Source organism: Silurus meridionalis, chromosome 21 (genome assembly GCF_014805685.1).
Source record: "Silurus meridionalis isolate SWU-2019-XX chromosome 21, ASM1480568v1, whole genome shotgun sequence".
NCBI classification, from domain to species: Eukaryota; Metazoa; Chordata; class Actinopteri; order Siluriformes; family Siluridae; genus Silurus; species Silurus meridionalis.
The window spans coordinates 17,294,017-17,434,750 of record NC_060904.1 but is presented as its reverse complement, the minus strand read 5'-3'; the positions used below and the strand labels follow the sequence as shown (position 1 = coordinate 17,434,750).

Sequence of the window (140,734 nt, the reverse complement as noted above, 5' to 3'; positions counted from 1 at the left end):
ATTTATATTTCAGTTCAAATTGTTGTTTAAAGTCATGTTTTATATAGAAAAGTGTTCATTTTATTACATTTTTAAATAAATCGATTTGTGTATGTTTTTTTAATTCCACCAGGGGGCGACATTATGTTAACATTCCATCAATGGCTCTCGAGCCGAAACCTCACATGAGCTTTATCTTCATGACAAGTCAATAAACACTACAGAGAATTCATGATGTTTAATCGACCAAGAACTCTATTTATTAGTAAGTCTACAGTGTCTTCAGTTTCTGCCACCAATATCACAAAGACCGGATATTTTGAAGGAAGAAAAACATCTCCATGTTGGTCTTCAGTCATTTGATAGAACGTTGGAAATAACCCAAAGTGATTCCAAAGGTGCTTTAGAAACTATAGAACCCCTTTTTGGAGGTTAAGAGCCAATAATTATTATTAAGTATCTTGACAGTGTTGATAAATTCTAAAACACATTGGGTTCTCATAGGTTCTTCACAGAAGTCCTATCAGAAAAGCTTTTAGGTAGAACATTTCATTGGATGGATCCTTTGCGATCCCTTCAACCGTGTGTGTATGTGTGGAGTACAAACTCCAAATTGATGCATAAAATCTGATTTCCTGAGAACCTTGATGGAGTTCTAACCTACACTCTTTTTTTCTGTATGAAGAACCTGAGTTGTGTGAGGTTCTATTTTACTGTATTTTATGGTGCAGTTTTTGTGTCGCTGTGAACGAAGTCTTGCCCTGGAGGATCCCATAAATTAAATAAAGTGGTGTGGATGGGAACCCAAGCCGTGGTGCGTCAGAGCGGGCAGAGTGATGGTGCCAGGGCTGGGATCCTTCCCGTGGTGACGTTCCCGTGAGTTCCATGATCTCTGCATTAATAATGAAATATACACTGATATTAAAAATGTAGAGCCTTTAAAGTTCTGTATTCTTGTTGTCTGTCTGGGGAAAGTTTTCCGTTGAAACGGAACCAAACAGAACCCTGTAGATCTGTGATAAAACTCCATGATTGGTCATTATGTCCTTTGTCCCCTTTTTGGATAGTTTTGATGTTTGGAGCAAAATTAAATATTACAATGTTTAAATCGACATGAATTAATATTCTAATAACTTTTAATCAAAAGTCTGCTGTAAAATCAGAGCGAGTGAACGGTTCGTCTCTCAGGGCTAGAGAGGAACAACTGCTGTGGTGGTCCGGCTAGAAAAAACAGCATTGTGACCATTTTATGGCTCTGTTCATTAGTGTGAGACGGAGAGAGAGAGAGAGAGAGAGAGAGAGATATGGAGAGACAGAGGGAGAGACGAGGGAAAGAGCCTGGGGCCGAACTGACAGGTCAAAGCAGGGAACCATGAGCACACGCTTCACTCCCCTTCAAAAAATATGTCTGATTTGTGTAGTTGGTGTCCAGGTGCTTTCTGAACTCTCCATCTGGGTGACAGAATCCAGAGCTTTAAACACAGGTGGGCTAATTTTACTGCCCTGATGGATCCTCGCAGACGGACGAGGGGTCACGCTGGGGCCGAGGCTGAGCTACAACATTCACTCAATCATTTATTTATTCATCAGTTAATAAATAAACAAATCATTTGTTTCATTACTTAGCAGTTAATTCACTCCGTCACTCGTGTTAGTGTTTTATCATTCTCTCATTCGTTCAGTTATTTATTCATTAATCCCTTTTATTTACTGATTTTTTTATTAATTTGATTATTATTTATTTGTGCACTAATTTTTTTTTTGTATTTATTTTCACTCCTTCAGAAGGTTTAGTTTGTTTCTTATTTATTTGTTGCTTCATCAGTCCATCCATCCATCATCCATTAATCCATCCGTCTGTCTGTCTGTCTGTCTGTCTGTCTGTCTGTCTGTCTATTCAGTCCATGAACTATTTCCAGCAACATTGCCTTATTTGTTTGTTTGTTTATTTGTCAGTTTGTCCACAACATTTAAATGTCTCTTTGAGAAACCTAATAAAATAATCACTGGTGGTCTTATCAGAATGGATCCTTAAAGAACCCTATAATGTGTTCTAGAATCTGTGAGATCTGCAGTGGTATTGTAAAGGGTTCTGTGTGTGAGCGGTTGTATTTTCTCGTGCAGTTTCTGCATCGCTGTAAACGACATCTTGCGCTGGAGCATCCTATAAATGTAATCAGGTCGTGTGGATGGGAACCCAGGCCGTGGTGCGTCAGAGCGGGCAGACTGATGGTGCCAGGGCTGGGATCCTGGCCGCGGTGCCGTTCCCGTGAGTGCCCTGATTTACAGGACGTGCTGCTGAAACTAGGCTCCCTAAGCATCGCTGACCTCCAGGTTCAGGAGTCAAAAGGTTAGAGACTTGGGGGGGTTGAAGGGCACCAAATGGCTGTCTGAAAAAAGCGCCTCTAGGGCCTGGGCCGTCTCCACGGAATTGACGTCTGTAACTTTCCTCGGTCACATGTGTTGCTTGCGTACTGTGGTGAGCCAATGGCTTTAACATTTGCCGCGACCATAAACTCCGATCTCTGCGATGGGACTCTTAATTGCTGAAGCAGTTTGCTCCTCAGCGTGGTGCAAATGGCTCCTGTATAGGATTGTGGGTGGATTTTGCGTTGTCCTGTTGTGTTTTTACAAAGTGATCGCTTGAGCCAAACCTGCATGAGATGTGTCCTTTGTGAATGAAATAATTACATTCTCATGAAAATAACAGCAGAATTCACTGGGGGAGGTGTGTGTGTGTGTGTGTGTGTGTGTGTGTGTGTGTGTGTGGGGAAAGGGCTTTATTCATCAGAATAGTTGTTTATCTGTTTTAAAGAAAACAATCAGAGTTAAGGTGATGGAAACAGCTCATTAAGTCCTTTACACTGGAAGGCTTTCTCCTGGTCCGGCTGTTCGGCTAACGAACACAGCTCCTGAATGAGAGGCCACGAAGAGGAAGACAAAGGCAAAAGGGAGAGAGACAATATCCTTGTGTGGGAGAATTAGTTACACTCAGTAGTTCGAGTATTTAAAGCGGACAGAGGATCAGAGGAGATTAGGAGCAAAGTCCACACAGGTGGATGGAGAAAGAGTCACATGACACAAGCGCACCTTGTTTAGGGTACAGCAGTGTGATGGGGCATGTGGATCACTCTCTTACACACACACACACACACACACACACACACACATAAGTGTATACTCTCATACACACTAATATATACACGGTCATACACACACACTTTCTTACACACACTCATATACAGTGCCGTCAGAGGAGGGAAGTAATGAAGTATAAATACTTTGTTACTGTACTTAAGTCGATTTTTCTGGTATCAGTATTTTACTAGACTTTAGTGTTAATCTATTTAGTGACTTGATCAATATTTTTTCTTCTCATTGCTCACCGTCATCTACTGTACCACTGGTGTATCATTTCTATCACACACCACAGACAGAATCTGAAGTCTGGGGTTAATGTGGATGAGACAGAGGGAGTCAGTGATATAAACATGACTAAAAAAACAGACATTCCTGATCATCATCATCATCATCATCATAATCTTTTCTCTGCTTGTGTTCTACACGGTGGATCTTCAGCCTGCATACATTCATTAGAGAACAACATTTAAAATTCGTTTGTATTAATATATTAATATGATGTGAGGTTCAGTTACCAGCGTGACACTAAAATACACTTCCATATACGCTATCATTTATACACACACACACACACACTCACACTCTCACTTATATACACTCATACACACACACTCACACCTACACTCTCACTTATATACACTCATACACACACGCTCATACACTTTTATACTCACAGTTACACACACACACCTACACTCTCATTTGGATTTTATCGCTGAGTATTTTATTAAAAATGTTTTTTTTTTAACTATTAGAAAAGTGGGAAGTGGGAAATATACGCATTTAAACGTATGACAAAACAGTGTATATATTTTTGTCTTGGATTTTCAATTTCACCAAACACTGTGATACTCAGGGCTTAAAATTGACGCTCGTTTATGCTATTTATGAATTAAATATATAAAGTAGCATGTCAATAAATCCTGCTTCACCTGTAACACCCCTACTCCGTCCGAATGCGTGCCGGTGCGTTCAGCCTCATCCAGGGGTCAAAGGTCATGCCCTGAAATCTGGACCACAAACCGAGGCTTAATCTTCTGTAGTCCAGATGCATGATCTGCTGAAAAGAGCCCACTTTGGCGCAGACAAAAGCGTGATCTATTGTTTGCTCTGTCAGGCCGTGTGATATATTCTATCCTACGCACACGGGACAAAAACGGATCGGTGATTATATAAGCGCCATCACTCTCCTCCCACGCTGCGTCTGCCGGAGATGGTGCGGACAGCGGGCTGTTTGACCTCGCACTCTTCTGGTCTTTGTTCCAGATGCCCCCTGTTTTCCCACCTCGCCCTGAACCCGCCGCTGCTGTGTTCTCTTTCAAAATAAAGCGTCAGGGGCCCTCCAGTTTATTTTCATTAGGCCTTTGAAATGAGGCTTTTGAGAGGGAAGAGGAAAAACCAAAGGACGCCTAATACGCCGATTAGGAGGCAAATAAAACATCGGCTCTGAAGAAAGACGAGGTCGTCTGAGGGTTTACGGCATTTTTTAAAACGCTTTAGCCCATTTCGGTGTGGTCAGAGATCAAGCGTGCTGCTTGTTAAATTGACTGATTTCGGATTAGATGCTTCCTGCCAAGTGGCTCATGAAATTCACGAGAATATCATTCGTTCACTCATTCAATCTTCTGAAAGCATTTTACACACAAGCTAAGACATGATTAGCTAAATGATTTGCATCTGTTCAACATGATGTGGGGTTAATTTTTTCCCCATGTCTATCTGACAGCTGAGAGAAGACAGATCCCGAGCGCAGGGTGATGCAGTGACCCCTGACTGAGTCTACACACACGTTGTGTTTGCTAAAATGAAGCTCATGTGATTTCACTTAAGCTGTCCATTCCTTCACATCTTCGTCATAGCTCTGTTTCTCTTTTTCAGTAACCTCAGGAATGAACATTTGGTTGTAGCCCCACCCACTCAGCGCTCCCGATCCACTTGGACACACCTTTCTGTTACAGTAAACGTGCTGATTTTGGAAAGTTATATTCCGCCACATGAGTGTGTGTGATGAAGGGTTTACAGCTGCTTCCACCACCCCTTAGATTCATAATTTTACAGCACATCGTGAAGTGTTTATATTTCCAAGCGAAAAGGGCGAAATCGGCAGGAGCCAAATCCCGCGAGTAAGGTCGGTGCGGAAGTGCGATTGTGTTGTTTCCGGTGAGAAACTCACGTGTGACGAGAGCTCGGTGACAGGGTGCGCATGTGGACAGCGACGTATAAAAGCACATGATCAGAACAGCACCAGTGGCACAGCTCCAGATGTACACAGGACGAAGTCATTTGGCATGCTGACTTATAAAGTTTGGTGCTTCTTGTGACTGTGCGTGCACTCTTGTGCTGCCATCTGTTGGCGTGTTATAAAACTAGTCTCGAAACTTTTTGATACCACCTCGTATAAGACAAAAAAGAGAAACTGCAACTTCTTTGTTCTTGAAGATGTCAGAAAATGTTTCAGCTTTACTTTACACTTACAACTGAAGCCCTGACACTGGAGACTCCTTCAGGGAGGTTAGAAAAACTTTTCCCCTTCACCATGATAACGTGCAGAAGTTTGTTGTGTATTTTGAGGGTCTGCTGCACAGATCTCTGTGAATGAGCTGTTACAATAGAAACGATAACATAAGACGTCAACATAAACCTGTCACTTGTGTCATAGTCAAGAATTTTGTTATAGAACATGAATCAACACAATCTGACCAATCAGATTCAAGAATTCCTTAAAAGATAAATCTGGACATCGCCAGTGAAGCAAATGCTGATTCCATCCTTCAAATCTCAGCCCTCTGATGATTCATGGCAGTTCTCGTATCTCATGGAATCCTGCACTCCACACAAAACACAGCTACGTCTCGGCTTTTACTTCCCTCGAGGCCTCTGTAGCGTGCTTCCTCTCCCACATTCACGTCACAGTAACCAGGCACCACGTCGCTATGCTCCGTCGCTCCTGCGCTTCAGATGCCTCTCTCCGTCTCCATTCACACTCGCATCAGGAATCTCTGGGGTCAGGCACCGACTGTTTACTAAACACACCAACAAGCTTTCTCAGAGGCACACGTATACACACACACACACACACACCTCGGACACTTCCTCTTTCTCACACACAACACACACACTCTCACATCCTCTTTGTTTGGGATCGTTTGTGCGGAAAACGTCCTGTATAATGCAGCAGGAACGGATTTTTAACAGTTTACACTGAAGTCGAATGCGGAATCGCTGCCGTGTGTCGCCTCAGAGACGTTTATCACGTGCTAAAATCAAAGCAGTGTGGGAAGAAAAGCCCATTTTAAAAATCAATATATAGAAAGTGGGTTATTATTCACTGACGGCGTATTTGCTGTAAATATTATCGTAGCTCTTTGATTATATATTAGGGTTAGACTGGTTTTGTGGAAAATTCCAACTTATTTTCCAGTTTTTTCCTTTGAATGTTCACACTCAGTAGTTTTCCATGTTACTTATTTCCTTTTTTCTCCCATAAAACATTGTTCAAAATTTTTTTTGTCCACTAAATAAAAAGTACAAAATATGCAACCTGTAACAGTATAAATATAATATGATATAATTGTAATTATTATAATTTTATAATAAAGTGTTTTATACTCCATTAGATAGATGTAAATTTTCCGGACTTTTTTCAATGAAATCATGTGCAAATTAAAAAATGTTGAAAAAAAAATTAAAAAAAGGAACGATTTTGCTGGAATTTCTATTTCTTCTACCAACCAATCATTACCTTTCTTGATTCCTGGTTTAAATAGAACAAATAAACTTTTGGCTTTTGGTACGAACTCCTCAGTGCTTGTTTCTTATTTCCTTCATAACTTACTGCTGCTTCTTCTTTTCTTAAGATTTTTAACAAACCAAAACTCTCTCTGAGTCACCAGAAAGAGAGAGAGAGAGAGAGAGAGAGAGAGAGAGCTGAGGAATGACATCTTTCTGTGTTAAGTGCCTTGCTCCAGCACGACCAAGTAGGTCAAGAGAATCGACATGAGGTGAAGAGACTCATGAGAGCGTGAGGAGAAGGTCAACCGTAAAATCCCCCTCACACAGCCTGGATCCTCCGTGGCTCTGATCTTTCCTTCCTTTTTATTTCTCTCTCTCTCTCTCTCTCTCTCTCTCTCTCTGTGTGATCCTGTCTTCCACTCGGGTAAAGCCGAAGTCGATGGCATCATCATGGTGGCTACTTGAGAGTGTGAATGTTCCTACTGTATCATCTTATAAGAGTTCCTCACAGAGAGAGAGGGGCGGGGGTGCTTATACACAGGATGGGGTGGAAGGACGAGTCGACCCCAAATGTCAGATGTCAACTGTGTTTGCTTAATTGCTTCAGTGGGTGCCAGTTTCACTCAGGAGGTGATGATTGAAGCTTTTGGGGTGGGGAAAAGGTGCAAAACTTGCGATTGACACGTTTCTGTCGGAAACAGGAAGCGATGGCGTGTCGAAGTGCTTGACTGATTTACACAACAGGCAGTCGGGTTGGAGATACATCTCACCCACGCAGAACCCAAACACACTTAACAAAGCTTGGTCAACTAGCTGAAGGTGAAGAACCTTTTAATGAATTTTATCTATGAATGAACCATGGTGCGTAAATGGATCTGAGGACGTCGCATATTTCAGCACTGAAGAGCACAGATATGAAACCCTGAGAAGTGACTACCACATTAAACCACCAGCCTCTTCCAAACGAATAAACTCCAGCCATTTCTTTCTTCACCAAGTGATACAAATGCAATGCCTAAAAATGATCTAATGAAGAAAAGAAAAGAACATTTTATTGGACACCAAACTAATTTAAACTGAAAAATATCTCCAAAATGGCTTCAGGTAAATTTATTGTTTAGAGCTCTTTCAACAACAGACCTTGTCTTAGAACAGCTTTACAAATATAAAGAGGTTCTAAAAGAATGTATATCATTTTGTTCCTTACAACTGTACGATTATCACTTATGAGCGAGCCAATGGTGAGTTTGGTAAAGAAAAACTTCCTGAGAGAGAAATCAGAAGCAAAAAGGAGCCCATCCTCAACGCCGAATGTCCATTCATCACGATTCCATCAGTCTGTGCTGTTCTTTACTTTCATACTGGTGTTCAGGCACATTTTATTGGTGGACACTTTATTATGAATTTAGAATAATGAGTGAATTATTATGTTAAAATTAGAGAGAAAATTTCAACATATAATTTTTACATATTGCCAATGTTTATGTTGCCACAATAATAAGAATATTTCTTAGGAATATTAAAAAAAAAAATTTAAATTTTGGCCTCAATAGAATAGAATACAATATAATACAATACAATACAATATCATAATATATCATATAATATCAAAATGTATTTATTAAAAAAAGATACATAAATAAATACATTTATGTATTTATTAAAAAAAAAATATTAAGAGGAAATTTTGGCTATAAAATAAAAAAATATTATATAATAAAATATAATTATATATTATATATCATATCATAATACATTTTATTTCACAATTGAGTGATAATCATGAAAACAAGACAAACAACAGCTGTTTAACTGTTAAAATTAATTAGAAAAAGCTCATTTGAACAGATGAGTTTTAAGACATGAATTAAAAGTGATCAGAAAGTCACTTTCTCATACAGATTGTGGAAGGAAAGTCCAAAAATGAGGAGCAGCCCAAACAAACAGAAGGTACAATGAGGGAAACAGATGAAGAAGATCTGAAAGTACACTTTGGGATTTATGTATAAAAAAAATTCAGCTTGAGAAAACAAGTGCAAGAACCAAAAAACAATTCAAAAGAGAGGAGGAAAGAAGAGTATAATAATATAATATAATATAATATAATATAATATAATATAATATAATATAATATAATATAAATCTGATTCTAAATTCCCCTGATGTAACTGATAAAATATAAGCTTAAGCTCAAATCTTTGACTAAATATAAATGTAAAATTCTCAGTTATCCCAGAACTAAGCTACTTAGCAAACATAACCACCAGGAAGCGTGACAGGTAGACGTCGCTTGTTGAAGATGGATGTTGTGAAGAGTTCTTTGGAAGCTCCTATATCAGTCTAAATAGAGAAGAATCTTCTAGATGAAGCCTGCACTCAATAAATCCAGGATTTGCTCCTCGGAATGGCAGCCATGCCACATGAAAAACAAAGACAGACTTTTTGGAAAGGAAGAAGTTTAAATTTTGTGTGGGAGGATGAATGAAAAGTCTGACTAAGTCATTTACTGTAAAGGAGCTGTCACTTCGAACGCAAGCACATGAGCCAGCGTTTTCTTTTTTAAAGCTCCGAAGCAAAGAAGGCGTGAAAAAAGGGAGTCGGCGAAAGATGGTGGGTAGAAGCTGCTCCTCCTTTAACTCTGGAGAATAAGGATGAAACCTGTCATTAGGAAGGTTAAATGAAGAAAGCCCTCAGTGGGGTGGCTATTGCGCAGGACAGAGAGGAGGGCCAGCTCTTTAGGGTCTTAAATAACATGGCCTGCTGCATTGTCCTGCGCTGAAAAGGCAGAGGTGAAAGGGGGGTGGCTGAAACAGCAGTCAGCAGCGGGGATGGGCACTGGCATTGGATCCAGGATCCTTTGGGGCTTTTTTTTGTTGTTTAATTTTATTTCATCTCTTGTTGTTCCTTCTTTCTCGACATCTCATCCAGAACTGGTTTTTTAGAAACTCTCTGAGACGCGCCATCCTGCGGGGGAAAATCAGCTCTTGTCCTTAAAAAGGAATGAATTCACTCGGTGCACAGTTAAGCCTCTCCTCAAGGCATGAAGCTCTGCACTTCAAGCATCCCATTGTTTAAGGATAAAGTAACAATTCGAAAGGATATAAAGGTCACCTCATTTAGATTTTATACACACGTAATAATGATAGTCCAATTTTAGAAATTGGTCATGCCTCTAAAAAAAATAAAATAAAACATCTGTAGTAGTACATACTACTGGGGTGAATAGTCTCTTGGTGAGTTTTCATTACTAGCTTTGATCTTTGAATGATTACTTGACGGATTACAGACCGACTTTCACTCAGTGACGGCTGATAAGAGCGTGATGAATTCCCGCCATCAGGTTTGTATTTGAAGGTGTCAGCTTTAGGGGGGAAAAATGCACAGATATGCAAACAATTGGAGCGAAATACAGCAGAAATGCTTGGAATGTTGTGTTTGTGAACAAATTTGATTCGTAAACAATTTACTTCCAATGCCACTAAAATAATCAGCAAGTATTTATATTTATAAAAGAGATCATAAACATCAGATGCTCATTTTACAAGAAATATTTGTTGAGTGGCAGCAAAAATTTGAGGGAACTTTGTTATTACTATAAATGCAACTCTAACTGGAAAAAATTAGTATTGTTGTTAAAATACTGGGGTAAAAGAGGAATAAAGCGCTGGGTGCTGTTACAGTCAAACAATAAAACTTGTTAATTCATTTCTCATTATTTAATCTTCGATACGAATAATCTAAAATCAATGTGTGATCCTGTGAGCAGAGCAGGTTTGGGTTTTTTTTATTTTAGGAGGACATTGACTAGGTTAAACCACCAGTTGTTAGTGTTTAACTCACCTTGTGTCTACTTTTCGCTTATGTTCACTGCGTCTGAATATTAACTCATGACTGGGGGATGTTTCACTTCCAGAGTAAACCCATATAACAAAAAATTGTGTGTTGAATCCAGATTGTATACACAGATACTGAGGATGTGGAGAAATCAGGTATTGAGAAACAGATTCCTTTTTTTTATTCCTTAATCAGCTTGGCAGAGGTACTAATAATTGTAACAATAAATATTTTTTGTACAAATTACGGTAATTTGTAGAAAGATATATATTTTTTATAAACTTTAATTAATTATTAATGCAAAATAAATAAATAAATATATTATTACAGGCAAATTTTATTATTTCCTATTATGAGATTGTCATTAGTCTTTTTCAGACTAGAAATAAATGCATAAATTGAGAGAAAATATTCAGGAATATAATCACTAAACATATATCTGGCTTGCTATAATCATATAATAGAAAACGTGAAATGTATTTAACTATATTTTTTTGCTCATATGTCTATTTACAAAAGCATTTTTCATCATTTTTATCTTTAGCACAGGTATCAATAATTCTGGAACAAATTGGTAAAGCTTTTCTGCTTTAGTGATGATATCCTAATTATAAATAAAAACCGTTATAGATTTGCTCCTCAGTGAGATGTCGTCGCAACACAATGCTCATGAAATTGCGAAAAGTTTACATTAACCTGCTTTTTACTGGTTTTCCAAATAAAATGCAAAAGGTCAAGAAAAGGTCTCCTAATCTCTCTCTGCTGGGAATCTTACAGGCTCGCGTGGGTTTGTGACAACTTAACACTCTCCAGCTCTACCTGAATAGGCCGTAAACCTATTTGAACAATTAGTGACTCCATTAGAGGGGTTTCACTCTGCGCTGGTGCTCTAACGGTTAGAGGAGCCCAATAAAGAGCAGCCTGAGTCATATACCAATCACCAGGACTCGTGGTGTTTAAAATAAAAAATCTCAAGTCATCAAAAGCTCATTCTGAAGTCATGCAGATACAGCAGTTTCACTGAGAATAATAAAAAGTCCAAAAAAAGTCTTGTGTCCTTCTGGTGTTTATCATTAATGGAAGCCTTTAGTAGATGAATAACTGGATGACAAATTGAGGACGAAGTCAGCATTACACAGACCTTGTTAATGAGTACAGAGACAAAAATGCAAAATGGAAAGAAGAAAGGCTTTCGGGTTATCAAGCGACTACGTCCATTGCATAGCTGCAGTCGTATCCGACAGCTTTGTTTAAAAGAACATCAAAATGCAGGCGTTTATATAGAGGACGGCCGTGCAGACGGAGGCTAATCACTTTCCCCACTGCCTTCTCACAAGCTGGAGTAAAAGATCACAGCATTAGCAGCAGGGCTAGCCCGCCGTGGCTCACTGCCCCACCCACTCCCATTCAACAGCTCCTAGGGTGTCTGTTTTGGGCCGCCGCACCATTGATGCGGTGATGGATGGCTTCATAAAGCTGCCCTCCACTCTCTGATGGAATGCCATGGTCCTCTCCCTCCAGGCGGGAGGCAGATGCAGAGGCTTCCCCTTTCCCCAGTTCTTTCCCAGGATTCCCCTGGGAGGGCGTCAGGCAAGAACCTGATGCTCCTTTTGTTAGGAGACATGGACTCAGGCGGTCTCATCCCACCTCCACACCCTCCACTCCTACACAGCAATTGGGTTATGCCAATTTGACAATGTGTGTGTCCGGCCAGCTGTAGGTACATTAGAGTTGCTCTCGCTCGAGTGTGGAGGCGGTGTGTATATTTCTGGCACTAAACAAGTTTGTAGGATATTTCTTTTTCCCTCTCCCTCTGCCTCGAGGCTGCATCAGTGGCGGCCCACTGAGGTTTGACTCAGAGACGCCATTCAGACCTCGGCTCCGTTAGCACAGGCGTAGAAATCAGCTTTATTGAATTGGACATGGTCAGGGTTTTAGGGAAAAGGATCATGGGGGCCTTTCTCTCATTGATTTGCCACAGTTAAGAATCCACCACGCTGTGGTACCTGGCTTGAAAGGACATCCCTAAACAACAGAAATAAGTCAAACCACATGGTGGTCCCGGCATGTTTCTGTTCAAAAAGTCTTAAAAAAAAAGGAACTTCTGCAAGAGAACGCTTGTGGTATCGCTCATTGGAGTGATAAAAAATAATGACGCTTTTATACACGCCAAAATCCAGCTGGAAGACACTAGAAGGTCCTGACCGTAATAATTCCAAGCGATACAGGGAGAAGCCGCAAGAAGGAAAAAAACACAGGCCACCACGACGCAATGACGCAGTATATCAAGTTGCTTGACACTTCCTCAACAGTCAATGTGTTGTCGAGTACATGAATGGAATTAAAAACGCAGCGCGCGGCGGTTAAGCAGGAACTTCTCCGAGCCTGTACAACAGGCCTTTTCAGGCTGCCTGAACACATATAACATTGTAATCTTGCAATCAAAGAAGAAAATGACAGAGTGGCCAGCATGCGCGGGAAGTAATAGTCCAATGGTTCATAAAGCGTTTTAAGAGGCTTTTAAGTTGCGCTGGGCAGCGGGGTAGCTGAATAGAATGCAGGGGGGACAATGATTTTAAAGTGCTCCCTTGATGTCACAGACTATTACCCAGATATTATGAGTAATTATTCTGTGTGAGTCTCACAGGAACCAGGGTGTACATGGGTAGGAACGGTCCAGAGAGAGTTTGTGTGTGGGTGCGTAGGAGGGAGGGTTCACAAGAACAGGAGATTTTTTGTGTTAGAGAAAGAGAGGCTCGGACACTTCATCTTCTCTTCTCTGTGCTGCCAAAAAGGCCAGAGGTCAAATGTCAGGGCGATTGAAGAATTCCAAGCTGCATGCCGGCAGATCAGATTTCGGCAACGGGGGAGGGGAGGGATCTGCCCCAAAGGGATAGGTGCCTGTATATGTGCGAGCTTGTCCCAACAGCTTTTTTGTTGAAGGCATCTGCATGATCTGGAGACTTCTGAGGTTTCACTCGAAGTTGAAAACATTTTTTTTTTTCTTTTCACATGGCACAAAGATACATTCCCTGGTCCAAACATTAATTTTATTTATACAAGTTTGAAAGGAGTTTATAAAATGTTAAATTAGTCATCAGTTCATTACAAGTGTTGACGTATTTATGATCAAATCTACACCCAAGGGTTTAGTTTTTGCAAACATCTCCTCAAGAGCAATAAACATGCTATACTGTAATTATGATAATACTGAACCTCCGAGTCGAAATGACTAGCTAGTTAATAACCACATTATTTTTTTAATTAGATGCGGTTACAATAATAAAAAGTGGGGTCGAGAAACTGACACGTTTTCTGGAACACCACAATAATCTGCAAGACTTCTTCTTTCTGCGTCATTCCAAGATAGAAAAGTAGAGTGAAATATTATAAATAATCTTTGATTCGTGTCACATAGTCGTGTCACAATAGTTGCCTCAAGTATTTGTATTTCCAAAATAAATTCACTTGCAGCCTTAACATACGATTTAGAAAAACTCTGACGCTGCAAAAACCATACGTCCAGTCAGATAATAAAGGGTTAACAGGATTAGGTCTGCTTCATGTCTATAATTGAGAAATAAGTTTAGAGGTTTCAGACCTGCAAGTTCCGATGTGCATTGTATGTTTTGACGAAACTGGACTGCCCTTTAGAGGCAGGAAACCCTAAAGCTGAACTCCAGAAGAATTATAATGAATGATGGAGGTTTTATAGGATTTCACACTAAATTAGCTGAATGAAAAGCTACATGACCTGCACCTCCCCCTGCCCTAACCTTAACTTTTTGTGTCAGCTGCTTTGATTCTATTTTGTGGTTCATTACATAAAAACTTTTACTTTTTGTGTGTAAAGGTTCTACCTGGGTCTTGCTAACGATATCATTACATTGTTATGCAAAATGCTAATACTTTTACATTTAACACATGGGTCAAGACGAATTGTTTAGACTTTAGAATTGTTTAATCCTTGGGGAAAAGAGCATTAGTGCATCCTGACCATAAAAAAGGTCATTATTCTTCACTTGCGTATAAATGATCAGTGATTTCTCTACATTCAGACTTAATACCTTCCTCAGTCAGTGCATTCTCAAACACACACACACACACACACACACACACACATACACACACACACACACATGTACTGCCAGTGTGCATAATGAGCCGTTTTACAGTATTGCGTCTTTAGCCTCTTTCATTGGCCATCTGCTCTTTACATGGCTACAGGTCATTAAAGACTAACTGTTGACGAAACTTTGGCCTCCCAACAAAATCTGCCAAGTTTTGGAGCTCACTAACTAATAGGACACTTTGTGGAAGTGCCAAGCTTTGATGCTGGTCTATTTAACAACACGTCCTTTCCATGATTGGGGTGAGAATTGGCCAGCATGTTTCCAGAAGGGAAGTGTAAACCATGGATTAGCTGGACTAATGGCCTCTTGCTTGTCAGTGATGTTAATTGGTGTTAATTGGGGCTTCAAATACACTGTATTATTTGCAGGGGGGGTTGCTTCACGGTGGAGTTTTCACACTGGTCCATTAGCACCAAAACTACATCAGTAGTGGATCATCATCTGACAGCATCCCTCTGTTTGCACTTCTCTTATTGTCAGAGGCAATTTGCTCTCGGCACACTGACTTCCATTCGACAGGTTTAATCTTCAAAACAATTCAAAGGGTCACCTTTTAGTCTTTGTTTTGGGAGTACCCCAACCCCCTGAAACCATTGTGCCCATCATCTCTGTTTGTGTTTCTCCTCACCTGGATTGCATCATTTGCTCAAAATCTTGTTCTCCTTAATACAGCCTTTTTTGTTAGTTTGGTTAACTGCCTTTTCTTCTGACTTGATCCTTCTTTTGATGCTATTTGGTGAAACACTCCCATGAGCAGCTTCCCAATGCATAGTACGATGAATTGATAAGCAGGTACTGACGCGTGTTCTGCTTGTGTAAGTGGAATGCAAGCCATATTTGTTGCTTGCACAAGCTCGACAAGGCCTGCTTAGTGGGAAAGGAGGCCCCAGTTTGGCGGATTTCTCTGGTCAACACCTGGTATTACTTTATTAACCCCTCGTCCGTCGCGACCCTTGAACGCTCGGGAACGGCGGGCCATCGGGTCGGCCCCTGTGGACGTCAGGACTGCCTTTGAAGGGGGAAATGATGCCCCACATTGGAGCCTCCATGATGACTTTACCAGTACCATGACCTATCTGACCTTTTTCCCCCTCGCCTCTCCCACAGCTGCTGGCCCCCACCAGCCTCCCAGTACAGAGAGCAAGAGAAAGACTGAGAGAACATAGGCAGGAGCAATGGAAAAGGGGGAGAACGGCAAAAGGTCAACTGGTGGTCAGAGGATTTTTATTGGGATTGAGAGGGAGCAGGAGCAAGGGAGGGAGAACATGTTAAAGACCACCGTCTGAGAATTTAACTGCAGGGAATTCAGCCTCGCCCTTTGCTCACCAAGTCCACAGCAGTCCAACCCTGTATCAAAAGGAAGCATCAGAACTTGGCTGCATCCCTTCATCCCAATCCCTGGTGTCACATACACGCCTAGCCTCAGCCTCTGCAACAAATCAATTCATTGTGTGTGATTTATTTATATAAATCATGATCATCTCACAATAATGCTCTTTTGGTCTTCAGTCATGGTTCCCATCATTTTATTAGAAAATAAACTTGACCCAGAAAGTATCCCTACATCTCAGATCCCGAAGATGAGTATCAAAAATGTGTCTTCCCCATTGTATTCATGTTCTAGCTCATTTCCTGTTCTTGGCTTTGTTATCTCAAGGTGGATACAGAGATGACATTACCAAAACCGCGTTTCTCAAGATGTATCGGTGCTACGTGTTAGCCGCAGTCCGGTCCTTGCTGTGCTCCAACAGTGAGGAAAACACAAGGTTATCAGCAGACCTGACCCTGTGTGTTGCGACTGTTCACCACTGCTATAGTGCCATGGTCACAAGGCTTCCACCCTCTGGCAGACCTGCTGGAGAAATTTACAGCCTGATCGCATGACTGAAGTCCTCGGGTAAAAATGCCATAAACACTGCATTATGGTGAGAAAGGAGGGGGACAAAGCAAATCTGTTACAGCCCAGTATTCTTCCTTGTTAAACCCATTGGTCACAGTCATCTTGCCTGATGATTTATAATGGTATGTTTTTGCTCTTGCGGCCTACTTGTGGTTTTAAACATTTTCAAGTTTGCACAAGGAAAACTGAACAGATTCGAGCACCTATAACGTGAATCTAGTGTGAGAAAAATAGAGCTTCCGCTGACCAGTGAAACTTCTCACAACTCTGTGGGAACCTTCACCCAACAGTCCGACTAATGATTTCAACATGTGACTTAAAGATCTTACTTAACAAAAGTAATAACCTCCACCATTTATCTCTCTTCTTTCTTTCAGTTGCTCTTAGCTGTCTCTGTAGGCATCTTTTTATGGAGCTGACATTCCTGGCTTGGCTGAAACAGAAGCTCTTGTTTAGAAGTCACCCTCCCATCGAAAGCCCCCTTTTTTTATCATCTTCCTAGTTTTGAGCCTGAGAGCAAAGGTCAAGACCCCCTCCAGCTTCAGAGACATGTTAGGTCATGCTAGCCACATGCTGTACTGCTCCCTGTTTAGTCCTGAAAATGCCCCGAGTGTACGCTTTTACCAGAGCTATCAGCATATGCATTTACAACACCACGTTAAGAGCACTTTAGTGTCACCTGGTCAGTAAAACTTACACTTTTTTTAAATGCTACAACTATCAGATATTTTCTACACAATGTACTATTAAGCCATGCTCAGCTTTATTAAACATTTAATGGACATGCTTGAGGCTAGTTTCACAATTCACAAACCAATCTCACTCAAATCATATTTTAACACACCATTATAGAATTTCTATATTAACATTTATGCTACATTTTTCTGTGTTTATTTAGCATTTATGGAAGGAGTCTCCACTTTCAGAACTTTGCATGAGTCAGTAAATTTCTCAGTAACATGACAAGCCGAATATTTTTTGTCATTAGCTTCAAGAAAGAAAAAAATTAGAGAGGCTGGTGAAAGAATGACTGTTTATAGCTGCTATAATGTAACAGGAACTAAGGCGTTTCACAGACGTTCCACAACATTAAATATACCTGTAAACAGATCAAAATCCAGACAAGATGGTTAGAATAAAATCCTTTGGGTCATGTTATCATGATAATTCAAGATAACTCGAATGGATTTTTACATTCAAAACATCTGTATAAAAGTTCATCACATTTTTTTAATTGGTGTATTAATACTTTTATATCAATTCTATAATCCAACAATGTTTATAGAGTACATGTTATATTATTATGTAGGCGCTATAAATATATGCTAAAACATGTGAACGTTGGCCATGTTGTTCAGGTCATTAGGCCCCTCACTATTCCTTTAGCTGAATCAGCATGAGCGTCATATCCACTCCTGCCATGAAATATTACAGATTTTAATGCATAAACAGGAATTTTGAAAAAAAAAAAATTAAGGGAAGTCCCCCCCTAACCCTAACGACCTCTCTGAATACACAAACAAATAACTAAATAAATCTGGGGGTTTTTGGCTTGAGGTTAGCAACGCTACAGGAGGTCAGTACAGGAACAGATAAATCTCAGTTAAAGACGCCATGATTCTCAGCGTTTAACCTCTTAATCAACCCCAGTTAAACAAAGGAAAAAGAGCACACGCTGAAATTGTCGAAGCGCAGTACGCCTTGTGATACACACAGCCAACGTTCATTCAGAACTTCTGCTTGCTTCGGCAATTTAAGATACATTTATTAAATTTATAAGATCCTAATTTTACCAGAGTGGAAGATTTCTGCCCTGTTAAACACAGACATCCGTTAGCGCTGACAAGCGCATGGCTACCGAGGTTATATAGTGTGTATAGATTAAGCATTATAGTGTGTATAGTGTGTTATAGCTTAGATCCGATAGGATAAGGTACAAGTTTGTGATTTGTGCAGCACTTATTTATATTTACATTATCCATACGGTCAGAGGTGGACGAAGTACACAAAGCATGTAGTTGAGTAAAAGTAGAGATACACTCAGTAAAATGTGACTCCAGTAAAAGTGTCCCTTTAAACTTTTACTTGAATAAAAGTACAAATGTTTTAGCCTTTAAATGTACTTCAGTATCAAATGTACTATGATTTATTATGGCTATAATGTTCCTATGATCATTTCTATTCCTATTATCAGGTCAGCACACTGATCTATTAATAGATCATATAAATGATATTAATGAGTCAAACTCTGATCGATTTCTATTACAATAATCATGAGCCCAAAACCTTTAAAAAAAATAAATGAAAAAAAATCGCACAAATAAGGTCATGTGTGTTGTGTTGAGTTCGAGTCTGGAGTTTCTTCATCATTTATCATCAGTAGATGCACCGAGCACCAATCAGAACACATGTAAAACAGAGCGTGTGCTCGATCCTGATTGGTGGATCGATGTGTGTTTGACCAGTAACGCTTTTATCCTTATAAATAAAAATGCATGACTGATTTTACTAAATGTAGTTGAGTAAAAAGTTAAATATTTGACTTGAAGTTAAAGTCTTCCCAAATAGAAATACTTCGGTAAAGTACAGACATGCGAAGAAGCTACTTAAGTACAGTAACGAATTACATTTACTTCCTCACTGTCCACCACTGCGTATCATTTTGTGCAGTTATTTATGTGGAAGCAGATCATAAACTGATAGCATGTTGTACAGGGTGCATGGAGCAGATGGTGAAGAAAGGATAAGACTCAAACACACACAACGCAATTAGCTGGTATTAACCAACACATCTGCCGACTCTGCAAATAAGAGACGCATTTATTGTTTATTCCTACATATATATTCTTATCAAGCTCCTGATTAGTGAAAGGTAGCAAAAGTTATTAAAATCATTTGCTCCAACTTTGTTTGGTTGCTACTAGAAAGTTAGAACACCTCCATTTCCCACTGAGTGATGAAGAGATAATGTGAATTAGCTGTTTTAGTGACTGGTCATTAAATGGGTTTAATCCATTAGGAGGAACAGGCCCAGCAGGAGGAACTGTCGTGCCACAATGGTTTTGCCTAAATCTCTCTTCTGGATCATGTGTATCAGGAGAGCGAGCTGTGTCATGCCATGTCTGAGGCTCAATAAATTATGCACAAAACCAGAGGCCTTCGAAAGTTTCTAGGCTGTTCCGTGTGTCCGCATTTACTCCCTGACCCCATTCTTAGCATCCGCGTGCCAGTTGCTGTGCTCATCCGTCACCCTGCAGGTACTGACCACTCATCCTGATTCATTCATCATCACGCCATCACACTTGGGCCTGACACGCAATTCTGATCACATGTGATTACAAAAATGTCATAGTTCTTGTTTGCTTATAATTTTCAAAAGAACATTATACAACTAATTGTATTAAATTGTTTATCAACTACAATTACAAGTTTTTATACAACAACACTGTTGAATTCTCGATTCTGATTGGTCACAAATTTATAAATAAATACATTTATAGTAATACACATGTAGGAAATGTTTCTAATTGTTTCTATTGTAACTCCTCATTCACAAAAACGTATATAAACAAGTTTTGTAGAAGGTTTGTCAGTGAAACAGTAGCAAGTAAAGTAGTAGTAAAGCCAAAATTTTAACATGAAAGAGTCATAAATGCAGTTTATGATTTGTGGTGCAAAAATCGCAAAAATAAACAAAATAAATAAACAAAGATTGGGGTGTGAGTGTTTATTGCTGCTATAGCATAAGTGATGTCAGGAAAAAAACTATTCCACAATTTTTTACTACAAATGTATTAAATGTGGTTTAATGAATAACAATGTAATTGTTGGCAAATTTCTGGAGTCTAAGAGGAATTAGGAAAATGTTCAGGAATATGAATGTGTTACAGAAAAATAAACAACTTAGAGTTGATCGCATGCACTTTCCACACCCTCATTATTCTCACTAACAGCATAACACTGGGTTTCATTTTTTCACATGCTCACTGATAATTGAATGTGTGCAAAAGATTACACTCTCTTACATCACTCGGCATACATGACAGATACTCGGTATAGTCCGATGTCATGGGAAAAATCAATCAGAATTTATTTTTGACTTTCTTAGCAGCTTGCACTGTATAGAATTTCACTTAATCACAGGCCATGGCTAAAATAATGCCTTTAGTCAGTACGAGCACAGCCTGCGGAACGACCTAATAGCAAGTCAAGGGGCTAATTGGACAACAGGTAGGGTTACATGTGACAACAATTAAGCCGAACTAAAGGCCAACAATATGGCCTCTGGCACTAAAAGCTCAGCACTCAACAGGGGTAGTCGTAAAGTGACATTTTTTCCTTCTCCCACTTTTTTTTTTACTAGGCCCTCTATGTTCACATTATCTGGTTATTTATTTTCCATCTAGCTTTTGTTCATTTATTCTATTTGTAAACCGCACTCTTGTTGCAATTGTAAAAACATGCTGAAATTATGGAGAATTTACAATATACAATCACAGAGTATTGACTGGAGAGAAGAAAATGCAGAAACTAAAACAAAGAACATTCTCCTGGTAGTTTTCTCAGTGATTTACATGCTTCAAAACGAATTGCTCTCTATTTATTTAATTACCAACATTTTTTTTTTGTAACATCAAATTTCGACATTTGACTGGGTTGAAATTAGAGGTTTTATGAATCATCTGGTCTTTAATGGCTTTTTCTTGAGAGTTTTGCTGACACAATAATTATATAACAGCTTCAGAGCATTTATATTGAAGTTGAGCAGAATTTTCTTTCTTCATAGGTTGATTTTCTATTATATTTAGTGAACATATCAGTGTATTTATAATATTTATTTTCAATTTCTGCAAAATTAAACTAATGTGCCATGTGGCTAATTTCAAATTAATGTGAAGTATTATAGTTAAAATTATTAAAGGAATAAACAAACTGATCACTATTTTATTCTGCATGTATTCACAGGCCTGTATGGGTCTAAGTGTAATTTCAAGGCTAAATTTTTAGGTAACACATTTACACCATGTTAATCAGTAATTATTTCCTTTACCAAACTGTTCCCAAACTGCTCACAGATTTCTGGAGAACAGGTTATATTATATTTTCGGTTTATTCTTTATTAGTTTGGCTTCATTTCCAGGCGTGTCACTCTTTAACAGCGAGCCTTTTGTTGACTAAAGAAGCGTCAGGTCGTCTCTAAACCTACTGACAAAACCAGCAAGAGGGGTTTTGACTGCTGTCAGGCTCCAGGCTCCCAGGATGAAAGGTTTATTCACCTCCATTTGGTCAAAGCAAAACCTGCGTTGCACAAACATGTGCTTATGGTAGCAAGAGATCAACTTTTTTTTTTTTTACTAAAAATTGAGAAAAAATCTGAGAAGGGAATGATTTTATAAATCACTCCGATGTAACGAGCTCAGGATTTGACTTGTATATATTTTGGGTATAAATAAAAAAAAAGATATTTGTTTTTAACGTTTTTTTTCTATTATGATAATTACTCCAATATTTGCTGTTCATACTGTTATAGCTATAGATCACATTCGCTGATCAAAGCTTTATTAATTATTGATTGTATGCATTTATTTATTTATTTTTATTTGATGCAAAAAGTGCATAAAACTAACAAATTTATACCTGAAATAAATATAAATGCGCTGTGCATTGATAAAATCTTTCTATTTATTAAAAAGAAGAAGCAAACCTGAAAATGAGGAACGCAAGTTTTTATTCTTTGTAGCTCAGTGTTATCATAATTATAACAATAAAATGAATGTTTATGTTAATATATATTGTAGATTAATTAGAATAGGACTAATATCTATGTAAAATACTTGATCATTTTTATCGGCATCAAATCTGTTATTTTTTCAGAAATTTAGAAAGCCGCCGCCGTCCAATTGGACAATTCCACCACCAACCAACCAATGGCGCGCCGGCTTTTCTGTTAGGCCACACCTCCAGACGAAGGCGTCGACCCCTAATATGGTGAACGCATCCTTTTTTGGAGCCTAGTGGGCGGAGCTTGGACAGCCCCTGCTGTTTAGTGTCACTTTCACCAAAGTCGGAACTACGAGAGGTGAACCGAAGTGACAGCTGGCGGATGAGCTGCAGCGCTCCTGAGAACAGCTTCTCATTCTTCACGCTGAATATCACCGGGAACGGATGATTCCATTCCGACATTCACGACTTGTGGACTGAACTTTTTATACTTCCACGCGTCGGAAGAAAAAAACAAACATTCCGCGGAGCGCACATGTGAATTTAATTACCTGTTGGGTTGTTGGGTTTTTTTTTTTGCATGCATGGTGGTGCTGGTGGTTCTTTTTCCTTCCTCGGGCGAAGCTTCTGTTTTCAGTTCAACTCCTTCACCCCGTGCAGTATTTTCGCACCGGGTCTGAACTGGAGAGTCGCTGAAAGTTTTGCGCAAAGTCGAGTCGCGCGTTGCGGTTGTCGGGGCCGCGAGCGAGAGCGCGCGCTTTCCACACGTTTCGGACTGCGTGTTGAACTCCGTGATTCGGCCGCGCGGAGCGCGTGCACATGTCGGTCATGCCACCGTTGCGCGTGCACTACAAACCTCGCGACAAATAATCAGATCAAATTAATAAAAACCCAAATATCTGTGTGTACTTATTATTTTTCTTTTTCGATCTGTTCGGATTTAAATCAAATTCACGAAGGACGGAAATCCTCTTCTCTCCGGGCATAAAGGAGTTTCACAAAGACGCGCATCTGCCCTTCAACCCACCGTTCCTGCTCTACAGGAGAGCATGGCAATGGTAGTAAACCAGTGGCAGGAGAGCATCGCAGCCGACCCCGGCTCTCAGCTGCAGCTGTGCGGCCAGGAGCCCGGTGGCGCCCCGGCCACCCCGTCCGCGTCCACGCCGGGGAACGACGCGCTCGGCGCCGACAAGCTCTCCAGCGTGGACTGCATGGTGTGCGGGGACAAGTCGAGCGGCAAACACTACGGCCAGTTCACATGCGAGGGCTGCAAGAGCTTCTTCAAGCGCTCCGTGCGCCGCAACCTGACCTACAGCTGCCGCGGGAACCGAGACTGCCCCGTGGATCAGCACCACCGCAATCAGTGCCAGTACTGCCGCCTGAAGAAATGCCTCAAGGTCGGCATGAGGAGAGAGGGTGAGTCCGTCCCAGAGCCCGTGCATCACTCAGTATTCCTGGTCCAATATTAAACTCAAATAAATCTCATAAAGTTCTCTTCCAAATCTCTTAGAAAAACTCCACCAAAGAGCTTTCTAACAAATCACACTAGCTTCGTCACTGTTACAAAAATGTTTGTAGACTTTTTAGTTGGAGTTAATGTTTATTACATCATATAAAGCGAGCAAATGATCGTCATTAGCTAATAAACATTGTCTTTTTTCCGCTTTTATGGCATTTATACGATTTAAAATATTGCTTTAAAATAATATGATACACCACGTGACACCAAGCTTTCACCAAAATGTTCTCATAACAAGGCAACTTACTCTCTATATATATATATATATATATATATATATATTCCTAAAAAAAATATTTACACTGTTTTAATATATTGTATACAGTGTTTTATTCTACATGTGCCGCATTTTTATCCTGCAGAAGTGCACCAGAGCTTATCACAGGTTACTATCTGGTGCACTGAAATGCACCTCTGTAGGGTTTAAGTGGACAGAAAAAGCACTTTGCTGATCAAGTGGAGTAAAATGTCACCAAAAGAGTCTGTCGGGTCAAATCTCCGTCTCCAGCAGCCATGCAGACGATGGTGAGGAGCAGTGTTTTATAGACAGAGGTGTTGACTGCGTATAGACAAGACTTTAAAGTTGTTTTCCTCATACATAGATCTATTTTTGTTTTCTCATTAATGATGGTGTTTTGCTCTGCTGAGCGTTCAGCATTTATTGTATTATGTGTAGTGCAGATGATTCAGTTGGAATAACAGCATCAGGTACATTTCAGTTTCTTAATAATTCATACTGATTTTAGAAAAAAAAACATCACTGCTCATGTGTGGTACAAGCTGGCTGACTTTTTGGATTCATAGGAATTTTAGATTGACTTCTCAGCTGATATGATGTGATGTCCATGTTTTTTAAAGACACGATCTGGGAAAATCATCTCATCCTGGTTAAGGAGATTATTCGATATATTTCATTTACTCAGCAAGTGTGGACTTATAAAGACACATGATTTGTTAAACATCACAATTAATTATCAGCAAAAAGAACCAGTGTACTGTATAATTTATCAGTAAAAAGTGCATTATGCAATTAGCTTGGGATCAAAAACATGATTTGGTTTATCATGGCGAAAGCAAAAAAAATAAAAATTGGGGAAAAATAGAGCGTGAAACATGCAGGTTACACGCACAACACATTATACTTATTCTAATCAGTGGAATTCGACATGCAAAAGTGAATTAAATACAAACTCAATTCGTATCTCTTGCTGTAATGTACAGAATATGGAAATATATTCCGTAATTATTCAGCGTAAAAGAATAAACATTTAAAAGAGCTACGGCTTCATCCCCAGTTTGGAGAAAACTCACAGTGCTGCATTCAAACTTTTCATAAATGTTGCCTAAAAATTTTATTTTTAAATGATAAATCCTCCTTCCATGCTCGTGAACGCAGATTTGTGAACGTTGTGCGTTCAGTTCCTGGAAGTGGAATTCACATCATCATCAAAAACCATTTGTTTTGTCCGAGTCAGGCGTATTTCCAGCCATAGGGGGTTAATAACTACAGAAAATCTTAAACTTCTCTTTATTTGTTCATTGACCTTTCACCTTTTTTTTTTTAGTTTATATGCAAGAACAGCTGACCCAGATGTGCTCAAATGTTCAGATCTTTTTTTTTTTTTAATCTTAAATGCTTATCTTGACTTTCCATTAACACGCCTCGCACCTGTAATGTGTCTTGTTGCCTTTATTGTTTTTAAATGGAGTTAAATATTTTGCTAAGCAAGCTGTAGAGGAAATAACGGAGAAATAAATACATTCATAATAAAATATTAAATATATTGCTTCAAATTTAATTAATGCACATACCTATAATCTAAAGTGTAATCTGTATAGCTACTGAACATGAGCGATATGTAGTAAATGATTTACTAAATATCCATTACCGTCATTAATCTAACAATTTCACACCGTGTCTATAGTTTATGATTTGTGAAATATGTGAAGTCTGATAGCAGAAACTTTTCATTGTTTTTTTATGTTCGGCTTCAGGCAACACACACACACACACACACACACACACACACACACACACACACACACACACACAGCATACATGATACACATGATATCAGTTCATTGTGTGTGGTACTGTACCCAAAGGATTCAGACCCAAACCCAAAACATATCTTTCACCCATTCTTACTAAAAACACATTTTTGTGTCGTTTTGCTCAATTTGTTCTCAAAGCCAAAAACCCGACTTTTAGAATGTAATTTTTTTTTTCCATTCTATGAGAAGACACTTGATCTTTACAAATGCCTTAAGAACAAGCCCAGCCACCCACCCACACACACACACCACACACACACACACACACACACAGGGATACACCATATCCTTCTCACTTTATCTTAGAGTTCATACATAAGTGAAGCGCTCTTTTGAATTATGCAACGTTTCCCGATGAGAAACAGATAGAGAAGCTCCTTGTATCCATTCACTACTAAGTGATATGTGCTCTGGGTTACTGCACTATGGTAACTGTGTTGTAGACGCCATTAAACAAACCATTACTGTGACTCGTGAGTCAAATTCAACCATCCTGTAAAGACAAATTTTGATTTTTATCCTGGTGACACTTCATGCACATGCTCACACTATTGTGTCCTCGGGGTGTACGGGGCCGTGTTTTAGTTTCTATAGGTTTCTGATCTTTAATCACATATAAAGAAAATCATTTGTACATGTAGATATGATGCAGGATTGCTTTACTGGATTATACTGATTCATTATGGCTCAATTAGTGTTTTTTAAAGTGATGTTTATTAATAGAATGTAACCCAAAATAGTATAACTATATTTATACCAAGCCAAAACCTTTCCCCCTAGGTGTGTGTGTGTGTGTGTGTGTGTGTGTGTGTGTGAGAGGTTTAACCTCATTTGTAACCTCATTTATAACCTCATTTATCTAATCTAACCTAACATGTGTAAATAATACTGCTTGCCTGAGCCGAAGACGGAGGTGTTGACACCAATAGATATGATTAATGGCGTATGAAAAAGGACGTCTCGTCTGATAAGGAGACGTCCTCGAGAATAAGCAAGTCAGAATGATTGTGTTGTTTATGAATCTTTCCGAAACTGCTAATTTCACTGAGGTCTTTGTGATGTGGAGTGTTCAGAAATCCCACTCACTACTCCTACTGATGCGTCACGTGTCCATCGATGAATGAGGCCGAATAATGACGCAGTCTCCATTGTGCTTTACAAAGACCCTCAGTTCGGGCTCTTTTTTTTTTTTTTCCTGGAACACCATTTTCCGCTAGTATTTTGACATCAGGGGCTTTTGGACAAAGCGATCAAAATCCAAAGTGCATTTGTTTGAACAGTTTTGAATTTTGTGAAAATAGGTCAAAGGGCTGATTTTGCGAAAGCTCAAATTTCCCATCTGGCCCAAGGCCAAGCCGGTCGACTGCTCTACCTGTTTTCGCACCTTAGGCTCCTCTTGACATGATTGGCATTCCAGCCTGACAAAAGAGCTCATGCAATGGAGAAAGAGCAAATGTGGCCGACTGACAGAGGTTGCATGTGCACATTTGTGTGTGTGTGTGTGTGTGTGTGTGTGTGTGTATGTGGGTGTGTGTGTGTGTGTGTGCATTTGCTGGAATGTCCTGCATGCATATGCCATGACCTTTCTTAAGGCACGATATGGATGGATATAGATATGACGAGAACGCCGGCATTCACACACACACACACACACACACACACACACACACACACACACACACACACACCTGATGTTTCACTCATTATCTCTGTCGTATTAAAGCTCATGAGCATAAATGCTGTGAAAGTGTGCAGACCTCAGATCCCAGGAAAATGGACCCAAACACTTAGGATAAGAGCGAAGACGTTGGGCAGCATGCACACACACACACGCCGCATGCTGCTGCCGGAATCTCAGCAGGCGCACGCATACCGGGGCCTTGTCCCGTGACCCGTAACAAAGGGTGAAATATAGGTCACTGGAAGGTAAACATTAATATTAGACAGGTTTAAGACAAAGTCCAAATGTGACGGGTCACAGCAGGGTTTGGGTAAATATCACCTCGCTGCTTGTGCAGTTGGCCAACTCTTATCCTGCGTGTTCTACGTGCACAAACAAAAAGCGAATGTCTTGTTTAATGGGCTTTCGAACACACACGAGGGAGAATGCGTCGAAATGATGTTCTCTCTTTAGGGATACCAGCCATAATCACAAGACCTGCGAGGCTTGAAGAGTGGAGAACTAATTGTATGAAGTTATTATGATAACTGACTCCTCCCAGCTCTACTTTGGCATTGGTGTGGTCTGTTTCTTTAAATGTTCCTCCAGGGCTGAAGTATGCTCGGCAGATAGAACTGCATTGTTTGTTCTGATATGTTTGCCTTTTCACCCTTGTTTTAGACAATAACATTTATATGAACCCTTCGAGCCTTGTTTTGCCTCACTGTATTGGCTTGGAGAACATCGGTACATTCTGTACTATATCAAGTTTTGATGTATAATACATGACTAGAAACACTGTGCGCTGGAACGATGGAGAAATCCAGCTGTTATGATACGTATAGCAAGAGATTTCTTCCCGACTCCACACCATGTGTTTAGCATGTTCCCTTATTAATTCATCTGACCCTTGTGACTGGAGCTATTATGGGATGTGTGAAGGACTTTTCCTGTTGCGCAAAGAGAGGTCATAACAGATTTAACATGTCAAATGGCAGTTTCACCAACTTTTGAAGTTCCGACAGGGTTCTTCTCGGGCTTCTTCATAGGCGACTGAACTTTTTTGCGTATTTTTGTTTTCAAACACACTTTTAAGTACACAGATAATGTTGCACCCAGAGGTAAAAGTAGGTGATTTTTTTTCAGCATGGCCAGGTCATCCTTTTCCCTACTTTTTTTTAACTGTCCACGTGGATGTCGAATGAAGCGTTAGGTCAGGGATCGGGTGATAGTGAACTGTCAACACTGCTGGTGTTCAGGGTCAGTACTATTATGACTCAGTAGTCTTTGTTCAGTGGCTGGCAAAGGAGAATTTGTAGCAGGAATGACATCATGTTTACAGGAATTTTGAAAGGTTCAGGTCACCTGATAGAGGTTTTGTAAAATAATCTGTTCAGAGTATTATCTGCTATAGTGTTAAGCCCCAGAGTAACAGGGTCAAGACAAGCCTCATGGTGTGACCAGCTCTAGAACAGTGTGCTACCATGCCATTTTTGGATTTCCCCTCAATCGGTTGGAAGGAACATACAGGGATCAAGTCAGTTCAGTGCCGTCACTTCCTCTCAAGTTCCTTGTGAGAGCTGTCTTTCTCTGCTCAAAAGCCTTGTTCCACTGGCCACCCACAGCTGATCCTGGATCACGTCCAGCTACTTTTACATTCTCTCTCTCTCTCTCAGTCAGGCTCTTTTTCTTACACTCTTTTCTTCCTCCACATACCCTTTGACCTATTCCCCACTTTCTTTCTGAGCCAAGGTCCACATTCTAGAGCCCTGCTGTAAACACAGTGCAAGGTTGTTGCCCTCTAAAAAGGCACACTGATATATTGTAGACTTACTAGTTTCATTTCATGTTGATATGCTGATGTTTACCAAACCGTTATTTGTATTACTCAAAATATATAGTTGACCTTTATTTTCAAATAAGCTGTAGTAATAAACCAAAGTCATGTTTTTCATTTCTAATCTGTTTCACTTCTCATATATATTACACACCTTTTTTTTTATTATTTTTTTTTAGATTTATATATTTAATTGTCCCTTTTCATGTCATTATTTCTCTGTGCTTGTTTATAGTTTGTTGTCAGCAAATCTTAGTCCTGCACCAAAATATCCAAACATGAGAAGTTCTGGTTCTGTTTTTGCCCCAACACCAGATCCTTCTATGATGCTATGCTCAGTTCTTAAGATTTCCCCATCCACTGGGAGGTGGCCATGGTGCCATGCTGATTCCTTGAACCCTCTCCAGAGTTTTCTAGCTCCTCGGTTTTATCCCAGGTTGCTTATCCCTGGTTCTTGCCCTATCACAATACCCCATCCCATTCACCTCACTCTGCTTAGATCATAGAGAAGGAACTCTACAGGCCATGGTTTAGGGATGTCTAGTTGGTGTTGTTTCACTGCAGATACCAACCAGAACTCATTGCTTGTGTGTCAGTTGGGATCATTGTCATTTCTATTAGTTCTTTTGCTTCCTAGACTATGCTGAGTACTTTAAAACCTGTAGACAAGAGTTTCTAATGGCAGTATGAAGGTTTTCCTTAGTTTTTAGCATTAGGGTTAAAAATAGGGTTATGGTTAGAATTAGGGTTAGAGTTAGGGGCTAGTGGTCTACAGTTTCAAGCTACTATATATTTTTTATTTATATATACATATTATATATGTTATATAATGATAACATCCTGACCATGTCTTTATTACAACAGACACAACACAACCTTGTGAAAAAACATTTTTCTAGTTGGTAGATTCTGAATATAGACTATAAGTGTACACGACTACAATATATAGTATAGACTGCAAGAGGATTTGGTGAGCCAAGTTGGGTTTTTTGTTTTGATACAGCATGGTCTCAATTGCAGTTCATGATATCTGAGAGTAAAACGTGATTAAGGATAATATCCATGTTGATTAAGGAGAAGGTCATGACCCTTGTCATACTTTACAGTCCTCGAGTAACACAGCTGTTCTATTCTAAGCGCAGGAGACCCTGGCTTTTCTTTCCATCCCTAACACACCTCTCTCTGTCTGTTCTGCCGTGCACATGGTCGTCGTATGTAACAGTAGATGGAGTTATTAGTCAGACAGCAGCATGGCTGAACAGGTGTTTTCCAAATGGACTTTGAGGGGCATGGTGGCAAAAATGGCCTCTGTTTGGCCCTTGGCCTCTGCTGAGCCATTTGTCAAGGGGAGGTGTGAAAAACCATTCCGCTTCAACTGTATCTATTCGCGCATTGCTCACTGATGGAGAGCAAAGGATTCTTCTCTCTACTGGACTCCACGGATATGCGACAAACACTAAACCACCATTTTATTAAGGCCTCACAAACTAGTAATGTTGCCAAAACACTGGCATTTTGGCAAACAGTTCCATGTTTCTGATATTTATCAAGCAGTGCGATTTGAGTAGGTCACCGGTTCAAAAATATAAATGAGCTTATTGACTTTCAGAAGATAGAAGATATATATAGATGAAGTCAAACCTCCAGCACAGTTTTAGTAAACACATCACTTATTTATTACAGCAGTGAGAATAAAGCGTAAAACCATGCTTTCTGATTTGCTCGGATTGCATTTGACCTCAGAGGTTCAGTTACAGTATTGAACCTAATTTATGTTATTGAAGAAATTTTACACAAATGCATTTGAGAATGCTTTGGGATCATTTTTTTCTTTTTTCAGCATCGTTCAAATTTTTTAAATTGCTTACGTGTTCTCGTTTTGTCCACAGCCGTCCAGCGAGGACGCATGTCCAGCTCTCAGACCAGTCCAGGCCAATACCTGCCTAATGGAAACGACCCATACAATGGACAACCATATCTATCTGGCTTCATCTCTCTGCTTCTGCGGGCAGAACCATATCCCACGTCCCGCTACGGCGCCCAGTGCATGCAGTCAAACAACCTGATGGGTATCGAGAACATTTGCGAGCTGGCAGCACGTCTACTTTTCAGCGCTGTAGAGTGGGCCAAGAACATCCCATTCTTTCCAGACCTACAGCTCATGGATCAGGTAAAGCCCCTGGAGACCAGTGAGCCCTTGTTATCATGCTAAAATAAATGACTAGCTGATTCAATTAATGCAGAACGCATTTAGCTGCAATGTTCTTCCAAGGATAAGGCTGATTTAATAGTGCTCCTTTCAGGCATTGGTTTGGGAGGAAATGTACCAGTCATGTACAGGGAACTGGAAATCAAGGCAAATATGATAAAAGCATTATGGGTGCACTTTCTGGGCTGATCAAATATAGATAACAATTGCATGAGCAACATTTTTTGTAATTCCTCCAGTAAAACCATCCGCCTGAAATCGAAGGCAGTGTGCGAAAAGCAAATTCCGAGATGTGAATGTTCGTGATTCGTTTATATCAGTAGCATTAATGAGCTCTTACGCTCTGATCCTCATTACTGATCTTCATTACGACACTGTTGGATCCTAGGTGGCGTTATTGCGCATGTCGTGGAGCGAGCTGTTCGTGCTGAATGCAGCACAGTGTTCCATGCCCCTGCACGTGGCACCACTGCTGGCTGCCGCCGGGCTGCACGCCTCCCCGATGTCAGCTGAGCGCGTGGTGGCCTTCATGGACCATATCCGTGTATTCCAGGAGCAGGTTGAGAAACTCAAGGCCCTGCAGGTGGACACAGCAGAGTATTCCTGTCTCAAGTCCATTGTGCTCTTTACTTCAGGTAGGAAGCAGCTCCAGGATAAACTGATTGATTTTACTTCTGTGCACTGCATAATGCATTGTTACACGAATCGCTCGAGTAGAACTTCGGTGGAGAGACGTTATTGAGCATGTGGAAATATATGTTAAAAATATGAAAAAGTGTTCCATCAAATCTTTCTCATTGTTCACTCGTAAAAATGTACGCTTTAATAAAAGAGAATGCACTCGCTTGGTGAAACAGATGGTCAACGTCACTGTAAGCTGAGATTTGTCTTGATATTAGACTTTTGTATTAAAATCAACTCTAACTACTTGAAATAACTGTAGATATTGTTTCACTGAGTAGAGATGTGTGGGTGGGATTGTTTTTTCAATCCCACTCCCACCCAAGGAATCTTAAAGGAATTCTCTCTCACACTCTGACACTTATTACTCCTTCTTCCCACCTGTAATCTGAGCCTGGTGATGAGTCGATTTCACCAGTATATAAACAAACCTTATAAAGTAATTTGAATGATAATTACACACACCAGTACACAGTGTCCAATAAAACTTCCATGTTATTCTTGCAAACTCGCAAGAATATTTTTGATTTTGGGTGTTGTGGGAAAACCAATCCCAATCTGCACCTCTAGTACAGAGCTGAGGCGTTTTATCATCTGCTGCCAATTAGTAACACGATCCAACCCTTAAGAGGTAATGCTACATCCATGATCTTTTTGTAAATAAGCTTGCATTCCAAACCTTTTTGTCACATTTGAAGAAATAGGGGAAAAAAAATCCCAGTGGTTTCCAAGTTTTTATCTGTTGTTTTTTAGGTTGATGTGTTTTTATTTTTATGCGTGGGATTTAATACTCATTTAACAAGAAACAGCAATAAAAAACCAAAAAAAACAGTTTCACTTCTCAGTAATTTGTGTGATGCTAACGTTCACTTGCTAGAATGTAAGGAATCTGGAGGGGATAATAGATGAAGACAACATCCCAAACATACCTAATACAACACTGGACTGGGTTTCTAATTAGATGATGATTGAAACGTCAAGTCTTACAGTTAGATAACAAGCCCTGCTCCTGCAAACACAGTATTGAAGCACGCTTGAATTTTACAACCCTGCCGTAAAAACACACACTGGCTCTGAAATAAATTGCAGTTTATTTTTCAGCGGTTGGAAAAACATATGGAGTTGCTTGGAACACTATCCAAGAGTCGTGGCCCACAAACCCAGCTCATGTGGCCTGTGGGTACCGTGTGATAGGTCACAAGTGATGCTTTACAACCGCCAAAGTTTGGTGCACACCTTATTTTACTCATTTTACAGCTATTTTGAACTCTAGAAACAGTCCTAAAATATGACCCACACTCTCCCGAATGCTTCCCCTGTTTCTTCAAGCTTCCATCTATTATTGAAACCAGCCGGGCAATCTCTTGCCCCACCCCCTTTCTCCCACCAGCGAGCCTGAATTATGTATGCTGAGTTACAGTGAGAGGGTTCGACGCAGTCTGACCTACATAACTGCCTCCTTTTCCGGAGGGCTTTCCAAACCGTCCATATTGCCCCCAATCTCCCAACTGGAGGCGAATGCCGTTGGTGCTTCATCGTTTTTTGCTTGGATTCGCAGCAGTAGGGGGCTTCCCCATGCGTCCTCTCACTGTGAAGCACAAAGGGAATGAGAGAGTACCTACTTCCATATAGGCAGCCTCATGGGAAACTGCACACACACACACACGAGTCATGTCAGTGCTGACATTATTCCCTGATGCATCATCCTGTCCCCTCAAAACCCTGGGTACAGTGACTGATTATGTCTTCATATGCCCTAACGTGACAAGGTCAGACATGACAGTTGTGTCCCTTCATGTAGCATGTAAGAGGCAGGGGGATTTTTTTGAACCCCCACAGAAATATAAAGCAGTTAATGTTTTGTTCCTCAGAAGCATGATAACGTATTAGTAATGTCTATGCTTTCTGAGAGAATGAAGATCAGGGGCATGGGTTGAGATCATTTTTTAAACAAAAAAAAAAGCGAAGAAAATACAAACCTTTTAGCCGAATCTTAAAAATTTTAGATTCGTCCTTGCCTTTATGAAAGCCATCCATGTCCTCATGGTCGTAAATGACTAATTTTTCTTCTTTAAAGAATAAATTCTGGTTTGTTTCCTGCTAATAGTAGTAGTATTTCCTTCAATTGTTCAATCCCATGGTGTTGAATATATATCTAACCACAATCTCTCCCTTCTTCCAGATGCCATGGGTTTGTCAGACGTGGCTCATGTGGAAAGCATCCAGGAAAAATCGCAATGTGCCCTGGAGGAGTATGTAAGGAATCAGTACCCCAATCAGCCGAACCGTTTTGGGCGGCTCTTGCTTCGCCTGCCTTCGCTGCGCATCGTCTCATCACCCGTGATCGAGCAGCTCTTCTTTGTGCGCCTGGTGGGCAAGACACCCATCGAGACGCTGCTCAGGGACATGCTGCTGTCTGGCTCCAGTTACAACTGGCCTTACATGCCTGTCCAGAGAGACCGACCCCTCTCGCTTCACTACAACGAAAACGGGCCTTGACCCCATCCACATCCCCTGAAGCCACATCATGTAGAACCCATCAGCACCTAATTCGCCATTCTGTGGTCGGGAACGGAACTCTTGAGACGCTCCTGTGCCAAGATCTCTCCTGCAGTTGCTCGACAGTGTTTACGGACATCATGACTGAGTACATGACTGCATCACCTTGACTGAGAAGGGCAAAGTCCATTTCAGTCCACTGATTTTCAAACAAGCCAGAAGCCATTAAAGCTGATACCAAAGTGGGGGTGTTTTTTTTGTTTTGTTTTTTTTTTCAGGACATTTTGAGGAAAATGAGCCTTTAACAGGGCTTTTGGAAAAACGGTCTGTATGTTTAAGTGGAGAAACCGCGCTAACACTACAGTCTGAAAGACAAGAGGCCAGTAAGACTCTGAATATGCTAAAGCCACTGCCAAAATATAAACGGCGATAAAAAAAACTCTATTGTGGTTTGTCTCAATGTCATTTTGAGTCTCTGAAGGAGTTTGAAGATGTGAAAGAGGCACTTCGTATTTGAAACCAGCCAGGCACCCTCCCTTTTTTCTCTAAGCTCTTTTCAGCTATCACCAAAAATCCAGCACAGCTAGATAGACTTTCTGTAGTTGCCATGTAAAGTCAGTCTATAGTGCTTAATTTTTTCATCAAGGAAAACACTGAATAGTATATCAGAGGGAAAAAAAAACAGGACCTTGGCATATGATATGCTCTGTGGGACCGGGCACCATGCTGTATGTAGCATCAAGTATTTCATTATTCTTCTAGCAGTATGTTTCTGTATGTCACTGTTTTAACATGGCACTACAGCTTTCAAAGGCAACCTTTTGGATTTAGAAGCCACGGGGTCTAAGAAAGCATGACCTGTTATATTAGTTCACAGATTATTTCTATAAGAGTTTTTTTTTTTTCTCCTGTATTTTAGGTTTGACAAAAAAATAAATCCTTGAAACAAAATTCCTCGTTCACCTTCTGAAATGATTTGTTCAAATATTTTATAACTTTGTCATTGCATATTACAGGAACATAGCAATCAAATGCTGCTTAGCATCTAGCAGAAGCGCAAATAGCGGTCGTACAGCAATGCTACCAATATAATAGACAGATGGCCTACAGTTATATAAGATAATCTAGGATGTGTTGTGAATTTACAGTTATATACAGATGCAATTATACAGAGATAATACAGAATGTCCAGCATGTAACAGAACTACATGATGATTACTGGCAGTAAAAATCAGCAAAGCATTAATGAGACACCAGTGTACTTGCGGTGTAGTGTAGAGTTCAGAAAAGTGATGGATAGTTTTAATGGTTGGAAAAAAGGTGGCTTTGAAGCTATAGAGTTAATGCTGTGTTGCATATTTATTTTAGGAGCATATCCTGCGTTTGTGTCTGAGTTTAATGTTCATTTGTGTATAATGAGACTCAGTAATGTATACTTAGACTTACTGGGACATTATAGACAGACTAAGCTGTCAGGTAACCAATTTATGTCAATTACATTTTCATTCACATTTTTTAAAATTGGTTCAATAAAAAATTTGTAATAAGTAAAAACAATTGCGCCCTCTAAAGGGAGATAGAGGTAATGTGTGTCTGCTGTAGCTACTACAATGGCTAAGCTGCATTAGTGGAAGATTTATCATATAGACGCTTTGGTAACAGTCAATATTTAGTTATCATTTTGATGTTTTTAACTTCTTTTCAATTTTATTTCAATTAGTTTTGTGGATTATGCTAATAGAAAAATCTGTATAAACATGATTGGTAAATTACTGATTGTTGGCTTTAATCAACATACACAATTAAGAAAGTCAGAGAAACTTTTGTAAATCTTCCAGAAATATATATTTATATGCTTATTTATAATGTAGGGTACATTCTTTATCCTCACTTATTCTCCTCTAATTAAAGATCCCCCAAAAATAAGTGTTTGTATGTAAAATCCCCAAGTTTTGTATTATTCTTCTGATAGAAGAAAAGAGAAAGATGTCCAATTTCTGTCCTTCCCCCACTATTCATCATGCTGCTCGGCTTCTTGGGCAGCTTCTATAAAAATGACTTATGTCTTCATTTCAGAGCTGTCAGTCCCAACCGGACACGGTGACCTCTCCACTCCATCCCGTGCCACGATATGTTAGCTCCCCATGAATATAAACCACATGTGGTGCGTTCCGTATGTGAACGAGTCTGTGTGTGTGGGTTTGAAATGTCACCTGATAGCCAAGCGCATATCTTCTTTTCACCTCGTGTGCCATCAACATTTATGGGAATCTGAATCTATAACTTGACATACAGGTTATTCACCGAGGTGCATTCGGATTGTTTAAAGGAGACCCGAGCAGGTGCCAGGCCATGGCTGAAATGACAAATCCACTATCTCTGCCTATAAATCATTCATACTTGGCATTAATAGTCCCAGACTCCACTATCACAGACAAACAGATTGCTGCATTTGCTCCCTGACTAAACAGTCACTCCTGTTTAACCCCGACACCTCAATCTGTTATGACACGGTTTCAATTTGCCAAGAGATGCGGATGGAGCAACGTGATTCGGAGGGTGGAGGACATTCTGTATACTAAGTGGATGAATAAAAAAGATGCCTCTCGGCGGTTGCGTTTTAGACGTGAATGCTAGACACAAGGGCAAGGCACCTTGACTGAACTCCCCATGCTGCGGCATTCAGATCAATAAACAAATTGAATTGAGGTCACAATTTGTCCATAAAGGGTCCCACTTTTCTGGCCGACTGTCAAAAAGCCAGCTGGGATGGGACGGGGGAATTTCTTTCTGCTGAGTGCTCTCTTGTTTAGTCCACAGACAGACAGACAGACAGACAGACAGACAGACAGATAGATCAAACACATTTTAAACCTTATTTAATGCTATGAAACTGTCAAAAAACAAGTAAGTTCCTGTAGTCACTTACACTATAGCAGCTATATTCAGTTGTTCCCCCATCAGCATCTATAAACAGATTCTACAAAGTGTAAACACATTTTTTCCAGATGAAGACACTTATATCCAGATATCTTTGACACTAGAGATTTCTTCAGCATGTCTCCTCAAAGAAATATTCACCATATCACAGATTCACACGTTTTTAATTGGCTTAAGTGGTGTGTCTGCTGTGAATACGCTGTTACCATTCAAAAACACATTAGAACAAGAACATTACCACAAACCTGTAGTGTGGAGCTGCACTACTGTCCGCTACTGTTCTAGAAAATGTATCAACACCTTCTGACCAATCAGAATCAAGTCTTAAACAGAGCTACAGGCTAATGAATGCAGGCTGTTTGAGGCTTTTCAATGTCCATGTTTTCAACATAAATCCTTGTTTACTGAAAACACCCGTTTGGCCCAAGTTAGCATCCGTCTTCTCAGCAGCCAAAGTAGGCTGTTTGTGGAAAAGACTTCCAGGTTTTTTTCCCTCTAACCAAAAGCCATTTCACGTTCCAGGGAACACAAGACTGAATGATGACAGACTAAGCCGACTTTTCAAGATGAGGACGTGCCTCACGCGCTTCTCCTTGTGCTCGACGTTCCTCATGGGAATTTCAAACCTTTCTCAATCCCATGGCAAACAGAGGGAGAGGACATCTGAGGCCTGAGTAAAGGAAACTCCTCTGCCATAAAATGTAAAGCACAAAATTCCACTGCATTTCAATAACAAAAAAAACCCAAACAAACACACAACCCCGCTTTTCCCTCTCTAAAATCTTTATGAGAGGGTCTGACTCCAATATGTTGCAGCCCAATCAATATTTACGTGGGAGAAAGTTTCTCCAAACCCAGTTAAAGCCCACTGCATCAATATTGATGTGCTGTGCTGCGTTCCTGCCACCTACTGGAATTCTCACAGGGCATCGGTTCTCGAAATAAATAAATAAATAAATCTGATCTTCAATCTGACTGCTATTATAGAATTGGGAATGAGGTTTGAATTTAAATTCAAAATAAATAAAATATGATATATACATTATATATATACATGATCATTATGCGTTAACATTCACAAGCACATGCTCCCATTTAAAAAATGTTTTATTTAAAAAAATAGTGTTTCTGGCTTAAATCGAAGAGTGGAATGAATTTAATCATATTAATGCACATCATTCTGTAATGTGAATAATTTATAATAAATTAATAATTAAATCATATTTATTCTGGAAAAAAATGAATCATTAAGATCATAGCATATGTATTATTTATAAATGGTGCTGTGCGGTTCCACAAGAAATATATACATACAATATATAAAAACTATTTATTGAAAATAAAGTCATAAATCAAAAAATCAGACAACTGTAACGAATTGATTCGACTCTTCGTCACAGACAAGAGCAGCTATTTATATCCTCAAATCGGTTCAATGGGTAATGAGTGTTGTAGGATTATATATATATATATATATATATATACACTAAGGCATTGTGTGTGTGTGTGTGTGTGTGTGTGTGTGTGTGTGTGTGTGTGTGTGTGTTTTACTGTGTGACTAATCATATCATGGTCGTGCAGTCCTGTCTGCTCTGCTGGAACACCAATCTGATCACCCTGTGCATGTTTCTGGGTCAGAACGTTAGATATTTCAGATGGTGTATTTTTAGACACGTCTGTTTCCACTTAGTGTATGTTCTCCTCCTGTGTGGCCTGCATCTCTCTCTCTCTCTCTCTCTCTCTCTCTCTCTCTCTCTCTCTTCTCCCTCCCTCTCTCTGTCTGTTATGTCCTAAGGCACCATTTGACCTACTAAGTCATGGCCTGCAGTGTTGTCAGCAGTGTACAGATGGAGACCCGAAACATCGGTGACCTCACAGAGGAATAGAAAAATAGGATATTTGGATTTAGTTGTGTAGATTTCAAGCACATTTGATATTTTTTTTTGCTGTAAAAACAAACAAACAAACAAATAAAAAATAAAAGCAAAACAGCCGCAGCTTGTATGACAGATGGTGCTTTTAGGATACGGCAGATAAATAAGGCTCCAGTACTAAATCCTTTAATATCTAAGCGCTGAAAGTACTGAAATTCAGTAATCACACAAAAGGGCAGGAGCTGTTGATCTAAATAAATACTGAAGTACAGAACCAATATACTGCATATATAACATTTATTTACACAGTTTATGTAAAAGTACAAGTACAAGAAAGTTCCCTTTCAGGAATTCAAGCTCTGTGTAAAATTTAATGTTGTTTTGTCATTATGAAGGCATCGAAGAAAACCAAGCACACTTGATAGCGAGGAGGTCCTGGAGGTTGTGACACGTGCCGTCCAAAAGCTGGATATAGCTTGGCCAGCCAGTGAGCATAAAGCCCCTCCGTCTAGTAAGCTCGACGAGCCCTTTTTACTCCTGGCATCACAGCCTCCGCATCGGGGTCTGCCATCTTTCCCCGACCTGCACACTGAGGTGTCCAGGTCCTGGGCGTGGCCTTTCTCAGCCCACCCCTTTTACCCATCCTCCCTTCTCACAGGAAGTTCCCGAGGTTCGCTTTTGGGGTCAAAGCATACCAATATCGGGTCCTTCCGTTCGGCCTTGACTTATCACCCCGCACCTTACGACTTCAGGGCATCCGTATCCTCATCTATATTGACGTATGGTTGATATTGGCTAGATCAGAGCAGTTAGCCGTCCAGCGTCGAGATGTTGTTCTCACTTACATGAAGGAACTGCGGTTTTGGCTGAATGCCGGGAAGAGCGTGCTTTCTCCATCACAGAGGACCTCCTATTTTGGCATCATATGGGATTTGATGACTATGCGCATGCAGCTTTCTTCTGCCCGCATCCATCCTTACGGCTATCAGGAAGGTCAGAGGGCAGTCACTCACTGTCAGGCAGGTTCATTGACTGCTCAGGTTCATCGCAGCAGCATCCAATGTCATTTCGCTTGGCCTCTTGTACATAAGACCCTTCAGTGGTGGCTCATGGCCCATGGGTTCTCAAGAAAGGGCAGTCCCCTCCCTACGATCAAGGGTTGGCGCCGTCCACCATTAAAGTCTATGTGTCTGGCGTTTCTGTAGTATCATGCCCCCATGCCGTGGCATTCACTGGGCAGAGACTCGCTTCTGACACGTTTTCTCTGCGGCTGAGGCCTCCGGTGCAACCAAAAGTGCCTGGGTGGGACCTGGACGTAGTGCTGGAGGCTCTGTCCGTGCTCCCCTTCGAGCTGTTGGCCGAGATTTTGTGGAGGCACTTGTTATTTAAGACATCGTTCTTGCTGGCTATCTGCTCTCTGAAGAAAGTAGGTGATCTCCAGGCCCTCTCTGTGGCTCCTTCCTTTCTTGAGTTCACTCCCGGCATGGCCAGTGACTTCTTGCACCCTAGAGCAAGTCTGCAAGGTGCTCTCGGTTGTCCCGCATTCAATACTCCTCTATTCCAGACCCCAGACTAGGAGAGATTAAACCGGCTGTGCCCGGTCTGAGCACTGGACTGTTATGTCCACAGGACAAGTCCTTGGATAAAGTCAGAACAATTGTTGATCTGCTACAGCCCTGCTTCCTGCTCATAAGCAGACCCTCAGCAAATGGATTATTGACGCTATTGCGTCCTCTTACCAGTCCTCTGGTCTCCCCTCTTCATTCGGGTTTAGGGCGCACTGGACCCGGAGTGTGGCTAAGGCTTGGTTCCCTTGGAGTGTCCCTCCAAGACCTCTGTGAGTGTTCCGATGCAGCGTCTCGTTCCCTCAGGGAACTTGGGTTACATACGTAACCTAGAGACGATTCACAACAGATGAATAGATACTCATAGCTACGTAGCTATGGCTTATTAGCAACAGCATTTCGATTCTCTCAAATGCTAGGTAGCATAATAATAATTCTGACTAGACAAAATAGCTTGTTAGTTTTTGGTGCCATTACTAAACATTTCTTTCTATAATGAATAAGCTACAATTTATTATTTTCTGTTGTCTTTTTTTTCTCTCTCTTGGCACACCTGTTTGATTTGATAAGAATTTTATGATACTAAAAGTGATTTGAAAAAAAATAAATCTGGTAGAGAAACGAGAGATTTTTTTATATTGTGAGCAGAAAACAAAATGATTCATCAGTAACAAATTATATAGACTATTATTTTTTATTTTATATTTATATTATTATCATTATTATTTTGCCCATTTGGTTATGAATGCATGAAAAACAAACCAAATGGTTTCAGTATCATTAGTTTTGGAATTAATCAGCTCCTATCGTCAATAAACCACAATACAGATCTCATTCTGTCTCACGGGACCTAATGAGTCTCACCTGTGCTTGATTACAAACACCTCCATAAATCAGACACGGAGAAGGGTTCTGGTCTTAATATGTTCTTATCGTGTTGTTAGGTTTGTTTTTCTGGGTGGCATTTGATTATTTGTTGTTGTGGTGCTGTACTTTAGTGAGTCAGTGACCACACAACATAGCAGAAACTTTGGCCTTTTCAATTATAATGTAGAATTAAACATATACCTTTTTTTTTTTGCTGTTAAAAACAACAACATATAAAACCAAAGCAATAGTAGCAGCTTGCGCCCTATGTTTCCAGAATGTTAGTAAAATAAGGCTAAAGCAACCATTCACGAAGATAATAATAAATAGTGTTAAATATAAAAACCCATTTAAAAATGTACCTAATATGTTACTTTGAGAGCAGAAATTAGAAACTGCACACAAACTTATCTATCCATTTTCTATAGCTGTAATCTTACACAAGGTTCTGGATCGAACTGTAGTTTGTCAATATGTAAATAGATACAATTTCCTGTTGTAAATAAAACCAGATGGTGGTATCAGGTCTGATTTTTGCAGTCACCTCTCAGTGATTTGTTTGGAAGTTGGATTTTCTTCACCAAACTCAAGCTAATCTAATAAATAGAATGTAAGCATTGGTGAAAAAAAATCCACTTTCCATGATACTTAGCTGGACCTTGAATTACAAACCACATCATTGAATTATGTCTTGTAATCAGTCTCACCTGTGCCTAATTACACACACTGACATAAACCAGTCACAAAGACGGTCTTCCTTTTAATATGTTCTGATGGTGTTGCTGGGTTTGTTTATTGGGTGGTGGTTGGTTTTTCAGTGCAGTGATGTTTTTATTGAGTCAGTGACTTGTGTAGAATAAAGCACACCTGTCAGAGGTTAAGGCTCTGGTATACAGATCAGAAGGTTGGGGGCTCAAGCCCCTGTTTTGCCCAGCTGCCACTCTTAGGCCCTTGAGCGAGACACTTAACCCTCTGTGCTTTAGTGGTGCAGTATCATGGCTTATCCTGCACTCTGGCTCCAGCTTCTTAATGTCACTGGGATATGCAAAGAAAAAATGTCACTGTGCTGGACATGTGACAAGAACAAAGCACCATTAAATCAGCCTCACCCGTGCCTAGTTACACACATTCCCAATAATATCACAAAAACATTTTTTTTTTTTTTGGACTATTAACATGTTCTGATGGTGCTGCTAAGCTTGTTATTCAGTTGTGTTTTGTATTTGCAGTGGGGATGTTTTCTATTGAGCTGACTCTTTTAAATGAAATGAAGGAGTTTTATTATTTACAGTACAACCCATATGCTGTACACACACACACACACAAAATAAAAGGGCATAGGAAGGCCTCACGTCTTTTGGAGAAAAGCGAAAAGAGCTTATTTAAAGCCTCCACCGAAACAATAAAGTAAACAAAAACAACTAATAAAAAAAAAAAAAACGAATTGCTTAATAAATTCGAATGATATTTGTTGGTGTTGTGGTATAAGAAGAAAAAAAAACACTTTGAGACAGTGAGCCACTGTTTTTTTTCCTTACGTACATTATAGGTTCGGTTGTTTTTCGTTACAGACGTGAGGCCTTCCTATGCCCTTTTATTTTGTGTGTGTGTGTGTGTGTGTGTGTGTGTGTGTGTCAGAGCCTAACCAAGAGCTCGATACAACTTCTCACCTGCAGCATTGTGGCCTGCAGATTTGTATGAAGGATAATTGGGGACTCACATTCTGGGACCAGCTTTGTCTTTGTTTCCCGGCTGAATTCACTGACCCGGACGTGTCAGGTCACAGGAGTGTTAAATGGTGTGTGGTGCTGCAGCTGCATGATTCTCTGTGCTATTTTTTCATTGTGCTTGAGTATGTGTGTGTGTGTAATATTTATTTTTTTGGGCGGGGGGTGTTGTGTTTGTGTGTGTGTGTGTGTGTGTGTGTCTGTGTGTGTGAATACATATATATTCATGTATACTGCATAATAGTAAGTGGCATCTGTGCAGAAGAACAAAACTGTCCTTCTTGACAGATTGGGAAAATAAAACTTCCAGCTGCTAAATTTATATTTATTGCCTCTTTCAGTTTCACAGAACAATAAAGCTAATTGCTTGCATTATACGATATATAATGCACATCTCTCTGCTTTATAATACGTCTAACCGGTAATCAGAGATGGCAAAAGTACACACACTCTGCACTCAACTATAAGTACAGATACTCATGTTTTAAAATCCTCTGGTAAAAGTTGAAGTTCTGACTACACTTTTTTACTCAAGATTAAGTAAAGAAGTTTGGGCTCTCACATGTACTTCAGTAAAAAGTAGTCATTATTGCTACCTGTTTTAGTGTCACGCTGAACCTCACGTTATATTAATATATTCATACAAAAGAATTCAAATGTTGTTCTCTAATGAATGTGTCCAGTCTGAAGATCCACCATATAGAACACAAGCAGAGAAAAGATGATGATGATGATGATGATTAGGAATGTGTCTGTTCTCAGTCATGTTTACATCACTGACTCCCTCTGTCTCAACCCCAGACTTCTGACTGCTTTCTGCTTTGCTCATTGTGAGCTTCATAAACTAGTCTACGTCTGTAGTGTGTGTGAGTGCCAGGAAATGATACAGCAGTGGTAGATTGAAAAAGACGAGCAATGAAAGGAAAAAATGTTGGCATTTCACCAAATAGATTGAGAAATGAGAAACGAGTCTGAAAGTACAGATATTTGTCTAAAAACTGAGTCAAATGAAAAATCAGAAAAAACAAGTACAGTAACGTTATTTCCCACCACCGCAGTGATGTCATTCTTTGTTTTATCTCTTAAAAAAACAGTTTAAAACTATTTTTCTTTTCACACATTCTTCAGGAAATACTTTTTATTTTCTTTTTATCCATCATGATTGTTGCTAGTATTATAAGTATTAGCATTAGCACTGTTGGGGATGGTAGTGGTGTAGTTAGATATGTAACCACTTGCTCTCCTCTTGTTCTTGACACAAGTGCACACTTATCATCCATTGTGTCTGTCTGTAAATCATCTTTACATCTCAAGGCTGTGAATCTCAAGGCCCCACCCCCGCCCACCTCACGCCCCCCCGCGGGTGTTTCTGAAATCCGATTCTGAGGCACGCCGTGGCCTCTATCAGCTCCTCCACCTGTCCCATGGTCGTTCCCCATAGAGCTTTTTCTGTGTGTGTGTGTGTGTGTGTGTGTGTGTGTGTGTGTGTGTGTGTGTGTGTGGCTGCTCTAACCCACCTGTTCCAATCTCATGGCCACTATGTCCCCCAGCTGTTTCTACACCGAGCGGCACATCTCGGCTCTCAGAAGCCTCGGCATGCAGCGAGGACGTAATGATTTAAAGAGCTTTGTCCGGTGATAAGGTCACTTTAAAAGTAACCGAAGCGGCTGATCAAACACCTAAAGCACCACAATGTACTAATGCTATAGTACTGTATATTGTAAAGTGTGTGTGTGTGTGTGTGTGTGTGTTGGTATAATATAAGTAAAGTATAAACAGCAATAAATAACATTTAGTAACTAAATTTAAAAGATTACACACAGTTAAAGAATCTATTTTCAATTTAAAGGCCACATGATAGCAAGTATTGCTACCTCTTTACACATGCTAAAATAAGAAAAATAATTTCCTTTTGTAATAAATTCCACCAACACTTTCAGAGGGAACTGTATGACAAATGTTTGTTCATGTGCTCAAACTAAGAGCGGGATTATCCACAATCCAGGGGTCAAAATAACAATGAGGAAAGTCCCCTTTTACATCAAAAAAGACAAGCAAAGCCTTTGATGGTGACAATGCGGCAGAGTTTTGAGTTTAATTAGCCTGAAAAAAAAAAAGCCAACATTCCTTTATGGGAAGTGTAGGAACTTGCCTGCGCTCTCACAAGACCTCCAGAGTGAACCTTTGACTTACAGAGACACACAGCTCCATGTGGAAGATCTGAGGCTAAGAGCACCTAATACCAAATAACTTTCAGGCTGCGTGTTTGGGCCGACGAGGGAGAGGTCTGGACAAAGTATGAATGAAGAAAAAAAAAGGTTTATTTGCTAAAACTGACAGGATGATCGCGTATCATTCACAGTCAGACATTTAATTCAAATATTTCAAGTGAAGTTTGTGAGCTGATTCTTTGAGGCAACAAATTCCCTTTTCCCCTATTTTATTTTATTTTTTATCAAAAGAGCGTAAGTGAATCCAAATCCTACCTGGTAAACATATTTTTCAACATCTGCGCTCAATATAAGCATGAATAATGAGGCAGGTGCAGCCATGTGGTTGAGTGTATCATGTGCCAAGCTGATTTTAATTACAATTAAACTATAATTGTCTAGAAAGTAATTTAATCAAATGATCCGACTCACTGAATAGAGGTGAAAGTCTACATCCGGCAAAGATGTGCAGGTATATGAAATGTACAATTTAATGAGCGAATAAAATGGCTTTTTGAAGTCCAAAGAGCAAAAGTCCACAGAAGGTGAGTTTACCTCAAAGCGAGCAAGTTTTAAATAAATTCTTAAAACTGCTTGTCTTTTGTTCAGTTGACAGGTTTGTTCACTTTGGTTTAGTTTTTATGTAGTGAGGAAAATGATTGTTCCAGGATATATTTTGAGTAGAAATAAAATATTTTAGTTTTTGGTTGTCTAGCTAGCTAACTAAACTATATCTAACTCCTATGCTAGGGGACGTGAGTTAACTATCTATAATAATCTATATTATATCTATATAATCTGTGAGGCAGCATAATGCTGACTGAGTTTAACTGAATCAGCTAAAAAAAAAAACAACATTCTGAAACTAATATAATTTATTACATTTGTAAATTTTGTGTGTTTTCTCTCCCAACATGGATTCAATACTTTTGCCTTTAAGCTCGGTGCATTTAAGACACAAAGTGCAACAAAACTTGTATGTGTGTTTTGTTAGCATCAAACTAGCCAGCTAATGGAAGGTGATCATGAGTTTCTGATGTATTTATTTCCTCAAAACAGTGAAATGTATGAACAGTGTGCTGGATTAAACCCACAAATGTGCTATATAACATTTTATTTAATATTTTATTTAATGGTATGGGCAGTCATTTTTATTTGGTAGTCGTGCTGAGTTGAGAAGGTTTTCTTCATGATTGCGCCAGATTTTATCTCAGGATATCGCAGATGCTAAGATGCTATCTCTCTAGCCAGCTTCCTTCTACTTTGATTGTGTAATGTTATAGTTATAGAGTGGTTAGTTTTCTCTTCCAGCAACAATACTAATATTACATTACTGTAGTAGCAGTAGTATCTTATATACACTAATAAGTGTAATGATCTAATTAAGATAAGATAATGATGGTAAAACACACAAACACAGACTCCTGATTCTGCAAATCGGACCTCAAGGGTTTTTTCTTTTGCATCCAGATCACTGTCAGGGTCTTGTTTAGAGGGTTTCCATCAGGCTTCATTTGGAAATCTCTTCTTTGCAACTGTGTGTGTGTGTGTGTGTGTGTGTGTGTGTGTGTGTGTGTGTCAGTCACTCTGCTTTACTGATGGTATTTTGCAACCGGATGCCGAACAGAGATGGGGTAGGTATTTTCGATTATGCCCCATCCATGACCCCTTTGCAGCACTTTACACTTGTCCCGAAGGGCGTGTCAGAGTGGGAAAGGTGTCATACTGTTGCATGTCAGTGTTGTGTATGAGTGTGTGCATGTGTGTGTTGGAATAAGGGTTAGAGAGAATATATACTTTGGTGTATGCGTATTTGCACTGTGCGTTGGTATTTAGTTTACGAATGCTTTCGTGTGTGTGTTTGACACGCACACACTTCAGGCAACTACTGAGTGTATGCCAACAAGGGAACAGCAATGCCCGACCTTCAAAGCTGCAGATGAGCCTTTGTTTTTGCAGACGTGTGAGAATAAGCGAGTGTGTATCCATGTGTGTGTTGTGTAGGTGTGTGTTCCTTGCCTTTGTGTTGCTCTCAGGATTGGCTGCCCTTGTTTTAAGCTCCCAGGGAGATCTGTGACCAGCGATGCTCAAGTTGAGAGTTCAGAGCCAGTTCAGAGGGAGGTTCAAGCTTCGGTCAACACTCTACACTGCTACTAGCACTGTTTTTTTTCTCTTTCTCTCTCTCAATCTCTTTTTTTTCTCTCCTGCTTTCTCTTCCTTTTTTTCTCATGTATTATGCATAAACACAATACTTATTTTGGACTGCATATCTAAAAACACTTTTTTTCCATTTGTACCACACATATATTGATGCACCAGCATATTAGGTGGTTACATCATTCGTCAGTTATCTGGCCGGAAGTGTGTATAGACACACACAGCAAAAAAATAAATAAAAAATTACTCAATTCCTGTTTTTCCACTTATAGTAAACTGTGAGAGGACACAATGGAGAGTGTGATTCAATTCAGTGTAATCCAAACAAATACATTCTTCCTTGTATCAACAATTTTGAACCTTATTGACCTCTGTCTGTCTTACACACACACACACACACACACACACACACACACACACACACACACAGACACACACACACACCAAAGAGAGATGCTCATGAGGAGACGCTAGTGAGGAAAGAACCATGGATGATAAAACAAGCGATACCAGGAATCGGAGATTATATAAATGTGATTGCAAAAAGGAAAGAAATCTATGATCTTCGATTAATTAAAATGTATAGCATCTGCAGATAAAGAGGAAGTTTACACTATAAGAGCTTCTGTTATTATTTATTTATTTTTAATTGATCAATTAATTAAATCCAATCTATTTTACAGTCACCCACATTCAACACCGCTGGTTAACGTCCTATGATTGCACAGCGGATTATATTATTTATTGCTTATCTACAAAGTTGTTTGGTTTTTGATGCATTTCAGTATGTTGCAGTTTAATATCCAGCGTATTATGAGATTTGTCAGGTAAATAAAATATGGAATATAGAAACCAAATATGTATCAATCAGCCTTGTTTCTGTCCTCAATATGGATTGCCTGGTTTGCAGGAAACCCATCAACTCAAACAATTAATGCACAATGTTACATGAAATGTTTACGGATGCAATAACATGCAGCAAAACTACAATGAAAATTATTAGAAATTATTACTAAATGCTCACAAAATATCCACTGGGCAATAAAACTACTTCTGTACACATACTGTACCACAGGCCACACACAATAATGCAATTAATATTGTAATGTAAGTCTTGTATGAATCATTTGAACCCTTTTATGATTCACATTCTTGAAGCACTCAAGGCCTGAAGCGCAGCCCGAATTGCACTTCAGGCAAAATCGGATTATAAAAAAGGAGCCGCGTTGGTTCGATAACCGCAGTGGTGTCGCTGCCGCATTTTCATTCATGAAAAGCACCTACGCCAGCTTGCAAGTAATACATAATACTGCAAATGTTAACGCTGAAAGATTAACCCACGGCTGATTGCAGTGCACCTGACCCATCTTATTTGAATAAGAGGTTGCAGACTTGGCGCTTCGGCCCGGATACCGGCGTGTGTATTGCTGAGTTTCGCTTTGCATGATGGATCGAAGCTGTTCTTTATGCTCGAGATCCGACCTTTGTCAACCCCCAGTGAATTAGCCAGAAGCATATCAGCTGCACCCGCCCTTTTCTCCACCGTCCTATTAGCCGAATGAAGCAAAGTGAGGGTCACCTTTAAGCAACCTTATCTTGTAATTGGGTTCAAGGTTAAGTGATCCGGGAGCAGAGAGGTGCAGGGTTAAGGTCGGGGTGACACAGGAAGGGGTAGAATTTAATCAAATATAGGGGGAAGAAATCAAGGCCTGAGCTTTAGGAAAAAAGATATCAAGGACACAGTCAGGGGTCAAGAGGCTGTTGCTAGGGGCAACCCGCACCCCAGCCAATGTCTGTGACACTTTTAACCCTGGATCTGATCGATAAACACACCAAGGTGGCTAATATTCATCTTACAGATTGAGAGAATAAAGACAGGGCTTCCACTAGTCATCTGAGAGTTTCACTTGAGACGTCTGATTCAAACGCGTGTAGCGGAAAAGGGACGGTAAGTGAAACGTGGCCCTGACAGCTTTTCACTACAGTGACTCCGCCACATTAGGTGAGATGAATGGGTAAGGGTGAGTTCATTCAGAGTGACCTGCAGACGACTCCATGGCCAAGGGCAGGGAAATGGCGCAGAATTTATTGATGGTGAAGCAAGTTAATAGTATCATAAGAATTAGCATTGTATTTTTTTACTGTATTTTTCTCTCAATACCTGCATCCTCACCATATAATTTGTATTTTATTATTTTTAATTAGCAGGTGTTTCTTATATTATGATTTTCTCTGGCTGATTTAGAATTTATCTCCTGTTTCTTATTTTCACACACTTCCGCACACACGTCTTAAACATGGCCAAACTAGCCGAATCTGAGTTTCTGCATTACATCCTGGAGCTTTGAATCCAACATTAGCACCAACATATCTAATATCGTTCTCCGGTTTATTGTCATTAAATATGAAGACAGACATTGCTGGAAAATTGGACGTAATACAAGTAGCTCTTTCCCTATTTTTTGTGGGCACTAACCAGGAAACACCTTCATCGCAAAAATTTTTACTTTTTCTTTTTCTATTAAATGTCATTGTACCTGTACAAAAAACCCCCCAGAAAATCACTAAAGAAGAATCACATCACCTATATTTGAGTATAAACACATTTCATACACATGGGTTATTTTAAATATTCTGCACATAAGCACATGGTTCAGGTGCATTGCAGAAATGAGGCACTATTTTCTGATGATAAAGATCTAAAATCGAGCACTTTAATAGGAACAAACTGACCTCCGAGTGAAAAGGTACAATCAGTAAGTACACAAAATTATAAAAGACCTCATAAACTACTAAATCAGACCATTCACTTAAATCACCCAAGCAACACACGAACAAAAACCTTTTTTCTTTCTTTTGACCTCTATGCTGTGGCCCATTCATCAGCTGTCCACTGCTTAAAAGACCGTCTGACTTCGTATTATTTTTGCTTCAAAGCAAAGTCTGGCCAGATTTTTGGAAGAAATTCTTGTTTGTGAGTCTCTTACAGACGCATATTCTGGTAAACGATCAACAGGGCTTCATCAGGATGTCCGACTGGTGATTAAACCTCATTAATGCTGACATCTGGTTCATCTTCCAGCTTTTTTTTTCCCATTCGCTATTCTTCCATGATGACACAATCTGCACATATGACCATGTGCTTCAGCTATTCCTCCATTTCATAAGCAGAGGAAAAGCTTTTGTAAATGATTTTGTAGGATTTAAAGCCAAATGATTGCTGAGGTTTTATAACTTCAATAATAATAGAACTATAATGAATGGATATTCGGTGGTATCTTCATCATCGCAGGGAGTTTTTTCTTGCCTCTGACTTGCTCATTAGGGATAAAATTATGGGGATTAATTTACGATTGACACTAAAATTTATAGTCACATTCTATTTAATTCTGCTTTGGGACAGTGTCCATTACTAAAAACGTTCTATAAAATACAATGAACTGAAATAAAATTGTGACTTGATGCCTTGTAAAAATAAATATAAGCAGAATTTATATTTTAGAGCTTCGGGGTATTTCAGTTTCCTTCTAAAACATGGTGAGCTTTTATACTAGAGACGTTTTTTTTTTTATATAATAATTTCTTTTTTTTTTACTTTTTAATTTTTTTTAAATACATTTAATGTTATGGAACATACACAAGACAAGTTTTTTCTTATTTGATAGCAGCTATAAAGAGCTTTTCCTTCACCAGTCTCACTTTTCTTATTACCCTTCTTTAATAATAGACATTTAACATTTTGTTTAGGTTTAAAATGTCTGCTAATTTCCGTAATATAAAATACTTGTGTGCTCCATGTACTCAAATTAGTAATATTATACACGTTCAACACTTTATTATAATGTGACTGATTATTGGTTCATTTTATTGTTAAAAACGAGGAAATTCTCTACATATTGTAAAGTTGTTTTTTTTCCACCTTCTATATAATTTTATAATATGAATTGCTTTGAATAGACCCTAAAGACCATCAAGGCAGGTTTCATAAAGGCTTGGACAAAAGCTGAGTGAGGAATCGGCATGGGTGAGTGCCGGTTTCATCCCAAACTAACCATGACCTGTGTTCTGTAATGAATAATAACCACTTTTTAGCGCCTGACCCCCATGTTTTTTTCTTTTCCTTTATTGGCCGCCGTGTCTGACCCCGAAGAGTGACCCCGGCCTTAAATACATTTCAGCGGAGCCGACAGATTTATTCTACAATAAATCACAGTGTCGCAAACGACTGCGGCTAAGAGAAGGTCAATGTCGGGGAATAAGTAATCAAATTATATGAACATAATGAGTTGCTACTAGAGGTGCCATTATAAACGCATGCTATATAACATTTCTCTATGAGCCTTCAGAAAGCTGATATGACCAACACTATAATATTACAGCATTTAGAAGATAGAAAGTGAACTGGTTTTATTTTGTCAGTGTATATAAGAGTGTGATGTGATGACATTAGAGTTTGTATGTGCTAACAAACTTCATGAAGCAGCTTACTGAAATATCTGAAGAACGATGAAATTCTACATTCAGTCGATGTTCGTTCCTCCTCTGGTAGTAGGCAAGTTCTCTTGAAAGGCAGGACAGCACATGGTTAATTTAATTTGGATAAAAAGAGAACCAATGGGGCAGCTTTTCCATGACCTCTGAACCCTAAGCTTTCCAGTTGGCTGGTTGGGCAAGTCACCTTCACTTGACCCCTTAACCTTGTATGGTAATTCAGAAGTCATGTGACAAAAGAGAGGCCACACCAAATGCTTTCAAGGCCAATGCTCAATCATGACTGTGTTCCTTCCTAACCATTATACTTTCATATTAACTGCTTTATTTGGGCCATATTTCACATGGGTTTGTGTGTGTGTGTGTGTGTGTGTGTGTGTGTGTGTGTGTACATATATATTCTGTATGTATATATGTATAAATACACGCACACTAGAACTTAACAAGTCAATACATGAAGATGAAGCTGTAAATATTACAACCCGATGCTGCACTGTGATCAGATGCTCTTCGAGTTTTTCGGAAATGGTCTAAGCTGGAAAGGAAATCCGCCTTTTCACGTTACAGCTGGACGGATTAAAGGAGATTCTTGTCCCATGGCTGACCTTCAAAGCAAGGCCAGATGTCGTGCGATGCACGAGACAAACCCTTCAGGTGACACTTCTTAACTAGAGGGCCTCTGATTACCTCCTCAAAAAGAAACGAACATTCGAAGTGGTTTTTAATGAGGCATTTTGATAAATAAGGACTAAAACGCACCCGATGTTATTGGAAAAGAATCATCGACCACGTATCACGTTACTGAGAAGCCATGACTCAACCCAAAACTCCATCCTGAAAATAGCGGGAAACTTCACCACATCTGCACTACTGTTTTAAAGCACGGACTTTGGGAACGTATTAAAAGCTGTGATAAAAATAATGTAAATTTAAGTTGTTTTGTAAGCACATTTAAAATAATGATTGTAGAAATCTGAGCTAATTCTGTTAGTAAAATATTTGTGATCCAAGTTCGCTCCGGGACATTCCCAAAGCATCTTTAAATCAACATATTTCACAACAGAGGTCGGGCCACCCAAATGCAGCTCTACTGAGCGGTGGAACCACATGAGGAGGATTAGGTGCTGTTCAGGGTTAGATTTATAATTCGGCTGTTTTCTTGTTGTTCCCAGGCATGTATTAAGTTCCATACAATAAACAAGGAAAAAGAAAACCAAAAAAACATATATGAATGTATAGGATCAAGTTAAAGTGTATGAGAATAGAGCGCAAGATTTCACTGAACCCTTCGCTCAGGAAAGTCCAAAAATAATCCTTCTCTCTGACACGCTGTAATACAATCCGGTGGAGTCCAAGAGATACAATAGTTATTGATGTTTTTCTTTTATTCTTTCACTCCCTTTCTAAGTGTTCGTCAAATTCTGCACTATTTGTGCCAAAGCCACTTTGTAACATCCTTTCATTATCTAATCCTTTTCTCTCTCACTATCTCTCAGTGGAAGGCTGTCAGAGGTTTTTTGGGAGTCGGTGAGCTGTGAAATCGCACAAATTGCTCCTGCTTTACGTCTGGCACGGCAAACGAGGGAGGGAAAGACAAAACGGCAGAGCAGAGAGAGGAGATTTTCTGCTCCAACACTTTTGAACTGTTCGTACCTCCACCAGCACTCCAATCACTGGCATACACACACACACACACACACACACACACACACACACACACACAGCTGCAACATGCCATGTCTGTCCTCCTTTCTCCCTATCTATGCTTAACGGACAAGCCAACCCCCACTCCCCAACACACACATTGACACACACTCTTGTTTTCCCTCCACCACGCCTTCCCCACTTTGCTTTACAATTCAGGTCACTTCACTGAACAACTTGGCAAAGTAGCCTCAAGAGAGGTGGAGCCCTCAGAGTGCAGCTGATAAAGGGATCACACTCACCAGTGTCATTTGGAAGTGTGTGTGTGTGTGTGTGTGTGTGTGTGTGTGTGTGTGTGTGTGCTTCTAATTATTAATTAATCATTGAGGAATAAACATATAGTACAGAATGCTCACATGTACAACAGAACGCCCCCCATCCCCAACACCACCACCACCACCCCTCTCCTATTCTTTTGCTCACTTTTTTCCATCATTCAGGTCACAAAAAAAGAAGAAAAAGTCTGAACCAAATGTCTGATGTATAATCTTATGCCATCCACATGGCCAAAAGAACAACCCGTGTTAGTGAGCTCTTCTTCTATTACTTAACAGTCAGAGAGCTCCATCTAGAGGACAGATTCTGCTGGTGCAAACCCCCTTCGCTGGAATGTGGTGAGGTTAATGAAGACTCTGCTTTATAAAATAAAAGTCTTAACTTTGTCAAACATCATTCTTTAAATATTAAGTGAATTGTAAAAGTGTATTATGGCATAATTTTTATCACAATACTATATCATGATAATTCCATGCGCTAGACTCGAATAGACTCAAATCACACTCGTGTGCTATTTTCCGTAGACCTTTCTTACAATAATTAAAAAAAATCTAATCTAATCAAAAATCGAATGATTCTTAGACAGGGACCTATATGATTAAAAACAACAACAATGCATTAAGCTCATTATGTTCGAAACAGAAATACTTATTGGAGACAGAAAGCTTGTAATTCCTTTACTTTACACTTAAAGCACACATTAGATTTACATTACATTAGACTGGCCTACATATTTGAGTTTTTGATTTTGGATTTAACTTATGAAGGTAACAGTCAAAGAAGCGAATATCTATGATGATTAATATGATGGTGCACTTTTCAGTCTGCTTCCACTTAAGGTTTCTTCTTCATACTGTCTCAGGGAGTTTTTTTTCCTAAGGAATAAAATTACCGCTTTTGATTAAGGATAAATTATATAGGCAATAAATAGACACTATTTATCACCCAATTATCTCTGTAAAGCTACATTGGGACTATGTGCATTGTTAAAACTATGCTATAAAAATAAAACTGAATTGAATTGAATTATTTTATAATTATTAAACTAGTCACAGTCATATATTTTTTTCACATCGATAAATAAAGTTTCCACTGATCCTGTATTATGATTAGTTACATTTTCATTAATAACACTTAAATAAACTTAAATCGTGTTATATGTATAATAGTAATATAGTATGCACGTTCTTGTTTTAAGCTAAGGTTACGTCCCGTCCCCACATTTGGAACGGCCCTCTAAACAATGCCAGAGACATATTAAAAAATATAAACTTTAAATATATGTTTTACTCATATCATATGTGTATGTAGTAATAATAAAGGTTGACGTTTAAACTAAAATATCGCTTTTTTATTAATAGGGATTAATTAAATTAATTAAGAGAGCGGCCTCTAGAGGCGAATCACTGACATTGCGTGCTGTTTTGGTTTTACACGCGAGTCGGTTTTATTTATTTAATACATTTTCATGATTTCAATAAAGTGCAGCACATTTTTTACCAAGGAGTGTTTGTTTTTTTATTCAGTATTAATTTTTAAAAACTCAGTTGATTCAATCGGTTATCGGCAAGTACGATCCAACCTAGCTACGGTATCGCTAAAATCGGTCTACCTCTAGTTATTAACATAGTTTAATTAATTGTTAGATTCACCCACCATCCATATGCATAAGTAAGTAAATGTTTTGATTTCAATAGCAATGACTGTAAAAAAAAAAGTGATTATGACAGTAACGATGCTCTTTTAATAGGCGATTTATCTCTTAAAAAGTGATGTTTATTTGACTGTTAGAACAAAATAATGAACTAATCTAGGAGGCAAAATAAATACATTTATATAATACTGGAAGTCCATTTAATGTTCCATTAAAGGAAGGAAAAAGTTTGGGGACCCTTGTGTTAAGTAATGCCCATTCCCCCCCCCCCACGGCGGAAGTGACCTCGTATAGGCGGAAGTAAACAAAACCATTCAATTTCAATGGTGGGACGTTTCTGTTATTAGGATATCCGTTTATTATTATTAGTTACATTGCAACTAAATTTGTATGATTTTAAAATAAATGCGTTTTAAAAGTTTATATGTATTATTTGTTTCACATTTATAACCGCAGCCGGTTCTGAGCGTTGCTGGAGTGGTCCGAACCCAAACCCGAACCCGAGCCGCACTGATGATGAGTATGATGGATTTCCCCCGCAGCAGAGACGCGTGTGTCCTGAACACGGATGAAGCCTCTCTGATCGAGACGGCGGTCCGGGCGGCGGTCATGTCCGTCCTGAAGGTCTTCTGCGAGGTCAGTGAGAAGCGATCGCACCGCTACGAGGTGAAGCTAGCCGCGGCGGAAAGGGAAAACGCAGCGCTCAGGTCCCGCTTAGAATCAGCCGAGCAGGAGCTCCAGACCCTACACCAGATCTCTTCTAACTACAACATCTCAACTGAGGTCACCTTCAGTGCAGATGTTCCAGAAACAGAACCGGAACCGGCTTTTTCTCTGGGCGTGTCAGAGAGCGCCGGCGCCCTGGTGATGAAGGAAGAAGAGACTTTTCATGAGAACAAACTGTTCATTAAGAGTGAAAGGACAGATGAATGTTCTCCACTGAACCTCCAAAACCCTGGGAATGAAAACGGGCAAACTTGTCAACAGATCCAGGAGTATGGGACACACAACATCCACAAGCACTCAGTAGATCCAGATCCAGGTTTATCCGAATCAGAGAGAAGTACGAGACCAGTCACTCTGAATAAGAGACATGATGATGCTCTGGGTTTTGCTTTGAGTGTAACATTTTATTTCAGTTTGTTTATTAAAAACGTGTTCATGTTTTCTGTGATTCTGGTGTTATTTTGTTGTTTTGGTGAGAAGTTGTTTTCCTCTGTCACAGGGGAAATTATTATTATTAATATTATTATTATTATTATTATTGCCGCCAATATTTGAACAGGAGTAGTCCAGGTATTAGATGACTAGTTGGTGATCTCAAACATTAATATGATGGAGAAGGTCAAGGTTTTGGCATAAAGGTAAAGCTGTGACTAAAAGGAATAAAGCGCCGCTGCATTACTTCTTTAAAGTGGAATGATGGAGACTAAAGCACTAATGCATCACTCATTTGAGGTGGAATGATGGAGAGACAAAAGCGCTGTCACCTAATTCCACTGAGGTAGAATGATGGAGAGATTAAAGCACTGCTGTATCATTCTACTAAGGAAGAATGCTGGTGAGACACGATTTGAAGTGAGAGCCAAATAAATCCTACTTGGAAATCCTATTTAGAAAATCTGAAAAAAAATCTCCACCCTCTTCAGTTCAACTTTTCCACATGGCTGCTCAGACACTCAATTGTGAATAAAAAAGCTCAAAGGTTTATAGTAGTTTTATCATGAATATTAGCTGGCTAGCCTGTTCTCTACATGTGACCAAGTCTCCCCTCTCTACTTTGTAGTAAATGCTATAATCTTTGTTAATTCATCTGAATTCTATACACAGAAGAATTGTGGATAGCCAGTAGTCAGTAAAGATGCTAGGCTTCTGAATCTTGTGGAGAGAAAAGATGTACAATAAAAATCACTCATCATCTTATGCTTGCAGGGAGGCTGACCCGGTACGAAAATGTGAGAAGGTATAGAGAAAGGATCCGGGCTGATCCTGTGAAATACCTTGCCTGGAAGCAGAAGAACCACTTGAGGTATGTGGTATTAACCGTTGTTATAGTAACAATGGTGCAGTGAAAATGTAACTTAAAGGTTGTTCTCTAACATTCTCACAACCTTTGCGGTTCAATGTTTTAAGTGAAATGAATATAATGTAAACCATCCAGGTATCTGCAGAACAGAAAGACTATTAATGAACTGCCTGAGCCCATGAAGAAGCTGCAGAGGAAGGCTTGGAGAGAGGCTACAAGGAGACACCGTGCAAAAAAGTTGACCCAAGCATCTTCCTCTGCTGGATCCATGTCTCAAATACAAGAACATTGTTTTCCTTAGTCGTTGTTCTTTTTGCGAGACAGTAACTACAACTAAAACATAATTCCGTCTCCATCCAATTAAAAACCTGCACTTTTGTTGAGTCCACTGCACATCATGTCAAAAGTGTGATCTCTTTTTTGTTTACATTAAATTATACAAATAAAGTAACGCATCTATACTTCTGATTTCTTTATCGCGTTATAATCAATTATAACTGCATATAATTGTAAATGTATAGGATATCTTAAATTTCTACATATCAATATTTCTATATATACAGTCTATAATTTTGCACAGCTGTAAATAAAATGTCTATATCATAATGTAAATTTATATATACAGTGTCTCTACATATATTGTCCCGTTATTCACATCCTGCTCTAATATTTTATATATATATATATATATATATATATATATATATATATATATATATATATATATATATATATATATATAAAATGGGAAACCAGGACAACAGAGCTCTATCTATCTATCTATCTATCTATCTATCTATCTATCTATCTATCTATCTATCTATCTATCTATCTCTATCTATGGCTTTACAGCATGAAGACATTCAGATTCAAAAGAATGAGTATCGACAGTAAACATACACACGCACTGTATAATATCTTAGATGATATTCTGGGTGTGAGTAATATTTTCTTGCAGTTTAATGCTCAGAGGCTGGAATTATACACAGAAACCTGTGAGTCGAATTATTTGACTCGGCTCATCGAAGAACCGACTCCCAAACAGCTTTTCAATATCGAAATAAATGCAAAAGGAAACATTTTATTTAGATAAAAAATGTTTTATTATAAAGTCATACCACAGGAGTAGAAAAACTGCCTATATATAGAAATACGTACGTATAATAATAATAATAATAATAATAATAATAATAAAAAGTGCAACCTAAAAGAATCGACACATAGAACCGACTCATTCACGAATGACTTATTGCTCATCATTTTGCAGACAGTACTGCGTTCGTATTTTATTTTATTGTATTTATTTATTTTTACTTTAATTTCATTTAAATATGTGTGTTTTGTTTAAAAACTCGAGGTTTCTTTCACACCGGTTGGTTTGAGGAACATGCTGCGGAAGAGCGTGACTTCTGACCGGCGGAAGTAAATAGACCCGTTTAAACGAATGGAGTGGGATCTCTATATCAATGCGCTCTCTGTTTTTAGATGCACTATTTTATCTTTATAAAATATATGTTTGTGATTAGAGGGGAAAAAGGTTGTCCGCACTGTATTCATTATTATTTATAGTGAAACTCGATTGTAGACGTTGATCGTCGCTCCTCTGATGCTCCGATGGATTTCCCCCGCAGCAGAGACGCGTGTGTCCTGAACACGGATGAAGCCTCTCTGATCGAGACGGCGGTCCGGGCGGCGGTCATGTCCGTCCTGAAGGTCTTCTGCGAGGTCAGTGAGAAGCGATCGCACCGCTACGAGGTGAAGCTAGCCGCGGCGGAAAGGGAAAACGCAGCGCTCAGGTCCCGCTTAGAATCAGCCGAGCAGGAGCTCCAGACCCTACACCAGATCTCTTCTAACTACAACATCTCAACTGAGGTCACCCTGAGCCACGATTTCATCCCTGAACACACACGAGAAACAGTAGAGGAGCCGACATGCTTCCACAGTGACACCAGCCTGATGATTAAACAAGAAGAACATGTTTCTGAGGACACACTGTGTTCAAAATCTGAACTGACAGATGAGACTTTTGCAGAAGATCAGTGTGATCATCCTGTCATTTATAATACTCAGACTAACAAACAGACTCCAGGTGCACAGATGTGGAACATGCAGCAACATCTCCAAACGTTCAGTTCACCAAAATCCAGCTTGCACCAGAGCAGTGAGAAGTATGCAGCACTAAATGCATTGCTGTCTCTTTATCCTTATTGGGAAGGGATCAGGTTTCCATGGAGTGGAGAGATGGTGTAGTGTGATGATTACAGGCAATATCTCAGGGATTGTTATTCCTCTCTGATTGTCAGCTTTTTAGAAAGATCACACCATGTTCTACCTTAACATTAGACCAGCAGAAGCACTGTATATTCAGGTTCTATACAGGTAATCCTGTCTAAAGTCACCTGAAGCCTCCTTTGGTATCCTGTAGGAAATTGTTGTAATTATGCTCCTGTCCATCATCTTCTACTGAAACCAGGTCATGTCTGTAGTCATTTTCCCCAGAATGTTTTTGCAACTCTGTAGGATCTCTTTCACAGCCCAGTCCTGGTTTGGGACCTGGTGGTTGGGGACCTCCTGATGTAGGGTTGCAAAGTGCACTGTGCATTTTTCCGTTACATAACACACAATTTCTTCAATCCTGCACACAATATAATGTAAAAAAAAAAAGGCATCTTGGCGAGTTTTTGCATAAATTATTAAAATATTGCATAAATTTATGTTAAAAAATTCTTTGTGGTGTGTGTAAACCTCAAAATTATACTAACAATTAAATCAAAGTCAAAAATATAATTTTTGAAAAAAAAAAATATTAGTTTGCAGACGTCAGCTTATGACACAAAATGTAGAATTCCCATATATTCCTATCAATTTCTGTACATTTCCATGAATTCCTGTAAGTTTTCAACTTGGAATATTTCCAACAAATTCATTAAAAGTTCCCATAGAAAGTTTCCAGAAATGTACCTGAAATTTCCCATCCCTTTGCAACCCTACTCTGATGTACATCAGTAAAGGTCAAAACAATCAGTGTGCATTGAACATGGAAAAACCCGACTTCCCACACAGAATATAGTGCAGTGGAATGTTTACGCAACTCGGCATTCCGTGTTTGTAACTCGGACAACACATCCGTCTTGCCTGAGTTCTGTGATGTAAACAAATCTAATGCCACAAAAAGTTGATTTTTACAATTTTTCTGTTTAACATAATTATGATTATTTAATAACCCAAATGAATATTTTTTTATGCTGTAAATGTAAATCAGCATCCATGTTTTTCTGAGCCAAAACACTGGAACACTTTCAGACTGAAATTTGATGGAAGATTAGTTTGGAACGTTTGAGTACATTAGAGTTCAGTATTAATGGGAATTGCATTACATTTATGGCATTTGGCCATAATATCCAGAGCAATTTACAACTGAGGAGTTGAGGGTTAAGGGCCTTGCTGAAGGGCCCAGCAGTGGTGCTGGGATTTGAACTTGTGAGCTTCTGATCCAGACTCCAATGCTTCAACCACTGAGCCACCATCTCTCATTTATTTAGTACACATTGAATGATTTGTGTGTCAACCAACCATTTATCATGAAGGCATTTTCTTCTCTCAGAGATTACACAATTACACAATTTTAATAAAGGTCATGACGTCCAGGAAAGCGAATTCACTTTAAAATACTACTTGGACCATATTAGTGTTTGTACCCAGAGTGTTTTAGATGGAGTGGTGTACTGGAGTGTTGTATTGGTTCAATAGTCTTATAAATTGTTAGTTGAAGTTTGATCCAGAAAGCACGGGTCATTCTCTGTCTTCAGACTTCGGTCCTCAGAGCCACAGATGATCTGAAAATAAAATGAAACTCTGTGAACTCCAGGTGGATTCCTGGTGATGATCGTAGAGGAAAATCGAAAAGCAGGGAGTGTGTGAGAAGATACAGAGAAAGGATCCGAGCTGACCCTGAAAAGTATCTCGCCTGGAAGGAAAAGGAGCGCTCGAGGTATTTAGGACTTTTATGATATGTTTTATGGGTTACAGATTGATTCATTAAAAGAGGACAAAAAAATAAGACATGGGTAGTAACAGCATATCAGGAGGTCATTACAATGAAGAGAACATCATGCGTATTCCGTGGACCAAAAACCTCTGCATCGTGTCCATTAATAAATATTTACATTACAATAATGAGTTAATCACAACGACAGGAAAGTGTTAAGACATTGAGTTGGATGTCAGACAACAGAAGTGAAATCCAGGATTTTCCAATGAACCTTCAAGACACTACACAGAATTTCTGCACGTGCTGTTGTGGAGATGTCATGACCAGGAAATTAGCACAGAGAAAAGACATGTCCTGTTCTATAGATCTCCTCACCTGTAATGAGAAGAATCGCTCAACGTATTCTTGCATTTCTTGACTTTTCTCTCACTCACTACCAGAAATTGGGATCAGTGAACATACAGAAGGACGAATACACCCTGAATGAGATACCAGTCCGTGGCACATACAATTCTATGCACACACAAGATCACATCTGTGTGTCATTTATTTTGCCTAATTCACTTCCAGAGGTGGGAGGAAACCAGAGAACATGGAGGCCCCTGACCCAACCCCCCCTTTCATGAACTGTTCTCCATCTAAGCGTCCATCACTGAACAGTAAACCTCAACAATGATGGAGTTTTAATGAATGGACATTCGGTGTTGTGGATGAGGAAGGTTCCTCTTGAAGTTTCTTCCTCATACCATCTCAGGGGAGATTCGGGATAAACTAAAACCTATAAATTAAAACTTTTATAACCTGTTCATCTTTAATTCTGCTTTGGGACAATGCCCATTGTTAAAAGCACTTTACAAATAAAACTGAATCGAATTTGATTCTGTTCTACAAGTAAAAATATAATAGAAGGCTGCAAAAAATCATTGCCTCATTAGTTTCCTCGCTCAGTATTTATCAACCAAATCGCTTTATTCTATATTTAACCCTTTATTGAAAGCATATTCAGATACCTACTCGTGACATGGTGTTATATTGCTCATGTTTTCCAGTCCCACAGCCAGTTCTTTATAAAATCCTCAGCACCTTCATATTTATGCAATATGTGTGTTTTGAGAACCTGCTACCCTCCAGGTCTTTCCGCAGGAGAAAAAGAATCCAGGATCTCCCCGAACCCATGCAGAAGCTGCAGAGAGAAGCCTGGAGAGAAGCCACGAGGAGACACCGTGCAAGAAAGATGGAACAGGCAACCAGCGCTCCCACAGACACGAACCGAACACTAAACCCGTGACGACTACAGCGTTTATTTATGCTCCAGTCTGTGGCGTCAAAGTGCCCGAATGTATCTGGGATTATTTTCCACAATAATTGGAGAGTAAATAAATGTCACTTATGCAATTATGGTATCTGATTTTTTTTTAAATCATGTATAAATGCAAAGAAATGATTATTAAAAAACCAATGGTTTTATTTTCTAATTCTGATTCACTTCTACTCATTAAGAGGCTGTTTCAGGATTACATCAATACACTTCACTAAACATGGGCAGTTCATCATGAGAAGCTTGGAGAGCAAGAAAGTCAGTCTGAACATGAAAACTGTTTAGTGTGAAGAAAGACAAACAAGACAGACGGATGCTGGGTAAAAGACATAAGAGAAATTCAAGTGTAGAAGTAAAAAGTCAGATGGGGTGAGAATGATATTGGAAGATTGACAAAGAACTAAGAATTGTGTATTGATGGACAGATGATCGAGAGATGGATGGAGACCGCATGTGAATGAAATACAGTAAGTGTGTGATCTGACACTTGGTGTTTGACTCGTGAACATTCCCTCAGTGGAAGCCTGGTTGTTTTGGGAATTTTTGTTCATCCTCTAGATTTAGATCCTCTACTGATAGAAAATTGGATCTTGTTCTTTCATAACAGATGGAAGAATTATGCTGAGTTTGGTCATAACATGAAAGTTTCAGGAGCTGACAAACTTTTCAATGGAGTTCGATGGCCAATCTCTTAGCTTCTGTAACAGGATAAATGTAAATCTGATCAGTCCCAGCACACTACAGCAGAAGGTTGAAGGTCTGAGAAGTTTGATCAAGGTACTGTAGTTTTTAAAGCTCTGGGATGAATAGTGCTTTGGAAAAAAAAAGATTTTTTTAGAATATTAATAAAAAAAGACAACAGAACAGAAGCTCTATTTACATTTCTATGTATTGAACATTTTATTTATTTATTTATTATACGCAATACAAGAAAAAGTACAGTAAAAAAGACAAATTATTCACAGTTTAATACCTTTATTAAGCAAAGATAATCACTCATATGACACTAATGTTTAAAGACTCATTTTTGGAACATGAATTATGTTAATTCATTTTATTTATGTATATTCTCATTATATATATATATATATATATATATATATATATATATATATATATATATATATATATATATATATATAAGCCATGATAAAAATAAACAGCCAAGAAAAGTATCACAAATATATGTTAAATATCAAAAGTCTGAAGAATATTTATTCAAAGGACACTTCAAAAAAGTAAGAAATACAAAGCAATAATAAATGTAAATAATATTTTAATAGCCTTTTGATCTCTATAGCATTAAAGATCTTAGATCTGAGTGTACCTCAAAGCAGGTATCAGCACTGCTACATGTCTGTGTTTTTCTGCACCTGAATGGAAATACAAATACACAATCATGATTCCAGGAACAGGGCAGACCTTACATTTAAAATCCATGAATCGATTAAGATCCCTTATTAAACACAATATTCACATATAAAATTTTAGCTTTTCATCTTTGATTTTTCCGTCCCATAATACTGACATAAGCTTAAGTGGTGCGTTTTCCAGGAAGCTGAATGCTTTTATTTTCCACACTGATGTCTGGATTCACCAAAACTTCAGGTCAGAGCTGTCTAGAGTGGAATTAGGTTCAAGCATTTTACAAATTAACTGACCATATTAAATTAGTGGGATTAAATCCTATACCCGAGACACTTTCAGAGCTGCCAGTTTATTAGGTACGCATTCAATTTTCCATAAACAGCATGTGACATTGTGTTTCTTAATGTACAAAATACCAACTCAGTACCAGGTATCACGAATTGGACTGTTAATGGAGAGCAAGACATTTGTCACTAGTGGGCATTTGGCATCCAAAGCAAATTGCTGGGAAGTGGGAATACACTATGGATGATTGCTTGTTCTGGATCCTTACAATCATTTGACCTGAGGCAGTGTAGTGGTGTAAGTATTAGAATAATAAAAATACTGGTTACAGGCTTCTTTAAGATTTGCATAAATACCAGTAATGTCAGGTGTTATGAAAGCAGGCCAGGTGTGTTTGAGTGCTGGTTGGATGGACAGGTTGAGGAGCTGCTGTGTATTTTTTGCTACAAATGGAATATTTAAGAAATATCCTAATTTGTCATAAACATATTAATGATACAACATTTATTATTCACTGTTGCTTCACAGTTCAGTGTTCATAAAGTCTGCAGTTAAATGCAACTTAAATTCATTAGAGCATATGAACAGATCATAGTCTTCACTGCAATACCATAGTGTGAGGTATTGAGAAAAAATTCATTTCCACATACACCATAGGTTATACTTGCTCCCTATATTAGCCTGGTATCTCATCAAGGGTCAAGTCCTGCACCATACCCAGTCCAGCTTTCATGGGATGAGCTCTGGATTCCCGTCTTTGTAGCAGTGTTGTTGCATCAGCAGTAAACCTATTTATTAATAAAGTGCATTATCTAAGGGCGGATACTGTGGCTCTATATTTATAAAAATCTCATTAAAAATTAATATCAGCTGCATTAAACTCATGCACACGTCTGCAATCACAGTATATGAAGTAAACATCAAGCTGTTTCCACTGAGGAAGCTAATTTGAATGTTGTTAACGGTTCATGTATCTGATAAACCAGTTAGGTAAGTATATAATAAAAAGGAGAAGAAGAAGTGTTAATGCCTCACAGCTCTGGGGTTGGGAATTCTGCCTCCACCCTGGGTTTCCTCCAGGCGTCCCATTTGTTCTCCTAAAGTCCAAAGACTGGGACTGATCAGCATTTCCAAATTGTCTGAAGTGTGTGTATGTGTGTGTGTGTGTGTGTGTGTGTGTGTGTGTGTGTGTGTGTGTGTGTGTGTTTGTGCTCTGAAATTGATTGGCATCTGTAAGACACATTTGCTATTCCACAATACAACATTTTTTTTCACCAGAACATATTGCCATACAACTGACCAGGTTGCTGTTATGATGATAAAGCAAAGTCTGGGGGTTTGAGGTGAACACTAAAGATCTCTGTGGGACTGGATCTGATCACTGCCTTAAACATTAAGCTGTTGTATTTCGTGAACGCGCATGTTTCTGGTAACATGAAGGTTCATTGAGGGGTTTAGAGCGCTATGGGCTTCTGATGCCAGATAGAGATTTTTAATTATTCATCCGGGTATGTTTTCTTTGTTGGGCATCTAAACGACTCGTTTCATCATTTCTGTTGTCTGTTAGAATGAACACGGACATTATATGCGGTTACACCATGTTGCGGGTGGGTTTGCGTTGCGCATGCGGTTGTTTAGCAGATGTTCACGCACCTGCTGCTTTATTTATTGCATGCTCTTTCTTGATGGTCGAAATAACGGGATCTTTTTTTTACAGCTCGAAAGTTCATGCACACACAGACACACTCAGGCTGGAGCTTACATTTAAGTATTTTTTCTGTTTACTGTGTTTAAGGGGGCTGAGGAGAGGGGAGGTATGGACGTATAGGCTGAAGGACATGTCCAGACTCGCACTTTCCTCTGATGTCCTTGGAATTCCACATACAGAAATGTCTGTCAGTGCTGTGCTTAAATACAAAAAAATGCTTCTATACATCCTGAAGAAGATCTTCCTGGAAATAAAGGTTTTGGATGTGGATCCTGACGCGCGCCATGATGCGTCAGCGCGCTGACATGTTCGATTCTTAATTCTTCACAGATAAATGAATCATATGTGCATCTGAAAACGGACAAAAAACATTATATAAAATATAAAAAATATCATAAATATAAAAATAAAAAAATATAAACGTATTTTACATTTTATATGCGCGTGTTTGCAGAAGTCGGGTGCGTGGTCATCACCCGCCCCACAATGCTTTCCATAATACACGATATAATCCTGCCCAATAAGTATCCCAGTCTTTCTGTTGTCTAAAATTAGTATTTTAAAATGTTTTTAAGCTAGTAACATATAATCTAGCATGGACTTATTGACTTTGAATGACATGGCGTCTTAACAAAACTGAACAATTAAATAGGATTTTAAATAAATATAAAAAAATATATTTTTGGCACAGATCAGCCCTGACGTCTAAAATCTCTTGTATGTTTGTTCTAAAAACATTTTGATATTTTGGAACGCAAATAAGTCTCTGTGCTGTGTTTGTTTGGAGTAATAATTAGGTATTTGTTTGTGGACGCACACCTGCACCTTTGGAGAGGCGCGTCAGTTCCTTATGGCTCCGTCTGTCTTAGTGGATATCTTATATTTCAGTGACCGTTTCTCTGGATTTATTTAATTAATATCTATATGAATAGCCCACTCTGAACTTATATTTGCCCCCAAGATAATTTATGGCTCTTTGGAACAAGTGGTAAAGCCAGACAGGCTCTCAATTAGCCCTTTGATAGTCTGTGCGCCTCCAGCTGTCTCCATAGAGCCAGTTGCCACTCTGTAGGGTCTATTTGACTGTTGGGAGACTGGAATATTCAAATGTGACTGGGGGAGGATGTGTACAGTCTAAGGCAAGAGCTGAATAATGGAGGGCTGAATATATAGATTTTTTTGTGGAGCAAGTGGTGGCTCATGCGTCTGTGGTTCCTAATGGGGTGATTTGCACCCACCAGGGTCTTCTATGGCATAGAAAATGGTATGGTCCATTATGAACACCCCTACACAGATCTGACATGGAAGTGGCCCTTTTGCAAGGATTGCTGGGAAGAAGAAGTGCACACGGATTTGGACTTTGAGGAGAGATATAGCTGCTGTGAAGAGGTAAGAAGAGCTGTCTTGGCCATTGCCTAGACTCCCAATGGATGGATGGGTTGATTGTGAGGTGTCATGAATCATATTTATGGCAAAGGATGTGATGTATTAGATTTTTATGGGCAGAAAAAAGAAAGGAGAGGACTTGGTATGAAGCACAAACAAGGAAATATGGAGAGGCTGCTAGGGGGCGCTATAGCTGAGCCAGGCAGAAAGGTGACTGGTTGCTCCACTGTGGAGGATATGTGCAAGTTTTCAGTACTCACAATATCAATAGGAAGGCCTTAAATTGTCTTGTCATATCCTCTTGAAGTAGTTCTTCAGGAGTTTTTTCTGTTCTTGGATCTTCTGGCCAATAGAAGTGCTAATATTAGCACTAGGGCTATGCCCTGTGAAAGGAGATTAAAAACAATCAAAAAAGGTACAATATAAAGAAGGAGAGGCTCTCAAACGGAATATATTTATGCAAATATCATCTCCTGTGCATTCTGTGTAACTTTGCTAGTCAAATAGTTGATATTTACTCCCTCTGTGTGTTTACAGGGAGATTTAAATATGGCCGCTCTCAAGAGTGAAAGCAGATTCATGTTGCTCACTTCCTCAATGGAGCCTCAGTCATGCTGCGTTTCATTCACTATTAAACTGTAACATTGTGTGGGATTTTTAAGGTTGTGACAAAGTGTCCAATACTGGACTAAATGCTTAATAATGAAACAATCACATTAAATAATGATTTTTAGGCCTAAATAAACACAATTTAAGAGAGAAAAAGCTTCAATCCTTTTTAAATTGTTGTGGATTTTGAGTGTGTGTGTGTGTGTGTGTGTGTGTGTGTGTGTGTTCAGATGCATGTAAACACTAATTTCTATGATCTAGTCTCTAAAAATATAAACCTTCAAGGATTTATTAAGTTTTAGAATATTTGAAAAAGTATAATTTTTTAAAATTAATATTACATATTATATATGTAAATATATATTGCTGATAATACTTTGTATATAAATTGAAGTGACCCCCACCTGAAGATAGATAAAATTTTGTGAATATTTGCAAAAAGCATCTAAATAATGTTTACTTTGGTCATGTAGTTTTTGTCTTCCATAAATATGATATAAATTTTTTTATTAAATGTATTTATTGAACCTAAGCATATTTTTAACCCTTTAATTGCTTAAAAATAGAAATTGGCTTGATTCCTGCAACTGAAAACTAGAGCGATTGTGCAATTCTGAACATTTATATATATTTATAGAAGAAATTGACTGTTATTAGTTCAGATATTTAAGGCAAAATGAGATCACTTTTTAATTCGTATCCAGATTCCAGGTAAAGAAGAGGTTAAATCTGATAATGAAACAATTTGAAATGATAAATTTTTTTAGCTTTTTTTTTAATTAATCCATTCATTAATTCATGGCTGTTTGGGAATCTGGGTTTGTAAATCACATTTGTATGTAGTGTTTAAAAGTGTCAGGGATGTAAAGGGTTACACTGGAGCTCAGGTGGCAGGATGTCTTTTGAGAATGTGATGTTTTTGGTCATAAATCGAAAAAGTGTAAATTAGCGCCCCCTATGGTTTTCTTGGGGAACCCTCATAGTGCGTTTAAGACTAGGCAAGCGCAAAAAAAACAAAAAAAAAACAAAAAATGGTAGTTGTAGTAATAGTGGAAATACAGGCTGAACAGATGCATATCGTGTCACAGATCTGCCCCTAGTGAAAAAGTGAGTAGGTGTGAGTCACATGACAAAGGCTACTGATTTTAGCCAATAAGCATAAATTATAAAGTCTGGTTTGGTACTCTGCTTACCAAACTTTGCCAAGCGTGGTCTGGGAGATGGATAATTGCAAACATTATGACACAAACACAAAGCATTATTCAACCTTAGAATGGAATCTACATTTTCAAGTTTTTATGAATTTCTTTTAGCTTCTGTGGAAAAGTATTTTTACTGCAGGCTTATCATTATAATATTTCCACAAACGCACGCAGTTCATTCATCACATTTTTTAAGTTTTTAGGTTCCTGTTTCTATTAGTAATGATGTAATTATATACAAACAGTTCAGTGTCTGCTCTGTTAGAGGAGTCTTCATATTTATATTAATTTTTCTTATTAAATCTATTCAAAAAATTGCTGATTCTGATTTTCCATGTCATTCTGATGCTAAATAATGCTTTTATTATGATTTTTTTTTTTTACTTAAAGTTCCTTTTAATTCATTATAGAAAAAAAGCCCTATAACCTGAGATTATAAGCACTTTTGTTTTGGTTCGCATTTTTATTCTGCTAATAAATAAATAAATAAATAAGAGCACTTCTGATTGTTTTATTCTTTATGAATTTTTTTTGTGATCTTTAATTCCTCCCTCTTGTTTTCTTGCAGAGGCTCTTCGTACCTGAGACGACACTATTTCCTTTGGACACTGCAACGTAAGGCCCTGCTTTTCCCACAAACCTGTTCTTAAAGCTTATTGATGAGATTCTTTAATCCTATTTACTGTCAAAGTTTTAATACCGATGTTAGAGCTCTTTATATGAAGTAAATATTAAGACACTGACATCCTCACAACGAACCAAGAGAAGTTATAACATTTGTTGTGAAGTTATGTCCCTTTTCTCATCCTGCAAGATGATCAGATTCACGTCAGGCGAAAATATCTCACGTTCACGGCGTAAAACATTGTATCGGCCCTCATATCTGTGCTCGTGATCGAATCACTGCAGCCTGGAAGCTTTTATACAGTGAATCTATTTAGCTGCATCAGGAAGTAAATAAACTCTAGGACTAGAAATCTAGTTTCTTGTTTATTCTTGAAAATAACTTTTTTGGCTCTCTGCCTTATGTTTCATAAAAAACAGCTCTCAGGAACCACTCAGTTTAAAAGTTTCTTCAATGGGAGACGTTACAGTTTTAAGTCTACAGAGTTTTTCAGAATTTGACATATAATATGCCACAGAATGGAAAAGTAATTGTGTGGAAATACATCATGAACAGATAAATATCGTGTCACAGACTTGCCCATAGTGAATATGTGCGTCGGTGTGCATCATATGACAAGTATGACTGTTTGATTTCAGTCATAAACAAATAATCAAGTCTACTCACATCTGTGCTTTCTGAACTTTGCCTTGTTTGGTCTTTCAGAGCGTTACCTTCACCCTCACAATGCAGAATACAAATTCAGTTTAAGAATTTTCTTTTCTTTTTGTTTCTGTTGATTATTATTATTATTATTATTTATTTTTGATCAATGACCAGTATTTATTAATCTTTTTATCATCACACAATGATTCAGTGATTGCATATGTATTTTCATAAACTCTTCCAGTAATAAATTCATTCATAATTTTCTTATGAATGAATTCCAGCATACCAGAAATTATTTCTTTTATATCTTTCACATAATTGGACATTGAGTTTTGATGCCTAAAGGCTTAGGGTTGGTCATTTCACTTTTAAGGTTTCTGTTTTGGTTTGAAGGAATAGTCAACATTTTATAGTCTTCAAGGGAATAAAAATCATAATTATTTTAATGAAATCTATTCTGAGATTTGCTGAAAATCTTATTTTTTTTATCTTTTTTTTTTCTGTATATTTTTTAATATCCGGTGTTAATTATCTCTCTGAGGAAACCTTTAAAAAGGTGCTACGTCCCAAAAAAAAAAAATGCCACAGAATGGAGCTCATGTTCATCGTAAACATCCATCCAGTCTAAAATCCTCTAACTACAGACCCAAAAAACAGTTCAACATAAAACTTTAGCTTTTCTGAGCTAAACATCAAACTTATCATTGTAATTGCAGCTGCAGTGTAACTTATTCTAATGTTATCAGCGTAAAATCTGATTTGGAATAAAATATTTTAATGGTAATGAATAATCAATCATGGTTCATTGAAATAAATTATCATATTTTTTATACGATGCAAGTCATTCGTGAAAGGGTTATTTTCTGTTGAGCTTTTATTTTAACAAGATTAATATCTTCCTTTTGGGGACTTTTGTCCTCTTTCAGGGCTGGACTAGTATTATTTTTGTTGTTATAGCATTTTTTTCCCCAAATAAAAACATATTTGAAATGCTGCTGTAGTGTAACACCATATAGCAACATCCTCTTTGAAAGTGTGAAGTTCTAATAGACCATGATGCACCATGTGCTGTGAATATTTAGAGACATCAAAGCTGAAATAAAAAGCCTCATGAAGAAGGTGATTGTTGTAATATCTCTCACTGTTCCATTCAATTTATCACACTGTCCCAATAACTCAAGTTTTACAACCACATCATATATACTCAAAACTAGAGTATAGAAAAGCCCCCAAACCTTTAAAGCGACCTACAGCTGTTTTTAAAGTGACCTACAGCTGTTATAAAGTGACTTACAGCTGTTTTAAACGGGCAGCTGAACAGAATTGGGTTGCAGTGTGAACAGTTGTAGAGCAGCTGCATATACAATGTGAACAGTGTTAAAGCTATTATACCACATTCCCCAATTGTCAGCTCTGCCTTTACTTTTTCAATAGAATTTTTTTTTTCCCTCTCACTTCTTTTTTTTTTTTTTTATCCGTATCTGGAAATACTAGTTCCCTTGGTATCCACTTCCTGAATTTCTTTCTGCTCATTTCTCATTACGCCCAGGTCTTTAAAGCATATATACATACTTTTGAATTGCTGCTAAACAACTGCAGCGAGAAGCGTGGCAGCCATTTTCTGAGCTGTAAGAAGGGACTGCGGAAGGGCTGCATTTTTTTCTCTCCCTTTTCCTCCCCTCCCTAACCCAATGAGCATTGCTCAGATATGAGTCACTCCCTCACCCTGGCCATATATATCACAGAGGCAGGGGCGGTCTCTCCAGCCTGACGCTCAGATAGTGGCTGCCTGCACGAAAAACACAGCAGCACCATTAGGAAGGGAACAGCTACAGACATTAAACAGGTAAGATCCTTAGCTTGGGCCCGTTTTCTCTTTTCCTGTACAATGATTTTAGTCAGTATGCCTCATATGAAACCATTTTGTAATGGCGTTTCATTGAGATACGATTGAGGGAGTCATTGTGTGGGTTGTTTTCATTTTAAGCTAACCAGTTTAGCCTGACAATGGGCAGAGCTTCAGTGCTAGATGCAGTTTCTATATTATGCAACAGCATAAACTTATGATGAAATTGTGCATTCTGGGGGTTTATTCTGTCTATAACTGTGCTTTTTCTTTTAATGTCGGCCTCTTGTCAAAGCAGAATGGATATTAAACCAGATTTTCCATAACTGGTTGTGGTTTGGCAATAACAGACCGATTGACAGCCTGTGATTCATTGTTGTATAAAAATCAATGACATGAACATTACATGAAAAGAGCTGTTGTTTACATTTTGTTTACGTGGCCAGTAGCCTTTATGATGCATTATTTAAATCCAGCGTTTTATAGAAATGTATACAGGCGTCCATAATGGCCTTCAGTTTGGTTTTTCATGCCCAACTTTAATAAATACTAAAATAATAGTCTGTATAGAATGGAATCAAATCTGGGGTCAGGTCATGGTCTATAAAGCTGATCCATAATGAGCAGCGTATTTTATTGGTACCTGCCACGTTCTCTCGTTCGTTGTTTCAGAACTGGACAGCAACCTACTAATCTGCATAGATGGCAATTAAAGTACGTGTTTAGATCAAGAAAATGAAGGGAGGAAGTGAGATCTTTTTAACAACTTGTTTAGTGAAAAGTGGCTCAGTTGTGTAGGTGTGTAGTTCCAGTTTGGTTTATTGACACATTGTTTCCTTCTTTTTTTTTTTTCTTTTCAGAATCAGGGGACCACAGGCTCAGTAGACATCAAGCCAGTGATCCACCTGCATACATGGCAGACAAGGAGCAAATCAAACAAACTGCAGCCAAGGTGCTGGGTTATGTGGAGAAAGTTTCCTCCTTTGCCTCCTCAATTGACCCACTGTTTGGCATCGTCACCTCACTGGTTGGTGTAGTAAGAAAAGGCCTGGTGGAAGATGAAGGCAATGTGCTGGATAAGGACTTCAAGCAGATTCATGACAAGCTGGAGAGCATCTCTGAGCAGAACAAGAAAACGCTGCGCCAAATCCGCATTGACGAAATCAACGAAACTTTCGGCAAATACGAGGAATACATCAAGCACCAATATGGTGCCTTGAACACCATGGTGGAGCGTATAAGAGCGAACCCCAATGATGGTGAGCGCTACATGGAAGATTTTAAGGATACCTATGAAAAGGACAAGAGCGACCTGAGCTTGGATGTGTTCTATCAAGGCATCAATGGAAGGAATAGAGTTTTTGGGAGGCCGTTGCTGACGGCTTATCTAGAGCACTGCGACAGGAACAGAAAGATCATGGAGGCGAGATGCGCTCATCTAGCTCACCTCTTCCAAATCGGCCTCATGTCACTGATGGCCTACTACGCAGTCACGGAGGATGACGAGGACGAGGTCAGGGAAAAGTGGGCTCAAAGGGTCATCGAAATTCAAACCAAGATGCAAGAAGTCCTGGATGAGTGTAGCGAGTAGGATGATACTAAATGCACTGAAAGGTTGTTAAACCACCGCTGTCTAAATTTCTACTGCTTTATAATAGAGACAAATATAAACACAATCAATGCTATTTATATTACGGGCAATAAGAAACTGGTTTCTTTCTATTCTTGTATTGTTTTCTATTTTGGCTTAGCACTTAAAATCTCTTCAAATGTTTTTTATTCACTTTAAACAGATTATGCAAAATATTATATGATATGAATCTAAATGTGTTGCTGAATGTAGAGTCAAACAAGCTGGACATTTTTGCACCAACATGTGTGTGTATCTTTTTTTATTCTGATTTTGGTCTCTTTTCTGATCCTTTGTAATTGTGGACCATACTGTTTTATTGTTTGTGCTAAAATAAATGTTTGACTTTTCCAAGTAAAGGCTTTGGTTTTATTGATGTTAGTTTACTGTCCCTTGATAGCATTTAGCAGTACTTTATTTTCTTGTCATAAAAGATTGAATAAGGAATGATGTTCTCAGCATATACTGACCTTCTTTTAAGGACATGTAGCTCACTCTGTGCATTTCAGCTACTCACCGCAAAGCAATATGCAAAGAAGTGTTTTGCATACGGTAGAGCACCGAAAGCTCCAAGCTTTACAATCGATCGCATTACGAGTAGTTTTCTAAAAGGATCCACTGTAAAATATTTCCTGTCTGTCAGCGTATGAGAGTTAATATAGAGTGCCTTAGATAACTTCATCCCCTTCAACTTCTTCACATTATATGAGGGTGAAATGATTTGAACTGGGATTCAATCAAATGAGAATCCAGGATCTGTATAATCTGTAAATTAATTTGGTTGAATACAAAGTGCTCTGTTTATTATATGGTTTAAATATATTTTTTTTTCTTCCAATCAGGCCAACGTTTCTGTTTTTTTGCCATGGCTGACATCGACATCTTAGAGGACCAAGACAAGCTGAAGCGAGGCCTGGTGAGGGTGCTGGAGTGTGTAGCTACCATCTCATCAGCAGCTGCTGTGGTGAATCCCATCTTTGGTGTTGCTGGCTCACTGATCCGTGTCGTCCTCCACCACGTGGATGATGAGGATATTCAAACTCTTCGCCGTGAGTTTGGCAGTGTGAACAAAGCCCTGGAAAGTATTTCAGAGCAGAACCGTGGTGTGTTGTGTCTGATCCAGAAGGAGACGTTGGACAAGCAGTACAGCGGCGTAGAGGTGAACTTGCGAAACCAGTTCCGTATGTTCATGAAGGTGGTGGAGGCACGGCCCGAGTACAAGAAGAGCAGGTGTGATGAATTTGAGGAAAGCTATGCCAACGACATGGGCGACCAAAACCTTCACACACTCTATGATGGTGTCATGGGCAAATCCAAGCTCTTCAGCCGGCCCATCCTCCAGGTCTACATGACTTACTCAAAAGGAGATCGTGGGGTGATGGAGCGCCTCTGCACACATCTCACCTACCTGTTCTGCATCGGCCTTATCGCTCTGATGGGTTACGCTGCCATCATCGGTGATGATGAGGAAGGTCTGATCGAGGAGTGGAGCAAGAACATGGAAGATGTACAAGAGAAGATGCAGGAGGCTCTCGGGAGGTGCAAGTGATTCCTTTCCCCAGACACACACACACACACACACACACAAATATATATGCTTCTGTAAAGGTCTTTGTGTCTTTTTGGTGCCTCACTTGTCCACCACTAATGTCTAAATACAATTTCTCTTTGAGATTCAGTTGTTTTAAAAACATTTTTTGGAGAAGTAAAAACCAAACCAACACTATTTTCAGTACAGTATACAGGTGGGTGTGGCCCACCCTTGGGTTTATAGCCATTTAAACTCTACAGCCCCAATATTTCATTTAGTTTATTATTCAATATCCTGAACAGATTCCTGCCTTTACCATATAATGTTGCACTTTCAGCTTTATGGTTAGTCTGAAGGTGCCAGAGGCTATAGCTGATTCTACATTCTACATAAACCGTGTGTGTGTGTGTGTGTGTGTGTGTGTGTGTGTGTGTGTGTGTGTGTGTGTGTGTGTGTGTGGTTCATGGTATTGTCACATTCACCCCCCAGTTATTTTCATAATTCAGTCATTCTGCAGCACTTCCTGCACTTTGGGAGGTTCTCCTACAGTATCAAAAGCATCTAAAACAAAGAATGTTGCATATTTTGTGTTGTGAAGACTAACGTCTTTATTTTTTTATTACTGGAACCCTACTTGGGTTTAAAACTTTGGATTCAAACATGGATTAATGAGGAATGCATACATAACTAACACTACATACCCATGACTTAACTGCATACCTTCACTCATATTACTGTAACATGTAAAACACTAAAGACCAACCTAAGCTTTATGAAAATATCCCTACAAACATCCCAAATTCATCGTCATCTACTTCTATAATCCGACCTGCAATCTGATCAAATTAGCATTGCATTATATATATATATATATATATATATATATATATATATATATATATATATATATATATATATAATATGGCTTTGTCTCCAATGCTATCTACTTCAAAATCCTTAAGAGAGAGAATGTAACGCTGTTAAATGTCTGCTACACTACACTACTGTTTTTTGTTCTGGAAAACTTGATCAAAGTTGAGGAGTTTTAAATGCATTTTTTTATTCTACTTTTTTTTTTTTTTTTTTATTTCTCACTAGTTGTTTTTTTTTTTAACAATTCTTTTCTCTCTCTATCTAAATTTTTTTTATTTCTTTTATTTACCTTTTTTTATTCGTACAGACCAAAACTAAACGATGCAGTTACATCCTATTCAATGTTCTGTCTCACATTCACAGCTGGTCATGTTTGATATATGAGAATCTGACTCGTATCTCTGTCAAATCACATTATGTACCTTCAGCATCGATTTAGAATAAACAGCTTAAAGTGCATGCTCTCTCTTTCACAGGATGTTTACTGAACCATTACTCCTTTACACCTATAACTTTACCTTGTATCAACGTTCACGTCTGTTCGATGAATCCATTACTCACTCTCTATTTCTTTCTCTTCCTCGCTATGCTTTTCTCTATGTGGGGTTAAATAATATGTGGAAACCGTAATGCTTATATACACTATACTTACAATCATCTATTATGCACTTTTGAAATGAGACCAGTTCGAGCTCTTTCAACGCATTAGCTCATTTTCTCTGCAAATAAAGTAATGAGAAATGCTTTGTGAACCAGAGGGGAATGAAAGAAATTGTGAAAATGAAAATGCTTTCCTGTTCTTTGATTGTGTTTTTTTAGTTGCTGAATAAAGTTGTATAGAAACTATGCACTACCAATAAAAAGATACTGTATAAATGCATAAAATGGCTTGGATGATTTTTCTACATGTACACATTGAAATCATTATCATTTGTCTGCACAAATGTGACAAGACTGAATATAATAAATCAGATTTTCTAGAGGGCAATAATAATAATAATTAATAATTTAATGTAAGGCAGCATTTTATTGCCGGACGACTTTAGACCGTCTACACAATACCTTGCCGCTAGATGTCGCCATTGTCTTTTCAACTACGGTATATGACAATATACTGTATAAAATATTTATAATATAAAACAAGACAGCCTTCTTTTTAACCTTAATGTCATTTAAATGTTGATTAATATAAAAAAAGAAAGTGTATTGCTATAAGGTTATATATTATAGGTTATTTAATATAGGTTATATAATAAGGTTATTTATTTTTCATGCAGAGAGGTCAGTAATTAAGAAACAGGATTTATTATTATTACCATCTTAAATTGTCAACAAAAATGCATTAGCCTGCTATATAAAAACTAGTGTTACAGCTATGCGGTCTTATTAAAATCCTTAACACCTCATTTTTCAGGCTTTAAATGAAGATTTATACTTAGGCTGTAAAAATGTTAAAATGATACCAGTGTATACAACATAAACATTTTATATTTGCAATAATACCTGGTTTGTTGAAGGGTTATTTGTTATTTATTATCTAATTTATCTCATGCAAATAGCAAATACTTTAAATTGTGTAAAACGTTGTCACTTGGTTTGCTTCCTCTGCTGCTGCTGATCTTAAATACATCTTTCAGCCACTAGAGGTCAGTAAAGATGACAAAATCTACATCACGTTTATTTTTATAAAAGTGAGCACTGACTACTTCAATCCATGGCTGAAGTTTAGGTCAATTTATGTGTGAACTTCAGCATGGTTCTTTCATGTTTGTATGTGATTAATCCAGATTCAAACCAAAACAAAACAATAAAACCCTTTCTGGTAGAAAGTGCACGGTGCCATGCCATGGACTGATGTATCATCCATCTTGCACTCTGTTAAATCCAGACCCATGATGATTTTAACCAGAATAAAACATATATGTGAGTGAATGATTAATATTTTATATAGAGTGCCAAGCTACATTCTGAGCTCAAGTTATTATTAGTTGTTAACTTATACTACAGATGTTAGTAATTGCTTTTTGACTTGTATAATTAAAAGACAAAATGTGACAATGTTTATCAAATAGATACATTTGAAATAAAAATACATAACTTTTCAGTTTTATTAAAAGCACCTACACCTTTCATCTTTTTTTTCACTGTATTGATTAAATAACACAGTCATTTTGAATGACAGGAAACAGGGAAAGAGAGAGTTCACTAAATGGAAACAAGCTTTTAACAGTTATTATCGTGGTCAATTATTTATATTTAAAAAGCAATTAAATGTTTTCTACCGAGGAAATGTAGCCTATGTACTGACCTCTAGTGGCACTGCCAACTTAAAGAAAAACTCTGTGCAAATACTTGAATTATTAATATTATAATGCTTTTCATAGCCCCTCTGGATGTTTGTCTCTGGTAAATTCCAGGACAGGGTGCATTTACATAAAGTGAGGACAATTTGTAGTGTACAAAACACAGCAAGCAATCTATACAAACATGTATATTTCATATAATTATTGAAGAACATCATACCATTTTCTATTTCTAATTGCTTTACATTAATGTAAAAAGTTGTGTGCTGTTTTTATCTTCACCTTTTATCCCAGCTTTTTTTTTTTTTAGGTTAATAAAAGTGTAAACTCCTCTATTCGGAAAATACTAAAATAAATATAACTATAAATATAACTGATTTGCAGCTATTTCTGCTACATGAAATTCCCAATGCATCTGTTACTATTTACAACAGTACAATTTTCACAAACTACTCATTTCTTTTCAGAATCAAAATACATACAGTGCAGGAGAGGTTTGTTAAATAAATTATAATTTTCAAAACATTTTTTTATAAATAATATTTAATGTTTTCCTTAAGATATATATTTCTTTGGGCACCTCATCATCAGCTTATAGTTTACATTAATGATTTGCCCTATTAAATTTCAAGGTCATGGTCCTCAAGTAATGTTGGCTTAATGAACTTGCTCCCAACAACAACCTTTTTAATCAGAATCAAAAACACAAATGATTTTCCAAACTACTTTTTCTTTACATAAAGAAATTTTATAAAAATACAAAAGTTATTCCTGGATTATATTCACAAATATATACTTTTATTAGTTGGAGATTTAAGTCAGGTTCATTAATAGCTATGTTGGTTCATCAACAAGCTCAGCCCCTGTTTTGTGTAATAGGATAAATGAATGTAAAATGTTTCCACAGTGTCACGTTTAGAAGTAAAACCTTTGCCAACTTCTGCTTAACTTTCAGACCCCTTTAGCAACATTATTCCAGATTTGATGCTATTGACAAACTATATGAACAGACCTTTGCGATTGACCTGATGCAGAACGTCAGCTACTGTAACATCACCACACTCGATTCACCAACAGTGCATAAAACAGAAAATCCTTCATGACAACTTGCCAGGGCTAATTACACAATGTCCCAAACGATTTCAGCCCGAAAACATTCAAAAACAACAAAGTAAAACCCACCCAAGCATTTTCACCACTCTTCAGACTCCTATAACATTCCTCACAAAGCGAGTAGAACAGGTTCATGGGGCCTCTCGGTAAGGATGGTTCAGCACACAAACCTATTGTAGTTCATTTGGAAGAGATAATGTGATTTTCTTCTGATGTTGGGTCTCAAAATGAAAATAAGATTTTCTAATGTTGATCCAAAAGACAAATCATTTTTCTAAAATTCCCATTTTAATTGATTAAGAGTCTCAAAACCTCTGGTGGTGTTCAAAATACTGGTCAGTATGATAGTAGGTGAAGAATCATCATGTCACAATTCTGAATCAAAAATCACTATTCTGATTATAAAGGATGATTGCTTAAATATTTACATATTTATACTCTGTGCCAAGCTTGAATACATTTCTCTTTACTGTGAGATGTGTCTTTATATGAGATTTATAATCCTATAGGTTCTGTTGAAGGTTTGTGTGCTTTTAATAAACCCAGGTCATGGGGATGAGACTCGATCCTGGAGCAGGTTAAATGAATAATTGAGGCGTGACCTTTCATGTGAACACAATGTTTAGAAAAGAATTCGGGTTGATTTTAATTCCTTCTGATCGATTCACCACTAAAATAGAACCAAGAGAGAAAAGGCAAGTCTTATAATAGTGTGTGTGTGTGTGTGTGTGTGTGTGTGTGTGTGTGTGTGTGTGTGTGTGTGTGTGTAGGCTTTCCAAATGTCTAACTCAAATGAAAAATGACTATGAGAAAATTCTATTAAAAACAAATCTGTAGGGAATTATGATGTCAGTTATCTGATATTTCTACATAAATATTTGAGAAAGCACTCACCTTTTATGATGCTGGGAATCTTGCCGACGTGAATGCACCCGGTGGATCTGATCAACATTACGCACCATGCGTAAATTTCCTCCTCTCCAAAGATCACGAAGCAGCTAAAAGAGATTGTTTCACATTTAAAAAAAAAAAAAAGAAAGAAAAAGAAAAAGGACAGGAATAAAAGTCAGGCATTGTGCTCTGTTCAGGTGTCAGAAAAACTGAATGAGGTTTTACCCGACTGTCACGAAGCGCTTTCCAAAAATGGCTCATGGCTCAACACGCACGACTCTCTCTCTCTCTCTCTCTCTCTCTCTCTCCACACTCTCTCCCTCTCTCTTTTTCCAGATGCATCAGTCCTCAGCCGATGCTTTAACAACATCACCCGACTAAATCTCAAAAACTTGAGGGACATTTGAAGATTTTGGAACCCCTCCCCAAAGACTCCTCCTGAAGCATTTCGGAATCTTCATCATTTGCAGGTATGAGTCTTTATATTTACACATTCTTTGCACTTTATTTTTTAATATTTTAAGGTGTGTCTCTTTGCAGGGCCCTTGAATCTTACCCTCAAAATCTGTAATCCATTCGATTCATATTGGTTCTCATTTGGGTTCTAATTAGGTTTTTTTTTGTTTTGTTTTTTTGAGTGAGCTATAAATAGCACATTTCCCAGCCTGCATGAAAGGTGGCCTTTCCATGCGTCATTTATTTGAATCTTTTTGTTTATGTGTGTTTATTATGAATACTGTTTGCTGATTTAGCAGTTTAGTTGATGTCTCCTGTTATATTGGTAATGTTTGCATATTTATAATATTCAGATTGATTTTACATCCATACCATTTAAAAAAAAAGCACCTTGAACAAACAAGTTGAGTTGTAATTAATATTTCCTGGTCTCTTCTTTGAGTATTATATCATGCCATCAAATAAAATCCCAATCTTGAGAATATTTTATTTAATATTTTGGTTTTCAGGACCGCATGTTCCTAATTGCCTTTGCTTGGTTGTTGATTTTTAGCCATGGCAAATCCACTGGAGAAATTGGTGGCAGAGAAGAAGAAATCCATTGAGGCTTTAATGGAGCTGTTGGAGAAAGGAGCTGAGGTCTTGGCTAGCACAGTGGGGGAGATGTTTCCCCTGTGTGAAGCTGCTGCTCCAGTCCTGAAGCTTGTTTTGGACAAAGTTGAAAGCAAGGAGGTGCTCTATGTCAAAGAGCAGTTCATAGTTGTGAAAAGTAGGCTTGATGTGATCTCGTCCCAGCTTGAAGACATCAACTGTGAGATACAGAAGGGAAATGTTGATAGTCAATACTTTTCCGTAGAGGAGAACCTACGCAACCTGTACCGCAAATATATTGACATCTTGAACGCCAAACCAGAGTTCCAGGAGGTCAAAAAAGATTTGTTCTTGAAACATTTTAGCAAGACAGGAGGTGAGAAAAACCTCTATATGCTGTATGACGGCCTGATGGGCAAAAACACGTTTGTAGAGCCCATCCTGGTGGTGGTGACGAAATATGTGGCCAGGAACAGAAGAGTCCTAGAAGACTACTGTGTCCGGATGAAGGAACTCTTCTGCTTGGGGTTGATCGTCTTGCTAGGGTATTGTGCCCTTACTCAAGGGGAGGATATAGAACAGGAGAAAATCTCTGAATGGAGCGAGAGAATCCAGGAGGTTGAGATAAAGATGAAGGAAGTTATTGAAGAATGTGTGCAGTCATTTTCAGAGCAGGCACACCTGGATGTCAAGAGGCTAGTCCAGGAAAAAGAGGGAGAGAGTATCGAAGAATTCCCCCAGGAGCTGCTCAGTTTTTTGGAAAAGAAATATGATTGGATCCGTTGGTCTGTTCGCATTATTAACCCCTTGGTCAACAACGACGACAAACATGAGTATGTAAAAGGACAGAATTGTTTTGATGTGCTGCAGGGTAAAAACACTAAAGTAGTCGTGTCCTACTCCAACAATCCACAGCCTCTTCTCAAGGACAACATCCAGCAGCTGATGGACGGTCCTGCTAAGAAGGAAAAACCCAAAGCTGTGGTGGAGATTCTGGAGAATCAGCTGCCTGGTTTTATGATCCAAGCTGTCAGTAATAATAAACAGAGTTTTGCAGCTTGGAACTTTCCAAAAGACTGCCATTATTGGGAGCGACACAAAAAAGTGTCCGTCTGTGTGCATTCAGATTAGTAACGAGGCCAACAAATCAAATTATATACCTTATCGATATGTATATCACATATCTGTAAAACCATAGCCTTTAGCCAGACATAAATTGAAATGCCATTTAAACAGATACTAACCTATATTCATTATATTAATTGTAGCCAAATAACCAAAAAGTCTTAATCTAAATGTCTGTAGTTAACCACAGCATGCACTTTGGCATTACATTAGCCACCCCTTATAAATGCAAGATTTCTTAAACATCTGTTTTTAAATCTAAATCAGTCTTGACCTATAGTGAACACCATACTTTGGTTAAAATTGAGTTTTAGTGTAAACATATGAGAATCAAGAACCCTATATAGAACATTAACATAACACAGTAACATAAGACAACAGAATGCATAGTACTAGTAAACTATGATCCTGTGATTATCCTGTACTTGGATACTAGTTTACATATTTTGACAGTTTTATACTGCAATGCATTCAGAATTTATGTGTACATTGGCGATTTTCCACACTATGCATAGCTTTTCGACATTACATACGCCTGCCAAAATGCTGCCCTATATATTCTGTGCAAAACTGCTGCCTCAGGATTTCCTGCATACCCCCGAAAGACAGTATAAAAGATGTCGTCTATGAAAAGATCCATGAGATTCCACTTTCAGTCGAATTTTTCTTTTTCTACTGCAAATCCTGGCCTGATTAAAAGAATAAAAGTGTACCCTGGGGAATTCTGCAGTCTGTGTTCTTTCATCATAAGACAAAAAAAACTCACAATGGGCTTAATCGAATCAGCATAAGTTCAGAAACAGATCTGCTGTAAGCACACACCAGAATGATATATACGGTAAAGATAATTGCGTTTTCTGTTTCCTGTTGTTACACAATATCACGATTAACAAACCGTGATATTGGACACGTAGTGGACACGTACACCACTCAAAGTTACGTTTAATTTAATTACAGGATTTTTCACACAAGTCAGCAGTTCTCATCATGCAGGTCTGTTGGTGCAGAGCAGATGAGGTCTAGAATGTTGAAGTCAGCTCAATAAAGTTGGACATTAAGCAGGCTGGGATGGCGAGCTAGGGAACCATCCATCATTCCCACCATAAAAAAAAAGCTAAAATAAAGGCTTAAGCCAGCATGATTGTAAATCAATACAACCAAAACAACAGACTTAAGTCTTAATTGTGTGCTGTGCAAAGTCAAGGTCATTTTTGTTAAAATGATAAATAAAAATAGTGTTTAAATATGTTACTAAGGAATTAATAAATGTAAATTTCTGGGTTTTTATTAGTGTTATTGTGGTATATTTGAGTGTGGTTTATTTTTTCACACAGAGACTTAATATAGTCTTCCATAATGCATGGACTATACAATCTCAGCTTTATTGTATTAGGATGTTAAACAATTCATACTTTTCCTTCCGAGCAGAAACCCAAAGCTCAGCCTGTGGAAACTCTTGTATTCATTAGTGGTTGAGTGGCTTCTGTCCTGGTTGGCGCTATTGATCTGGAAAGCTATTATCTCCGATAAAGGTTTTGCTGTGGCTTATTTTAAGCCTCAATGTCATTGCAGAGAAACCTGCAGTTTTCTGATCCACCTGAACAATTATTGCACATCATCCTTCCTCATTTAGGCGCGATGAATGTCTTCTGTTCTAAAGCCAGATGGCGCTATTCGCACATTTATTTGCAGAAAGTGCTTTTCTCTCTGTGTGCTTGTGCAACTTTGTGTGTCCCTCAAGGACTTTACGACTTCCTCTAAGAGTACGTGGGTGTTTCTATTTAAAATGTTTAATAATATATGAAGGATGTAACACAGAACGAGAAATACTCTTCAGATCTTTGTACGGACTCTTCTCCAGAGCCGGCCTCCTCCAGGAAGAGATATCAGCCAATATCAATATTTCATAAACAAATGAGTGATTTTACGTCGGCTAGCATTAGAGCACTGCTAGAGGAGGTCGATCAATCCCAGGATGCCTCAGTCCGGCTGCATCTGCCAATCGCAGCCAGAGCTAATGACATTACCCATCAGTCAAAGTGGACCATCGACCCACTCACTACTCCCTAAGTGGCCTGATCTGATAAAAAGCATTAAAACATTTGTTCAGTGACACACAGCAGCTCACCGTGAACAGCCATACAGATAGGCTTTAAGATGTCTGGTATATTTTTTTTTTCCAGAGGTATCATATGTTCAAAGTTTTCACATTTCACATAAAATGCATACATGCTTAAAATCTGTGTTTTTCTAAACAATACAATATGTAATAGGTAAAAATCTGAATTTGTTTCAATAAGCAGGAATGCTGCAAAAACGGCTTAGAGGACAAACGTGGACTACAAAGGTCTGAAGGATCAAAACAATACATCTGCTTCAAATTATGCAAACACTAAATTTTGTATTATCTTGGCGAATTGTGGTGGATCGCTTACAGCCGTTAAAGTATGTAAATTGATTTTAAAAAATTGATATTGTGGTGATGTGAGCTGACTTGACACCTTAACACCTTCTGTTAACACCTTGAATTTGATTATTTCACTACAACAGCATACTGCTGTGTTTTATTTTTGGACCCCCAGATGAAGATCTCTTCTGAGACCACCCAGTGTAACTGCAGATGGTTTCACATGAACAGACTAAAGATCTTTTACATTACTGAGCAAAGTTAAGAACTATAAATATAGATTTGGATTGTAAATAATATCTGCTACAACAGACATGAACAAACTTATATTTACATCTGAACAGTTGATAACCTCAATGATGATCCTATTCTAATGAATGCAAACACAGGTGTGGCTGGGTTCTCTTTTGAGTCTGGTTCCTGTTAAGGTTTCTTCCTGATGCCACCACAGGGAGTTGTCAATACTGGCTCGCTCTTTTGGGGAAAGCTTATAGGGAATTATTTATAAATTAAACATTCAAAAAGTATATTCGTAATATATTTTCTTCTGTAAAGCTGCGTTGAGACAATGTCCAAATGGTATGCAGTCGAATGAATCAAACTGAATTTTAATTTAACTTATATAAATGCAGTTAGCATACACTCTTATCTATATAGGTTTTGTTTCTTTCACCCATGAAACAACACAGTTCCCGTTATCGCTTTTGCTATAGAACAATTATCTTGCAAAGAAAATGCAAAAGAAAAGGAAAGTGAAAAGTCCTCTGCCCTGAAGACCTTCCTGTGGAGGGGGATTTTACAGTTACAGCATTCCCTCTGACTGTTACAAAGCTCTAAACCTGGAGACTCCCTACATGCATGTTATATAAATATACACAGCAAAACTTAATGTCAACATTTATGGGTTTTTTTTTCCCTCCAGATTGGCATAATGTGTAGCGTCCATCATATGAGTTGTAATGATGAATTCAGCAGCACTGTAAAGTAAAAACGATTTGATGACAGATCTTTTTAAATATTAAAATTAAATTAAAATGTTAAATATCTATTACCATAAAATAAAAAAAAAGAGATGATCATGGTCAATATGACCATTGCTTTTGCTTATAGCAGTGAATTGGAAGGCTGAGGCTTGTATTTAAAAGTCCACAGAATGGTGTGTGCATACGCTTGCAGTCTTCTCGCTTAGCAATCTCATCATCGTTCACAGTCTGCATCCTTCGACCACGTCAGCACAGTGGAATCTCTCTCTCTCTCTCTCTCTCTCTCTCTCTCTCTGCCTCACTCCCACACATTCTCACGATAAGATAAGCCTCGTCTTTCCCTTCTGTTGACTCCAAACACAGTGAGAGTCTGCTGTGTTGTAATATATCAGCCTGCCATGTAGCTCTTCGCTGATCTCTCTCACAACACACACACACACCCACCACAATCTCACACACCACAATCCTATTCAATCCATCAGTGCAAACAGTGGAGCGCCTGAAATTTGGAAACCTTTAATAAAATCAAGTCAAAGCTATAAAGCAATCAAGCAGAGGGTGAATTTCCTGGGGGAAGGCGATTTTGTTTTTGCTGCTATTGTTCAAAGTGATGTATCACATGCATATCATATATCATGTGCATTGATTGTGGTAGTCTGTGATATATCATGTAGACATACAACTTTGGAAAACATGGGCAAAAATCTCTCCCTTAGGGAGTATTTGGTTTCTTGATCAGAAAGAGTTTCAAACAGAAGAGATCGAGAATTACACAACAAACCCCTGGAAACAGAGATTCTGAAAAACTGTGACCCATGCTACAGTCTGAAGAGGTTCCATTTATTACAAAAATTAAAAATGATTTTGGTTTAGCAGAGCCGACACTTAACCTCAAAAGTGATCTGTAGTCAAATGAGGCAGCAAAATTAGGTGTCCTGTTCTGAGAACATTTAATTATGACATCCTCTGGTTTCTGAGCCCCCAGAGGCACTGTTCACTATTTCATTCATAACTTAGAAGATTTCAGTCAGAGAGAGAGAGAGAGAGAGGGGAAGAAAGAGAGAGAGAGAGAGAGAGAGAGAGAGAGAGAGAGAGAGAGAGAGAGAGAGAAAGAGGAGAAAAGAGAGAGAGAAAGAGAGAGAAAGGATGGAAATGAAAGTCCGGAAGCATTCTAAAAAGGATTTGAGTGTAAACAATGTTTCTAAGATTTTAATTGCCGGTCATTCTCTAATAAGCCACTAGCAAGTTGTGCCAGAAATAAACAGATAGAGGAGCCATGGCTAACAGCTATACAGATTGATTAATTTCATGCCTCACTATAAAGTGCAGTGAAGTGCACAGAGCATGAACTAATGGCTTTTACACGGTGAGTAGTGCACTATGTACCAGATTGGGAGCCATCTTGGATTTGCCCCATGAGAATGATCTTTTTACTTGACCAAACTAAAGTTAAAACGGAAATAGGTTTTTCTAAAAATAGAATGGAGGTGCTATTAACCAAGAGAATGCTCTACTCTAAAGTAGTGCTCTTTATCACCTAAATGTACTGGTTTTTGTGAGTAGACTTGTGTTTAACATTTGTGGAAGGAGTCTCCGGTTTTAGCGCTCCATGGGAAAACCTTCAGTACAGAGGAATTTATGCTTGACATGACAAGCCATAGTTTTCATCTTTTCTAACTTCAAGAGATAGAAAAAACCCTTATATATTGTTGAGAGAATGACTGTTTGTAGCTGCTGTAGCATAAGTGATAACAGGAAGTTGTTTGTTTTGTTTAGTGTGTAATTATTCAATGTCTAACACATTCTAAAAAGATTTTAAGACCTGGCAAATGATTTTTGGAAGTTTCCAGTTATAAAATTAGCCTCGTACTTACAGATTAAATGCTTGTTCTCTTACATATTGAGGTAGTCACTCATGACCTTGGTCTTCCACTAAACACAAGAAACATCCTTCAGAGAACAGCTTACAGACACAACACTGTTTTTTTTCTTGTTTTGTTTCGAGAAACTGCATTTGATATCCTTAAAACCTTTTTAGAGGAGAACACTAAAAAGCAAGAAGCTTCAGTTCAATGACAGACGATCATAAATCACATTGACCTCCACTGCTCAAAGAAAGGTGGCATTTAATTATAAACGTTAAAAACAAGGGCCTTCACCTTGAATCAGTGTCTGCATTGTAATTATGTTTGCTGTGACTATGAGGTTTGTCTGTTTACAAGTAAAAATGGGTTTAGACAGAACCAGAGTGAAATCACAGTCCAGCACATACTGTACATCAGGTGAATTTGTGTTCCAATAGCAAACAATCATATCACTGGTGGAGGGCTTGTCTGTCTGTTTTGGTCTTACCATAGAGACGAGAAGCATACTGATCAGGACAAGCGTCCAACAAGCATTATCCATGAAAAAAATGTACTCATTTGCTACTGAATCATGAGGTCAATTATTATTATTATTATTATTATTATTATTATTATTATTATATAATATTATAAAATAATTTAAATAAAAGACAGTACTGTTTTTTGTACTGTAGTGTTTTACTGTTTCTCCATGCCAGGATGAGTTGTTTTAACACTGGAAATCACAGTAAGATTTTGGAATTCACGTAGCACATTTGGCAGTAAAGTTGACATTTTAAACCAAACATCTGTTCTCTGTTTTTTTGCTTTTTTCTTACAAGATTTGCATAACCATTTGGAGTAGAATCTATTTAAAATATTGCCCATAGTGCAGTAACTTCCACTTTAAACCAGAGGAATCAGGAAACTCACATCTGTCATCAAATCATTATTTCCCTGGCGAGGTCACTGGAACATGATGGACCATAGGGTTGTTTTTTTGGCTCACACCCACATTTAAGTGTCAAATACACACACACACACACACACACACACACACACACACACACACACACTCATGCACGCTTTGCAAACTCCACAAATGTAAGCGTGTTTTGAGGCAACATGAACAGTGCCACAGAGTCAAATAAAGTGGGAAAAAAAAAAGAATAAAATCAACATTTAATTTCCAAACCTTCCAAATCAAATTAGTTCATTCCCATGTCTTTGCACATGCATCAGTAGCAATATGTATTTACAAAGATTTACATGACATTTTACATCCCCTTTTTTTAAATAGCTAGGGGTCAAAATTATAACAAAGTTTGCAATTTTCCAGTGTTACTTCAACTCAGAATGTGGAAAAAAAAATGAAACTAGCCTTCACTTAATTCAGTCATGAGAAACAGTGTTCATTGCATTTCAGACACATTTTTCAATTGTAATATTTAATTCACTGTTCACACTTTTATGGACACCTTAATCCTGGAATGGTCTAGTTTGAAAGTAGCTCAGAAAACTGCCACTTCTTCCCTAGTTCCAAAATAGCTGAGGTTAGCATAAAAACATTTGTATTAACTTGTTAGGTGAATTATAACTATTGGTACTATAGGTGGTAGAACTATAGGTGGTTTATGTGTTTTTTAGACGGAAGAAGAGACGAAAGGAATTTATGCTTGACATTCATTTAACTTGTTTAGACACATAGTCTGGACAAAGTCATTGATTTTTTTGTCAGTCAGTTGTGACCAGTGTTGGACAGTAACAGTAGACAGTAAATGTAATTCGTTACAGTATTTAAGTAGCGTTTTCACGTATCTGTATTACTGTATTTACATTTGCTTACTTTAAGTTACATACTGTATCTTTACTACATTTCAGTATCAGATATATTTTTACTGAACCACATTTTGCGACATTTCATTTTATTTATGAGGATAAAAACGGTTGAGCATGCAGCAAGCCACCAATCGGAGTCGAGCGCGTGCTCTGTTTTGATTGGCGATTGGTGTATCTAATGATCACCAACATACATTTCAGCATCAGTTCAACAGCAGGTAGAACATTTTGTGAGGAATAAATGATGATAAAAACTCCAGACCTGAACTCGCTGACCCAACACATGCGGCCTCAATTGCATTATTTATTTTAAGCAGTTTTTTGGGCTCATGCTAATTTTAATATCAGTGAGAGTTTGACTCATTAATATCAGTTTATTAATAGATTGGTGTGCTGAGAGTAGCAGAGTCTTTTCACATATAACGAGTTGATTAAACAAGAGGCTTGTGACAAAAATGATAATAGGAACATTGTAGACATAATAAATCATAGTACTTTGGATACTTATGTACATTTTACTCAATTCAAGGTTTAAAGGAACAATTTTACTTTTACTGGAGTCACATTTTACTGAGTATCACCACGGTTTATGAGAAACCACAAAAATAAATACAAAATTATTTAAAATAATTAACTAAATAAATCTGTCCATTGTTTTGACGTATATTGACAGAATATTTTACATATTTTACTTTGTTTTGTTTTTTGATTTCAGACTGTGTTTACTGAGTTTGTTCATCATGTGACCTTTATATTTTCCCATTTTGAATCTGACTGGCAGTCATTTTGAATTTTGCCCTGCAGCCAAAATGCCGTCATCATTGCTGTCTGATAATATAAACTAAAAACCTCAAGTACCCTGATCGTCAGTCACTCATTTACGATTTCACAAAACCCCAATCTTTGTAGAAGAAAGTACAAAACTACCAAATATGTGAAAGTGTCACTTTAAAAAAAGAAAAGAGGAAAGAAAGCAAAAGCACTAAATTGGTGAAAATAGTTACATTAGTACCTTGTTCCTCTTTGGGTTGTACATGAACCAGAGGAAACCGTAAAATCCACATCTGTCATTAAATCAGTATTTCTCTGGGGTGTCTGGTGTTTCACCTCTCATCCCCTGAATTGCCATGAGCCATCTTCTGATTCAGTGCACTGGAAACAGCTGCATATCACACTGTCGGTTTATAAAAGAAGTTTCCAGGATGTAGCTCAGTTTCAGCTAAAAGTACATGAACATTATTAGCATTAGAAGACTTTTTTTGGTAATGATGTAATATACAGTAAGGAAAGAATCGTGTTTTACGGACATACCCGTGCTGTATAGTGTTTTTTTTAGTTTTTGTGTTGGTTCTATGGTTGGAGGAATCAACATCTATTCTGGGAATACCTCGAATAAAATATACAAATTACAGATACAATTGGAGTTACTGTTACTCTCTTGAAGTTGATTATTTTCCAATACCAGCATTTCCTGAAATGAGTTTATTCCTGTTACTCCACAGCAATTTGCCACAGCTAATATTAATGGAACTTATTAAACAATTTCACATCATAAGCTTAATAGGTACGTTTAATGTCATGGAACCTCCGTGAAACTAATTACTTCCTATTATCACTTTTTCTAATAGCAGCTATTAACAATGGTTCCCTCAACAAATGACTAATAATCTCCCAGACAACAAGACAAACTGGAGTGTCACACTGTCTGTGCCTGTGTACAGTCAGATATATTCTATCTATAAAGTATGACTTTTTCCACCTAACCGAAAAAAAAAAAAGAAAGAAAATGCCCTAAGCAATGCACAGTCACTCTTTATCTATAGCCAAAAATTCCACTTAATATAATATATTTTGTTTGATACCTCAACAGTTATTAAAATGTCACTCGAAGCAGTAACTGATAATGTACTTAAGTGAAAGAGGGTCTGAGGTCAAGTGCTGCATGCTGTCCGTGGTCAATAGATGTAGCATCAGCATGTTTAACACTAATACTGATGTGTTTCATTCAGCGGAAAAATGTAAATACCAGACATTTTTATGACATTCTTATTTATTATCCTAATTCTACTACCTTTTTGCCTTCAGTGCTGTAATGATATGGTTGAGTGAGGTATATTTTTACTTAATTACAGTACTTCAGGAAATATTTTGCCTGTTAAATCTCATGCACATATCAGTTAAATTGAGTTTAAATGGTATACACACAAGCCACAAAATACCAAAAAAAACCTGGGCTCCAACACATAACACCCTTACTTGTCTGGCTCACCTTGCTAATCTGGTAACAATTACAGTAACAGCTTTTCCATTGAATGGATTCAATAAAGATGAATGCTGCTGATGAAGCTGCTCTATAAAACCTGCTCTAAGATCAAAGCATTTCTTTGGAGTTGACAAAATGTTGTCTAGTTAAATAGTTTTTGTGTTTTTATTGGGAAACACCCATTGTGTTTGCGTAATACTGTTTACTCTGGATGCTTGGCATGGAAAGTCTGAATAATTTTAGACCTATACGGTAATTTTTAATACGGATGATAGTCTTTCTTGGTGAATCTGCTTTAAAGATGCAGAAAGGAGCCGAACACGGAGAATAGAAGGGTGGAGAATGTAAGCTTTCTCCACCCATCACACCACATACTATTACGGTACTGTGAGAGTGTCCTTGTGCTTTGGCCTCGATCAGGCTAGCATAGTGCGAGATCTCGCAGCGACACGACGAAGAAAAACGCTAGCAATATTAACCGACTATTGCTATGGTTTGGATCTTAATAGTGCACTAAAATGATTTGCTTCTTTTCCTTTTAATTTAGTAGCGCCTCTAGCAAAGTGGGTCACAAGAAGTGCACAAAGGCTCTCGGTCAGCCTCCATGACACAAGCCGCTTGGGAAAACAGAGGAGCCTTTCACCGCTTTGTCAAACAGTCTGACTCTAAATGAGAAAAGCTCAGCGTAAATGCCACGTTGCTTTGTCTTCTGGTTCATAGAAGGTTACAAAACTGTATTGGATGTACTTTTCAGTTTTTTTTCTGACATAGTTGGTAATTAGCATGCCAGTTATCATAGGGGTATTTTTGGGGGCTTTTTTGGGAGTTGGGGATGGGGGTTGGGCACTGGTGTTGTCCCAAACCTTTCACAAAACAGAGTGGAACCCTATGAATGGATGAAAGGGGCAGTGTTTACAGGATGTTACCCATCCCTCTCAGAGTGGGCTCCTAGGAATGTTCGCAGGGGATGGAGTTTATCCAAAGGGGGCGTGTTGCAAAGTAGCAAGGCTATAAATACATGTCGAGCCACAGAGGCTGCAGCTCTTCAGCACAGCTGGGCTTCAGTGGAGCACCACAGAGGGTACATCTGCACACTTTACCGACTAACTGTAAGCCTTTTTCTTCTCCCAGCTTTTGTTAACTTCTATTTCTGCTTCTTTGCTTTGTTTCTCCTTTTGTTATTTTGTTTACCCAGCTATTTTTAACACACAAAAGAAAGTTCAGTGAACACTGAGCATTAAAAAGATAAAGATAAAACAAAAATGATCTTTGTACCCGGATTGTATTTGCTAAATCCCGGCTTATAATAGACACAATACCAAAAGGTTCTTTAAAAGCAGTGTGAGATGGCCGGATCTTGTGCTTAAGTAAATATTGACCTGAATAAGACTTTGTCTGCAATGTCAGTGTAGCAGGATTAGTAACCAAGGATGTGGGTTTGAGAGGGAGAAAAAAAAACAAAAAAAACCATCAAAGGCAAATTTATCTAATAATAATGATTTTTGTTCTTCCAATTCACTTTTGATTAAATGAACGATTTACTATTAAATGAAGCACGACTATTAAAATATTATTTTTTATAAGTTGAATTCAGATATGGATTGGGAAAAAAACAGTAAATGAGAAAAAATGAGTCTGGTTTTAAGTGCATTTTATATAACTGTGCTTTGATGAGGCAAATTGAGTCATAAGTGTTGAATCACAAATGGATTTTTCTAAACAGAACTTTCATTAAAATGATTAATGTTTGTTAGACATCATATTCAGGGGTATAATTTAATTCTAATAAGCTTTAATGGGAAATATTACCGAGATAATGCTCTTGATCGTATCGAGGTTTTGTCTTCATTTGCATGTCGCATCATTCTTTTTGGTTACAATGGTTTTGTTGGTTAGTCAAAATCCTGTGTTGTACATTGCTGGACAAGTAAAATGGTTTTTTTTTCAGATCTGGGTGTGCCTTTTTTGCCGTAGTATACGCAGGGTCTTGGGAAATGAGATATATGTGTGAGCTCATCTCCCCTGTGTAATTGAAACTGCCCAGAAATACCTTGAAATGTTCAACATCTCTGCCATGTAACGTCTTTCTCAGCAAATGCATGTTGAAAACAGATGTTTTATACTTTCTCACTAGTGCGGGAATTACCCCCGTTATAGTCTGGCATTATTTCACAACTCTTCCCGTCATTCTGAGACACACTCATGATTTAAGTTTGGATGGTTATTTTGGACAGTTGTAAATTTTCAATGTGTTTGTTCTCATTCAATCCTAGGAGACACCTGATCTTTCCCAAGCCTCACAATCAGAAGGTGTGGCATATTATGACTCCGGGCATGTCTGCACATGTTCAGATTTTAACTTTCCCACATTTTGCTGGTTGGGGTTATGAGGAAACTGAAAAAAACTACTCCAAAACAGTCTGTACTATAATACTCCCACATTTGTTTGATCCCTGTAATCATAATGTCTGGTTTTGTCTCAGGTTGCCTCAAAGAACTCATGTTGGGCAAATACATGTGACCTTTAGAGGTGGCCACATTGATTCAGGCATTGATTTTGATATCACTTAACTAAGAGAGGGTTTTTAAATGACTTATCTTGCTATGTTACAGAGAAAGCACTTGACTTCCTTAAAGGATTAAGACAGGACCTCTTTCCCGGCATCCAATATGAGTCGTGTGGAAGAATGGGTTCTGGAGAACAAGGACAAGATTGAAAAGGGAGTGGAAATCATGAGCCAAGGCTGTGAGGTCCTGGCAGCCACTGTAGGCCAGTTCCATCCCATCCTAGAGGCAGTTTTTGTGGCATCAGCTGAGCTCCTTAGCAACCCAGAGGGCAAAGAGGCTAAGTATCTTACTGAGCAGTTTGAAAGGGTCAACCAGAAGTTGGAAGGGATCCAGGATGAGATTGATAAACTTGCGCTGGAGCTTCAGAGAACATCACTGAACAAGCAAAACTTTGACCGTGAGGCACAGATGATCAGTCAGTATGAAAAGTTTCAGGAGTTTGTCACTGCCAAACCAAAGTTCAAGGAGAAGAAGAAGGAGAAGTTTCTTAGCCAATATGAGAACACTGACCGTGATGTAAACCTTGATGGTTTGTACAACTCCATCATTGGAGAGAACACCTCTGGAGATGCAATGCTGGATGTAATACTGGCTACCGAGCAGCGTAGCAGGAGGGCAGTGGAGGAATTCTGTGCTCGCCTGAAGAAGCTGTTCATGGTTGGGATCATAGCAGTGATGGGCTACACTGCCCTAAAGGAGGGCGCCATCGGAGAGGTTATGGTGAAGAAATGGCAAGTCCGCATGGAGGACGTGGAGACACGCATGAAGGCGGCAGTGGATGAATGCGTGAACAACTTTCCTGCACAAGCCAAGATGGATGTAGAACGCCTGCTCCTGGAGAAGCAGAGCCATGTCGACCCTGAGTTTACTAAATTCCTCCTTGATGCCCTTGTCAAGAAGTATGACTGGGTTTTTTGGTCCGTTAGGGTCTTTAATCATGGTGGAATTTTTTTCTGGAATTGGCTGGCTGGAAAGCGGTACCATGGAAGTGGAGGAGGTGTCAACTATTTCGACCTTTTGACCAACAACAAAATGAGGATCGTGGTGTCTTTCACCGCGAACCCTAAATCGCTCAACAAGGTCCAGATAAAGGATCAAATAGAGCATGAAAGGCTGAAAGGTGACATGATATCTGTTGCTGAGTCTTTGTGCAAGAGTCTTCCTAACTGCCTTGTCCATGCTGTCAGCCGCTATAAGAGAGTGGAGGAAGCCAACAGTTTTGACCCGGAGTGTTATTATTATGCGGTTCACAAAAGGGCCCACATTTGTATCCACTCAGAATAGTGAAGATTTAATCAAATTATATATATATATATATATATATATATATATATATATATATATATATATATATATATATCATTGGCAATCAGTCTTTTTTTTTTTTTCGTTTCTGTGGTCTTAATACTACACAGTGCAATGATATGATGGCAAGTGTGTTGGGAATTCCAGTTCCTTTTTTAAGGCTTCTTATACTCTGTAGACTGTAAAATCGCAAATATAAGATGTATGTATAATTTAGTCAAACATGTTTAATCATGAGATATATGCCTAAGCACTTTTTGTATTTTGTCTCTCACATTTGATACAAAAATTGGAAGTGTGTTTATAAACACTTGCATGATTATGCTGATAAATGAATATGCTGGTAGCCTCATTATTAACCCAAAGATTTGATCAATTACATTAAAACATATTCCAACTATTGTCCAGCTAACTGTTGATTTATTAATCCATGCTGTTTTTTATGAGTTCATATCAGTCAAAACACTACAATAAAGAAAAAAACCCAACAACAATAATAACAGATTATTTAGTTATTTCATGTTTTAAAATCTTTTCCTCAAAATCTTAAAAAGATGCATTTTGGAAATGAATTCACAATGTCAACCTCAGGAAGGGTTAAAATCCAAGAATAGTAACTTTTCTTTCTCCTGAACATGGGTGTGTCTCACATTCAGCTGTGTACAGGGAAAGACGGGTTTATGCGGAGTCTCTCTTTTATTGTCACGCGATTTTAAGGTGAGTTTTTGGTCCTATAATAAATAAATGTTTGGTTAAATAATAAATAACAATCGTTTATTTCAAACTATTAAGTAAAAAAAAAACAGAGTAGATGTAAAGAGTTTCTTGGAATGGCAGAAGTTTTGCAACCCTTCGGGCGTTGCTTCGAAGCGACCGGAAGTTTTTCCCGTTGTATAAAAAACAGTAAATTAATCAAAATTGTTTTGGTTTCACGATGTATTTGATTCGCCAGAACATTACTTGAACATTACTCGAACATACAATTAGCCAAAAGCGTGTCAATATTTCAAAGGGGGATCAGTGAATACAGTTTCTTTGGTCTTCAGCCAACCAGGAAGAGCGTGCGACTTCATGCAACTTGCCTTAACACGCGCCTCCTTCTCCATTAACCTGTGCGCGAGCCTTGATACTTTCTATTGATTATATACATTGTCATATTATTTGAGTCAACACCATGTATAATGTATATGTAGCTATACACTTCGTTGGACTATATGCTGTAATGGTAACTCATATAACATTGTTTACTCAACTGAATTAAAATGCCTTACTGAAATGCGTGCACTGTATGTGCATCATATTGTAATGACTTTTAGCTATATATTGCAAAACATTATATATTTTAGTAAATAGTTTTACTTCACTTTTTGCTATATAGGTATGTGTATTGTATATCTGGAGGTCATTACATTATGCTTCTCATTGCATCTGGTCTGACTTTATTGAGAATCACATCTTTATGATGCAATATCATAAAATAATAGGAATATAAAATAAGTAGTATTTCCATGTCTTAACATGCACTATATTTGGTTATGCATGTTAGGTGTATTTATCATCTCACTCAACGTTATGTATTATATGTGTATAGATAAATGCTTAACTAAGCTGTCTCTGTCCCTGTAACACCTTGTTGCTGGCCAGTCTAAAAGTCTAAAAATCTGTGACACAGATGTATAATGTAATCTAAACATACCAGTAGTAAAAGATGGTGCCATTACCAAATATATGTTTCCTGATGTAATTATGTGAAAAATAAATCAACTGGAAAACTACACTAAGGGTCATCTGTGCTATACTGTGAAAATGCTTTCATTACATTCTTTGATTATTTAGCTGTCACTTGTGTATGTCCTCTTCTTAGCTTCTCTCTCTGATGATTTCTTACATCCAGACAGGAACAGCCACAGGATTCTATATACTGCAAAATAATGATTTTAGATGCTGAAAACCTCAACCACTATCCGATATGTTAAGACTGCATTAGTGGTGCGTTTTATTGCAATTCTTGATTCTCTCAAGTACTTCAGTAACCCAAGGGATGGATGGGATGAGGCAGCTTGTAATGTTCTGTCTAATCTTTTCTAGTGCTTTCTGGTGCTGAAAAAACTGTGTAGGAACATTTTCTATAGAAAAGCAGAATATATGATCAGTGAATTGTTCAGGAAATCAAAAGAATTATCATACAGATCTTATATTTGTAAAGGTTGAAAGAGGTTCAAACACCTTATAAAATATTAATATAGTTAACAAACTAATAAAACGAGTGCTGCAGGAATATAATCACCTAAATGACAGTGTGATGAAGGAGAGTTATTGTTACCAACCCAATGTTTTTATATTTTTGCCTACACCATCATGCCCCATGGTGTTATATCACTCCTAATTCCAATAATTTAATTATTTATGCCACATTGACCTTTTCTATTTGGTTGAGCACAAATGAATTCCTGTTAGCATTTATGGTTTTAGTCGTTCCCTCACTCTTATGAAGTTAATACTTTTCTGTTGTTACTAAGAAGACCAAAATTATAGCATTCAATCTAATTGTTAGAGCCATCTATCTATCTATCTATCTATCTATCTATCTATCTATCTATCTATCTATCTATCTATCTATCTATCTATCTATCTATCTATCTATCTTTTCTTTTGCATGCATTCACAGTGCAAAATGGGACTGAAATTCATTGAGATTCTGTTCAGGCTGTAATTCAGTGTGCACGAGGCTGGAAAATAAACCATTGAAGAAAGTAAAGAGCAAAAAACCTGCAAGGAATTTCATCAAAGTGTAACTGACAGCCTCATTTTTCTTTTGTCTGGTTTCCATAGAAACTGTCAGGGTTGCTTTGGAAACACCCTCCTGCCCAGCGAGTTGAACAACCTTGTTAACCGTTTGTCCACCCACGGTGGCATTTGCACAAACTGAAAACAGAAAATACCATAAATTTTAAGCTGTTGAAGGATATTATGATGTCGTTATGTTTCCCTCTCTTTTTTAGCCTCGTCTCATTTGCATTTAATTACACTGTCATTACTTTTTCTGTGTGTTTACAAGATCAGCAAGTGAACTTTACAGTGCTAGCCTATGTAAAAACATTGATGCTTTAAAGGTGAAGAATGCTGACATTGCTTTTTGTATCTGCTTTTAAAATGATGAGGTCAATCCATGTTTTGAGCAGCAGTATTTGGTAGGTCCTGACTTATTTTTCCATATATTCCTCCAAATAAAGCTGCCCAAATATACATGTTTGTTAAATATTACTTCCTCCCTCTCCAGTGACCTGTTGAGGTTTTTTTTTTTCTTCATCAAAGTAAATTCCTTGTACTTTGTTTCATTAACTCATGGGGTTGGGAGTTATTGAGAGCTTCTTGTTCTGATAGCTGAGCTCACTGGCATTTCTTTTTTCTTTCTTTCTCACAAACAGTGACCTCACCTTTTTTCACTCTGGTACAGAAAACAGCTGAAAAGCATACCACAATCAAGGACTGACTGTGTAAGTTCTCTATTTACTACTTCTGGCTTGTAAAATGATGCCTAGCCTGACACCTCTAATGCTTTATCTTCAAATATTTAATGTTTTGAACTTGGTTAATTATTTAGCACGTTAGCAATATGATGATTTGCAACCTGATCTTTGTGCTCTCTTTTTTCACACATTGATTTTTTCATATAGATTTAAAAATGGCAGAAGGCCTGCAGAACTTGATTGCATCAAAGAAGGATGTAGTGGAGAATGTGATGGAGGCATTTGAGCAGGGAGCCGAGGTGTTGGCCAGCATTGCTGGGGACCTATTCCCCGTTTTCTCCATCGCTGCTCCCATTGTGAAGCTGGCGCTAGATAACGTCGAGAGCAAAGAAGCACAATACATGAAGGAGCAATTTCAGAAGGTGCGTGAGCGTCTGGATGTTATATCAGAGGAAATCCAACGCATAAACGACGAGGTGAGAAAAAGCGGGATGGATGCAACTTATTTCTCAGTGGAAGAGAATATAACCAACCAGTTTCGCAAATACATGGACATCCTCAATGCCAAACCAGCTTTTCGAGAGGCCAAGAAGAAACAATTCCTGGACCACTTTAGCAGGTCTGGCGGAGAGAAAAACTTGTACACTCTTTACGGCGCCGTGACGGGAGACAGCTTATCGGGAGAGTCCGTGCTGGAGATCACACTCAACTATGAACAAAAGAGCCGGCGGGTGGTGGAGGACTTCTGTGCCAGACTAAAGCAGTTGTTTTGCATAGGTCTCATCGCTTTAATTGGACATACAGCTCTGAAAGGTTGCGATGATGAAGAAGAGCTGCTCCGAAGTTGGGCCGAGAAGATGAACGTGATCCAGTCAAAAATGAATGTGGTCATTGAAGACTGCATCAACAGCTTTCCAAGTCAGGCTGAGATTGATATCAAGCATCTGGTGAGGGACCAGAAAGACAAAAGCAACCAGCAGCTGGCTGACATGATCATTGAGAACCTGAAAGGGAAGTACGACTGGGTGAGCTGGTCAGTCCGTGTCTTTAACTCGCCAAAAGGCTTGTTCACCAGCAAGAAGGACTTCCAGTGTGCCACAGGCAAGAGCAGGTTTCAGGTGCCTTCACCAGATGAAAATTTAAATGTTGTGGTATCCTACAGTGCATCTCCTGAACCTTTAGATAAAGCTTTGATCATGCAATTGGTCCAGGACCAGAAGAAAGTCACAATTCCTGGGATTGCAGAGCTTATCTTTGAGAAGACCCCTATGTGTGCGGTCCATGCTGTCAAGACGTCGTGCAAAGAAATGTCTTACTCATGGAGCTTTCAGGATGAACTTCACTTCTTTGAGGAGTTCAAGAACTTTTACTTGTTTGTTCATTCTTCTTAAAGCACATTTAGGAAAAGCAAGCATAGGATCACCTTGTAGGAAAATCAAACCATCTAAAGTTTCCGTTTCAAAATAACAAATAAGGTCTTAAGCAGCTAATCATTTTCTTTAAATGCTGAAGATTTTTGAATGCTTGTGAGTGAACACTTCGGTTCTGTGAACATCTTTGTCTTTGTCCTTATATGGACTGCATTTGCTGTTTTACAAAGTTCCTTATGACTTCTGGCTGTTATATTTTTGGGTAATTTGTATGTCTTGGGTGGGGGGAAAAAATGACTGGGAGGCTTTAAATCAAAGCTGAAATAAATCCGTATCAGGATCTAGTTAAATGTAACTAATTCCCTCGAATGCAATAATCCTGCCAGATGTTTTGTTTTAATCTTTTACAAAAGACATATGTATAACTTTTTGTCTCTGTGCATGTGTTATAGTGTGTATCTTTTAAAGACATGGGTTTTTAAAAACACTATTAAAACTACAGACCTTGCGTTACTTGTTTTCACCAAAACCGGGACATGTAAGAACATGTCAAGAATGAAAAAAAAAAAAAATGGTTTCGCATATGATTCCTTTTCAGCCTGTTGGACTGGCACAGATTATTTTTCTATTGCATAGTGATAAAAAAATATGTCTCTAGTTTCACTTTTACAAGTTTTACAATTTTATTATTATATAACTCCAGGTTTATAGGTTGCTGTTCTGATGTTTGACACTGATAAACGATCACAAGTCATGTGATTTTAAGTTAATCACACTGCTGACTTTTTTCTTAGCAGCCAGCATAGGAAATGTCTTCTTTCCAATTCACTACAAGAAAAAAATACATTTGTCATGTTTTGTCATAGAAACACTATAGCAATAGCAATGCATTGTTTTTTTTGCCTCCTAATGTGGCCAATGTTTTTCTTGTCTTGAAGGAAATGGGAAAAATTCATTTATGTCAAAGTGAACTGAAATTTCGTTTGAAATGGATTCTGTCCGTTAATCACATAAGCGAGATTCAGCAAGTGTAAGCAAGCAGTCTGCACCAGTTCAGCAGGTTATACACCTGAAATGCATCGTTGATTAATTGATTCCCAAAATGTCTATGCTTCATAAGTCTGTCAACTAAATCTCTGTTTGTTTTTTCCTTAATTAAATGGTGCCTTATTACCTTGAATTGAAACTGTCAAATCTTTTGCTTACAGTTTATGGATGATTTTAGCTCAAATTATCACTTTTATTAAGGCTCCGCAATTTCATAATGCAGATGTCATATCTTTTTATGATATTACCTTTATATTGTGAATGCATTGAAATATACATTATGATTATATTATAAATATGGTTGTCTGTTTTTTAATAATGTAATTAGTCATATATATAAATCTGCAGAATATTATACAGTAGTGTAGTACAAATCCCTTAACAAATTATTAGTTCAGTAAAATACTTTTTTTCACATTTCTACTCAATTGAAAGTAATAAAAGTTCTCCCTTTGAGCAGATTCAAGCATGAAAGGTGAAAGTAGTGATCAGTGAGAAATCAGGAATAATGGACGCAGTTCAGTGTTTCATTATCTTGCACATAAGACCTTAAGGAGATATTTTACTATATTTACAGACACACAGTGAGAAACTTTACCTAATACACACACTTCCCACTTGTCCACCTGCCACAACTCTTTATTTAATATGCATTTTTCTCTTTTTTTTTTTTTTTTTTTGCAAAGAAGCAAATGTTGAAATGTTGAGGATTGATCTTTAGAAAGACATTACACAGTAAAATGTGAAGTGAGTGAAGTGACAAGTACTTTTTTCAAAGTATCTGTAGTATATAAGATTTTAAGGACATTAAAGAGGTATAAATCCTTTTTTACTGTGCACAACTGGGATTATTTAGCAGGTGTCATCTTGATCAAAACCACCTTTTGCAAATCATGGATCATTCATTGTAACACCAGAAGAGGAGTTATAGACACACATCAGTGGAGGAATAGATGTGGTCGTGCGCTGGGTGAAACACCCTTTTTACTCTGTAATTATGCCCAGGAACAGCAGACTGTTGGGTTTCTATATGAGACTCAATTCCACTTCACCATGCATGCTAAAAAACATTTATAAATACATTACCACAAAAATAAATGTTAAATGCCGTGACTCAAAAAACAGCAAGGAATAGACAAAGCAATACTCAAAAGCAAATATATTATCTTTTGGTCTATTTAGATTTTCTGGACAATAAACTACTTTGCTGAAACACTGAGTGAACTGATCTTGTATAGTGTGGATATGCAGAGTGAAATTTTGTGTCTCGATTGGATCAAAGGAGTCTGATAAAGACGAGTTACTAGACACTCTACATAAACTAATTAAAAATGGTTGGTTGTCTTTTTTTTTTTTTTACTGAAGGAAATGTTTAGTTAACATCTCTTTAAATTGGCTTTTTCCAACGTTTTCAGAAAGCGAATTTCCACTTTGGTATTTTGGTATTTGGTATTGTTTATTAGTGCTACATGCTGTGTACCGCTGCTTTAACGTGCTATAAAGTAATAGTAAACTATAAATTGTTTATGCAATTTATGCAATTTACTTTGGTATAAAAGCAATAAAACTCTAGTTCATGTCACATTACACGATTTACATTCATTACCTACAACACCATAACTCAAAATAATTTATTCCTTACAAAATAATACCCAATTTATGCTTTTTTGTAATTTCCTCAAACCTACTTTGTTTCCTTTAAACATCTTGGATCTTACACACAAAGGATAATGCACTCATCTGTTAATGGTAAGTTGTAGTTCTTTTTTTTAATTTATGAACTATGGTGGATGCAGACGTTTTTTTTTTCACTCAACTGTACATGATCCACATCCTGATTACACGTATTACAGCACAATTAAATCTATGAACAGACAGAGAGAATGAAATTAGGGTGTCTTTACTCTTTTTATGAATGCCTTTATTTAGCTATGGGTGTGGTGCAGTCCTGAGGTTTTATAATCGTACAATAATCTTAAAAGAGCAAAAGTCTTCAGTTAATGTGTTGCCTGAAGCTCAAATATTATTCATTCTATGATTTGATTAACTAATTGTGCAATTAGTCCAGTGATATTAAATATTCCACATTTGGTGATGATTCAATACTCCTCAGTACTCCATAATTCATAAGACACAGTAGAGTGCAAGCAGACACACCTTGGATAATATTGCTCAACAATTGATTTATTCTGGTGAATAAAAACTTGGGTGAGTTGGTAAATAAGTAGGTAAATTTGGTTTAATCATGACTGACTTGAGGATTACTGGGCAGATGATCTCAAAACTACTGGTTGATGCTCAAAACTGGTTTTAACAGATGATTAGTGATATAATTTCCTAAAGCAATGAATATCCTTGGTGATTATCTGTTTTAAACAGCAGTCAGGGGCCAGTGATTGTTTAAGTTAATCTGATTCGTTTATTCAGATTTTTGTCCTGCTAAAAAAAAACTCCCATGAACTCCTCCTCCTGGTCCACCTCTTCTCCCTACAACCGCACCCCTCCACTGCCCTCCCTCTCATTCACACACATGTACTCTGTCTTACTCCTACTGACTTTCATTCCCCTTCCCTCCAGCGTGTACCTCCACCTCTCCAGGATCTTCTCTACCTGCTCCCTACTCTCACCACAAATCACAATATTATCCACAAACATCATAGTTCACGAAGACTCCTATCTGACCTCGTCCGTCAACCCGTCCATCACCACTGCAAACAGGAAAGGGCTCAGAGCCGATCCTTGATGCAGTCCAACCTCTACTTGAAACAGTCTGTTCACACTTTACTGCTGTCACACTGTCCTCATACATGTCCTGTACCACCCTCACACAGAGACACACAGAATAAAAACTTCAAAAGGCAATGCTGATGTTTTACTTTTAGAATAATGATAAAGGTAGCATTCCATTTTCTCAATGTTATGTTAAAATCAAGCTTTTTAGTCCATGTATCCTGCATCAACTGTAATATATTGGTGGTTCGGGTATGATTTAAAAAAGCGTGAAAAGGTCTTTGTTATTAACTTTATTTTAAATGACCTTTATATAGCTTATCAGTGAAGAAAAACATTTACTGTACTTGTCACATACATTATAGAAAGGAAGCTGGGATCACAGTGCAGGGTCAGTCATGATACAGCACTCCTGGAGCACAGAGAGTTAAGGGCCTTGCTCAAGGGCCCAAAAGTGGCAGCTTGGCATTACCTGGGCTCCAGTCAGTAAAACTGAGCCTTAAGCACTGAGTTCCCACTGAGCCAGTGTGCATGACTATAGACAAGATAATAGTCTGTCAAGAAATTAATGAATAACATTAGAAAAATATTAACTTTGAAAGATTTTCCAATCTTAAACAAATTAGAGATTTCTGATTCCTGCCCTGGTTACTTTTTTTAACACACAAATTTGACCTATTGCACAAAGAGTGTAGGAACATTGGCGAGGCATTTATACTTTGTGAATTTAGCCTTAAAATATTAACAAGATAAATAGTTTAAGATAGTTATTTTCTTTCTTTCTGTAAATCAGTCCAGAATTACACCTAAAAAAATAAGATTTGGTCACATAGCCCTGCATTGAGTCCGGCCCCATCAGGTGATCTCAGGAACGCAGAAAAACATCACGTGGCATGGAAACATTTTCGTTTCCATGCAGGAATACATTGTGCTGCTATTTATCCCCGAAATGTTACTATGTCTACTGCTTAATTCAGTCTCTTTGGAAATAATTTCATTTTAGTGTCCAAAAAAAAAGGTTTTTAGTGGACGACTGGCTCCAGTGGAGCATCAGCAGAACCATGGAATCTTTCAACATGGACAGAGAATACAGAGAAACAGCACCCCAAAGCCATTTTACAACAAAACTATAAAATTATAAGCATATAAGATCAATTGACACTAATTTAAACACTAATTTAAAAAACAGGTATAATCTCAAACAAAAAACAGTTTTCTTAGATTTTTTTAGCATGTTAAATGGTGTAAAACTCAACATACTTCAATTATGAACTCATCTGCTTATAGCAACTGCTAGAAAACAAACTTAAGAGAAACTCACGATTTATGCTAAAAAAATATGTTTATATACATTATTTACAGTAACGTTTTTACCCATGTTTAAAACTTTATGTATGGGGAGGTCCATCGCAACTTTAAAATATGATCTCATCTACATCAGTATGCTTTAACGTAAACGATGAAATAAATTTCAGGTTTTCATACAGGCCACACCGGTATACCGTCACACCCCTAACGTGAGCTGGGTTTTAAGAGACCTAGTGATTCACTCTAAAAGTAATCCAAGTAAAGTAAAGAACAATGCTATAAAAAAATACAGACATGCCTGTGGCATTAAGAAAAAGCCTTCGCTATTGGCATTTTTCTGAAATTTGATTGATAATTCTCAGTATCTCACCTGCTGAAACTAGCAGTTGTAAAAATGTATTTAAGGTTGGATAAAATGTACTTAATTATAAATTGGATTCCATTCTTCCTACATATTGGTGTTCACTTATTTTTGTTGTCCTTGCATCACTGCAGTCCAGGAACACCACACAAGAGCTGCAGTATCTACCTGATGAATAATATAGACAAATTCAACAATGGATGGAACTAAAGAAAATGTTTTTTAACCATCGATGTGATTTATTCTTGTTTTTACAGCTTTATTCAGTATACTTTGTTCTGATATAAAGATTACATCTTGATTAAACGTCTTCGATCTAATTTCTGCTCCTCTGTGCAGTCTTGTTGTCTTGACCTCCAAAGGGTCAATGAACAGCGTCTGCTGGAGTTCAGCCTTCATTTTCTATGTATTTCTCTCTCAAAATGGCTTCTCCTGCTCGAGAAAGACACAGAGTTGTGAGATAAATGATGTTCTCTAAGCGCCCTCTGGTGGTGGACGGCTGTAAACACGCACAGAAATATCAAGCTTCGAAAAATACTGATCCCTATTAATTTTTCAGACCAGGGGAAGTCTGTAAAATCAGAACATCTTTTGGAAAAATCTGCATATCTGAGTTTAATTAAAGCACTTACATACAGTGTAAATGAATCATATTGAGACTCATGTTTGCATGTTGCTTGTTTGAGTATCTCTTGTCTGTGTCATGCAGATTTTAAAAAACAGCAACAATTCATTAATGATTTATTCACATACATTTGTGAAAAGCAAAAAATGAACATCCAAAGGGAAGCTGTTCAACAGAAATGAATGGCCAGACAGGCTGGAGCTGTCAGGAAAACTACTATATGTCATATATCCACTTCCTGCAGCTGTGATAGACAGAAACAAATCCCAGAATCACACGTCAGACATTGAGCCATATAAAGTACAAAAACAAAAACAAAAGTATGTTTCACTCATTTCTTGACAATGAAGACTTCTAATAATGCATAGTATGTGCTGAATATATTTATTTCCAATAAATCAAGCATATAAAGTAACAAAAAGTGAAAATAATTTTGTAAAGATTTAGTAGTACAAAAAATATGCAGTGTAAATATATGTAGTAAATGTCATACAGATGAACTCAGATTTTACTAACCATGCATGATACTTATTTTTAAATTTGATAAAGAGTAAAGTGACAGATAGTAACTACTCCGACTTTAGTTCCTTTGGTGCATCTAACACACAGGATTGGGAGTCTCTTGCTCCATCAGAGGTTTGCAAAGTTCTGGATCCTCCACCTCCTGAAAAATTGAACACAGATCAGCGTTAAGCAGAACGTTCTACTTTGACGAGTCCAGCCGCAGCTCTCAGGACTTAATATATCAGCTCATTTATTATAATTCTCAGATGGTTATACCTGGCCATCTGCTTTTTTCTTGCACAACGCCTTTATGTTTAGAACACACCAACTGATAGTGACGCAGAGCTGGAGAACACCGAGCACAATCATCATAACGTCCAAGCTTTTGAAGATGGTCTAAGTAAAGAAATCAGTTTAGGTTAGGCAGATGATCATAGTGTGTGTAGTAGAACTAATACAAATCAGAGCATTGTTTATAGTCTTATGAAGTAAATTTATAAAGAACTAATATTTGTTATGTTGAGATTAGAAACAGCCTCCTCACTCGCCATGTAACTCAAAGAGATTCAATAATAATCCCATTTTAACATGTTGAAATATGGAAAAAGTCATGGAGAGAAATTCTCTTACACTGCACTGTAGATTTAATTTGGGTTTCATTAGTATTTTTTTTTTTAAATGTACTCAGACTAATTAATCATATCATATAAATACATCAATGTGTCAGAAACTTAATTAACAAAAGTGATTACAATCGAAATGTTCCAGTTTTCCAGACACGCCGTGTAGTCTTTGAGTTTTAGCTCATAGGCTGCATCCCACTCCGCTCTTTTCGAGGGCGACGCAGTTGTCCAGTAATACCGATAGTTATTCTGGCGTTCAGGAACATTACACATGTTCCAGTAGTTGTTCTCCCCGAGATGCACTGAATAAAGCACGATGGCTGTTATAGCTAATGCAGAGCTCACTATATTCATCATCACAGTAAGGACAACCTGTGTACACAAAACGACAGAATGCACCAGTGTCAGGACATCACTTAAATAACGTAATAAAAGAAAAGACTCGTGCCGTTAGAGTATAATAACAGTACAAGAAAATGAACACATTTCAACAATTATCTCTGATAGTCCCTGTGTTGCCTCTATAGCAACAATACCATATTTACCTCATTAATATAAGCAGCTTGTATAAAAAATAATCAACACCTTAAAGAATTAAGGATTCAACAACACTTTGGTATTATCTTATTTTTATCAACTGTGTATAATTAGAAGATTCCCTTCTATCTAGTGATTGCTTGAGTAGTTCAACTTCACTGTGAAATTTTTACATTGGATATTTTCCCATAATTCTCTTCGTATATACACAGTGCTCATGTTTTTCTTATATATTAATGTAAGGAGTCAATTTCTTATGTACGAGAGAAAATGAAATGAAACCAGCTTTGAGTAATAATGGCAATGAATCGGTTAAACTTGTATATGACTTGTACGGTGGCATCATTCCTTTAAAAATAATAACTAAATAAAAAAAGAGAGAGGAAACTCACCAGACATTGGCTTGGAAAACGTTGAGCTAGGATACACATGATTCCAACGCGATAAACTTAATTAGAAAAGGTCATTAATCGCATGACTTTTACAAGCATGTTACATTCATAAATGTAAATAATATAATATTTTCATAAATATCCTCACCATGCCTCCTAGCCAAAAGGGAGCAGACTCCATAATATAGCGACTGTAATTCAATGGAGTCAAAGCCCCATAGCCAAGATTTATTATTCCAACCATGATCTGTATAGTCTGTGAGAAGAGAGAAGGCAGTCATGGCATAAGTTCAGACTCTTCTGAGAAAACAGAGGTATTTATTATAATCACAATTTGTGACATCATCCTAATTCCAGTCCTGAAATATCAGACAATATCAAGCACTTCCTTAATTGAGAACATAAACAAAATGCAAACGAATGTCATTACATGGTCACAATGTAATTTGTAATAAGTGCAACAATGTCTCGTTATCGTATCATTTTAAGTTCTGAATTCTCAAGCAAGAAAACACTTATTTCACATGTATAGAGTTTAAGTGCATAACAAACCGCTAGAACTGTGAAAGTGCAGCCAAGCTGCTGTTTCAGTCTCGTAGAAACCGAGCACACGGGGCTGTAGCACATGGTGCCCAGAAGCTGGCAGATGAGCGGCCATTTACTCCTGCTGTTAGAGTGTATAGTGTACATCGTCACCCCCTCGGCCCTGCTGATCGTCAGAGACATTCTGATGCTCTACAAAAGACAAGTGATTCATTAGTATTCTTCATTATATATTGAACATTAAAGGAATATACACATGAAATTAATTTGTTTGTTGATTTGAAAAATAGATCAAATCCTCCGTCTCCATACTACTCTGTCCTCTACATCTGCCTACTTTAAACCAACTACCTGCATGTCTTCCCTCACCACATCCATAAACCTCCTCCTTGACCTTCCTCTTGTCCTCCATCCTGGTGGCTCCATCCTCAGTATTCTTCTACCAATATACCCCATGTCCCTCCTCTGCACATGTCCAAACCATCTCAATCTCACCACCTCACTCAATTCTAATCCTGTCCATCGTCATCACTCCCAATGAAAATCTCAACATCTTCAGCTCTGCTACCTCCAGCACCACCTCCTGTCTTTTATTTAATGCTACTGTCTCTAAACGATACATCTCAGGTCTCACCACAACTTTCCCTTTCACTCTTAGAGCTGATCCTTGATTCAATCCCAATGTATAAATAAAGATCTTGTTCATCACTTGCAGGAACTTGTAATTATCATCATAAATGGGCTAATACCATATATCAACACTAGAAGGCGCTAGTAATGGCGAAAGAAATTGGGTTAGTACCGTATATAGCCTGTAGGCGGCGTAAAGCAAGGAACGATTATAGTGCAGAATATACTGTACCTTGGGTGGCGCTTGTCATTGAAAGTGGGTTAATACCATAGGTGGCCACTAGGCGGCGATTGGAGTACAAATAACTTTAACCATAATACCCGAAACAACCACTAGGTGACGCCTGTCGATTTCTGGAACTCGTGTCCTGTTTCGGTTTCGTTTTTTTATTTGTATTATTATTTTTTTTATTAAACAAATAATGTCCTACATGTAATGCAGTCAGGTCTATTTACATAAACAATTCTAAAAAGAGAATCTTTCCGTTTTTTTTGCAGCGCAAAGGGTTAGGGTTAGGGTAAACAGTTGTTTAGTTAATAATCAGGCGATGGGAGGCTCCAGATGTGACGCATCTGCTTAGGCCAAAAATCAAGTCTTTTTTCTCGCTATGATTTATACGCGATATTGATTATATCCTCTGTCCACTTTTTAATCCTATTTCCAGGAAGCTCCATAAAAACACCCCATGCCAGACATGAAAAGAAAAACGTTAAAAACTGTAGGGCCTTTATACCTTTTTTATTATAAATCCATGATCTACGCAGTAAATGAACATTAAACCCGGCCGTAAAATATAAACTTCTTGTCAGCGTTCAGTCGAGATGAAACACTTTTCGACTCCGTTATACAAAAAAGTAATGCGTGTTCATGTGTACTTAACATCGCGTTATTTCAAGAAAATCCGCGTGCCACCTTTTTTCCAAACGATTCCATTTAATTGTCAAAAAGTGTTTCAACAAATAAGTGAAAGCTGTAGATCTATAGCTCACCTTTTCTTCTTACTCTTCTTTTTCCTGCTGTGTTTCAGTGCAGCGGTGCTGTTGAGGCTTTGGAAAACAGGGGTGAAGTTTACATATTCACCACCAGAGGGCGGTGAATATGCAAACAAATTTTCCCTTAATTACTACTAATCAGTGCAGGTCACACCGAGGCCTTCAGTGGTCTTTTACCTGAATTAATCCTCTGTTAATAACACCAATATGACGAAACAGCTCTAGAAATCATCAGTCATATACAGAAACACAGTATTACAGAGGACACAGGTTTCTTATACAGTGAGAATTAACACAATTAAAAATCTTCTTTCACTGCAGCTCCAGCTGCACCACCCACATGCATCATCTGATCTCAATATTAACCTCAAAAAATGACAAAAATACCATCCAGGTTTCCTGTGCATTTTTTTGAGCATTCTTTTGAGCATCTTTTGAGTTCACCGACCACAGAAACCAGATTTGAAATGAAGGACACATTCTAGAGGAAAGAAAACACAAAAGTATAAATGTTTTTTTGAAAAAGCTTGACAACTGTTTGGAACTGTCCTTGTTGACCTTTTCTCACGATGTACAGCTTTTCTTAAAAAGTCCACGCAAATATATTTGTGCTTGGGCACTTTTCTACAGAAGAGCTCTGGAAATCCGATCAAAAGACAAACTGCAGACATTATTGTACATCTGCTACATGGCCCTGGTTTCCCCGGCTAAAATCTGATTCGATCTGATCCACATTGTTGATTCTGACCTGATTTCTTTGACACTGCTAACACATGATGACTAAAATATGATTGAGTAGGAACTCTAACATAAACACACACTACTGAAAACAGAGCAATTCATACACTTCATTGACAACTTATATTAGATATATAGTACAAAATAGAAACCACAAAAATGTAATTTCACTGATATTGCTTTCAGAATCACAGTTAAACATATTAGATTTCTTTACTTGCCACAGAGCTTCAATTCACTATTAAGACTCAATTATTTTCAGTATTTACAACAAATCTTTACTTTTCAAGAATTTAAACACTCTATAGCCAGAAACTACATTTAGGAATAATGTCAAAATTTCATTTAGAGACTAATGATGGATTTAATGTACAAAAAATAGATCTGACATTGAACCCTGCTGAAAAGTTGCACTAATCATTTATACTTTATGATAATAGAAACCTGAATTACAAAAAAATATTGAAAGTAGGAAAAAGATTAATTACTAAATGTTTGAGTTTGTAAAGTTTTTAAAAAAGGGGGATTTTAAAACACCTTCGCTTTTATAAGCTATTCCTGATGTGTGGTGTTAATGGGGCTTGTGAAAAGTATCAGATAAGATTGTGGTTTGGGTGTGCTGCACTGCAATTTCCGTCTTCCTGTTCGTTTTAGAAGAAACACAGTTAAACTTGACGTTGCAACCCATCATTTCAATGTAACATATCACACAGTAGCTAGTAAATAAAAAGTCGTTTAGTGAAGCAGTAAAGCTCGGCAAGATCAGATTAGCTTTGTTACATTTCATTATTTAATACAAATTTAAACCATTTTCAGATGCATAATACAAAAAAATTAACTTGGATGTAATTAAATGGATAATTAATACATTGTATTATAAGTCTGTACAGGGACATGGGAGGGATTTTTACATGAATTTTTGTTGCCACCTTCTCATAGGGATTCTAGTATCAGTGCTCATACTGATACATTTATTCCACTCATCCGTCGCATTACCCAAAGAGAGTTGGTTATATGTCTTAACTTCACCCTGGTGAGAAAAACCTACAAACATTAAAGCAGGTAGGTTCATTAGTTCCTTTTTTTCTGTTCGTTTTTGGAGACAGTTTGAAGATCATTTTGTACTGATCACGTCGTTCGAGTCATCATTCGACGGTTTTACTTTTAACCTAACAATTTTGGAGAAACTACATAAAGTGTTTGTTTTTTTGTTTGAATGTCTGGCTCATGATAAAGTCTTTAAAAAAATGAATATGAAATGTTTTTGTTCGTAAAAATAAAAAATCTAATCTAAAATACTTTGTCCAAAGGTACGATACTTATCAAAGTGTTTCAATTACCAAAGACACGTGTTCACTATTTAATATTATTTGACAATTCCTTAATCTTTATCTTCATTTTTTTAAGTATGAACATTTCCTATCATGAATTATAAGCATTAACAGCCTTACCAGATTATAGAATCCAAGTCAGAGTAGGTTGCTGAAATTAAATCCAGATTAATCCAGTAATTTATATTTTTAATGAGGAAAATAGACATAGACAGAAAAAATAAAGAATAATCAAAGCAAAATTTAATTAAATTAAAATTTAAGTCGAAATTTCAAAACGATCACAAAATTGTGAAGTAATAGGAAATGAGGCAAAAGCCGAAAATGTTCACGTTTCTAACCAATTACCTTCAAGAAGCTACCTATGTTTTATTATTTTGTAACTAGTTATTACACTTAGATACTTCAGGTCTACTGTACTTCAATCTGCACTACTGTGAAGTGACATGTCCGTCACCAAGACACGTTTTTTACTCAGCTGCTCAGTAAAACCTTGTGGTTTTACTTCCTCTAAACTCGCACTCAGAAATGATGTGCTTTAGAAACGATGTATACACACATCATATATATATATATATACAACTACCTACACTGTAGTACCTTCAAGGTAGTTGTTTTTATATATTTAAAACATATTTATTCTCCCTTTAGGAACGTTTCTGTTTTAGGCCATGGCTGACATCGACATCTTAGAGGACCAAGACAAGCTGAAGCGAGGCCTGGTGAGGGTGCTGGAGTGTGTAGCTACCATCTCATCAGCAGCTGCTGTGGTGAATCCCATCTTTGGTGTAGCTGGCTCGCTGATCCGTGTCGTCCTCCACCACGTGGATGATGAGGATATTCAAACTCTTCGCCGTGAGTTTGGCAGTGTGAACCGAGCCCTGGATGAGCTTTCAGTGCAGAACCGTGGTGTGTTGCGCCTGATGCAGAAGAAGACGTTGGACGGCAGTACAGCGGCGTAGAGGCGAATTTGCGAAACCAGTTCCGTAAGTTCATGGAGGTGGTGGAGGCACGGCCCGAGTACAAGGAGCGCAAGCGTGATGAATTTGAGGAAAGCTATGCCAATGACATGGGCGACCAAAACCTTCACACACTCTATGATGGTGTCACGGGCAAATCCAAGCTCTTCAGCCGGCCCATCCTCCAGGTCTACATGACTTACTCACAAGGAGATCGTGGGGTGATGGAGCGCCTCTGCACACATCTCACCTACCTGTTCTGCATCGGCCTCATTGCTCTGATGGGTTACACCGCCATCATTGGTGATGATGAAGAGGGCCTGAATAAAGAGTGGGCTGAAAAGATGCATGAAGTAGAAGAGAAGATGCAGGAGGTGCTCAGGGAGTGCAATTGATTCCTTTAACTACTGTAAATATCATCTATAAAAGAGAGAGAATTTTATATTGGTGTGAAAATATTAGCATTCATATTCAGAACCACAAGGTTTTCTTTGTTATTGATGCAATTGGGAGAGGATGTGAGTAATCTAAAGAAGATTGTAAAGTAAATACTATATACAATGTTGCTTTAATAAACATATTGTACAGACCACCTTAATCATCCATCTGATTATGTTCACTAGTCACTAGACTGCATTTCCACCATACTCAGATACTCAATAGTCAAGTCAAGTCAAGTTTATTTCTATTACGCTTTTCATAACAGACATTGTCTCAAAGCAGCTAAACGATGTGTATTTATCCCTGATGAGCAGCTGGGGGCGACTGTGGTGAAGAAAAAACTCCCTTAGATGTTATGAGGAAGAAACCTTGAGAGGAACCAGACTCAATAGGGAACCCATCCTCATTTGGGTGACATCAAGAGTGTGATTATAGTCTTTAAAACAATACAGAACACTGGAGAGTGAGAACTAACATGAGCACTGGAGTGTTAGATTGTGAGTGATGTTCTTTCTACAGTCTTATACAGTCTTTACTCATTAGATATTAGTCATTACCTCAATACTCCAAAACTATTAAGAAAATAAACAACAATAACAATTTTGTATTGGTTTAAGGCCCTATGCCCCCATCACTAGGCCAATATACAACTGCTCTAACAGTAAAATATGAATAAATTAGTAGGTTCTGAAATAAGGCAAAAATGAGCAAAACTTATAATTAAAAATATAAAATACTAAATGGAACAACACTGGTTCTGCTTTGTCTAAACAGCTGTTGACAAGTTTATTTACAATGCTTAAACATTTAAAGAAATGGATGTGAGAAAGTATGAAATCATAATCTTAATTCCTGTTAATAGATAGATAGATAGATAGATAGATAGATAGATAGATAGATAGATAGATAGATAGATAGATAGATAGATAGATAGATAGATAGATAGATAGGTAGATTGGTATATGTACAAGCAAATGTTAATGAATGTACTTTTTATAAATTTTATATCGGATCACAAAATTTTAATTCCTCTGTTGTATGTTGGATTGACCTTCTGGAAAATTTTACAATATTGACATATTCATATAGTTAAATAGTTAAAGTTAAATACATAGAGTTGTATAACGCTACATAAACTTTCTCAGGATTATATAATTTTCTCACAGATTCTCAGGAAGGTGTTATCACAAAACTGGAATCAGAATAAATGTAGAAAATGCCTGAAGCTAATTCCCACACTGAATAAGGAACAATTGTGAAATCGTACATTACTCATGTGATACCAGTTCATGCTTGTCTGTATTTATGAGGAATATACACAAGTGTTAAAAACAACATTAGGTTATTTTAGTGCAGAGAGAGTTGCTCAAAGAGCCACTGGTACCAGGAACAGGGATTAACAGTACTTGCATGTGACATGCACAATGCACATTCAGATTTTAGTAATATTGTCAATCAAAGCAAAAACAAGATGTGATTTCTACTGTATGTAGACATGACAGCAATACCTTTGTGCAGTAAATGAATTTTTTTAGTTCATTAATATTTATTTACTCGACTTTTTTACAACTATTATGAAATTATAAAATGATCTCTGTGACCATTGGGACATTTTTTTACTTTTCTGGGGAGAAACGCAGCCAAAGCATTTCACAAAAAGCTCACAGTTGATGGCATCCATCCAAAAGGGTTGTCTTAGAAATACAATCATGCCATAGAGGCTGCAGATTTTAGACACAGCTGAGATTAACTGGAGCAACACAGAGGGCACATCTGCACATTTTACCAACTAACTGTGAGCTCTTTTCTTTTCTTTTCTTTTCTTTTCTTTTCTATTCTTTTTTCTTTTCTTTTCTTTTTTTTTTTTTTTTTTCCTTTTAGCTTTGTTTTACGTTGCTTTGCTTTTTCCAATTGTGGCTCCAGCTTTTTTTAAAACACAAGTGAAAGTCTAGTCTACAAATCTGATTTTGTCTAATCTAACTGAACCTAATCACCAAACCATTTATTAAATTATTATTATTATTATTGTCATTGTTGCTGTTACAGAGTAAGTCATTGGTTTTTGTATTGTGGGTGCATTTCATTTGCAATAACAATAAAATTATACGCATGTTTTATTCCATTTGATTTTTAGTGACCATAGCATGCTTACCCATTATTGATTTTTTTTCCCGATCTGAATTGTCCATCTTAAGTTATATTTAAATAATTTTAAAATAAGGATCTATACACACATATTTGTGAGCTGTGGCAATCATAAAAACTTTTCAAATGATTTTACAGTAATGCACAGTAAGAAAAAAAAAACACGTCTATATGAAACATATGATTAATAGTTAGAATCTATACAAGCATAGCCTATGATGTACAATAAACTTTCTTTCGGCTTCTCCCGTTAGGGGTCACCACAGCGGATCCTCCGCACGTTTGATTTGGCACATGTTTTACGCTGGATGCCCTTCCTAACGCAACCCTCCCCAATTTATCCGGGCTTGGGACCGGCACTGAAAGTGGGTGGGGTTGGTTCCCTGACCGGGGATCGAACCCGTGTCGCAATATTGAGCGTTAATTCTTGCATTGATCCTAATATCACTTGTCTAAGAGAGGGTTTGTAAATATGTTATCTTTCTATTTTACAGATTAGTCCAGTAGCGCAATTGTCTACCTAAAGCTATAAGACATGACTTCTTTTGAAGAATCCTATTTGATTGCTGTGGAAAAATGGATTCTGGAGAACCAGGAGGAGATTGAAAAGGCAGCAGAGATCCTTGGAGAAAGCAGTGATTTCCTGCTAACGACTGTAGGCCAGGTCTTTCCCTTGGTAAAGTATTTTTATGTTTTCACAGCAAAGCTTCTTGGAAACCCAAACAGCTATGAGGATACTTATTTTACCAAGCAGTTTCAAAATGTCAACCGGAAGTTAAATGAGATCAAAGAAAACATGCACGAGGTGGAACGCATAACGATGAGATCATCACTGAACATGCAGATGTTTAAGTACGAAGCACAAATAAAGTTTCAATACAAAATGTTTATGAAAATTTTTACATCTGAATCCAACAAAAAGTTGAAGATAAAAGAATTCGTCATGATGTTTGAGAACGCTGATGATGAACAGAACCTTAATGGATTATATGACCAGGTCACTGGAAATAACATGTCTGGAAGAGCAATGCTGGATGAGATTGTGCAAACTGAGCACCCGAGCAGGAGGGCGGTGGTGGAATTCTGTGCTTACCTGAAGAAGCTTTTTGTGTTTGGGATCATAGCACTGATTGGCTACACGGCAATAAAGAAAGGTGATGCTGGAGAGGATATGGTGAAGAAATGGCAAACCCGCATGGAGGACGTGGAGAAGCACATGAAGGCAGCAGTGGGTGAAAGTGAATGAAGATCTTTTGGCAATTCAGGTGTATACTGATCTATGAAACTCCTGAACTATCGATTGCTGTGTGGTACAGAAGCTAATTATTCTATTTGGTGTCCATGCAATAAAACTATTAAAATCTTGCCGTTTTTCTCTGTAAACTCCAAATCACTGTTTAACTGTTGTTGGTTAACCCATACTGTCTCATTTATATGCTTTCGTGTAATTCAGCAAAATTAAAGGGCAATGCATTTTTCTCTTCAAAGTCTGAAAAATAAGAAAATAAGATTAACCCAGCTCATGTATTTACTTTGATAAAATTTCACAACTGAAGTAACTTTTTTACATCGAAAAAAATATAATAATAAGTAGAAGACACTAGGTCTTATATGTGAGAAGGCTCTCATCATTTAGCTAATAAGTCTCTAATGTAAGTGTTTTGTAAGCAAAGAACTGAAGTGTGAGATCAGAAAATATTGTCTATGAGTCCCTCTAGTGGCTGCATGATGTAATTTGTTTTGTAAATTAATAAAAATAATTAATCAAAATAATATTGGTGTTGGACATCTGATTGAAAAGTCATGCGTTCAAATTACATTCGATTCAAGTTTTCTTCTCCAGCTCTTTTCACAATGGACATTGCCTCAAAGAAGCTTTACAGAATGTTAAAATTATCGAACAAAAATGGTAATGTAAGTTGAACTATGTGTATTTATTTTCGATGACCAAGCGAGTGTTACAAAGAAAAACTGCCTTAGATGGAATGATGAAGAATACTTGAGAAGAACCAGGCGAAAAAGGGGATCCATTCTAATTTGGGTGACATCAAAAGTGTGAATATAAATGATAAAAACAATACAAACACTGGAGAGAGAAACATCATGAGCTCTGGAGTTTGTAATTATGAGTAATGTTCTTTCTACAGTCTTCGACAGTCAGATAAAGCTGTGAAACCAGTTGCTCCTGAGCTCCTGAACATCTGAATACATTTTAGATTCAACACTAACTCATCTATGCCAGAGCCTTTAAAAGTTCAATGATGGAGAAACAGCATGTATAAGGTTATTTTTAGAGTACTGATGTTGTTTGAGAGAGGTTGAGAGAGATTGTTTATTATCAAAGTTCAATGTCTAAAATCTTCATGAAGTGATAATCAACTGGCACTGTTACATCTCTAGATGGCTCGGGATCCTCGCAGGGTCGGCATCTTCTTACTTCACGAGGAGCTGGTCCAATCTCTGGATGCCTCGAGATGGGTAGAGAAAGAGAAGCAGTGGAGAGGAATTAGTGTAGTTGCTGTTCATAATATAAACAGCAACTATAATGTGCATTTGATCAGATGTACTGGAGCACAAGGTTATGACCTGTTATGTGTAGGCCTAGCTAAAAAGCTACATCTTTAATCTGGGTGAGTGTGTCTGAGCATTGAACACTGTCAGGAAGGCTGTTCCAAAGTTTAGGAGCTAGATGTGAGATTGCTCTACCATCTTTAGTGGACTTTGTTAATCTAGGAACTACGGTATTAGAGATCTCAATGAGCATGATGGACTGTAGCATGTTAGAAGACTGGAGAGATTCATGGGAGCTAATCAATTTAGGGCCTTGTGAGTAAGTATTAATAGCTTGTAGTTTTTCTTGACTTTGTGAGAACTTTTTCTGAACTAACTGTAAATTGTTCATTAATGATGCAGCACAACCACCTAGTAATGCATTACAAAAAGTCCAGTCTGGGGCTATGCATGAACTAGCATTGTATTTCTGTATCAGATATAGATAACATGTTTCTTAGCTTAGCAGTATTTCTAAGGTGGAAGTAGGGTGTTTTTGTAATATGGGTCAAATGATTATATTGTGTGGCAGTATTTGACAGTTTGTTTTTTTATGCGTTCATTACGGATTTCATCTAAACCTATATGCGTTTACAGTCTTCCCCCACCAGAGGGCGCCATTTATGTATTTTTAGAACAATACAATCAGAATCAGAAATAGCTTTACTACCATGTTTAAACACACACAAGAAATTTGACTCGGCGATTTCAGTTGCTGCCTGAATAGCTATTCAGAAAAAGAAGGTTTTAGCAAAGTCTGTGGCTGATGGTTTTATATTTACATTTTTTAACCTAATTAGACAAATTAGATGACTGTAAGCTTAAGAAATGTAACTTTATTAAGTCAGTAGGGGTGTCCCCAACTAAGGATTCACATAGTCCAATCAGAATCGTCAAAGCATTGTGTGCATATACAAATAGGTGATACATTTATTTATTTTTTAATCAATTGCAGTCTGTTTTGTTTTAGGACATAATTTTATTCCATGTGTGTATTCAGGAAATTGTAGCCTGTTACCTAAAATAATACACCCCAGCCCCTATCAATAAATGTCTAAGACTGAAACGGTGTTAAAATATTTTATATGAAATAATATAATTTGGCTTGGGGTGTGTCAGAACCTGAAGATCTTACACAGCACTTGTATCTGCATCAGCTATCATGTGTATTTGCATCAGATGAGAGAGCGCCCATATCTTTGCATATAACAATACTCAGGCAAACAGGATTACAAGATGGCAAAACAAAATACAATTCCATGTAAATTCCAGATATAATCCTAATAAATTTCAGGTTGAAACATCACAAGTCATTAATCACAAGTAACAGTAGATGATTTGATCTGGAATAATATTTTTAATCAAATTTATTGCTAATAAAACAGATTAATTGTTCATACAACGTAAATAAAATTCTCCATAAAATTCACAAATGTTATATAATACGTCCACCATAACAGCATAGAAACAAAAGAGAAAAAAAAAAGAGTTGTGTCCTTGTTGCCCATTATATTACTGAAAGCTCAGAATTTTATTATTATATCAAAATCATCAGAAATCAGAAAATCAGAAATATCATTATTATAAATCAGTGGAAAATAAGACAGCCATGGTTTAACAAACTGTCAGTAAATTTGGCATCACTGTACATTTTCATTCACACATGTTCAGAGTATACTGAAACTTGGTTTGAATTTCGATAAATCTTTCGCCCCACTCCTTCATGAACTCCAGTTCATTAAGGACTGCAATGATGGCCATCTCTACTACAATGCCCCTGTAGATAAGAAGTTCCAGATATTTAAACATATCCTCCATTTGGACACTTGTATTTGTTTTCATATAATCTTTCAGCAGTTCAGAGGGCTCTCTCTTGATGTCTTCAATAAAGGTTGTCAACTGCTGGCTGCTGTTTTGTTTCCTATAGTTGTTCTTGAATTTCTCCTTGTGTTGCATAGCCTTTTGTGGCTCCATCTTGATTTCCATCATCATGTTGTTGAAGGCTTCGTACTGAGAGATAATGTTCTGCACAAAATCATTATACTTTGGATCAGTAAAATGGATCTGGTCAATCGACTCTTTAATCTTCTCAGGCATGCCCTCCGGAGTAGAAAGAATCTGTTGCATCTGCACTTTGTCAATGTCTATCATAAGGTACTTGTTCACTGTATACAGCAATGGGAATTCATCTTTTAGTGAACAAATGATTTTATCACTCATGGATGCATTGGGTACCACTGATACAATTTTCTGCTGTAGCAGCTCTTTGCCATTGTCTTTCACTGAAAGCTCGTCATTCAGTACACTTAAGATTTGATCTCTTATGGATGCGATGGATGCCATGGATGCAATTTTTCTCAAGCTCGCTGGTTACCTGTAAGTAAGTGAACAATGAAAAAAGACCAAACAAGAACTGCACAATGAATGCTTTTGTCATTATGTTTTGGTTTTCAGGTGTAAAATCGAAGCGTAAACATTACTGAAGCCAAAACATCTCTCTTTTTTAAAATTAGTAAATTAAATTTGCTATTCACATAGAATACATTTGTACACATTGTAAATCAAAATCTGTAAATGTGTTTATTTGTCCATTGTCAGGCTAAACTGGTTTGGCTCAAAAAAAATTTTACAACCACATAGTGGAACCTCTAAACCCTTTCATACTGCAAAATGACTTAACATGAGGCATACTAACTATATTAATGAACATTTTAGTAAAAAGGAAAATAGTCCCAAGCTGGGTATCTTACCTGCTTTATGTGTTCACTTCCTAACGGTGCTGCAGTTCCACTGCCTCTGTGCTTTATATTGGAAGTCTGAGGGAGTGACTAAACTCTAACCAGTTGGTTTGTATTTATTGCCTTTGGCTAGAGGGAGGGAGTCAACATGAACTAAAACTTAGATAAGCTACATCAGGATTCCGAATAATTCCTACAGGCTATAATGCAAAAATGGTATCTTATGAAACACTTTGAAAAAAATAGAAAAGCCCTAAACATCAGTGAGGGAGTAGTCCTGGGTAACTGTTTTTTTCACAATTGTTTGATATGACAAGTTTTAACAAATTACAGGTTTTAGGCTTTTGTAAGACAAACAATAATAAAAAGTTTACAGCTGCTATAACACAACATTATAACAAACAGGAGCTTACAAATAACACAATGCAATGGGCAACACTGTACACAATGAAATGGGATTATAATTTAGTCTTTTTCAGATGGCAGGTTAACTAATTATTGGTGTAAACTCTATGACTGATTAATTTCTTCCCAAAAAACCCTCTCATCTGTTGCATATTGGTCATTGTGCACCCCAAGCAACTGCCTATAAAACCTATACTATGTGCCAAGGTTGGTGTGGTAGGTGGATAAACCTGCTGAGACCTGCATATGTTTTAACATAGCATTCAAATGCCGTTTCACTTCCTTTTAGTTTCTTCAGAAGATCATTTACTGAAAGAAATATTAGACCCAACAAGCCCATTCATATCACAAACCAAAAAACATGCCCAAAGGGCAAACCAAACCTATTCCTCTTATTGTCATTTCAGAAATAATACACAGGCAGTAGTTTAGTCTGGTGATAAACAGTGCTAGACTCAGTGTCTACTGTCAAATGTGCTTTAAATGTCAAATGTTTGTGGATATCTGACCATCACGTGTATGGGTGATTTTAAAATGTCCCTTACCAGATTTATCCCCCCTTTACTGTTATCATAATCTCTACTGTTTTAGGAAAACCGTATACTAGATTTGGCATTTGGCTGTATTGATTTGTCTATTTAGCTACAGGAGCATTTGTGAAATCTGTGTATTTGTGAAAAAGCATTTTAACCAAAAGATTTTAATAAGTGTAACAGCTAAGTAATGTTCAGATGTAATAGCCATATGTGGCTAGAAATTAAACAGTAATTGGCCATGATGAATGCTCATAAATGCAGAAGAGTGCAGACACTGCTATACTTTGTGTGTTAAACTGACCTGTGATGCAGTATGAGGTCAAAAGACCATCAAGGTTTTGAACAAGATGCAAGAATTACTGGCCTGGAGTGTAGTGAGTACTGGTAATGCCAAATACAATGAAAGCTTTTTATATCATAGTCTTGGTTACTTATGTTTTGAAGTTAAGGAAAATATTAAATCAGTGCTTTTTATTATATGGAAACTGTTTTTCCCCCTTCCTGTATTCCTGTATTTTTCCCTGTTTAAAAACAATGCCTTGAAGCAGTTTGGCTAAAAAAATGGAAATAATTAAGCGTGTGCATGTCTTCATGGGCTTATCGACCTGCCACGCTACAATAAATACAAGTCCACATAACATATGTGCTTATGAATAAGAACTAAGTACATAACACCTGCAACCTGCTGAGACCTGCATATGTTTGAACATAGCATTCAAATGGCATTTCCCTTTCCTTTTAGTTTCTTCAGAAGATCATTTACTGAAAGAAATATTAGACCCAACAATCCCATTCATACAACAAGCCAAAAAACATGCCCAAAGGGCAAAACAAACCTATTCCTCTTATTGACTTCTTACACAGAAATGCACAGGCAAAATGTTAGTGGATATCTGACCAATACACTTATGGGTGACTTTTAAATGTCCCTTTCCAGACTTATCCCCCCTTTACTGTTATTATAATCTCTACTGTTCTGGGAAACGTTTCACTAGATTTGGCGTATGGCTGTACTGATTTGTCAATTTAGCCAGAAAGGAATTGAGATGTTGGGTGAGGAGGTCTGGGTTTCATACCAAAGGTGGTCAAATGTATTCAAGTCCGTGCTCTGTGCTGAACACGGGTTATTCCAGTTCAACTTTGGAAAACTGAATGCTCATGGAGCTTGCTTTGTGAAATTGTTTGAATGAAACATCCAACATACACAGTAAATGTTCATAATTGTTTTTTTTTTTTAATATATTTAATATATAACAATCTCAGTTGTTCTAGTGAGAAAGCCATTTGGACAGTCAAAAAGCTGTACACATGCCTGATAAGCTAAAGAGCATCTCTCAGAAGACTAAGTAGATGCTGTACCAGAGTTACATCAGTAAGATCAACAAAACCTTAACCACTTATGAGAGGTACATCAAGCACCAGCACAGTAGCAAAACTTAGGTGGACTGGGTTGAGAATAATCCAGATAATGTCACTACTTTACAGAGAGATCATGAGTGGTATAATGCTAATCCTATTTTCATTTGTGTTATCGAACAGGGCACTAAAAATCCACCTGTCCATCCACCCATCCACCAAAAACAATGATTGGAAAATCTGCAGAGGCAAAAAATTTAAGTTGGAAAAAAAATTGGAAGTGGAGCAACTGAGGAGTTTGTGAGTTTTAATTCCAATGTTGTAATAGCCATTCATGGCTTTAAATAAAAAACAGTAATTGGCCATGATGAATGCTCATAAATACAGAAGAGTGCAGACACTGCTATACTTTGTGTTTGGTAAAATGACTTCCAAAAAAACCCTCTTGTGCAGTTCACTTTGGTCATTGTGCACCTTAAGCAACTGCTTATATCACCTATGATATATGAGGTCAAAAGGCTATCAAGATTTTGATCAAGATGGGGACATAACACACAGTTTTTTCCAATCTCATGTTAATCTTGAGTACCCATAGTGTAGTATTGCATCTTTTATATCGCCGAAGAGCTTTTAGTTTCATCAGATTTCTAAAAGAAAAATATAGCTTTATGCATGGTTGTGTCGCACGTGCAGCTTTTGTGTAACATTCGTCTGCAAGCTGTGACAGACGTAAACATTTTAGTTTCAGGCTCACAATCCTTTTAAAGATCCAGCGATACATATTTGATTCAGAATTTTGATCCCAAGTCTGAAATTGAACTTCATGCCCCGGAAAAACTGCATCCACTCTCATGTAATGTTGAGTTCTTTGGGCTGAACAAGTTTATCTTTCCCTCACATCCAAAAGCACATTTTTTTTTAACATGTTCTTCTCGAGCAAGTGCAGTATATACCAATATATGATAAATGTATATATTTTTTGTAACTGACAGAATTACAGTATAACTACATTACCAATTAGCCCACATGTCACATGGCTTCACACAGCACCTGTTCTGTGCCATCACTAAGTAGCTGCCTTACTTATGTTCTGTTGGGGTTTTTTTTCTGTCTTTTTGTCAACTTTTGGCCTTGACACACTGTGTGTGTGTGTGTGTGTGTGTGTGTGTGTGTGTGTGTGTGTGTGTGTGTGTGTGTGTGTGTGTTTTCTTGTTTTACAGCCCTGCTCATAGACCGCTTGTTTTAAATTCACTATTTATTTATAGTTTTGTTTCTGTTTAATGGTTTAGGTAAGACTGAACAGCTAAAATGGGCTGGGGCGGGGCAGAGCGAGGCGGGGCAGGGTGGGGCCGTGTTGGGGTAAAATTATTATATTTAATTATATGAAATTATTTCAGCAATTAGAAATATATATATATATATTTAAAAAAAAAACAGTTAGCTTCACATTTTGTTTACTTAGTTTATTGTTTTGTTATGTGAAAACATATTTGGCCTGGGGCACCAAATCTTTTTGCATATAACAGTACTCATGCAAACAGCATTATGAGCTAACAAAAATGTAAAAGAAATGAAAATAGATAAAGATATGGCAAATAAACCTGAAACATTTAACATTCTGCAAAGCAACTTTAAATATTTTGGTGAAAAATATCTAGTTTTGCTATATATTCAGCAGAACCTTTATATGTATAAAGTTCTTTCAGATTTTTAACTTCTTTAAAAGCAAATAAAAAAAACACGAACACAAATTGTGTCTTTGATGCTCATTACATACATAAAAGCACTACATTTTGTTTAACATTATCTCCATTATAAATCAGCAGAACATAAAGTAATGGTTACACAAACTCTCAGTGAATTTAAAAACACTGCTCATTTTTTACACTCATTTAGGGTTTTTTGCATCTTGGCTTGAATTTCGTAGAACTGATTTTCCCACTCATTCATTTCTCCTCTTGATTTATTGCACTGCTGGCCATCTCTACTATGATGCCTTTGCAGATGAGACGGTCCAGATATTTGCATTGATCCTCCATACACACCCTTGATTTATTGTAGTAATCCATATAAACTGTCATCATTTTGCTCCCAGAGTAACTGGACTTTTCCATAATGGCAGTGTAGAACTCATCCAAAGACATGATGTTTGTTTTTTTGTTATACATTTTCATGAATTCCTCCTTGTGTTGCTTAGCATGTTCTGGGTCCTCCGTGACTTCCTTTATCATGCTGTTGAATTCGTTGAACAGGAACTTAATGTCATGCTCAAGATCACTATATTTTATAATCATCTCTCTAAAAGCTATCTCTCACAACTATCTTTAGCCTTCTCATGTATGCCTTCCAGTTGGGAAATCTCCTGCTGCTGCATTTTGTCAGTGTCTTTTATCTGAAGCTTTTCTTTCAGTACACCAGGGATTTTATCTTTTGTGAATTCCATGGATTATATTTTCCACAAGCTAGTTTTAGGTTGCCTTTATTTCTCTGCACAAGGAAGGGAAAATTAATCAAAGGACCAAACAACAATACATATATCGATCTTCAAAAGGTGGATTTTTAAATATATTTTATTATTATTGTAAAATAATAATAACAACAACAGCAATACTACTACTACTAATAATGATGATAATAATAAATAATCAAAAACATTTTTAGCCAAAAGATTTTTGGAAAATATTTCACACAGTACAGAGACTGTCCATTGTCAGGCTAAACAGGTTAAGCTCAAAATTAAAATTAAAACCAAAAAGTGGAACCTCTCACCCCTTTTAAACAGCAAAATGACTGCACAATGCATACTAACTATATTAATTAACATTTTAGTAAAATAGTAGAGTAATAGTAAAGGAAAATAGTCCCAAGATGGGTATCTTACCTGCTTTATGTGTTCACTTCCTAATGGTGCTGCAGTTCCACTGCCTCTGTGCTTTATATTGGAAGTCTGAGGGAGTGACATAACTTTAACCAGTGGGTTTGTATTTATTGCCTTGGGCTAGAGGGAGGGAGTCAACATGAACTAAAGCTTAGATAAGCTACATCAGGATTCCGAATAATTCCTGCAGGCTATAATGCAAAAATGGTATCTTATGAAACACTTTGAAAAACAAAGAATCTTAAACTTCAGTCTGGGAGAAGTCCTGCCATGGAATCTCATACATTTTAATATAATGATATGACAAGTCTTGACAATATAATACAAGCAATATAATAAACAGGATCTTACAAATAACAAAATGCAACAAACTGTATGCAATGAAATGGTTTATAATTTACTCTTTCTCAGATGGCAGTAGTATTAGTTTTATAAATAAGATGCGATTTGCAAGTAAAATAAGTGATTTTTAGGGCTTCAGGCTGCCACAGGTCAGACCTGTATTTTGTGTAATTTTACAAGCCCTTTTTCTAGATTCACACGCTTTTTCCTTCACCAGTTTCTTTTCACTCTGGTCAAATGGTAAACTGGTACAATAACAGATTTATATACCAGACTCTAGAAATTAGTTTTAAAAGGTAAGAAGAAAGGCAGGACAAAAGGAAGAGATAAACATCAAAATTGTTGAGCAAATTCACTTCTGATGCCATTCCTATAAATACAGTGTATTTACATGCCAATTCCCGTTCCTCCACAATTTATTTTGCTCAATATGAAGTGTAGTATTGGTCATTGTACAACCGAGGCTAAAGCCTAAATCACCTACACTATGTGCCAGTTCAGATCAGCAGCTTTGCTACTTTGCACACTGACAAGTTTGGTGTGGTACAGTAGGTAGATAAACCTGCTGAGACCTGCATATGTTTCACCATAGCATTCAAGAATCAGTAGCTTCAAGGCATCATTTTCACTATGGCATGTAATACAGTCATTTAGAAATTACTTTTTTTCTTCAAATTTCTTTGGAAGGTCTATTATTGTTCAGTTCCAACAAGTCCTTGAATACCATAAACCAAAAACCATTCCCAAAGGGCAAAAGAGTGCTAGACTTGAGTGTATCGAGTAGGTGTGATGCCAGAATAAAGAATCACTGATTTCAATATTAATGATTAAAGAGATATTGTTTATATTACCTTTTTTTTTTTTTAAGTTTAAAACTTTATATTCTCTTTAAGCAGATTATGCAAAATATTATATGCTGGTAAACATCTAAAACTGCTGCTGAATTCAGAGTAAAGCTGGATATATTTTTATCAAAATATTGGTTAGATTTGGATTTGTCTTCTGTTCATTTATTTTCAATTTGTTAATTGATAAAAAATTAACTATTAGCACTTCCATTTTTTAAAGCATTTTTCCTTTACAGCATTTTCTTACATCTGTAAAAAAAAACATTTGCAATGTGAAGGAAGGCAGCAATATGACTGATCTTAAAATAATTTTGCAGAAGCTTACCTGTATAAAAATACACTGTATTTAACTTGCACTAAACATGACAAAAACAAAATCAGCCCCCAATTAGTGCTTAATAATCCATGTTTATTTACTATTTTTAAGTAGTTAATCAACACAATTTTCTGACATGAACTTGTGATTCTTATTTCATCTACACAGTTTTCTTTTATGCAGAGTGTATTATCACATTAGTTGCCTAAAATCTAACTGAGCTTGCATGCAGACTGGTACATGAATGCTTTATGTGTAATCCTGCTAAAACCTGCATATGTTTTAACAAAGCATTCCAATGGCATTTCCCTTTCCTTTTAGTTTCTTCAGAAGATCATTTACTGATTAAAATATTAGACCCAACAAGCCCATTCATACCACAAACAAAAAAACATGCCCAAAGGGCAAAACTAATCTATTCCTCTTATTGACTTCTTACACAGAAATAAAATGTGCATTAAATGGCCAAATGTAAGTGGCTATCTAAACCATGGGTGATTTTTAAATGCCCCTTTCCAGATTTATCCCCTCTTTACAGTTATAATAATCTCTATTGTTCTGGGAAAACTTTTTACAAGATTTAGCGTATGGCTGTACTGATTTGTCTATTTAGCTACAGGAGCATTTGTGAAATCTGTGAATGTTTTAAAAAACATTTCAACCAAATAATTTAATTTTGGTAAGTGTACCAACTAAGGAGTGTTGTAATAGCCATCCATAGCTAGGAATCAAACAGTAATTGGCCATGATGGATGCTCATAAATGCAGAAGAGTGCAGACACTGCTATACTTTGTGTGTTAAACTGACCTGTAATGCAGTATGAGGTCAAAAGACCATTGAGGCTTTGAACAAGATGCAAGAATTACTGGCCTGGAGTGTAGTGAGTACTGGTAATGCCAAATACAATAAAAGCTTTTTATATTATAGAGTCTTAGTTTCTTATGTTTTGAAATTGAGGAAAATATGTAATTAGTGCTTTTCATTATATGGAAAAAAAATGTTTTTTCCTTCCTGTAATTTTCCCTGTTTAAAAAAAAAAAATGCCTTGAAGCAGTTTGGCTTAAAATGAAATGATGAAGCATGTGCATGTCTCCACGGGCTTATCGACCTGCCACGCTACAATAGATATAATCAAAGGATTCAAGCTATAATTAATACAATTTCACATAAGATATGCGCTTATAGCTAATGACTAAGTACATAATAATCTCCCTTACACACTATGGACATGTCTGAACTATTAAATTAATTTTAAAAACAGGCCTATAGTTTCTCTGTGGGTGTTTTGTAGGATATGTGCAGAGCAACAAGACTTAGACCCAACCAGCCACTCATATCGGAATCCAAAAAACAACCCAAAAGGGCAAACTGACCTATTCCTCTTATTGACTTCTCACAAAAAAGTACATGTGCAGAAGTTTAGTCTGGTGATGACCAGTGCTAGACTCAGTGTCTACTGTCAATGAGCATCAAATGCCCAAATGTGTGTTAATCTATGTACATCACACTCATGAGTGAGTTTTAAATGGTTCTTTTTAGATTTAGCCCCCTTTACTGTTATAATAATCTCCACTGTTCTCGTCAAACTCTTCCCGAGATTCAGAGTATGGCTGTACTGATTTGTCTATTTATCCAGAAAGAAATTTGCAAAATTGGTGTGTACATCAAGCACCAGCACAGTAGCAACACAGGTGGACTGGGTTGAGAATGATCCAGATAATGTCACTACTTACAAGAAGGATTTCAAGAATATTTGGTCTTTACAGAGAGATCATGAGTGGTATAATGCTAATACTATTATCATTTGTGTTAGGTTCGCTGCAAGGCATTCTAACTGAAAAAAATGGAAGTTTTGGAAAATGTTTATATGGAATTATATGGAATTTCACAGCTTCAGTTTTCTTTTTTTACTGGCCTGGGGCGCCAAATCTTTGCATATAACAGTAAACATGCAGACAGCGTTATAAACTAACAAAAATGTAAAGGAAAAATAGATTAAGAAATCCCAAAAATACCTGAAACATTTATACCTATCATGTACAGAATAAAGAATCACTGTTTTAATTATTAATGGTTAAAGAGGTATTGTTTCTATTACTTTTTTTTTGTCAATTCTAAACTTTTATACACTTCAATATTTGTCTTAAAAAATAATACATTTAAGGTTTAGATGTATTGACTATGAGCCTTCATTATGATGCCCTAAATTTTTTATAAAATTTAGAAGTCATTGTGAAGTTCACGCTGACTTTCAGGTAGTGCAAAACAAAGGAATATGCAAATTCATGTGTTTTCCATCGGTCTGATACTGACCTCTGCAGGTTTTACTAGGAACTTCTTCTTCTTTCGGCTTCTCCCATTAGGGGTCGCCACAGCGGATCATCCGTCTCCATACCCCCAGTCCTCTGCCTCTTTCAACCCAACTACCTGCATGTCTTCCCTCACCACATTCATAAACCGCCTACTTGTTCTTCCTCTTTTCCTCCTTCCTGGTGGCTTCATCCTCATCATTCTCCTACCGATATTCCCCATGTCCCTCCTCTGCACATGTCCAAACCATCTCAATCTCGCCTCCAGACCTTGTCTCCAAAACATCCTACATGCACAGTCCCTCTAATAAAGTCATTTCTAATCCTGCCCATTGTCGTCACTTCCAACGAAAATCTCAACATCTTCAGCTCTGCTACCTCCAGCTCCACCTCCTGTCTTTTACTCAATGCCACTGTCTCTAAACCATACAACATCTCAGGTTTAACCACAGTCCTATAAACTTTCCCTTTCTCTCTTGCAGATACTCTTCTATCACAAAGCACTCCTGCTGTCACTCTTCTGCACCCACTCCACCCTGCCTGCACTCTTTTCTTCACTTCTCTAACACACTCTCCATTACTCTGCACTGTTGACCCCAGGTACCTGAACTCCTCCACCTTCTCCACCTCTTCTCAATGCAACCACACCCCTCCACTGCCCTCCCTCTCATGCACACACATGTACTCTGTCTTACTCCTACTGACTTTCATTCCCCTTCTCTCCAGCGCGTACCTCCACCTCTCCAGGCTCTTCTCAACCTGCTCCCTACTCACACCACAAATCACAATATTATCCACAAACATCATAGTCCATGGAGACTCCTGTCTGACCTCGTCCGTCAACCTGTCCATCACCACTGTAAACAGGAAAGGGTTTAGAGCCAACCCTTGATGCAGTCCAACTTCCACCTTAAACCAGTCTGTCATTCCTACTGAACACTTCACTGCTGTCACACTGTCCTCATACATGTCCTGCACCACCCTCACATACTTCTCTGACACATCAGACTTCCTCATACAATACCACAACTCCTCTCTCCACCCTGTCGTACGCTTTCTCTAAATCCACAAACACACAATGCAACTTCTTCTGACCTTCTGTATACTTCTCCATCAACATTCTCAAAGCAAATAATGCGTCTGTGGTGCTTTTCCTCGGCATGAAACCATACTGTTGCTCACAGATGGTCACCTCTTTTCTCAGCCTGGCTTCCAATCGGTATAAATTCTTTTCTCCGTCCTTAGTGTCCAACTTCCCATACAGCTCTTCATATGCCTTTTCCTTGGCTTTTGCCACATCCCTCTTTATCTGCTGCCACATCTCCTTGTACTCCTGCCTACTTTTCTAATCAATCTGTCGATCCCAATTCTGTTTCTCCAACCTTTTACTCCTTATGCTGTCCTGCAATTTCTCATTCCACCACCACGTCTCTTTGTCTTCCTTTCTATTTCCAGATGTCACACCAAAAACCAGTATGAAGCACGCTAAAAGATCTTGAACTGCAACACATCATGCCGCTATCTAAAGAAATTCAAGAAAAGATGAGAAACACAGTATTGACATGTATCATTCTGGAAAGGGTCACAAAGCCATAATCCAAATAATAATCCTTTTAACAATGATCATTGTCTCAATGCAGCTTTACAGAGATAAAGAGGTTAAAAGGTTGTATAAAAGAATGTATGTTTAATATAAGTTTTTCTTTATAATTGTAAGTATATCCCAAATGAATAAGCCAGTGGTGGCTGTGGAAAAGAAAAATTAGTCTGAGCTGGCATGATTTAAAAGGAACCTATCCTCATCTGGGTGGCACAGAATGTCTATTCATTACAGTTCCACTTTTGTTGAGGTTTTCTGTGTGTAACTTCCCCAGCTACACAGAGTGGTCTCCAATTGAAAAACACTCCATCCAGAGGAAGGGTGTCAGAATGGATCAGAACAAAGAGAACAAAGGGACAGTAACACTTGTCTTTGGTAACTCGGAGTTGTGGGGGGAGTGACAGGGATTTTTTCACCAAATTTCCCAGACTTTTTTCCCCCACAGATTCTCAAGAAACTTATTACAAAACTGCAAACAATGTCAATGTACAGTAGAAAAGGCCTGAGGCTATTTCCCACACCAAGGACACTGTTATGAAAGGCACCTTGCTTTTTTAACCTGCCCATGCTTGTCACTATCGAAGACTATGAAATGAATAAATTTTCTTCACTGATAATAAAAACCGATATACTGCTTGATATGCTGTGCTGGATTTTTTCCCACCATGTCCTGCAAAATCAGTGATAGCACTCGAACACTGCTGAAAATATGACAGTATTCGATGTGGACATCTGTGATGCCGATTGCGATTTTCCATTCATCCTCTTCTCTTATTTGGTCTAGGCTGTGGGTGATTTATATTTTTTTTAAGGAACACTGGTACTAGTAGCAGAGGATAACAGTGCTTGGCTGTGTTTTTAAAAACCTTCGTTATCTATTGTCATTCAGGTGTTAATAAGCCCAGCATTCAAATCAAGGTTTTATGAGTTATGATTCCAATGTAGACATGACTAGCAATACTTTTGTCAAGTTGTATGAATTTTCTATTAAATCTTTGTTTACTCAACCCACACAATACAGTTGAAAACTGTTTACCTTTCTGACTTTAACTAACTTGAAATATTGTAAAGTTTTGCTTTAATTTCATTTAATTGGATTTTATCTAATTAATTTTTATCTTCACTCTCACAGTTCGGACTTGTTTTCTTTGGTATGGGAAAACACTCTCTTTTTCAAAACAGACAAACAAAATTATTTAAGCAGAAGAACCTGTAAAATAATGAAAGTGGCAAGATGTTTTCCCATCACTTAAAGTTCCAAGGAAAGCTCACAGGTGATGGCAACCATCCATATTGGCTGTCTTCCAAATGACAGCGACTACAAATACATATCAAGCCATGTAGGCTGCAGATCTTCAGCACAGCTGAACTTCACTGGTGTACCACAGAGGGCACATCTTCACATAATACCAACTAACTGTAAGCCTTTTTCTCTTCTTAGCATTCTTAGCATCTCTTCTATGCTTTCTTAGCATTTTTCTATAGTTTCTTTCTACTGATTTTGTTACAGAAGTCTAGCCTACTTCATATCACTTCTCAGTAAACAGTTCTGATTGCATCTAATCTAATTAAAACTAATTATGAAATGTGTTTTATAGCTGGTTTTGGATAACTGTTTTCCTTTAAAAAGTAATAATTTAAAATTATTTTGTGTTTTAGTGTATTTTTTTAAAGATCTGATGCAATTAAGTGCAACAATTAAACAAAAATAGAAGATATCAGAAAGATGTCAAATAGGTTTTTCAAGCACTGTACAAAAAGAGACAGTGATTTTGGGGACAATGCAAGATATATGAATGTAGAATAGAATAGAATAGAATAGAATAGAATAGAATAGAATAGAATAGAATAGAATAGAATAGAATAACATTGATTTACAAAAATAAATATATACAATTGTTTTTCACACTAATTATTTGATTGAAATGTTTTTTCAAAGACAAATTGATACAACTAGTTCACATGTTTTTGTTTATTTTATTTTAGGGGACTTTGGATAACTAAAAAAAAACTCCCCTGAAAATCTGGTTTACCCAAAATGAACACTTTACTCTCTAATAATATTATTATATAATTAAATATCTTGGGATAAAAATATTGATAATCCTACATGCATAACCCATGGTGTACAATTTTGAGCTGCCATAATGTATATTCTGCCATTTATCTGATATCATCTGTCTGGGAGACTGTTTGTAAATGATTTTTATTTTTCTGTGTTACAGTTACAGTGCACTTGTCTTCCTTAAAGCTGTAAGATATGGCTTCTTTTGAAGAATCCTATGTGATTCCTTTGGAAAAATGTATTCTGAGCAACCAGGAGCAGATTGAAGAGGTAGCAAGGTTCTTGGGGCAAATATGTGAGAAAGTGGCAGGCATTGTAGGCAATTTCAGTCCCTTGTTTAAGTATATTTTTCTGACATCCGCAAAGTTTCTTAAAGATCAAAACAGTGAAGAGGAAAAGCGTTTGTTTCATCATATGCAACAAGTCGAACAAAAGTTGAATCAGATCTATGATGAATTTGATAAGATGGAACGCATGGAGATGCGATCATTATTGAACAGCCAGTACTTTAAGTATGAAACACATATAAAGTTCCAATATAAAATGTATAACAAAATGTTTACAGCTGAAACAAACAAAGAGCAAAATATAAAAAATTTCATCACCATGTTTGAGAATGCTGATGGTGAACAGAACCTTATTGGCTTATATGACCAAATCACTGAAAAGAACTTGTCTGGAAGAGCAATGCTGGATGAGATTGTGCGAACTGAGCAGCGGAGCAGGAGGGCGGTGGAGGAATTCTGTTCTCAACTGAAGAAGCTCTTTGTGTTTGGGATCATAGCACTGATTGGCTACACGGCAGTAAAGAAAGGTGATGTGGAAGAGGATATGGTGACATACAAAATCGTGAAGCAATGGGAAACACGCATGGAGGACATGCAGATGCGCATGAAGGCAGCAGTGGATGAATGTGTGAACAACTTTTCTACACAAGCCAAGATGGATGTAGAGATGAAGCTCAAGGGGTGTAATAGACAAGTAGACTCTGAATTTGCTAAATCCATACTGAATGACCTTGTCGAGAAGTATGACTGGGTCTCTTGGTCAGTTAGGGTGTATACTGATGGAATTAAATTCCGGAACTGTGGATTGTGTGGAATGCTGTGTAACATGTTGCATAGAAAGCAATGTCATGTAAGTGGTCCAAAAGAAAATTATTTTGATTTTGGTCCATGTGATAAAAATATAAAAATCTTGGTATCTTTCACCGCAAACCCCAAATCACTGAACAAGGATCAGATAAAAGATCAAACAGAGAAAGAGAAAAGTGATGTGCAGTCCGTGGCTGAATCTCTGCACAGAAAGTTTTCTGGCTGCCTTGTACACACTGTCAGAAGATCAAACAAAATTAAGGAAGCCAACAATTTCAACTCTGACAACTTTTACATTGGATCTCATGGAACAGTGTACATTTATATGCATTCGGAATAATAAACATTTGATCAGACCAAATGGCAAACTTGTCATTTTCTGATCCAAACAGTAAGCACTATACAATCATTCTGTAGGTATGGTAGCTATTTGCTGTTTATTCTCTGTAAGCTGTAAAATCACATATTTGACTTCCTTATATGTACGTATGTATTTACTAAGAAAATGTTTAATCGAGGGGAATATGTATGCAGTGTATATATCTGAACATGTTTTTTGGATCACATTTAATCAAAATATTGTTTATAAAAGTCATTTATAGCATGTGTTGTTGTTATGATTAACAAAAACTCTACATAACTGTTGCTAAACAATGTTTGCTAAGCCATGATGTTTCATTTATATGCTTTGTCATTCATCAGAATAAAAAAGACATCCATGTACTACATTTTGCTCTCCAAAGTTTTTGAAAAAAGAATTGTTCTATGAAAGTAAATTCAACCCAGTTTAGATATTTACTTTAATTACATTTCACTGCAGGAGTAACTGCATTAGCTTAGGCAAGATCACAGATTTCTACAGAAAAGCCATTATTGTTTATGTCTGTGTAGATCCTGTTTTCACAATTATGCAGGTTTTCTTGCATCGTGTTTTGAATTCTCAATTTTTCTGATTTTACCTATTAATTTTTTTTTACTAATTCCACCTCCTCAACTCACCTTCACTAATGATTGCACTGTAGGTCATCTGTACTTTGAGGTTGTTGTAGAAGAGACTTTCCAGTTGAATGAATATAGACTCAATACATTCCTGTTAAGCGCTTATTGGCCAAAAACAAACAAAAACAATTTTGCCACAGTCATGTTTCTGTTCACTTTTCAGTGTTTTAAATCATGTATACTACCGGTCCAAATATTTATAGAAATGTAAGCATTCTAATCTGGAATAGTACAACTGAAAGTAAAAACTGAAAAATAATGCATATTAGAGAATTACACAAAAAGGGTTGACAACTAATAGCCAAGAGTGTGCAAAGTAAATAGTTCAGGATTCAAAGGATTTGATAGCTTTATAATCAACCAGAAACAAGACAAACAAAAGGTTTACCAAATTAATTGTTGAAATATTGTTAAACAAGTAAACTTAATTTATAGCATGACTTCAGGGTGGGCCAAGGGTGGGCCAAGGCCTAAGTAATAAACAAAATAGTCTGATTTGGTGCTTCCTTCACTGAAAGAAACGCAACAAACATACAGCAGGCGTCCCTAACTCCCTAATACAAGAAAAAGCAGGCATGCCCCTACTAAAGTAAATGAACATGTACAGTGTTAAATATATACAGAAGATTATATCTGCTAACAAATCAGAGAGGGAAAACTAAGCTCGAAGACACAATAGAGGCACAAGTCAAAAACCAGAACAGAGAATTTCACTGAATAACCCAAAGCACAAGAGATCATCTAACACCACAATAAAACACCACTTCCACAATGCCTTCTCATGCTTCCCCTCATCTTCCTTAAATAGGAGCACCAGTCATCAAGGTGGAGGAGGGATCAAGGTAGGGAAAACCTGGGAGTTGGACCTGCACACAAAAACAAAGAATACACAACCAAGTACAGACACACAAAACTTTGTGGGTTATAACAGTAGCAATGTAAATAAATTAAGCAGTTGATGCTAACTGTCCTTACAAGTGTCTCAACTTGTGTGTTACTTACAAACCTTCTGCCTGTTTACCTACAAAACCCTCTGTCTATATTTTGCTCTCATAACGGTGAGAAAATGGCAAAAAAAAAACAAGAAACATTGCAGGTGACTACAATAAGAAATATATGGTCACACATCAGATGCATTGATGTTTGATGCACAGATGTTGATGATAATGCACAGCTGTATTGCGGCCAGTTTACTTGGGTCTGTCTTTTTGTGATTTCAGAGTTCGCTGAAACTTAAAGAGTATCCTATGATGTGTGTTCTTTTTGTAAATTAATTCTTTTTTTTTTTCTCTACTTGCTTAGTCTTAATTTTGAGTACTTGAAATTAATAATAATAAAAACAATAATTAAAATAAAATTAATAATAATAAAAATGTATGTTCAAAATCTACATTTGCATATTAGTTAATTAGTATGCAATAGCAACTTGGAACAAACAGCTTATTGTCCCTGATATGTTCCTACATGTCCATGTTTAACTGAATTCAACAGTTTCAAAATATGTTTTTAGGAATCCAACTCTCCTCCACCCCTCCTCTTTTTGCACTAAATATTCTACATGTGCACTTTGTGTTCTTAGTTTACAGTTATGTGTAGTTAAGTGTTATTTGTGTTACTTTTGTTTATTAATATTGTTTACTGTAGCACATTGGTCCTAGGGAAGCATTTCGTTTCACTGTGTACTGCACTGTATATGGTAGAAATGACAATAAAGCTGAAGTAAACTTGAACTTGAACTTGAACTCTGCTGCAAGGCCACGCCAAAGTGGTGACATTATTAAAATTGAAATATCGTGGAATACCCTGAAGCAAGCCTTCTGAGAAAATCAGTTGCACAACACTTCAAAATTAACTGAACAGAAAGTTTAATTGCAGTTGCGCAAGTTGTTTACACCAGATCCTGAAAGCAAATATGTAATATTGGTTTACTTGTTTTTTTTAGGTCATATTCATGCAGATATATAGAAAATTACAAAGGGATCCCAAGCAACAATGCAAACTTGCACACATTGCTTTAAAAATATTCTTTTTTTACAACCTAAATTTAATTTAGCTTTTCTGTTTAATTCTTCCATGAACTCCAGCTCCTTCAACTTATCTTCATGAAAGATGGCACTCTATGTCATATGTACTATGTTGCCTCCATACACCATTTAAATTTTTAGTTGTGCTTGCTATAATTTTCTAGCAGTATCCCATGATAATTTAATAAAAGGTATAAAATGCTAGTTTGTCACTTTTTTGTAATGAGGGTTTCTTTAAATCCTCTGTGTATTATTACTAGAGTTTTTGTGAACTTCTTGACTTGGTCCACTTGACTTGTTGTCAAAGGTTTTGTACTGGGATCTAATGTTCACACATTATATTAATCCAAACCTGATAGGTTTACTATGGGTTTTTGTGCAGATCATATTCTTATTCAAAAATCATATTCAATTTCACCATTACAACACTATTATGTATTATAGAATAAAGTGTAGATTACAGGATTGTAAATGATACTAGTGAAAAGAAATGTTTTTTTTTCTAAAGCAGGTTCATCCTCAGTGACAAAAATCGATTATTTTCTTGTGTAGAATAAATGAATAATTCTTGGAAAACTGATGATTAATTAATAATTAATATATAATCAGTAATTAAGTCAGTGGTCAATAAATCATTTTTATTATGAGCATGGTTTAAAAAAAAGTTTTTCTTTAAATGGTTTAATCATAATACCATTTCAACACATTTAAAATGTATTAAAATATACTATATCGGCCCTCGACAACATTAATGACAAGCTTTTTAAATTTGTTGATTTTTTCACATTAATAAACACAATTTTCTTATACTATTCGAACAGATTAAG

At 37.5% G+C, this 140,734-nt stretch overlaps 12 protein-coding genes and 2 long non-coding RNA genes across 18 annotated transcripts; 10 read left to right on the top strand and 4 right to left on the bottom strand.

Annotated features, from left to right (window-relative positions):
• The first annotated feature begins 22,775 nt into the window (after positions 1-22,775).
• On the top strand, positions 22,776-36,759 carry nr2f5 (nuclear receptor subfamily 2, group F, member 5). Its single transcript, XM_046833991.1, has 4 exons — positions 22,776-23,856; positions 31,401-31,681; positions 32,109-32,355; positions 34,584-36,759. Exons 1-4 carry the CDS (start codon positions 23,490-23,492, stop codon positions 34,898-34,900), a joined length of 1,212 nt encoding a protein of 403 aa, XP_046689947.1. The 5' UTR covers positions 22,776-23,489; the 3' UTR covers positions 34,901-36,759.
• A 19,875-nt stretch (positions 36,760-56,634) lies between these two features.
• On the top strand, positions 56,635-58,852 carry LOC124403813. Its single transcript, XM_046877590.1, has 4 exons — positions 56,635-56,691; positions 56,822-57,428; positions 58,298-58,394; positions 58,527-58,852. The coding sequence occupies exons 1-4, from the start codon at positions 56,689-56,691 to the stop codon at positions 58,690-58,692; spliced, it is 873 nt and encodes a 290-aa protein (XP_046733546.1). The 5' UTR covers positions 56,635-56,688; the 3' UTR covers positions 58,693-58,852.
• Positions 58,853-59,716: 864 nt separating this feature from the next.
• Positions 59,717-63,777, top strand: LOC124403814. Its single transcript, XM_046877591.1, has 3 exons — positions 59,717-60,559; positions 62,260-62,382; positions 63,514-63,777. Exons 1-3 carry the CDS (start codon positions 60,006-60,008, stop codon positions 63,668-63,670), a joined length of 834 nt encoding a protein of 277 aa, XP_046733547.1. The 5' UTR covers positions 59,717-60,005; the 3' UTR covers positions 63,671-63,777.
• A 3,496-nt stretch (positions 63,778-67,273) lies between these two features.
• On the bottom strand, positions 67,274-82,046 carry LOC124403816. The gene is made up of 4 exons (XR_006928956.1): positions 81,944-82,046; positions 81,722-81,825; positions 68,708-68,830; positions 67,274-67,412 (listed from the first exon to the last, which is right to left on the bottom strand). It is a non-coding gene; the product is annotated as an uncharacterized LOC124403816 (long non-coding RNA).
• LOC124403815 (protein rapunzel-like) lies at positions 68,092-77,413 on the top strand. 3 transcript variants are annotated; one of them, XM_046877593.1, is made up of 4 exons: positions 68,262-68,450; positions 70,827-70,873; positions 73,277-73,377; positions 74,238-75,366. In XM_046877593.1, the coding sequence occupies exon 4, from the start codon at positions 74,291-74,293 to the stop codon at positions 74,966-74,968; it is 678 nt and encodes a 225-aa protein (XP_046733549.1). In that variant the 5' UTR covers positions 68,262-68,450; positions 70,827-70,873; positions 73,277-73,377; positions 74,238-74,290; the 3' UTR covers positions 74,969-75,366. The 3 variants fall into 3 exon arrangements, with proteins under 3 accessions (XP_046733551.1, XP_046733549.1, XP_046733548.1); XM_046877595.1 differs by lacking the exon at positions 73,277-73,377 and having other exon boundaries at positions 68,092-68,450; XM_046877592.1 differs by lacking the exons at positions 73,277-73,377; positions 74,238-75,366 and adding an exon at positions 75,850-77,413 and having other exon boundaries at positions 68,350-68,450.
• LOC124403812 (protein rapunzel-like) lies at positions 82,031-84,612 on the top strand. Its single transcript, XM_046877589.1, has 2 exons — positions 82,031-82,188; positions 82,728-84,612. Exon 2 carries the CDS (start codon positions 82,730-82,732, stop codon positions 83,894-83,896), a length of 1,167 nt encoding a protein of 388 aa, XP_046733545.1. The 5' UTR covers positions 82,031-82,188; positions 82,728-82,729; the 3' UTR covers positions 83,897-84,612.
• A 9,654-nt stretch (positions 84,613-94,266) lies between these two features.
• On the top strand, positions 94,267-103,119 carry rpz4 (rapunzel 4). 2 transcript variants are annotated; one of them, XM_046833629.1, is made up of 3 exons: positions 94,267-94,335; positions 100,528-100,596; positions 100,777-103,119. In XM_046833629.1, exon 3 carries the CDS (start codon positions 100,785-100,787, stop codon positions 101,958-101,960), a length of 1,176 nt encoding a protein of 391 aa, XP_046689585.1. In that variant the 5' UTR covers positions 94,267-94,335; positions 100,528-100,596; positions 100,777-100,784; the 3' UTR covers positions 101,961-103,119. The 2 variants fall into 2 exon arrangements, with proteins under 2 accessions (XP_046689585.1, XP_046689583.1); XM_046833627.1 differs by lacking the exon at positions 94,267-94,335 and adding an exon at positions 97,738-97,816.
• Positions 94,289-98,880, top strand: rpz5 (rapunzel 5). Its single transcript, XM_046833626.1, has 3 exons — positions 94,289-94,307; positions 95,840-97,120; positions 97,155-98,880. Exon 2 carries the CDS (start codon positions 95,897-95,899, stop codon positions 97,076-97,078), a length of 1,182 nt encoding a protein of 393 aa, XP_046689582.1. The 5' UTR covers positions 94,289-94,307; positions 95,840-95,896; the 3' UTR covers positions 97,079-97,120; positions 97,155-98,880.
• A 5,261-nt stretch (positions 103,120-108,380) lies between the features above and the next one.
• On the bottom strand, positions 108,381-112,368 carry tmem176l.1 (transmembrane protein 176l.1). Its single transcript, XM_046834096.1, has 7 exons — positions 112,230-112,368; positions 110,619-110,801; positions 110,216-110,322; positions 110,067-110,124; positions 109,267-109,509; positions 108,791-108,910; positions 108,381-108,674 (listed from the first exon to the last, which is right to left on the bottom strand). The coding sequence occupies exons 2-7, from the start codon at positions 110,790-110,792 to the stop codon at positions 108,609-108,611; spliced, it is 768 nt and encodes a 255-aa protein (XP_046690052.1). The 5' UTR covers positions 110,793-110,801; positions 112,230-112,368; the 3' UTR covers positions 108,381-108,608.
• Positions 112,369-112,496: 128 nt separating this feature from the next.
• On the top strand, positions 112,497-115,850 carry LOC124375598 (protein rapunzel-like). Its single transcript, XM_046834095.1, is given in 3 exon segments — positions 112,497-114,032; positions 114,953-115,243; positions 115,246-115,850. Coding segments are annotated over 2 exon segments (681 nt in total). The 5' UTR covers positions 112,497-114,032; positions 114,953-114,972; the 3' UTR covers positions 115,656-115,850.
• A 796-nt stretch (positions 115,851-116,646) lies between these two features.
• On the top strand, positions 116,647-119,616 carry LOC124403755. 2 transcript variants are annotated; one of them, XM_046877495.1, is made up of 2 exons: positions 116,647-117,496; positions 118,341-119,616. In XM_046877495.1, the coding sequence occupies exon 2, from the start codon at positions 118,382-118,384 to the stop codon at positions 119,090-119,092; it is 711 nt and encodes a 236-aa protein (XP_046733451.1). In that variant the 5' UTR covers positions 116,647-117,496; positions 118,341-118,381; the 3' UTR covers positions 119,093-119,616. The 2 variants fall into 2 exon arrangements, with proteins under 2 accessions (XP_046733451.1, XP_046733452.1); XM_046877496.1 differs by lacking the exon at positions 116,647-117,496 and adding an exon at positions 117,589-118,211.
• A 2,117-nt stretch (positions 119,617-121,733) lies between these two features.
• LOC124375441 lies at positions 121,734-123,294 on the bottom strand. Its single transcript, XM_046833786.1, has 2 exons — positions 123,147-123,294; positions 121,734-122,770 (listed from the first exon to the last, which is right to left on the bottom strand). Exon 2 carries the CDS (start codon positions 122,737-122,739, stop codon positions 122,050-122,052), a length of 690 nt encoding a protein of 229 aa, XP_046689742.1. The 5' UTR covers positions 122,740-122,770; positions 123,147-123,294; the 3' UTR covers positions 121,734-122,049.
• A 3,585-nt stretch (positions 123,295-126,879) lies between these two features.
• Positions 126,880-132,144, bottom strand: LOC124375461. Its single transcript, XR_006923693.1, has 3 exons — positions 132,130-132,144; positions 128,313-128,429; positions 126,880-127,918 (listed from the first exon to the last, which is right to left on the bottom strand). It is a non-coding gene; the product is annotated as an uncharacterized LOC124375461 (long non-coding RNA).
• A 2,930-nt stretch (positions 132,145-135,074) lies between these two features.
• LOC124375460 lies at positions 135,075-137,606 on the top strand. Its single transcript, XM_046833820.1, has 2 exons — positions 135,075-135,144; positions 135,951-137,606. Exon 2 carries the CDS (start codon positions 135,986-135,988, stop codon positions 137,222-137,224), a length of 1,239 nt encoding a protein of 412 aa, XP_046689776.1. The 5' UTR covers positions 135,075-135,144; positions 135,951-135,985; the 3' UTR covers positions 137,225-137,606.
• The last annotated feature ends 3,128 nt before the right edge of the window (positions 137,607-140,734 follow it).

What these genes read in the sequence shown, in the direction of transcription:
- LOC124403812 (XM_046877589.1), top strand. Translation starts at nt 82,730, where the DNA reads ATGGCAAATCCACTGGAGAAATTGGTGGCAGAGAAGAAGAAATCCATT.
- rpz4 (XM_046833629.1), top strand. Translation starts at nt 100,785, where the DNA reads ATGGCAGAAGGCCTGCAGAACTTGATTGCATCAAAGAAGGATGTAGTG.
- nr2f5 (XM_046833991.1), top strand. Translation starts at nt 23,490, where the DNA reads ATGGCAATGGTAGTAAACCAGTGGCAGGAGAGCATCGCAGCCGACCCC. An exon ending in ACCTACAGCTCATGGATCAG is followed by an intron (nt 31,682 to 32,108) that starts GTAAAGCCCCTG and finishes GTTGGATCCTAG; the next exon opens with GTGGCGTTATTGCGCATGTC. An exon ending in CATTGTGCTCTTTACTTCAG is followed by an intron (nt 32,356 to 34,583) that starts GTAGGAAGCAGC and finishes CCCTTCTTCCAG; the next exon opens with ATGCCATGGGTTTGTCAGAC.
- LOC124403815 (XM_046877592.1), top strand. Translation starts at nt 75,873, where the DNA reads ATGGCTGACATCGACATCTTAGAGGACCAAGACAAGCTGAAGCGAGGC.
- LOC124403755 (XM_046877495.1), top strand. Translation starts at nt 118,382, where the DNA reads ATGACTTCTTTTGAAGAATCCTATTTGATTGCTGTGGAAAAATGGATT.
- tmem176l.1 (XM_046834096.1), bottom strand. Translation starts at nt 110,792, where the DNA reads ATGTCTCTGACGATCAGCAGGGCCGAGGGGGTGACGATGTACACTATA. An exon ending in GCACTTTCACAGTTCTAGCG is followed by an intron (nt 110,323 to 110,618) that starts GTTTGTTATGCA and finishes CTCTTCTCACAG; the next exon opens with ACTATACAGATCATGGTTGG. An exon ending in AGAAAAAAGCAGATGGCCAG is followed by an intron (nt 108,675 to 108,790) that starts GTATAACCATCT and finishes TCAATTTTTCAG; the next exon opens with GAGGTGGAGGATCCAGAACT.
- LOC124375441 (XM_046833786.1), bottom strand. Translation starts at nt 122,739, where the DNA reads ATGGCATCCATCGCATCCATAAGAGATCAAATCTTAAGTGTACTGAAT.
- LOC124403814 (XM_046877591.1), top strand. Translation starts at nt 60,006, where the DNA reads ATGGATTTCCCCCGCAGCAGAGACGCGTGTGTCCTGAACACGGATGAA. An exon ending in TTGCACCAGAGCAGTGAGAA is followed by an intron (nt 60,560 to 62,259) that starts GTATGCAGCACT and finishes TGTGAACTCCAG; the next exon opens with GTGGATTCCTGGTGATGATC. An exon ending in AAGGAAAAGGAGCGCTCGAG is followed by an intron (nt 62,383 to 63,513) that starts GTATTTAGGACT and finishes GCTACCCTCCAG; the next exon opens with GTCTTTCCGCAGGAGAAAAA.
- LOC124403813 (XM_046877590.1), top strand. An exon ending in TTTATCCGAATCAGAGAGAA is followed by an intron (nt 57,429 to 58,297) that starts GTACGAGACCAG and finishes TTATGCTTGCAG; the next exon opens with GGAGGCTGACCCGGTACGAA. An exon ending in AAGCAGAAGAACCACTTGAG is followed by an intron (nt 58,395 to 58,526) that starts GTATGTGGTATT and finishes TAAACCATCCAG; the next exon opens with GTATCTGCAGAACAGAAAGA.
- rpz5 (XM_046833626.1), top strand. Translation starts at nt 95,897, where the DNA reads ATGAGTCGTGTGGAAGAATGGGTTCTGGAGAACAAGGACAAGATTGAA.
- LOC124375460 (XM_046833820.1), top strand. Translation starts at nt 135,986, where the DNA reads ATGGCTTCTTTTGAAGAATCCTATGTGATTCCTTTGGAAAAATGTATT.